The sequence below is a fragment of the Camelina sativa genome, chromosome 18 (genome assembly GCF_030686135.1).
Source record: "Camelina sativa cultivar CO46 ecotype springtype chromosome 18, ASM3068613v1".
Lineage (NCBI taxonomy): Eukaryota > Viridiplantae > Streptophyta > Magnoliopsida > Brassicales > Brassicaceae > Camelina > Camelina sativa.
In genome coordinates this window covers 18584693-18691633 of record NC_141897.1, presented here as the reverse complement: position 1 = coordinate 18691633, position 106941 = coordinate 18584693, and the positions used below count along the sequence as shown (strand labels likewise).

The 106941-nt window shown below is 36.5% G+C and overlaps 22 protein-coding genes and 2 long non-coding RNA genes across 48 annotated transcripts; 13 read left to right on the top strand and 11 right to left on the bottom strand.

Moving 5' to 3' along the window:
- The first annotated feature begins 1906 nt into the window (after positions 1-1906).
- Positions 1907-5069, top strand: LOC104763545 (protein VERNALIZATION INSENSITIVE 3). 2 transcript variants are annotated; one of them, XM_087499448.1, is made up of 5 exons: positions 1907-2026; positions 2570-2636; positions 3039-3594; positions 3679-3983; positions 4061-5069. In XM_087499448.1, exons 1-5 carry the CDS (start codon positions 2012-2014, stop codon positions 4987-4989), a joined length of 1872 nt encoding a protein of 623 aa, XP_087355574.1. In that variant the 5' UTR covers positions 1907-2011; the 3' UTR covers positions 4990-5069. The 2 variants fall into 2 exon arrangements, with proteins under 2 accessions (XP_087355574.1, XP_087355573.1); XM_087499447.1 differs by lacking the exon at positions 1907-2026 and adding an exon at positions 2266-2409.
- A 16-nt stretch (positions 5070-5085) lies between these two features.
- Positions 5086-7000, bottom strand: LOC104761818 (uncharacterized). The gene is made up of 2 exons (XM_010484949.3): positions 6050-7000; positions 5086-5353 (listed from the first exon to the last, which is right to left on the bottom strand). Exon 1 carries the CDS (start codon positions 6722-6724, stop codon positions 6062-6064), a length of 663 nt encoding a protein of 220 aa, XP_010483251.2. The 5' UTR covers positions 6725-7000; the 3' UTR covers positions 5086-5353; positions 6050-6061.
- LOC104761816 (adagio protein 1) lies at positions 6924-10348 on the bottom strand. Its single transcript, XM_010484946.2, has 2 exons — positions 9792-10348; positions 6924-8863 (listed from the first exon to the last, which is right to left on the bottom strand). Exons 1-2 carry the CDS (start codon positions 10037-10039, stop codon positions 7279-7281), a joined length of 1833 nt encoding a protein of 610 aa, XP_010483248.1. The 5' UTR covers positions 10040-10348; the 3' UTR covers positions 6924-7278.
- Positions 10349-14327: 3979 nt separating this feature from the next.
- On the top strand, positions 14328-27257 carry LOC104761813 (ATPase 3, plasma membrane-type). Of its 2 annotated transcripts, XM_087499445.1 has the most exons (18): positions 14328-14433; positions 21618-21701; positions 21854-21917; positions 22828-22947; positions 23044-23280; positions 23377-24138; positions 24228-24350; positions 24434-24538; positions 24617-24761; positions 24844-25008; positions 25098-25336; positions 25435-25467; positions 25551-25632; positions 25716-25876; positions 25965-26138; positions 26235-26417; positions 26529-26710; positions 26806-27257. In XM_087499445.1, the coding sequence occupies exons 3-18, from the start codon at positions 21873-21875 to the stop codon at positions 26897-26899; spliced, it is 2850 nt and encodes a 949-aa protein (XP_087355571.1). In that variant the 5' UTR covers positions 14328-14433; positions 21618-21701; positions 21854-21872; the 3' UTR covers positions 26900-27257. The 2 variants fall into 2 exon arrangements, with proteins under 2 accessions (XP_087355571.1, XP_019095995.2); XM_019240450.2 differs by lacking the exon at positions 14328-14433 and having other exon boundaries at positions 21635-21701; positions 21806-21917.
- Positions 15278-16843, top strand: LOC147923059 (uncharacterized). The gene has a single exon (XM_087497891.1). It carries the CDS (start codon positions 15293-15295, stop codon positions 16841-16843), a length of 1551 nt encoding a protein of 516 aa, XP_087354017.1. The 5' UTR covers positions 15278-15292.
- A 268-nt stretch (positions 27258-27525) lies between the features above and the next one.
- On the top strand, positions 27526-28924 carry LOC104761812 (uncharacterized). The gene is made up of 3 exons (XM_010484944.2): positions 27526-27821; positions 27910-28080; positions 28552-28924. Exons 1-3 carry the CDS (start codon positions 27661-27663, stop codon positions 28790-28792), a joined length of 573 nt encoding a protein of 190 aa, XP_010483246.1. The 5' UTR covers positions 27526-27660; the 3' UTR covers positions 28793-28924.
- Positions 28925-29051: 127 nt separating this feature from the next.
- LOC104761811 (uncharacterized) lies at positions 29052-35400 on the bottom strand. 3 transcript variants are annotated; one of them, XM_010484942.2, is made up of 3 exons: positions 34888-35400; positions 30354-30604; positions 29052-29714 (listed from the first exon to the last, which is right to left on the bottom strand). In XM_010484942.2, the coding sequence occupies exons 2-3, from the start codon at positions 30600-30602 to the stop codon at positions 29238-29240; spliced, it is 726 nt and encodes a 241-aa protein (XP_010483244.2). In that variant the 5' UTR covers positions 30603-30604; positions 34888-35400; the 3' UTR covers positions 29052-29237. The 3 variants fall into 3 exon arrangements, with proteins under 3 accessions (XP_010483244.2, XP_010483245.2, XP_019095377.2); XM_010484943.3 differs by lacking the exon at positions 34888-35400 and adding an exon at positions 30711-30842; XM_019239832.2 differs by lacking the exons at positions 29052-29714; positions 30354-30604 and adding an exon at positions 31664-34169 and having other exon boundaries at positions 34888-35364.
- Positions 35401-40209: 4809 nt separating this feature from the next.
- On the bottom strand, positions 40210-43258 carry LOC104734140 (putative glucose-6-phosphate 1-epimerase). The gene is made up of 9 exons (XM_087499444.1): positions 42723-43258; positions 42304-42378; positions 41776-41832; positions 41542-41702; positions 41316-41456; positions 41109-41211; positions 40906-41005; positions 40561-40817; positions 40210-40403 (listed from the first exon to the last, which is right to left on the bottom strand). Exons 1-8 carry the CDS (start codon positions 42813-42815, stop codon positions 40609-40611), a joined length of 939 nt encoding a protein of 312 aa, XP_087355570.1. The 5' UTR covers positions 42816-43258; the 3' UTR covers positions 40210-40403; positions 40561-40608.
- On the bottom strand, positions 43144-49811 carry LOC104761809 (villin-5). Of its 12 annotated transcripts, none has more exons than XM_010484938.3 (24): positions 49532-49811; positions 48448-48567; positions 48254-48353; positions 48094-48162; positions 47776-48012; positions 47506-47683; positions 47286-47418; positions 47022-47184; positions 46790-46937; positions 46593-46696; positions 46302-46457; positions 46167-46235; positions 46014-46082; positions 45783-45920; positions 45583-45711; positions 45335-45482; positions 45174-45184; positions 44919-45059; positions 44706-44831; positions 44535-44600; positions 44120-44462; positions 43834-44012; positions 43574-43746; positions 43144-43464 (listed from the first exon to the last, which is right to left on the bottom strand). In XM_010484938.3, exons 2-23 carry the CDS (start codon positions 48501-48503, stop codon positions 43633-43635), a joined length of 2877 nt encoding a protein of 958 aa, XP_010483240.1. In that variant the 5' UTR covers positions 48504-48567; positions 49532-49811; the 3' UTR covers positions 43144-43464; positions 43574-43632. The 12 variants fall into 12 exon arrangements, with proteins under 12 accessions (XP_010483240.1, XP_010483241.1, XP_087355562.1 ...); XM_010484939.3 differs by having other exon boundaries at positions 43834-44006; XM_087499436.1 differs by lacking the exon at positions 45174-45184.
- LOC147923058 (uncharacterized) lies at positions 43845-45592 on the top strand. 2 transcript variants are annotated; one of them, XR_015588975.1, is made up of 3 exons: positions 43845-44041; positions 44118-44752; positions 44977-45592. It is a non-coding gene; the product is annotated as an uncharacterized LOC147923058 (long non-coding RNA). The 2 variants fall into 2 exon arrangements; XR_015588974.1 differs by lacking the exon at positions 44977-45592 and having other exon boundaries at positions 43901-44041; positions 44118-44959.
- A 129-nt stretch (positions 49812-49940) lies between the features above and the next one.
- Positions 49941-52501, top strand: LOC104761808 (2-methoxy-6-polyprenyl-1,4-benzoquinol methylase, mitochondrial). Of its 5 annotated transcripts, none has more exons than XM_010484934.3 (9): positions 49941-50095; positions 50341-50480; positions 50614-50740; positions 50827-50888; positions 50987-51142; positions 51258-51402; positions 51498-51569; positions 51651-51759; positions 52232-52501. In XM_010484934.3, exons 2-9 carry the CDS (start codon positions 50387-50389, stop codon positions 52331-52333), a joined length of 867 nt encoding a protein of 288 aa, XP_010483236.1. In that variant the 5' UTR covers positions 49941-50095; positions 50341-50386; the 3' UTR covers positions 52334-52501. The 5 variants fall into 5 exon arrangements, with proteins under 5 accessions (XP_010483236.1, XP_010483235.1, XP_010483237.1 ...); XM_010484933.3 differs by having other exon boundaries at positions 50335-50480; XM_010484935.3 differs by lacking the exon at positions 49941-50095 and adding an exon at positions 50098-50251 and having other exon boundaries at positions 50335-50480.
- A 450-nt stretch (positions 52502-52951) lies between these two features.
- LOC104761806 (large ribosomal subunit protein P3z) lies at positions 52952-53964 on the top strand. The gene is made up of 2 exons (XM_010484932.2): positions 52952-53227; positions 53658-53964. Exons 1-2 carry the CDS (start codon positions 53030-53032, stop codon positions 53817-53819), a joined length of 360 nt encoding a protein of 119 aa, XP_010483234.1. The 5' UTR covers positions 52952-53029; the 3' UTR covers positions 53820-53964.
- Positions 53965-54243: 279 nt separating this feature from the next.
- Positions 54244-56426, bottom strand: LOC104761805 (18S rRNA (guanine-N(7))-methyltransferase RID2). Its single transcript, XM_010484931.3, has 9 exons — positions 56195-56426; positions 56035-56110; positions 55706-55789; positions 55571-55626; positions 55394-55450; positions 55213-55262; positions 54973-55125; positions 54658-54787; positions 54244-54555 (listed from the first exon to the last, which is right to left on the bottom strand). Exons 1-9 carry the CDS (start codon positions 56291-56293, stop codon positions 54391-54393), a joined length of 870 nt encoding a protein of 289 aa, XP_010483233.2. The 5' UTR covers positions 56294-56426; the 3' UTR covers positions 54244-54390.
- Positions 56427-56663: 237 nt separating this feature from the next.
- On the top strand, positions 56664-60070 carry LOC104761804 (glycosyltransferase BC10). Of its 2 annotated transcripts, none has more exons than XM_010484929.3 (11): positions 56664-57177; positions 57311-57386; positions 57601-58027; positions 58124-58323; positions 58411-58482; positions 58581-58671; positions 58781-58861; positions 59036-59098; positions 59182-59304; positions 59475-59513; positions 59601-60070. In XM_010484929.3, exons 3-11 carry the CDS (start codon positions 57662-57664, stop codon positions 59736-59738), a joined length of 1173 nt encoding a protein of 390 aa, XP_010483231.2. In that variant the 5' UTR covers positions 56664-57177; positions 57311-57386; positions 57601-57661; the 3' UTR covers positions 59739-60070. The 2 variants fall into 2 exon arrangements, with proteins under 2 accessions (XP_010483231.2, XP_010483232.2); XM_010484930.3 differs by having other exon boundaries at positions 56792-57177; positions 57311-57416.
- Position 60071: 1 nt separating this feature from the next.
- On the top strand, positions 60072-61963 carry LOC104761803 (cytochrome P450 71B10-like). Its single transcript, XM_010484928.3, has 3 exons — positions 60072-60528; positions 60600-61183; positions 61282-61963. Exons 1-3 carry the CDS (start codon positions 60228-60230, stop codon positions 61918-61920), a joined length of 1524 nt encoding a protein of 507 aa, XP_010483230.2. The 5' UTR covers positions 60072-60227; the 3' UTR covers positions 61921-61963.
- A 94-nt stretch (positions 61964-62057) lies between these two features.
- On the top strand, positions 62058-66296 carry LOC104761802 (pentatricopeptide repeat-containing protein At5g57250, mitochondrial). The gene is made up of 3 exons (XM_010484927.3): positions 62058-65291; positions 65385-65699; positions 65782-66296. The coding sequence occupies exon 1, from the start codon at positions 62186-62188 to the stop codon at positions 65099-65101; it is 2916 nt and encodes a 971-aa protein (XP_010483229.1). The 5' UTR covers positions 62058-62185; the 3' UTR covers positions 65102-65291; positions 65385-65699; positions 65782-66296.
- Positions 66297-70651: 4355 nt separating this feature from the next.
- On the bottom strand, positions 70652-71589 carry LOC147923057 (uncharacterized). Its single transcript, XR_015589441.1, has 2 exons — positions 71510-71589; positions 70652-71388 (listed from the first exon to the last, which is right to left on the bottom strand). It is a non-coding gene; the product is annotated as an uncharacterized LOC147923057 (long non-coding RNA).
- Positions 71590-72429: 840 nt separating this feature from the next.
- Positions 72430-75074, bottom strand: LOC104761800 (oxysterol-binding protein-related protein 4C). Of its 2 annotated transcripts, none has more exons than XR_015588972.1 (7): positions 74738-75073; positions 74496-74644; positions 73673-73921; positions 73444-73540; positions 73072-73369; positions 72878-72993; positions 72430-72791 (listed from the first exon to the last, which is right to left on the bottom strand). XR_015588972.1 is itself a non-coding variant. In XM_010484925.3 (7 exons), the coding sequence occupies exons 2-7, from the start codon at positions 74634-74636 to the stop codon at positions 72540-72542; spliced, it is 1140 nt and encodes a 379-aa protein (XP_010483227.1). In that variant the 5' UTR covers positions 74637-74644; positions 74738-75074; the 3' UTR covers positions 72430-72539. The 2 variants fall into 2 exon arrangements, 1 of the variants encoding a protein (XP_010483227.1); XM_010484925.3 differs by having other exon boundaries at positions 72878-72980; positions 74738-75074.
- A 2589-nt stretch (positions 75075-77663) lies between these two features.
- Positions 77664-79516, bottom strand: LOC104761799 (uncharacterized). The gene is made up of 7 exons (XM_010484924.2): positions 79268-79516; positions 78751-78806; positions 78532-78651; positions 78367-78445; positions 78196-78282; positions 78043-78105; positions 77664-77946 (listed from the first exon to the last, which is right to left on the bottom strand). The coding sequence occupies exons 2-7, from the start codon at positions 78804-78806 to the stop codon at positions 77869-77871; spliced, it is 483 nt and encodes a 160-aa protein (XP_010483226.1). The 5' UTR covers positions 79268-79516; the 3' UTR covers positions 77664-77868.
- A 106-nt stretch (positions 79517-79622) lies between these two features.
- Positions 79623-82764, top strand: LOC104761798 (uncharacterized). Its single transcript, XM_010484923.3, has 5 exons — positions 79623-80138; positions 80313-80416; positions 80527-80703; positions 80783-82404; positions 82498-82764. Exons 1-5 carry the CDS (start codon positions 79942-79944, stop codon positions 82618-82620), a joined length of 2223 nt encoding a protein of 740 aa, XP_010483225.1. The 5' UTR covers positions 79623-79941; the 3' UTR covers positions 82621-82764.
- Positions 82765-82971: 207 nt separating this feature from the next.
- Positions 82972-86351, bottom strand: LOC104761797 (putative clathrin assembly protein At5g57200). Its single transcript, XM_010484922.2, has 14 exons — positions 86037-86351; positions 85847-85916; positions 85636-85733; positions 85402-85540; positions 85188-85315; positions 85004-85093; positions 84802-84918; positions 84640-84705; positions 84461-84541; positions 84306-84383; positions 84001-84195; positions 83847-83922; positions 83634-83767; positions 82972-83564 (listed from the first exon to the last, which is right to left on the bottom strand). Exons 1-14 carry the CDS (start codon positions 86124-86126, stop codon positions 83157-83159), a joined length of 1770 nt encoding a protein of 589 aa, XP_010483224.1. The 5' UTR covers positions 86127-86351; the 3' UTR covers positions 82972-83156.
- Positions 86352-88107: 1756 nt separating this feature from the next.
- Positions 88108-92522, top strand: LOC104761796 (phosphatidylserine decarboxylase proenzyme 2-like). Its single transcript, XM_010484921.3, has 21 exons — positions 88108-88484; positions 88597-88676; positions 88779-88803; positions 88907-88966; positions 89049-89117; positions 89219-89308; positions 89393-89443; positions 89555-89638; positions 89841-89932; positions 90008-90160; positions 90261-90345; positions 90443-90554; positions 90731-90831; positions 90914-90961; positions 91102-91248; positions 91354-91449; positions 91544-91618; positions 91739-91831; positions 91949-92035; positions 92104-92154; positions 92267-92522. Exons 1-21 carry the CDS (start codon positions 88296-88298, stop codon positions 92372-92374), a joined length of 1896 nt encoding a protein of 631 aa, XP_010483223.2. The 5' UTR covers positions 88108-88295; the 3' UTR covers positions 92375-92522.
- A 295-nt stretch (positions 92523-92817) lies between these two features.
- On the bottom strand, positions 92818-96201 carry LOC104761794 (protein CHLOROPLAST IMPORT APPARATUS 2). 2 transcript variants are annotated; one of them, XR_015588971.1, is made up of 3 exons: positions 94474-95759; positions 93584-93731; positions 92818-93133 (listed from the first exon to the last, which is right to left on the bottom strand). XR_015588971.1 is itself a non-coding variant. In XM_010484918.3 (3 exons), the coding sequence occupies exons 1-3, from the start codon at positions 95638-95640 to the stop codon at positions 93083-93085; spliced, it is 1371 nt and encodes a 456-aa protein (XP_010483220.1). In that variant the 5' UTR covers positions 95641-96201; the 3' UTR covers positions 92818-93082. The 2 variants fall into 2 exon arrangements, 1 of the variants encoding a protein (XP_010483220.1); XM_010484918.3 differs by having other exon boundaries at positions 93584-93736; positions 94474-96201.
- A 1442-nt stretch (positions 96202-97643) lies between these two features.
- On the top strand, positions 97644-99452 carry LOC104761795 (glutathione S-transferase T3). Of its 2 annotated transcripts, XM_087499430.1 has the most exons (3): positions 97644-97737; positions 98202-99095; positions 99217-99452. In XM_087499430.1, exons 1-2 carry the CDS (start codon positions 97696-97698, stop codon positions 99093-99095), a joined length of 936 nt encoding a protein of 311 aa, XP_087355556.1. In that variant the 5' UTR covers positions 97644-97695; the 3' UTR covers positions 99217-99452. The 2 variants fall into 2 exon arrangements, with proteins under 2 accessions (XP_087355556.1, XP_010483222.1); XM_010484920.2 differs by lacking the exon at positions 97644-97737 and having other exon boundaries at positions 98085-99095.
- The last annotated feature ends 7489 nt before the right edge of the window (positions 99453-106941 follow it).

Genomic DNA, 106941 nt, shown 5'->3' with positions numbered 1-106941 from the left:
CTTGGTGATTATCTCTCGATATGGATTTTTTTCACAGTCAACCTTAACATCTCACCGATCCTCGGATTTATATCCTCTCTCCAAGTGTTTTACTTGGCTGCAGTTGGACGGGAGCTCTGTGTTGACGCCAGTGTCTTTAAAGATCTTGACGAAGAACACCATAACCCCGACTTGCTCTATCCCAACCTCTTTATCTCTTTGGCCCAGGTTTGCTCCACAATCTTACTTTGGAATCCTGGTAGATAGTCTAGTCTGCTTAGACTATGATTCATCCCTACACTGGAACCTTCCTCGATCCGTCTATAATTGCTTTATATCAAGTTCAAATTGTTTAGTACCGGTGTTATCTGCTTGGTCAAGACGAGGTTCCCTCGATAGATGGATCGATCCTTAAGCCGTCATCATTGTTTGAATGGTATGAGAGTTATTTGAAAACAGTTTTTGTCGGATCTCCCAGGGATGATCTCTTTTAGAGAGACTGCTTGGTAAAGCTTGGCATTACGATCCTACCGTTACAGTGTTGGGTTACCTCGCCTTAACCAGCCTCCTATATCCACCGCACCTGTTCCCTGAACCCAATCAAGAACTATTTTGCATCTCTATGGACGTACCAATTATATCTGCTTGGTCAAGACGAGGTTTTTTCGGTAGCAGAACATCGGTGTCTCCAAAGTTGTTTGATAGATTGTTTTGTCGAGGTCAGTTTTTTAACCCTGTCCGGATGCTTGCTTTGTGTAGCCATAATTATGAATCTGGTCCGACAACTTGCTTGAACCCTATCCTTGAACCCTTTGATCCCCTGTTTCTTCTACCGCCATTAGATCGAAAGCTTGGGTATGTTGACTTTTTCCATGACCAAACTGATTACAAGTTTTGTGTGGAATCCATTTACCTCCATTGTCATGTGAGGGATGACCCACCTGCTTTGTTACGGCTTGTCACCCATCAAATGCGTTTCCCGGTTTCATCTTAGTCAATCGCCATGAGCACTTGGCAACCATCTCACCCTTTAGCCTCCTCCATGGAGCACACTCTTAAAAGCTCCTATGCGTCTATCGTAAAAGTGAAGTATGATCACTTGTTGGTCAGAGATTTTCTGAAGCTTGTCTTCAATCTTGAATCCTACAAGACATCAAAAGATCTTCCATCCTTTGCAAACTCCTTAAGGTTAGTGCATCTTTTTGGAAGACTCATGTAGTCTTTATCTTTACATTTCTTGTAACCCTTTGTTTCTAATTTATAAGAACATATCTTTTTTGAGGTTTTAAGTGTAATGAAAGTTGTTTTGTCAAAAAAAAAAAACTGTAAAACTAATTAAAAGTATTTGTAGAATGAAAAGAACTATACTGAACACATTTGAAAGAGTTTAAACTATATAAGTAGATGACTAACCTTTTTACTGAATTTAATAGAAACTTAAAACTAAACAAAAGAAATTTGTTAAACACTGCAGTAGCGGTTGTTTTATATTAGTCCCAGATATAATTCTATTCTCTCGTCATCAGAATTTGGGAAGCAAGAGAAATAAACAAAAAGTGAAAAATCATTTTCGTAAACAAAAAATTTATATATTTAATATTTCAATAAATATAATATACAGTAACTTGATGAGAACAAATTAAATGGTTACAAATGTAAGATTTTGGAGCATAGAAAAGATTATAGTAGTAAATATAAAAAACAAGTGAAGCATTGGTTACAGGTCAAATCAAAGCATATATATATGTGTGTTGTGTGTACATAATATCTTCGAAAAGCACGTGAAGATATTTACAACTTTTTTTTTATTATTAAAAAATACAAAACCAAAAAAAAATTCTTAAGAACTTACAAAATAAATAAATAAAATAAAAAAGCTTTTTTCAGAGGAGAAGAAGTTTCATCCATCAGAGGGTTTCCTCCTCTCTTAGAAACATCTAGAAAAAATACAAAAGGAGAGAGAAGACGAATCATCGGAGCTTTCTTTACTGAATCCCCAAAAAAAAAAAAAAAACCCAAGAACACCAAAAAAATGCAAGCTGCTTCGGTAAGTATGGTTTTTTTCTTTTTAATAAATATTTTCAATGTTATTATTGCTGCTGCCAGTTTCTCATTCGGTGAACAACGAACCAATCCTCATTTTATTTCAGTTATTTATATATATACATATATTAGTTTATTTTTGTTTTTTTTTTTTTAAATTCAAGAAAATTGTGAATACTTGGTTCTTAAGACCGAGTCCTTCTCGAATCATACATATATACATGTTCTTCTTACACAAAGAGAGAGAGAGAGAGAGAAGTAGTAGTATCTTTATTTCATGGGTAGTTCTTAGGTTGTTTAAAGATTGAAACTTTCAAAATCGAAAAAAAAAACAAATATTGAGTATTTCTTTTTTCTTTTTCTCGATCTTGTTTGTTCTTCATCATCGTAAGTATTATTATTACATCTTTTGGTCCATTTTTTTTTTTTTTTTTTTTTTTTTATCTTTGTAAAATTTTAAGTCGAGATTGTTGTGATGTGTGGTAGCTTTAACTTTTGGAACATAAATATATAATTGGAACTTTTTGGTGTGAAATCGGATCTGCAGCTTTCGAAGATCTGGCGTTTCGACGGTAATGTGAGTCCTGAAAACATTGATTCTTCTTCATATCAAGGTAACAACAACAACACACACGATCGATTTATCATTCTTCTCGACGTGAACTGTTTCTTCTATACATGCGTTTTAGCTAGGTCTTTCTTTACGACGCCGTTTTATACATGTATATGATGAATAAACACGCTTTGGATTCCTCTTCGTCATTTTTGTTTACGGGTTGTTGAGATTTCATTCAAAGTTTCAAACTTTGCAAAAATGTTTCCCCCCCCCCCCCCCCCCCCCCCCCAAAAAAAAAAATTTGGAAACTTTTTGTGATTCGATCTTCTTTTGGTTTTTAGTTTTTAAACCATACGTTTTGGCTTTTTTTTTTTTTTTTTTTTTTTTTTTTTATCTTGAGAGGAGATTTTAGGGTTTAAAGGATTGGTCTTTTTTCTTGTTGTTGTTGTTGTTGGTGCAGATAACGAATGCGTTGAGTCTTCTAAACCAAAAGGTTTGAATGTAAGTGAAAGAAGAGAATTGATCCACGCATTGTCTGACCAGCCGGAAGAAGCTTCGGAGCTTTTGCATTCATGGAGCAGGAATGAGATTATGAAGATCATATGTGCTGAGATGGGGAAAGAGAGGAAGTACACTGGTTTAGCCAAACCTAAACTTATTGAGAATCTACTCAATCTTGTCTCTCGTCCTCTAGGGGAGACTTCTTGTTCTGATCGTAGAAACTCTAGGAAGAAGCAGAAGAAAACCATCGGTTACATCATTTGCTGTGAGAATTTAGCTTGTAGGGCTGCGTTAGGAAGCGATGATACGTTTTGTAGAAGGTGTTCTTGCTGCATTTGTCAAAAGTTTGATGATAATAAGGATCCTAGTCTATGGCTGACTTGTGTTGCTTGTGGACTGTCTTGTCATCTTGAATGTGGTTTGAAGCAAGATAGATATGGGATTGGGATTGGAAGTGATGATCTTGATGGTAGGTTTTATTGCTCATATTGCGGCAAAGATAATGACTTGCTCGGGTATGGTTTTTTCGATATGGATTTTCAATGAGGAGAGATTGTTTAGAGAATGTAATGTAATGTAATGTGTGTGAGTGCTTACAGATGCTGGAGGAAACAAGTGAAGGTGGCCAAAGAGACGCGTCGTGTGGATGTACTTTGTTACCGTCTTTCTCTAGGACAGAAGCTGTTGAGAGGTACAAGGAAGTATCGCAATCTGTTGGAACTCATGGATGAGTCAGTGAAGAAGCTAGAGGGTGACGTGGGTCCGTTGTCGGGTTGGGCAATGAAGATGGCTCGAGGTATCGTCAATAGACTTTCTTCGGGGGCACAAGTTCAGAAACTGTGTTCTTTGGCTATGGAAGCTCTGGACAAAATTGTCTCACCATCAGAATCTATTTCAAGACAAGGTTAGTGTTCTGCTCACACATTACTTTGGTTTTTAAATCCGAAGATATATATATGTGTTCACTTGAGTTCTTGTTAGGTGACAAGATGAGCACGAGAGTAGAAGAGATTCAAGCGAAGTCAGTCACTGTGAGATTAGACTCCGAGGAGCCGTCTTCTTCTTTGCAAAACCGGATAACGGGTTTCAAGATGTTCTGTCGAAAGTCGAAGGACGAAGAGTCCTCCTCATCTCAGGTGAATTCTGTTGTTTATCTACCTGAGACGAGGTCTACCATCCACGGACTTGAACCCGAAACCGAGTTCTGTCTCAGAGTCGTGTCCTTTAACGAGGAAGGTGAGTTAGATGAGTCCGAGCTTCGGTTCTCAACGTTGAAGGATGATGGAAATGAAGCTGGAGCCAGGCAAAGCCCTTTGACAAACTCAAGTAGTGGTCTTTGTAGTAATCCATCTTTGCCCGAAGATGAATCTAATAATGTCTGTAAAAGCTGCAGCAAAGAAAATGGGAACAAGGACAACGTTGAACATTATAGTGTAGGAGAAGTAGAATCTGAGCTTGAAGCGGAGATGCTCGTAAAAAGGAAAGCTAGCAAGATAGATGGAAGAGACTTGCTTATGACCCCCTCCAAGAGAGATGCTTTTAAGGGAAAGCAAGGAGTGAATAAAAGATCCAAGTCAAGAACAGTATCAGTGAACAAGAAACCAGAGTTCCATAATGCCGCAAATGGAGTAAGAGGTAAAGACTTGGGTCATATTGTTAAGACGATTAGATGTTTAGAGGAAGAAGGACATATAGACAAGAGTTTTAGGGAAAGGTTCTTGACATGGTATAGCTTAAGAGCTACTGACCGAGAAGTTAGAGTTGTGAAGATCTTTGTTGAGACCTTTATGGAGGATCTTTCATCTTTGGGACAACAGCTTGTGGATACATTTTCAGAAAGAATACTCAGCAAAAAATCCTCAATGCCTGGACTTGTAACTTCTGGAGTCTGCCTCAAGCTCTGGCATTAAAGCTTTCGATATCGGCCTTTTTATTAATCTGCTTGATATTGTAACCATAACGATATTTTTGGAATGAAGTTACTTAACTATGCAAGCGCCAGTATGTTTTTAGTATCTAGTGAAAAACTCAAACGAATAGCCATGACATCAACTGAATTCTGAATTCTAAATTACACACAATCATTAACAATTCTAAATTCTGCAAATGCGATATAACTCATGAGTTGTTTCTAATTTCAAAAGAGTACATGTTTGTTCTCCACGGACAATAGAACAGTCTGGGGAAGAATTGCTGCTTATACTACCTGGGAAGTGCAGCTCGAACCCTCATTCAATTCTTTCGACTAGTGTTTAAAGACAGTGTGTGAAGGACCTGCAAGATATGTTCAAAGGAGAGGAAGTGAGGAGAAAGTGATCAATGCGAAAACAAAAACAGGATGCAGAGACACGACAGACAAGATTCTAGTTAATAATTATAAAAACTGAAACTGATTAATCTATTCAGAGTAAATGATGCGCCTTTATGTCCCATTCAATGACAAGTAATTTCAAAATTCAGCTGTTCAAGACAAAAATGGTAAACCCAACGCTAAGGTGGGATGATTGTTAGTGACTCACACAACTTAATCTTGTAAGATGTTACCAGAGAGTCATGAAAACAAAGAACTTAGAAAAACGCACGAGTGGTTTCATCATCTCCTATGTATTTGAACTTAACTAGTTACAAAGATGACATCAAAAGAACCAAGTGAACCATCTATATATTAGCTTGTGAGGATCTAGACTAACTAAACAACCATCAGAGAACAAAAATGAGAAGGAACAACCCCATAATGCTGAACCTGATGAGTTCTTAAATTCCATTATCCTAAAAAAAAGATGTTTGATGAGTTCATCAGCTAAAGCAACCAACAAGTCTAAAAGCCAAGTCACTAACTACTTAACCAACCAACCAACACAAGATAGCTAGACCTATCTTCCAATTCGATTGTTACTGAATCACAGAGATTATGATCATCATGACAGAAACAATAAACTTGGGAAAGCTAAGTGAGAAGAAGCCCCTAACCTTGAGAGAAGACTAGCGGTTACGCTCAGCAGGCAAAGGACGATTAAATCCACCGCGACGGTTCATGTACTGTCTTGGCTGACGCTTAGTTACAGCTCTAATCCCACTGACATCAGCACCAGCAACTGGTTTCCCTTTTGTAGAATCGAATCCAGTAGGGATCCCTAACATCTTCATCATCTCAATCTCATTCGCATCCATACCTTCCTCAGCTTCTCCTCCGCCACCGCCATTATCAGCAGCATCTCTTGTTTGTTTATCCTTCTTCTTAGTAGCAGAAGGCTCTTTCGCAATCTCGTCAACGAAATCAGACACAGCTCGTTTGCGGATCCTTTCCTTCTCATCGTCTACTGAACCCTGGCGAGGCCGTTTCCGCGACGGCGCATCTGGGGTGGGAGTCCTGCGCCTGTGGTGTCGCTGTCGGTCACGGTCACGGTCAATCGAGCGGGAACGAGAGCGATACCTCTCCGGAGAACGCACGTGGCGAGGACGTGCGTGGTGGTCTGGAGTACGAGATCGGGACTTCTTGCTCCTTAGCCCTCGGTCACGTTCACGGTCACGGTCACGGTTGTCTCTATCTCTTTCACGGTCACGGCTGTCTCTATCTCGGCGTCTATCACGGTCACGTTCACGGTCCCTGTCCCTCTCTCGTTCGCGGCGGTCGCGCTCTGACATGGATGTGATGCGGCTGAGAACGGTGGCTGTGTTAAGGGTTTTAAAATTTAAAACAATTTCCACCGAGAGACCCCTCTCACTCTCTGATAAGGGATTGCCCCCAATTGTTTTTGTTCTTTCGTAAAATTGGTTTTTTTCATTAATTATTATTAATTTTCTTATATAATAAAATTTGGAAATTGTGTTCCAATAAAACAAATATAAGAAGAGACACAGAGGATCTTCTTATTAATATTTTGGTAAAGTCATAAATAAAAATTTACAGGATATGAACACAAATGCACTCCTCAAAAGCATTCAAACTTCAAAGAGAACAACAGATACAAGCCCTACAGATAGACAAATAAAAGACAGATATGACATTTTCACTATTTATATATTTTAAGCACTACAAGTCCTAATGAGGAGGAAGAAGAAGGACTAAAAAAATATTAGCAGCACCAAAGTCCCACCACTGAGTCACTCTCCCTAAAGCTCCAAGTATCCTAACAGAGAACCCTTTTTTCATCTTCTTCTATGGGCTGCACCCTCTTTCGTTTGTAGGATCTCTTTCGTTACGTGAGATAGCTCGCTAGTGATAACTCGTGTAGCTCACTTAGCATCCACTCTTCTCCCGTCTGACCACCCAGCACTATGGCTCGTGTTCCTCCCACTACACAAGTGCCATGTCCCCAAGCAAACCGGGGCGGTCTCCCTGGAATGTTTAGTATTCTCCAAGTCGGTTTGTCCTCTGTCGGGTCGAGTAGATAAAGCTGCGACGCTGAGTGAAGCCCTGCCACCGAACCGCCAAATATCAAGATTCTTCCTCCGGGGAGGTTAACCGCCACGTGATCCAGCCTCGGTGGTGGTGCCACTCCCCCTGGGTTTCCTGCTCCGGGCATTCCGCTACCGGTCACACATCTCCAACAAGGCTCCTCTTCGCTTAGATCCATTGTGAAGACATCGCTCGAACGGAATCTCAGAGGCCCGCTTTTAGCAAGACCACCGAACATCAAAATCTTTCTTCCTCCATACACCGATAGTGTGTGGCCTAACCGGGAAGGGGGAGTCCAGGCAGCTGGGATCTCTCTCCACACTGGTTTATCTATCGAGAGGTCGAGGAGGAACGTGTCACTGAGAAGAACGCCAGAATCTGCACAACCTCCAGAGACTATCAGTTTGGTTCCGTCAAGGGTGCATGAGCTGTGCCATGATCTTGGTAGAGGAGGAGCCAAACCCGAAATCTCCCTCCAAGTAGGAGGTTTTGCATCGAGATTCAAGACAAACACATCGTTCAGCAAACCTTGCTGTCCACAGCCACCAAATACAACCAGATTGGAGCCGTTTACGCAAGAGAGTGTGTGGCCCCAGCGTCCCGGAGGGGGGGAGCTCACTTTGACATGTTGCCATTCAGGGTAATCCGAATTAAGATCTAAAACGAAGGTGTCATTCATAGGCTGCATATTCACACCTTCTCCTCCAAAGAGAACGACCCTGTTCCCGACTGCGCAAGCACTGAAATTACAGCGAGACGGCTCAACAGCACCTCCAACGGTAAGTTTTCTCCAAGCTGCAGCTTCAAGGGTGGTCAGTTCTCTAGCAAGGCGGCCCCAACCGAGTCTTTTTGCACCAGGAACAGTTTCTAATACGCGTGTTGTCTCGCTTCCCCATGCATTCTGACAAACCCTTCGCCAAAGATCCTCATTCTTTGTCAGCACATACAGCCTGCGACATACAGAACTGACAGACGCAACGTCTCTTGGTGTCAGGCGTGACAATATCTTCATAGACACAACCTCATCATTTAGCTGAAATAACCCACACATCCCTCGGGAAACATTGCGCTCCCCAGCGGCTAAAGCTGAGTATATCCCATTGATTGATTTTTCTTTTGTTGAAGATCCAAGAACGGGTCCAAGGTCAATGTCTGTCTCGATAAAGAACTGGATTCCAATTATATGGGTGATAGTATCATCGTCTCCATAAATAGGAGTCAGCCGCAATCTATTCATCAACGGAGATCCATCTTTCCTAAAGTTCAACAACTCGCCTTGGAATTCTATGCCCTCATCAATACATTTTCTTATCTCGGATACCACCATAGAGTCAACTAACGGATGCCTTCTTTTAGCAAACGGTCCTCTACATTGCAAGAAGCGGCTGCAATATTCAGGGAAATTTTAGAAACAATTTAAGACAAAAAAAAACAAAGTTATCTCCGACTTACTGATGCGAAAAAGCAATAGACAATAAAATTGGCCATGCATATAGAGACTGATAACAAAACCAAAAAAACACCAAACAAGCATAGCTTAAAACATGACCAGAGATTTGATTGTAAAAACAAAAAAAAACAAAAAAAAAAACATGACCAGAGATTCATTCTGTTCAACAGTAACAACTAATCTGAATTGATCAGCTCCTCCCAGACAACTATAAGCTTATCAATATGAAGAAAAGAGGGAATCTACAACCACTTCTCCCATGGCAAACTAACATATAACCAAACGAACTGGGCTTAACCTTTAAAATGAACCTACTAGTCATTGGTTCACTACACGTTAAGTAATCTAAAGATATTCTTGTCTTAGCTATGAGCCTATGACCCCTAATACTACACAGGGATAGCTTGATTTATCACTGCAGACCCATATATATATACACTCCCAGTTTGCTTAACACGCAGAGCAACTAAAACAGCTCGACTAATATCACAATCACAGAGTAACCATCTAAATCGCCTAAGCACATAATATTGAGGCGCACAAACAGATGTGTCCAAGGGTTCTCTACAATTCCGAAAAGTCACCTATGGTTATCTAACAAGACATCTCTTCGTTTTCATTCCACCAAAACCTCCGTACTAAAGCTACGAATTCAAGTGATCATCCCCCAGAAGCAACTTCAGATTATCAATACCTCTAAAAATTCCAACGCAATTCGCTTGGCAATCAACTCTACGTTCCTCACCTATACTCAAAACTACACGCTCCTTCCTTAATCAAAACTCCACCAAGTAACCAAAAAACTCGGCAAAGCAAAAAATTCAGCTAATAAGAAAATCCTCGCATCAATTCCGAGAACTAACCAGTTTCCTCCGAGAACCTCCTCAGCACGATACCCAGTAACCATTTCGAAAACAGTGTTGACATAGATAATAGGGTGGTCAGGCTCAACAGCATCGGTAACAACGAATCCACAAGGCGCTCTATGAAGCAAATTACCAACTGGATACGGAATTGGTCCTCCGCCGGGAAAAAGACCTCCCTCTTCTTCATCATCCGCAGCTGACGAAGCATCATCGGCGCTTAGATCGGAACCACTGTCCCACTCCATGAAATTTTTCAAAGAGTTACTAGACAAAATTCAGGCGCGCCGGAGATTATGAAGACAGGCGATTGAAAACAATCCGGCGTGAGATAATCGGAATTTTTTTTTTTTTTTGGACAAAAAGGGATGAGAGAGAGAGAGAGGGAAGATGGTGGACAAAGAAACGAGTGGTAACCGTCGAGTTTGGTGGAAAAATCTCGGCCGTATGAGAGCTAATTGGGTTTTTAACGGGTCGGGTTATCCGGATCCAAATTTCTCTGTCGGGTCAAGTAGATAAAACGCCCGTTCGTTTTTTAGATGAAGCTTACTTCTCATATTTTGTGGGCTCATGTCTCGTAGCCCATAATATTAATAGTCCAGTAAATTATAAAATGAGAATACATTATGTGATTTAAATTCATAGTAACAATTTTCTAAGAAGTAGATATGGAAAATTTTACAAATATATTTATAAGTTTAAATTGTGCAAATTCAGTAGTGAAAAATACTAAAGTTTCTACTAGTAATTGACCAATTATTTTATTGACTACAAATTTATTGCAATAGTTTTGGTTAACACTTCAAAAATACAAATTAAGAATATAAAAAAAATCGTTTATATGACCAAAAAAAAGGTTTTATTTGATAGAATTAAATATCCACATAAAAAACAGGTTTATATAAAAACATTCTCTCCATTGTATTACTGGCATAAAACGGTCTAAACTCTAACTTGTGTGTTAACATGTTCATCTTGCTCACTATTGAAAAAATCTCATTTATCATTTTCTTAATTTCCTTTTTTTTTCTTTTTTTTTTTTACATTACCAAAAAAAAATTTCCTATTTTTTAGTAATATAATTTTTCAAAAAGAAAATGGATACTTTGATATTATATGATATTGTTGGCCCAACACACAAAAGTGTTGTTTTTATAAACAATTGGACTATCCAAGTTATATCATATCTAAGTTACATATTTTGATCCAAGTTAGCAATAAAATTGGTTCATAATTTGTCTCATTTGATATAAATCACAAAGCCAAATCGACATTTCACCGATCAAATGTGTTCCTTATTGAACTATCCAAACTGAGCTTTCTATTTGTTTTTACACTTTCGGAAACCCTCTAAAATGTCAGTTGTTTATCCTTTAGTTTTCTATGCGATGTTTTTTTATAAATAAATGCTAGACAAAAAAAGTTACATCAATAGATATAGTGGATTTAGTTGAAACTTGAAACAACAACTTTTCATAACTACTGGTTATATCATATCGGTTCGGTATGGTACAAAATCATAGGTGCAAACTGATTTTGAAACCGTAGCAGGTTTACTTTTGACATCAACAATAATAAAGCTTAGTTAAAAAATAATCAAAAAAATAATAATAAAGCTAAGTTAAAAGTTATAGTATAACCTTAACTAATAAGACAAATATCTATTTTTGGGGCTTACTAAAGTACTGTTGGTGTTGGGTAAGCTTGGTAACATTCAATATCCGTTTACGTACGCCATGCCTATATGAAATCTTATACTCTCGTTGAGGCTTGAACTTTTTTATTAAATGGCTATTTTCTTGTATGAAAACGAATTGACATTGGTTATGAGTTATGAATTTCATACAACAAAATCAAGATAAAAATTGATTGTAAATTTATAAATTAAACTTATAACTTCTTCTCTATGATGCTATATGCAAAAATTTTTACTAAACACGTTATTATATTGTCCCTTAGAAAGTGCCCAATATGGCATAATGCTTACCCACCTCCTTCAATATAACGAATACAATGCCATATTTCACAAATAAAAATATTAAAAATAGATCATTTTAATTATTGTTTTCGATTTTTCAAAAAATAGGAAAAGGATTTTCATCTATATTACTGAAATTATATTTAAAAATATATATACATAATTTTGTAGTTTAAAATACAAATTTTTTTGTTTGTTCAAAAAAAAAATACATATTTTTGTGTATTACAATTTGAAATAAAACTTGATTTCTAGAGATATTTCAACTTATATAAAAAAAGGACGTGAGAGAACAAGTGGGTTTGGTCGGTTGTTTCTTTACACTTTTGCAAAATTCTCTATTCATTCATATCTTCGACGAGATGCTAAAATCCCCCACTATAGCATTCCTTTTTTCTTTTTACAAATTGTGAAAGAAATAAAATTCCATAATACCGTGATTGTTTCTAAGATAAATTCATGTATATATAGTAGTTTTCTAATAATTACTATACTACTGAGACAATCAAAAAGAAAGAAGAAGATAAACTATTGAGAATACGAACATGAATATCACAATCAGCGTTGGTCCAACGATCTTCCAACAAGCACCTCTTGTATGATTCGATTTCAACATTTTTATTCATCACACTGCGTTTATTTCTCCATATATTGTTTATTAGATTCTATTATCATGTATTTTGTTTCTCCTTTTTTTAATTTTATTATTATCTTATGGAACCTTGTTCGTTCAAGAAAATCTATTATCAACAAAACTGAATAGATAATATAACAAAAAAATAAAAAAATATGAAAGATGAAACGTAAATTTACTAAAAGGAATTTACCAAAAGAAAAAGTATACTAAAAGCCAAGGAGAGGATTGAGAAGAAAGAAAAAAAGACCTCTTCACTATGTTTGGTTCGAATAAATTCGCTGGTCTTTCTTTCTGGCCACATGGTCTGATAATATAATTATGCTTCATCGATTCTCTCTACTCATGTTACGTTGGCCATTAGAAGACTACAAATTTTTTCAAAGTGTGATTTTTGCACATCAGTTGGTGGCTAGTTACTAGCTAGTTAACCATAAAATGACAGAGGTTGGAATGTTCATACACATATATTGTTGAAAGCTGAAAATTGTTTAATACATCATGCGATTAAAGTAGAAAATTTTAAAAACAGAGAAATTGTGTATGTAGATTAAGAAAAGCCCAAGGAACTTTTTTGAGCGAATTGAAATAATGTAACATTCTAATTTTAAGACTTTTGAGTGTGTTTAGCAAAAAAACTAATAACCTTTACGAAGCAAATTAGGATGAGTCTGTGACTGAGGTAGGTTCGTGGGACCTGGAGAGCATGAGATGCATCAAAGGCAAAGGCCAAAGAAACTACGTCACTTTGAGTGGATTGTGTACGTGAGAGATTGTACGAGCCATCATTTTACGTTACATATGTTGCAACGCTGCGTAATTCGTCCCCACTCCCCACAATCCAACTTATTATGTCTAATTCTTTTTCATATAAGATCATATGTTTTGTATCTAGATTAGTAGAAATGTAGATAACACCTACTGGAAAGAAAGATTGCTAGCTAAGGGATAAACGTTAAAAGACTACTTACCAAACTATACATTATGGTAAAACGTTCCAAAAGATCACTATAATATATGTTTACGCTTTTTTCTCTACACATAGATTTTGTATAAATCGATTGCGAAGAAAAATATGATCTTATTCTTCACACCGTTGACAAAAAAAAGATAAACGTATGTCATTTAAACTAATCTCTCTTTTTTTCGTTCTCTGCTAGTACATGTCAGAAGATTTTTTTTGTCGTCAGAGCAAAGAAATCTTACAGAAAGCTTTAAAAGCAATCTTATTTTCAAGATCAGTCTTCTGTAACAGCCACAGCTGAAGGATAGACAGGTGTCAGGAGATTATTAGACCATCAGCCTTTTTTTTTACCAAAGTTAGTAACAGAACCATCACCGTAAAATATGACTGTCATCTATACCAGAAATTAACGTCGTTGCTTTTTCAAAATAAGGCAGTTTGATTTATTTTTTCTTCCTGTTTTACAGTATTTAGATTTGCGATATATCATGTTATTGGAAGGTAAAAATTGCAAAAATCTAAATATATTTTATTTTTCGAAAGAAATGTCAGTTCAATGTATTTATACTTATTTTCTTTATCTCAAGATAATTAAAACGATTAATGATCGAGGATATTTGTTGATTTATTATGACTATCTTGAAAGAAATTAAATATAGTATTTTTAAAAAAATTATGTAAAAAAAATCAAGATAATATGATTAAAAGATTAATATTATCTTGATTTTTTTTAATCATAGTAATAAGATTTTTTTTAAATATTATTTTGTCAATTTAATACTAAGATTTATTTGACTACATAAAAAAATATTAATATGAACTGTAGGACATGGTTAGACAAAAGTGTCCTCCTCAATGAAATTCAATAACAGAACGAGGACCTGGTCTCTCAGATAGTCATACTTAAAAAATCTGACAGAATTTAATATATTAGTGACATTAAAAATAAAAAAAAAAGTCAAAGTGATAAATATTTAAAATGCCTAAATTATCTCTTTGACAAAGCGATAATAATCTTTAATTAACAAAAAAAAAAAAAAACGATAAATGTCAGAATAAAATGGAGGTGGGGGGAACGGGTTTTTGAAAAACAAAATCCAAAAACTATTATAGAATCCAAAAACTAGCGGAGAATATCTCTTTCTCTCGATGCGTCTTTAGGTTTCCGATTTGGTTTTCGATTGCGGTGAGCTTACGATCTGGCGGATCTCGCCTCGAGATTCTGGGGGTTTTTATTTGGTTTCTCTTATCGGTCTCCTCCTGATTTCGGTATTTTGTTTGCGGATTTGAGGCTTCCTGTGTTGGGAATTTCCGGATCTCCATGGGATTGCCTTGGTGATTTGATGGGAAGACAGGTAGGGGATCGAATCCTCTTTGGCGGATTTCACGGTGGGAATTTTCCCAGGTTTGGGCACATTTTGATCTGCTCTGCTCTGGTTCGATTTCAATGGCGATTTTGGGTTGGGTTTACGGATCCTGGGGCTCAGATGAGGGGATTTGCTTGGACGGATTTTGCTCTGGTTTCCTCTGGTTCGATAATCGTCAATTATTGCCCGGTTTCTGGCCGAATCTTTGGGTCAATTATTGTTGTGATTATCGTCATTATGGTCGATCACGTCGAGGGGGTTGGAATGGGTTATAAAAGGGGCTCTAGAATCGTCTTTGCTTCTCACACTCATCTGTGTTCTTTTGTCTATTCACTTAAACTTTCCTGGTCTGAAACTTGTTGGTTATTGGTTCCTTTATTCTCTGTTTGTCCTTCTTCTCTTCTTCGTACGGATACTATGGCTCAAACCGGGTTATTGGTTTCTCAGAGGTCTTCGGAGAGTTTGTCGGGGTCTACTGGTAAGCTGAAGATTAAGATCCCAAGGTTTGATAACTCGGCACTCATCGAAGGGTATGCAAAGACACTCATTGGTCGATGCATGAACCCTGCGATGCAGGACATGCAGGCTCTTTTGTTTATGCTGCCAAAGATCTGGAAGATTGAAGAGAGGGTTGTGGGTGCGGACCTGGGTATGGGGCGTTTTCAGTTTGATTTTGATCAAGAGGAAGATATTTTGGAGGTTCTGAAGATGGAACCTTACCACTTTGATCATTGGATGCTCTCCCTGGTCAGGTGGGAACCGGTGGTGGACCATAAGTATCCGTACCTCATCAAGTTCTGGGTCCGCATGATGGGAGTCCCCCTTCATTTTTGGGCAGACGAGACCTTCCGCAGCATTGGTTCAGACCTGGGAGAGGTTGTAGAGGTTGACATCGATACTGGTCGGGTTCAAGTCTTGTTCGATGGTTTTAAGCCATTAGTGTTTGAAGCTTCGGTCGAGTTCCATAGTGGTGAAGAAACGGTGGTAACCCTGCGGTACGAGAGGTTATATGGCTATTGTCGCCGGTGTTTCAGCCTGTGCCATGATGTTTCCCGTTGCCCGTTATTTGGTAATACGGGGAAACAACAACAGGCAGGTGGGTCGGATCCTCGTCCTGAGGATAGGTTACAGAGTTACAAGGGAGCAGTTGCGGGCGGTTCTAGTTCTGGTTCTGGCTCAGGTATGCGAGGGGCTCATCCCCAGGGTCCTGCTGTAGGAGGAGAAAGGGGTGCTGGAGGTGGTCAGCGTGACAATCATCGCCACAAACAAGGTTTTGGACACAAGTCAAAACGGGGCCGTAGGGAATTTCAACCAAAGGAGCAAGCTCCACCACATGTCCCGATGACTGATACCATTGCATTGATTGCGGGTGAGGGTGTTGGTCCAACTCAGGGTACGGATGAGGGTGTAGGGATCTCCCTTTCAGCGACAGAGCAAAAGTTGATTGACGCTTTTGTGGTGTCTCCTACGGAGGAGGTTGCTGTTTCTTCTGATCAATCTCTGATTCAGGGGGCTCTTCCGCTGACTGTTGTGGTCCCTTCTGGTGAGAATAATCCGGTGTGCAAGAACCTCTTTCCTGCATCTGACACTCACAATGTTACTACTCGAGATATGGTTCAGGACCAGCAGGAGGATCTCTTTTCTGCTGCTTTGAGTGATTTGCTGGCTCAGGAGTTTCAGCTCCCTGATGCACAAGAGATCGGAGGTCTGGGTCCGATTATGGAGGAACATGGGGTCGCATCTGGGTTAGCCTCTGAGGAGGTTCAACCCATCGTTGATGAGGAGGTGACGTTTGTCACCAAGGACTCTGGTCTAGGGGAGTCCCAGGAGCAGGATCTTCATGACGATGAGGATACCCTCGCTAAGGAGGGTGACCATACGGCTTCGGAGCAGGGAATCAAGGCAAAGAATGGGGTTCTACCACCTCGGTCCAAATCAGTCAAGAACAAAGGGGTCCTTCCTGGTGCAAGCACTAAGAAGCGAAACCTTTATGCATTAGCTTCGCCGCGCAAAAGACTTGGTTCGTCGGTTTCGACGGTGGGAGGAGGAGTGCAAGGGAGTGCAGGTCCTACTCATGGAGGAAAACCTCCAACTAATCCTGGTAATTGATGTTAAGTGTCTGTTTGTGCTGGCAAGGAGAGGTGGGTCTAATTCATCTCATCTGTTATTGGTGTTTCTTCCACAAGAAGACTGTGTTCTGGCGTAGTCGGGTTTTTATCTCTCCTTTTCTTTCTCTTGGTTTCAATAATACTATAATGGGTGCCCCATTGGTTCACTTTTGTTTTTTGCTTCAGTTCCCTTTAAAAAGGGTTTTTTCGCAAATTCAGGCTCTGACCTGTTGTAACCTTTTCATAAGAACAATAATAAAACTATGCTGGTGTCTTTGTTCTTACTATGGGGTATTTTCCTGTTGGTCACAGCGTTTCTCTCAGTTTCGGACCACTGTTTTTGTCTTCGTGTGTTGGATATTTCATTGGGGATTTTTATTATGCCTATGGGATAATTTCAATCTGGACTGGGGTCTAAGGTATTGCATCAATATACCACAGCCTCTTAGTTTTTCTTTGGTTGTTTCTCGTTTTTGGAGTTTCACACTCGGACCAGGCTGGTGTTGTGGGCCTTGGGCCTTAGTGGATATTATTGGTGGTTTTCGGACTAAAGTGGTGTTCTTTACTTTGGTTATTTGTCCGTGGTCTGGACGGGTAGCATTATGTGGTCTTAACCACATTTTTTTGGGGGTTTAATTAATGAATATTATCAGTTGGAATTGTCAAGGCCTAGGTAACAAGGCAACAATCGGCAATCTGCGGGATCTATGGCATAAACATCGCCCGGATTTTTTGTTTTTGATGGAAACAAAACAGCCTCGTGTGGTTCTGGAAAAATATATAGGGCATTTTGGCTACACAGATTTAACCACAGTGGAACCTATTGGTTCAAGTGGGGGCTTGGCACTTTTTTACAGTCAAGCGGATTTTAATGTTACAATTTTATTTGAGTCTAATCGGTTAATCGACATTGAAGCGGTTTATAAAGGACGGGTCATTTATTTAACGTTCGTTTATGGTGATCCAGTCCCGAAGAACCGTGACATGGTGTGGGAGCGGTTATTGCGTATTGGTGTGTCTCGGTCCTCTCCATGGTTTACTGTTGGTGATTTCAATGAATTAACTGGTAATCATGAGAAACGAGGAGGCAAATTACGGCATCCGTCTTCATTTCTTCCTTTCAATGGAATGATCCAAGATTGTGGTTTTCTGGAATTTCCATTCCTAGGAGATTGCTTATCTTGGCGAGGTTGGCGGGATAAAAAGCCAATCCGGTGTCGGTTGGATAGAGCCCTCGGCAATGAAGATTGGCATGATCTATTTCCAGATACGGTACTCGAGTATTTACCTATGATTGCCTCTGATCATAAGCCCGTTGTGGTCAATATAGGGGCAAAAAGGCCACGGGGAAAAAGACGTTTTATGTTTGACCCACGGTGGATTGGGAAGGAAGGGTTGATGGAGGCAATCGAGGCAGGATGGGTTGGGGGGACTCCTCAGAGCTCACCCAATTTTTTAGATAAAATTGTAATTTGTAGACGGGCTATTTCTAGGTGGCGTAAGGACCACGTTCCTTTTGGTAGGGAAACAATTGAGGATCTAAAGTGCCAGTTGTCTGTCGCGCAGGCTGACGATGCAACTCCACTTTCGGTTATCGCTGATTTAAATGCTAGACTGTGGGAAGCCTATAAGGATGAGGAGGTGTATTGGTATTTGAAGAGTCGCAATAAATGGATGCAGATGGGCGACCAAAATTCAAAGTACTTTCACGCTCTGACCAAGCAAAGACGGGCCCGCAATCGGATCATTGGTCTTTATGATAAAAATGAGATTTGGTCTACGGAGGATGAGGACATCTGCAATATTGCAGTATCGTATTTTGCTGATCTGTTTACAACATTACATCCGACAAATTTTGATGAGGTCTTACGTGAGGTACACCCAGTGATTACAGCTGAGGCCAATGCTCAGTTAACAGCCCGGGTCACAGAATCAGAGGTCCGCGCGGCTTTATTTATGATGCATCCGGATAAGGCTCCGGGTCCAGATGGGATGACCGCTTTGTTTTACCAAAAAGCGTGGCAGATTGTTAAAGGAGACCTTGTCTCACTAGTTAATGGTTTTTTCGAGGAGGGGGTTTTTGATAGAGGTTTGAATACTACGCATATCTGTCTCATTCCGAAGGTGGCTAAGCCGACTCGGATGACGGAGCTGCGTCCAATTAGTTTGTGTAACGTGGGATATAAGATTATTTCTAAGATCATGTGTCAACGGCTAAAGAAGCTTTTACCGGACCTTATTTCAGAAACACAATCAGCTTTCGTCCCGGGAAGGCTCATTTCGGATAACATCCTGATTGCTCAGGAGATGTTTCACGGCTTACGGACTAATCCGTCTTGTAAAGGGAAATTTATGGCTATTAAGACAGATATGAGCAAGGCATATGACAGGGTGGAATGGGAGTTTATTGACAAATTACTTCACAAGATGGGGTTTGATGAGAAATGGATTAGATGGATTATGTTTTGTGTTAGTTCGGTGGAGTACAAAGTTCTTCTGAATGGTCAACCGAATGGTCTGATTATTCCGGAAAGGGGATTACGACAAGGAGATCCTTTATCTCCTTATTTATTTATTTTATGCACAGAGGTTTTAATTGCCAACATTCGGAAGGCGGAAGCAGAAAAATTAATTACAGGGATTAAGGTGGCCAACAAATGCCCCCCAATCACCCATCTCTTATTTGCGGATGACAGTCTTTTTTTCTGTAAGGTCGCCAAGGACCAATGTGAGGCCATCTTGAGGATTTTACGGAATTATGAGGCCGCCTCGGGTCAGCAAATTAATTTTGCGAAATCCTCCATCCAGTTTGGTCACACGGTTGCGGAACAGACAAAACTGGAGATTCAAGGGGTTCTAGGGATCACAGCTCAGGGTGGTATGGGATCGTACTTGGGGCTGCCCGAGAGTTTAGGGGGGTCGAAAACAAAAGTGTTTTCGTTTGTCCGGGAACGATTGCAGGGTCGAACGACGGGTTGGTCGGCGAGACTGCTCTCTAAAGGAGGGAAGGAGGTTATGATCAAATCGATTGCTACTGCGGTACCGACGTTTGTGATGTCTTGCTTTCGGCTACCGAAGACGATCACATCCAAATTGTCCAGTGCGGTGGCAAATTTTTGGTGGAGTTCGGATGGAAGGACGGGTGGTATGCACTGGCTTGCCTGGGAGAAGCTTTGTTGTAGTAAGCAACAGGGCGGCTTAGGGTTTCGGAATGTCGATGATTTTAATTCGGCTTTGCTGGCAAAACAATTATGGAGGCTTATTGAATATCCGGATTCTTTGTTTGCCAGGATTCTTAAGGGTCGGTACTATCGGAACTCGGATCCCATGGAACCGATTCGTTCCTACTCTCCTTCCTACGGGTGGAGGAGTATAATTTCAGCTCGCTCTCTGGTACAAAAAGGGCTTATTAAACGTGTTGGTTCGGGCGAGTCCATTTCAATATGGACTGACCCCTGGATACCAGCTCAATCCCCGAGACCAGCTCTTAGTAAGGGCCCTTTTAAGGACCCTTCTCTTAAAATCTCACACTTGATTGATTCTCGGACACGTTCATGGCGGATGGATGTGCTCTCGGACCACTTTGATCCTGGCGATGTTGCATTGATAGGTGCACTGCCCTTAGGAAGCTGCCCCAAGGATGATACTCTTGGTTGGCATTTTACGAAAAATGGGAGGTATACTGTTAAGTCTGGCTATCATGTGGCCCGTTTGACGAAAACAGGGCCTTTTAAGGCGGTTGGGGTCGGACCAGAGATTACTTCTCTTCTGGCTAGTGTTTGGAAGGTGCGTTGCCCACCAAAACTGCACCATTTTATGTGGCAGGTTTTGTCAGGGTGTATCCCGGTTTCACGAAATTTGCGGAAACGTGGCATTTCATGTGATTTGTCCTGCTCACGTTGTGGTGCAGAGGAGGAGACAGTAAATCATGTCTTGTTCCTTTGCCCCCCGGCACGTCAGGTGTGGGCATTATCCCAGGTACCGGTCGGTTCACAGTGTTTTCCGGTGGAGTCAGTTTTTGCAAATATGGATCATTTATTGGACCCCAATAGCCCGGGCTCTCATGTGTCCGCTTTCCCGTGGATTTTGTGGTATTTATGGAAGGCGCGTAATGCAAAGGTTTTCGAAAATATTACAGAACGCCCAGAGGAAACGGTCCGGATAGCTGAAGGTGAGGCTGTATCCTGGCATAAGGCTCAGGAGGGAGGTGAAGATGGGGTTAACTCTGACCAACCTACGGTAGCCGAATCCCGCCCACAGCGGCCCAACGGCTCTCTACCTTTGTTCTTTACAGGTTACCGATGTTTTGTGGATGGTTCTTGGAAATCCAATGATCGGTTCGCAGGAGCAGGGTGGTTCTGTATCCAGCCCCATGACCCAAGGCCAGGAAGGGGTGCTACTAATTTCCGGCAAAGTCTTTCCCCCTTACACGCTGAAGTGGAAGCTTTCATTTGGGCAATGCGCTGCATGATCGGACACGATTACTGTGATGTGGCTTTCTACTCGGACTGCGCTGACTTGGTGAAGATGGTGTCTTCACCGCACGACTGGCCGGCTTTCTCGACTTACCTACATGACATAAGGACGGACAGGGAGGAGTTCTCTTCCTTTTCCTTATCTTATATTTCCAGAGATGCAAATTCAAAAGCGGATCTTCTTGCACGCTATGCGCGCACTTCTCCGCAAAGTGTTCTGTATGTAAACAAGTTCCCTACGCATTGGCTCGTTTGAGCTAATCTATTGTTGTCAAAAAAAAAAAAAAAAAAAAAATGGAGGTGCTATAAACGACGTCGGGTAAGGGAGATATGCATATAAATAGAGAGAGCCTAACGTAGTCCACCTTCACTCCGAAGAATCTGGTTCGTTTCAACTTTGATTTCTCTTTCTCTTTTTTTTTTTTTTTTTTTCAAAGTTTGGAATATAGCTTCGATATCGCTACTTTATTTGCTTGGTTCTTCCGCAGCTTTTGCGAATAGTTTATAACGATTCTTGTATGGTTTGACGAAGCTAGGCGGCAGAAGAGAGGAAAAATGGCGAGTGGGCTCGAGAATATCGTGAACGAGAATATTGATCTGGTATGAACTTCTTCTCTTTACTATATGTGTTTAGTTTCGTTACGTTCGTTTAGATTGTTAACGAGAGAAAAGTTTACTTTGCTTTTTTACTAAACGATTCGTTCGACGTACTTAGGGTTCTACCGTTCTACAAACATAATTCTCTTTACATCGATTAGATCGTTGAACTTTTTGATTTCATGTATAGCTTGAGTGTTTTTTAGCGATGAGAATAGAATCCATGACAAAATAAAAATATTAATATTGATCTCAGATTTTTTTGGGTATACCTTTTTGGCTTTTTCTTTATTAATTTTTTCCTACTAGATTTTGCAATTGCACGATTCTATACGAATCGCAGAATCACCAGTAATTTTAGTTATAATTATGTTATTTACTTACCAAATAAAGCGAAAAGTATTATTTTTTTATAGAAGTACTCTTTTACTTTCACATGATTCTTTCTTAATGAGTTTACCTATTTTTGAGATTTTCTTCGATAAGTTTTTAGTCAAAATTTTGGGTGTTAATTAGTAAGTTTTTTGGAATTTTTCATACTCACAGGAAATCGCATTATCAACCGTTTAATCACTTCCCTAGATAAATACTAAACTAGTAAACTCCAATCTTCACCTGATTTTCAGAACTCAATTTAAGATCCCATCTTATATTGACAGATTTACCCCTATTTTTTATACGTTCCGTTCCATTGGGCCTTTAATTTAATTGGGCCTTTTAGGCTTATTATTATACGCTGATTATTCTTACTTTTCATGTGTGTGGGTAAAAAGGTTATTATTGTTTTGTTTAAAAGATTAAATAACAATTTTTTTTTCTTTTCTTTTTTTTTTGTCGTGATTAAATAATGGGATTTACACCTTATGAATATGAGTTATGAGATCATTGAATCGTTTTTGTGTTTATCTTGCAGGAGAAAATCCCAATTGAAGAAGTGTTCCAGCAGTTGAAATGCTCAAGAGAAGGTTTGTCTGGGGCAGAAGGAGAAAACAGACTCCAGATCTTTGGTCCCAACAAACTCGAGGAGAAGAAGGTAACAAAACATGTTATCTAGTTTGGTTTTGACCCTATTTAAAAAGTCATAAGTAACTAACTGTGTGTTTTGTTGGTGTGTGTTTTCAATTAACAGGAAAGCAAATTACTCAAGTTCTTGGGTTTTATGTGGAACCCTCTCTCTTGGGTCATGGAAGCAGCTGCTATCATGGCTATTGCGTTGGCTAATGGCGGTGGAAAGCCACCGGACTGGCAAGATTTTGTCGGTATTGTTTGTCTTTTGGTTATCAACTCAACTATCAGTTTCATTGAAGAAAACAATGCCGGTAATGCTGCTGCTGCTCTTATGGCTGGTCTTGCTCCCAAAACTAAGGTCTCTCTCTCCTCAAACTCCTATTTGTGTTTTGATACAATTCTTGAAGCTATATAAGAACCTCAAGGTCCAACTATATTTGTTTTTGTTACGCAGGTTCTAAGAGATGGCAAATGGTCAGAGCAAGAAGCTTCAATTCTTGTTCCTGGAGATATCGTGAGCATCAAGCTAGGTGACATCATTCCTGCTGATGCACGTCTTCTTGAAGGCGATGCTTTAAAAGTCGACCAGTCTGCTCTAACCGGAGAGTCCCTTCCCGCAACAAAAGGTCCAGGAGAAGAAGTTTTCTCTGGTTCTACCTGCAAGCAAGGTGAGATTGAAGCGGTTGTGATTGCCACTGGAGTCCATACCTTCTTCGGTAAAGCGGCTCATCTTGTCGACAGCACAAACCAAGTTGGACATTTCCAGAAAGTTCTTACGGCGATTGGAAACTTCTGCATATGTTCCATAGCTGTTGGTATTGTGATTGAACTCATTGTGATGTATCCGATCCAGCGCAGACACTACAGAGACGGAATCGACAATCTTCTTGTTCTTTTGATTGGTGGTATCCCCATTGCTATGCCTACTGTCTTGTCTGTGACAATGGCTATTGGATCTCACAAGTTGTCTCAGCAAGGAGCCATCACGAAACGTATGACCGCTATTGAAGAGATGGCTGGTATGGATGTTCTGTGCAGTGATAAAACCGGGACTTTGACCTTGAACAAGCTTAGTGTTGACAAGAATCTGATTGAGGTTTGTGCTAGAGGCGTTGAGAAAGATGAGGTTTTGCTTTTTGCTGCTAGGGCTTCAAGAGTTGAGAATCAAGATGCTATTGATGCTGCTATGGTTGGAATGCTTGCTGATCCAAAAGAGGTATGTATATATATAAGTTCTGAAAATTCTGTTTTCATTCTTGAAGAACACGGAATGTTCTGTTCTCATTGTTTGTATTTTTCTTTCAGGCAAGAGCTGGAATTAGAGAGATTCACTTCTTTCCATTCAATCCAGTTGATAAGCGAACCGCTTTGACGTATATCGATAGCAATGGAAACTGGCACCGAGTAAGCAAAGGAGCTCCCGAGCAGGTAACTTGAACTGATTTTGTTTTACTTTTAAGTTAACTGTTGTGTCTTTCTTTAATGATTAATCGATTATATGATGATTTCAGATTCTTGATCTCTGCAACGCGAGACCTGATTTGAGGAAGAGAGTCCACTCTGCAATAGATAAGTACGCTGAGCGTGGACTCAGGTCTTTAGCTGTTGCAAGACAGGTGAGAAAATTTGTTTTACATCGTGTAACGAACTATATGAAAAGAGTTAGATGTGAATGTTGTGTTTCTTTATTTCAGACTGTACCTGAGAAAACAAAAGAAAGCTCTGGTAGTCCATGGGAGTTCGTAGGTGTGTTGCCTTTGTTTGATCCTCCAAGACATGATAGTGCAGAAACCATAAGAAGAGCTCTAGAACTCGGTGTCAACGTCAAGATGATTACTGGTTTACATCTAAAACATTACTCTTTGCTTTGTGTGAAAATACTCTTGGATTTCTTACTTATGTTTACGTTGGTTTTAAATAGGTGATCAACTTGCTATTGCGAAAGAGACTGGACGTAGACTTGGAATGGGAACAAACATGTACCCATCCGCTTCTTTACTCGGTAACCACAAAGACGAAGCCATTGCTCACCTTCCTGTTGAGGAGTTGATTGAGAAAGCTGACGGCTTTGCTGGGGTCTTCCCAGGTTGGTTTAAGAGCTTTCTTTCTTTTCATATCTCGTTTCTTAACTCAAATTTTCTCTTCTAACTTTAACATTTGTCTTTTTTTTTTCAGAGCACAAATACGAAATTGTGAAGAAGTTGCAAGAAAAGAAGCATATCTGTGGTATGACAGGAGATGGTGTGAATGACGCTCCCGCTTTGAAGAAAGCTGACATAGGTATCGCTGTCGCTGATGCAACTGACGCTGCTAGAGGTGCTTCTGATATCGTCCTTACGGAGCCAGGTCTCAGTGTGATCATCAGCGCGGTTCTAACGAGTAGAGCCATCTTCCAGAGAATGAAGAACTACACAGTGAGTGTTCTCTCTTAATCTTAAGCTATAGCTTTCTTAGAACCTTTTCACCGATATCACTTGTTCTGATTATGTTTTATGATCTTCTTTTAAAACAGATTTACGCAGTCTCAATTACCATCCGTATTGTGGTAAGTAACCAATCTTGTATGCATTCTTAAATATCATCACATAATCACCTGTTTATAATCTCTTTCTTTGTGCCTTTTTACAGTTTGGTTTCATGCTCATTGCGCTGATATGGAAGTTCGACTTTTCACCATTCATGGTTTTGATCATTGCCATATTAAACGATGGTTAGTTTTCTTCTCTTTACAACAACTATTTATATAGAAGACTAACATAATTAACATCATTCATACTACGTACTACTCAACAGGAACTATTATGACGATCTCAAAGGACAGAGTCAAGCCTTCTCCTACACCAGATAGCTGGAAACTCAAAGAAATCTTCGCAACCGGCGTTGTTCTTGGAGGCTACATGGCTATAGTGACTGTTATTTTCTTCTGGGCTGCATACAAAACCGATTTCTTCCCGGTACATAACATATAATCAAATATCTCTTCACAATTACTTGTCACACAAGCATTAAACTCTGTTTTTTTCTTTTTTTGTGAATTTATAGAGAACGTTCCACGTGAAAGACATAAGAGGCAGCGACCATGAAATGATGTCAGCTTTATACTTGCAAGTCAGTATTGTGAGCCAAGCTCTTATCTTCGTCACTCGATCCAGAGGCTGGTCATTTGCAGAACGTCCTGGATATCTCTTGCTTATTGCTTTCTGGGTAGCACAAGCGGTAAGCATATTAAACATGATACTGTTTCTTCTTCTTCTTCTTCTTCTTCATTTCATTATAAACTCTCTTTAATGATTCATAAACTTGACCTTGTAGATTGCAACATTGATTGCGGTTTACGGGAGTTGGGAATTTGCAAGAATCAAAGGAATAGGATGGGGGTGGGCTGGAGTTATCTGGCTTTTCAGTATTGTTTTTTACTTTCCATTAGACATACTGAAGTTCGCGATCCGTTACATACTAGCTGGAACAGCCTGGAACAATCTCATTGACAACAAGGTACGTTTTGCTTTCTTAATTTACTCTTTTTGTACTCTGGTCCTTTCTTCTTCTAAAATGTGATTTCTAAGATCAAACAAAATCTCTCTGTCAAAAAAAAAAAAAACACAGACTGCGTTTACCACTAAGCAAAACTATGGAATCGAGGAGAGAGAAGCACAATGGGCTCATGCGCAGAGGACTTTACACGGTCTCCAGAACACTGAAACAGCCAATGTTCTCCCAGAGAAAGGTGGTTACAGAGAACTGTCCGAGATTGCAAATCAAGCCAAGAGACGAGCTGAGATCGCAAGGTAATGGATAACTCGTAAAACAAAAGAAAAAAAAAACTTCAATGTTTCTTGTGAGTCAAGCTAACGTTACGGCTTTTTGTGTATTTGCTTTACAGGCTTAGGGAACTCCATACGCTTAAAGGACATGTAGAGTCAGTGGTGAAGCTAAAGGGACTTGACATCGAGACAGCTGGTCACTACACCGTTTAATAAAAGATCCGACTCAGTTTAACAAGAAGATGATCAAGGAAGAAGGAAGAAGATCCTTTTGTTTAACAGATGATAATGATGATGATTTTATAAGAGGAGAGAAATAAGTTTTTTTTTTTTTTTTGTTTAAGTATATGTGTGCTTTTAAGTTCATCTAAACTCCTGGGGTTTTTTTTATCTTCCTTCTTCATGATTTTAGAGTTAATTATAACCATGTGTTTTCGTTTCCCATCTCTTGGAAAAAACAAAAGAGAAAACAAAAGAGAAGATACTATTATTTTAGGTTTTTATACATTTTAAAGTTCAATAGTGATTCAACAGTTGGGTTTGTCAATTTCAATAAAAAATTCTTTTTTCAGATGCGGACTGTGTTTTTGCTTGAAGCAGCGGTTCACAATGTTGCAAACTTGCAATGAAGGTTAATGACCTTATGGCGTGTTTAGTGTTAACAATCGAAGTTGTTGACTCGAGTATTCCAAATTAAACCAAGAGTACCGTATATTGCTTGTTTGGTTAGATGACTAACCGGTTCGGTTATTTCTTTAGACCGATTTGATAACATAAAACCGGATTTTTTAATCCGTGTGGATACATGTGTTCTTTAGTAAGCCACTAGTTGTTACCCACGTGGCAATCGTTTTATCACAAACTATGAGCTACAAAAACAAAAACCAAGAAGACGTGAAGGATCTTTAAAGAACATAGAAGAAGAAGAGCTTTGGAACACAAAATCACAGAGTCCAAAACACAACAACAAAAAAATGTATCTCGCCGCTGTTGCTTCCTCACGACAGAGCTTTTCATCGGATACGTTCGGTTTCCGACACAGTTTCAAACCTAGATCCAATATTAATCTCACTCGTCCCAACTCAATCTGTTGTAAGTCTCCACACCACGACGAAGACGAAACTGGTTCTTCCCGGTAATTTTTTTTGATTAATTTTTAGTGATTTTTTTTTTGTTTTTAAATTCGGGTTTGCTCTTATTAAATTATGTTATTTAATGATTAGGAAAAATGAGAATCAGCTGGCGAAATTGGCAATCGCGACGCTAGCGGTTGGCGTTTTGGCTTTGGGAAACGTAGGGGATGCGTTTGCGGCCAAGAGTGGTGGAAGAGTCGGCGGTCAGGCGTTTCGGTCTTCAGCTCCTCGCCCTCCTCCTAGAATTAACAACCGATCAAGGTAATTTATTTATTTACTTCTTTTTTTTTTAACTGAAGCTCTCTAATCACGATTTTAATTTTTCAAATATATGATTTAAGTAAGAAAGACCTTAAAAATTACCTTACTTACTGAAAACAATATCTTTAAAAATTTGCATGTAGATTCAAGATTTGTATTTGGTTAAAATATTTTGAAGCATACAAAACTTTTTTTTTTTTTTTTTTTTTGGACAACCACATACAAAACTTAAATCGTTTAATTTGTCGTATAAAAAATACTGTATTTGTTTATGTCATCTTTTTATCGATACAAGAGGCTTTATGCATGGGCGTTTTTTAGCAGCCTCATATCCACACTAGCCCATTAGTAGAGAATTATATTTTATACTTTTACATTTCAAATTTTATTAGTCAGTTATAAACGCAAACAAAAAAGATGATATATAAATCAAGACCTTTTTATATATCCCTAACAGTTTCCTTTTCACAGGACAAACATCTACGTGAATCCTCAGGTTGCACCACCTTTGGTCGGTGGCTATGGATATGGTTACGGCGGTTACGGATGGTCACCGTTTTCCTTTTTTGCCCCTGGTCCTGCGGTAGCAGTTGGTGCTGGTGGTGGCGGCTTCGACCTCCTACTTCTCTTCATGTTTTTTGGAGCCGCTTCAGCCGTGGCTAGAAACTTTTTCCGATCAAGAAATGATGAAGATGACGGAGATGACTATTAGGGGAGCGAAAAAACAAATTAAAAGAGAGAGGGTTATGTAATATGCTGAAATAACATAGTGAAATATACGATTTTGTGTATAAAAACTTATGATGGACGAAGACGGTTTATAAAGTTTTAGATTAGTAATTAATTTAGACGACCAATCGTAAAAATCACAAGAGTCAAATTAAAAACACCTCATGGCGCCCATTGAGTTCTTTCCATCCCAATATAATGTATGACCTCATTGAGGTCCAAAAGCAAATGAATATAGATTCTTAAGCAACACATAATTTTATTTTGTCAATGGTTTATCAGTGCTAACGAAGAAAGATAATTAGAGCTAAAAGTGAAAACAGTAAAACTGGTAGTAATAACAATAATAAGAAATCAGATACAAAAAAAAAAATGAGAAGAAGGTGAAGAAGAAGAAAAAAAATAAAAGGTCAGTGAATTAACAAAAATCAAGAAGAGGTTCGGTTAATACTAAGTCCTTGAAAAAGCCAATGAGGTCTCTTCTTCTCTCGATCCAACGACGTCGTACTTGAGCTGCTCATAGGCGTGTTTGGTCCGCTACTTTCTTGGTTATTATTACTGTTATTATTATTCTTATTGCTCTGATTATTACAATTATCCGATGATGATCTCAACGACGTCGTCGACGAGTAGTCCATGTCCTTGTTCGTAGTCGTCGTCATAGTAGTTGATGAAGAAGACAACCCAATGCTCAATGTCAATTCTAGTTCGCTCTCTTCGATATGATCTGTCGTCGTTTGTGTTGCTCTAACCACATTTTCGAGGTCTATGCCTGGACAACTTCCGGTTCTCTCTCTTGAACCGGTTTGGTCTTTGTTGTTGTCAACAGTCCAATATTGGCTTCTATGTTTGAGTTGATTCATCATCATTTTCTGTGTATTATATACTCTATGTAGCTCTCGTACCTGCGCCGATTATATATTACTTTGTTATATGCATAGTTATCATATATCATCAACAAGTTAAAGTTGTTATGTTTGATGTGATAGCCTAAATTGGTCCAAACCAAGCTGAAATTAAGAAAATGAACGAAAATTTTAATTCGATTCTCAATTTTGTTAAAAAAATTTTACGTTTTAATGAAGATATTTATCTTCACTGGACCTAAAGATAAAAGAAACAAAAACTCAAATTATAAATCTAAGTTAAGTGTATATATATTATATCATTGTTAATTATCACTTTATAGGTATATATTATGTATGGATAACTGATCTAAACTAAATAAAAGAAAGAAAAGAAAATAAACATTATTAAGTAGCTAGCTAAATCATGCATATCTTGATTCGTTAAACTGATCATCCTTTAAAAAAACCGAAAAGCTAAAGCTGAATTAATCCAAAAGTGAAAATTAGACTCATCAACGCAAAAGAGAAATTTAAATATTTCATAAATAATTAAAAAAAAGAATTACTCCAAGATGATCCATCACTAGATTTACTTTTTAGTTTGGTTACTTTTATAAAACACCAAAAATAAGAACCAAAACCACCAAATCCATGGAAATGTTGCATATATATATATATATATCAAGTATAACGTACCTGTTGCTTAAAAGTATCTTCTTGAGCTTGCATTGTATGTCTGATCGATTCAGCATTTTGCTTTTCAAGAAACCTATCCATTGACCTAATAATAGAAACACCTCCTTGTTCCTCTTCTTTGTCGTCAGTCAACGTCTCCTTTGACGATTTTCCTCGACCATTAACGCCAAAACTGATGAATCCACTGTGATCAACACTCTTTAAGCCAAGGGGATTCGTCCCAATTCGCTCAACCGTCTTTGTTCCCATGCCTGAAACGTAGAATCACACAACTTCATAACCATTTGATAATTGATAAACACATAAAAAGGAAGCCTAATACATTTAGATTGTATATATGTGATTGTGTGTGTATACATGTGATATGATCCTGATGGAGTAATCGTCAGAAGCCACTAGTTTTTGAAGTGAAGGGTTTGTAGACAAAAGAAGGTTGACTAGTGGGACACACTTTTATATTTTATTAGATTCTCTCTCATGGTGTTTTGTCTCAGAACAAAGTATTAAAAAAAAAAAGAATCAATATGTCTTTCTGATTACCAAACCAATGGATAGAACACGTTATACACCACAAACTATTGGTTTACATTTTTGAAATTTGTTGTTAGTGATCATAGAAGTAGAGGATCTACTCATTTTTGAATTGAAAATGACTAAACAATTTTTTTGTTTATTTATGTCAATTTATTTTTGTTTGCTTGTTACCTTATTTACTCATTCCAAACAAAAATAAATGATATAATTCATACATTATTTCAAATGTAATATTATATATAAACTTTGAAGTTTGAACAAATAATACATTTAAACCGAGCTGAATACTTCACATGTCAGTATCTAAGTAGTGCCATCATGAATAACATTAGACACGGCTTGTCCTACCAATAAGTTAATCGTACAAAACTTGTTTCTTTAATGAAAACTGATTTCCAATTTATTTACTTGCATGACCAATGCAAAAATTTCTAATTATTATTTGTTGTATACTACTCATTATCTATAAAAAATATTTTGTGAAAAATATAATCTTATAGAATAAGTTATTCGTATATAATATTTTATATTATTAAATCGGTATAACAATTGGTGCGATATAGTACAATAATATCATTTTCACTACTAAAGTTTTAAATAGAATGATTCGCGTTGTGAAATTGCAAAAAAAAAATATATATATGTGGTGAAGATTTCAAAGGACGAAGAAAAAAAAAATGCAAGTTGTTGATATTTTTGTTTTCCTTTTCTTTTTTTGGATAAGCATGAGTCTTTAGAATACGAAAAAATGATTAAAAATAAAATAGATAGAGACATGGGGAAAAAAGGGAACAAAAAACACTAGTCGAGCTTTCAATTTAATATCTACAAATAGGAATTTTTATTATGTAGTCTAGATTGTGAAAGTGTGAGAACTTATGATCTGAACAATGAAACTATTGATTTCTTTAAACTCTCTTTTGATTGATAGAAAATCTGTTTACAAGTTTGTTCTAAACAATTTTCTAACTTCTCAAAACTCTCTTAAAGAAACTTCTTGCTCTCTCTAAGTTTTAGTTCTTTTTCTTAAAGAATAAAACTTAATAGCTAGGTTAATTTTCTCTTGTTTGTGCTAAAACTCAACCTTGCTTTAGCATCCCTATTTATAGATCTAGGTATCAGCTATTTAATTAGCAAATTACCTAATCTAATCCAAATAGGAATTGGACAATTTTTTTTTTTTTTTTTATGGTTTAGGAAATTTTTCACTTTCTTTATATTTACATTCCAATTGTAAACATGAAGCTCTTCAATCTTCTAGAAGCTTCTCGTGCCTTCTAAATCTGTATGAGTCTTGATAATAACCGACATAGATCACTCGATACTCTGTTTTCGTATTAACGTCATGTCCTTCTGGAGTAGTTCAAACACTTGTTCAAATGCTGCATCTTCAATCTCCCCCTTTTTAACTTTGTGCTTCTCAAGCATAAGATTTTTTGGCTTAGATATAAAACAAACATCTTTAAACGTTCTGACACTCACGGATGAAATGCTGCATCTCAAAACTCTCTTTAAACAAACATCTCAAAACTGACGTTAATACGAATTTAATCAAATGCTGCATCTCAAAACTCTCTTTAAACAAACATCAATCTCAAATTCTGTAATTCCCACCATCGCTACTAGATTTATGAGTTCTTCTTCACTACTGCTACCATCATCTGAATCATCTTCAATACTTATCATAGACTTCTCTTTCTTGTGTTTAAGGTTACTCACACATCCCTCCTGTGTATGTCTTGTACCTCTGCAAATAGTGCACTTTGCATCTCGAAGCTTAATCGTTGGACACTCACGAATGAAATGTCCAAACCCTTTGCATTCATGACACTGCATATCAGCCTTCTTATCTTCACTGATTTTTTTTGAAAACTCCAGTCTTCTTTTGTGAATTACCTTGTTCTATTCTTCTTAAAGCACGATCAAATCTTCTTACTAATAAACTCACAACATCTTCTTCTCCTTGATCTGATGTGTCTCTACTAACCGTTAAGGCTATACCTTTTGGTTTCTTAATTCCATTAAGCTCCATCTCGTGAGCTTGCAGCATTCCAACCACTTCACCATAACTAAGACTGTCTAGATCATGTGAAACAGTTAGTGCAGTCTTGTATCCCATGAACCTTGAAGGTAGACACCTTAGAAACTTCTTGACCAGCTTTTGATCCTTATAAGTCTTTCCAAGAGTTAATGCTTCCTGAGCTAGCGCACTTAACTTTGAACTAAAGTCTGATATTGATTCGTGTTCTTCCATCCTTAGATTTTCGAATCGTGAAGCCAGCATGTCTTTTCTTGAGCTTTGCACTTTTGTGGTTCCTTCATACTGGATTTGCAGAATATCCCAAGCTTCCTTAGCAATTTCACACCCCTGAATTAGATCGAACTGCTTCATTCCTACACTGCAATGAATAGCACTCAATGCTCTTGAATTGTACTTGGATTTCTTATGTTCTTCATCAGTCCAGTCGGCTTCGGGTTTGGGAATTCGATTGCTTGACTCGTTCTTGATCGTCGGTTCCTCCCACTTTTCCAGAACAGTCTTCCAAGCAAGACGATCAATACCTCCTATGATAGATTTGATTCTTGATTTCCAAAACCCATAGTTTCCATCATCCAAGACAACTTTGTTATTGTTGATCAGATCTCCGTAGCTCTCCATCTTGTCCGCAGAATCTCATATGTAGTAATCCGAAAAAGTGCTGCTCTGATACCAATTGAAAGTGTGAGAACTTATGATCTGAACAATGAAACTATTGATTTCTTTAAACTCTCTTTTGATTGATAGAAAATTGTTTAGAACAAACTGTTTACAAGTTTGTTCTAAACAATTTTCTAACCTCTCAAAACTCTCTTAAAGAAACCTCTTGCTCTCTCTAAGTTTTAGCTCTTTTTCTTAAATAATAAAACTTAATAGCTAGGTTAACTTTCTCTTGTTTGTGCTAAAGCTCAACCTTGCTTTAGCATCTCTATTTATAGATCTAGGTATTAGCTATTTAATTAGCAAACTACCTAATCTAATCCTAATAGGAATTGGACAATTTTTGTTTTCTTTATGGTTTAGGAAATTTCCCACTTTCTTCATGTTTACATTCCAATTGTAAACATGAAGCTTTTCAATCTTCTAGAAGCTTCTCGTGCCTTCTAAATCTGTATGAGTCTTGATAATAGCCGACATAGATCACTTGATACTTTGTTTTCGTATTAACGTCAAGTCCTTCTGGAGTAGTTCAAACACTTGTTCAAATGCTGCATCTTCAGATTGATGATCGTCATACCAGAAGACTGTATCACACAAGTTTTTGTCTATTTAAATCAAATAATAGGAATTTATAGCCATAATGTAATATGGATTGGTCACAACGTTCATTATGATCTTGTATTCATGTGAAGAGGACTGTATCACCTAAAATTTCCACTTAACCTTGTTTGCTGGGATGTTTTAAAAAAAGTTGTCTACACATAAATCATATAAAAAATAATATTTTTATATGACACATGTACTTATAGCTAGTAGCTACTTACATTACATGTATACACACGCTTGCAAGGACATGAAGACATGAGAAGATCATGTCTATGTATCTATATTTGTAGAGAACCAATACAGATACCCAATAGGATAAGACAAGGACAATAATTTGGCTAAAAGATAGCAACGATTCATGTTAAAAAAATAATACTATATATGTATGTGTATACATGCGCACGCAAATATATGTAAACAAAATATCTATTTCGCTATCACAATTTAATTGTTAACTATATTCTTCTTCACGGAGGTATTGAAAAGTTAAACCAACTTGAGAACCCAATGTATGACCTTTTTTTCGAACATAGACATATATACAGAATCTGATTCATTACAGTTGGTATATTGATTCATGGACATACAAAACACACACACATACATATATAGCAACCCTTTCTATATATAGTTCATCACCTTTATCAAGTGAATCAGAAAAAACACCCATAGAAATAAAATTTATATCGAAATTACCTGAAAAGAAGAGTGGCCAAGCTGTGATTCTCTCCAAAGCAGCTCATTGATCACATGTTCTATGCTCATGCCACAAAACTCACATAAGACTCACGCTTACCTTAACTACTATATATGCTTTATCTACCAACTTGCTCCAAAGCATAACACAAAAAAATAATCCAAAAGCTGAGAGATCACTACAGAATTTTTTCAACAATCGGTATTGGAATAAAAGCTCTGTGGAAGAAGAGATAGAGAGAGAGAGAAAGGGGGAGAGAGTGAGAGATGGATAGTGGGAATTCACAGCTAAGGAAATGCTTAAACTAAATAAGGATTAATAAACAAATAATATATAAAGATGGAAGTTAAATAGTTTTAAAAGGCTAAATTTTGACAGGCTGGTGATATTTGTGAAGGAAGGAGGCAAGGAAAAAGCTGAGAGTTTTCATATGCTTAGCTTTTTATGTCCATCTAATTGTTCTCTCTCTAACAGACAGACAAAACAATAACTGCATTTTATATAAATATATTGTGGATTTACTAATAATATGTATTTTTTATAGAAATATTGTGTATTTTATACAAATGCCACTATGTGAAATAAGGGAAATCTTTACCATGTTGTAGATTTAACTCAAAAGATAGATAAGTTATTATGTTAAGAGTGAACATATATATATTAAGTATTATTGATAACATGTTAAATCCTAAGTCTTATGAAAGTAGATTCTGTATATTATGCATATATTATTTTTAATATATGTAAGTGGGAGTGTGAGATAATTGGATGTGTTGATATAATATTAAATTGAGAAGATCAAGAGGATTTGGACAAATGATGAACCAAAAAAAATGTGATTTTTTAGCCAATATATTCCAGACAAGTTCTCACTGGACATGAGCAAGATATGCATGTAACCATATAAAAAAAGTATTATATTAACAACCAATTGAAGACAAAGCTTCTATCATTTATCATGTAACAAAATAATGGCGTTTTGGTTTCTGTATTATTTTTAGAAATTCAAATGATTCCCCCTTTCTACACATAATTCTTTATATCAATTTGTATATTAAAACGTATATATTCTCCATCATCATCATCATCATCATCCGTACTGGGTGTTATCCAACCATACCCAAAAATCCCATGATTATCGATTTTATCTGACACCAAGTTACATGAGTTAGATCCTTTTATAGTACTGTATCACTTGTTATAGCAATTTTATAGACTGATTGACTGAATAACAATTTAATTTAGACTTTGTCGTTTTCAAAACTGAATTGGGTGAAACAACAGCAAATACGTTTAGGTTGGTGATAAATTTTGCCTTCACAAAGATATGGACGTCAAAAAAAAAAAAAAAAAGATATGGACGTCATGTTGCATACAATTTAAGACTGATCGGTAACCGATATGAGTCGATCGTCCTTAGATTACCAAATAGTGATCTAAATTATTAACCGTTAACAACTTAAAGTTGATATATAAAAATGATTCGTTTTTGTTTTAAACGTTATATATGGCCAATGATGAAAGAGGAATATAATTTAAGTTTCTTCATATAATTCCATATTATATAACAACCTTCTTAAAAGAAATTATCAGCACATGATTTAAGTGGCATTTTTAAGTTTTATAATAACTTGAAGAAATATTTATATATGTATGTATTTGTAATGTTGCTTGTCTTCTACTTGTTTCGTTTTCTCCTCTCAAAGAAATCTGGTGCTAACATGGGGCTTCGACTATACGCACCGACGTATCGTAATTATGCTTGAATTAGTATACAATATCACTAATATATGTTTTTGTCTCATGCTCACCAATACATTATAGTATATGGGTAAACAAGTAACGATGCTAATATATGTTTTAAGTGAAACCTAATAATTAATAGCAATCGGATAAGTGTATACTGTATAATAATAATATTTTTATTATAGAGAGTTCATAGATCTAACCAATCTTTGAACTAATTGCCGGTGCATTAAGAAACAAATCTCATCGATCGTGGTTTGCTATTACCGTCCTTAAACCCAGATCCCAAAAAGATTAGTGTATATCAATATTAAACAATTCAAACGATTAAGAAAACTATGCATATTGATCTGCGGACAGTTTCTTTTTTTGTTTATTCCCAAATATATTGTAATAGAAAAATCAAATGATTCCTTCCGCGGATGCATGCGTATGTTATAAAAATGGTAAAAGTAAGAAACTATATAATCTAATTATTGTAGAGAACAAGAAGAGTTGGCTGGATTAGGCGGGGGCCATGTGAGACGAGAAGCAAGGAGGAAAGCTCAAAAAGGTAATTTAGAATAATTAACTCAAAACCAAACATGATATGATCTCAATTACAATACTTAGCATTAATTTACCGACACGATAATTGTTTTCCTTGGCTTAAGTTAATATAAAATCAGATTTTTTTTCGAGTTCCAAAGTTTGAATCTGGAGGTCAACATCTAAATTTCGAATGGTACTACATCACATGAATTATTGTCTGTTGATTTTTTATAGTTTATATATATAGACCGATCAATACTTGCAATGTTTTGTATGTAAATAATTTATATTCGTTGCAGATAAATGTTTTATACTGTACTATATCCATTACTTTTCTTAACCTCCTTTTTAGCTGTTTTGGTTTGTTAAATAACTCATAGTATTAGCTTTACCTAACAATTCTGATTGTATTATACGTGATTTAATGAAAAATAATGGATCAGAGAAAATCATATCATTTTTTGTCCGCCGTATGTTAGACAATATTATAAAAACAAACCAATAACAAAATATATGGGTGCTATATATATATATATATGAATAACAGTTTGTTTGGTCGTACTATGACTTATTGTTGTAATACTTAAAATTAATTATCTATTTTCTTACAAGAAATTCATAGCCATCAACAACCAACAAACTAAAAGAAAGAACGAAATTAAATAACTTCTATCATTCGTTAACCATAAATAAAGTAGCACACGAAAAATGCATTTGGATTGACCGAGACTTATAAACAATTTGCTTTCTAAAATCAAAAGTAGTAGGTAGATTGGCCATATAATGACTTTATGATATATGTATGTCATGAAACTAATCACAAAAGTAAAATCGGTGAAAGTAAACAAATGGTGATTTGGTCATAGTAGTATAGTTACTATAGTATTTACTAGTATGATATTAATATGTGATGTAAAAAGAGAAATACATAATAAGGGAGTTAAAAGTGAAGTGACGGCATGTGGAAGCAAAGACAAAGAGTTATAAAAAACAGATTTGGGATTTTATAAAATTTTAATAATAAAAAGAGTTAGCACGCGTTGTAGCCTTTCTAACGTACCCTATGGGTCCTTTGTTTCTACCCCACTATAGTGACTATACACACACATCCTTATTATTTTTTGTTATGATCAGAATAACTATTATGAGTTATGATCAGAATAATTATTTAAATATATACAGAATAATTATATTTTTATTTGTCATTATTAGCATTGGAGCGATATATCTCTTGTTTGCGATATATCTCTAACAAATGAAAATCCAAAAGCCAACAGTGACTAATCCTAGGAATGGATAGGATCATTGACAATAGTTTTTTTTTTCACAAACTTATCACATGTCAGGACAGAAGTTGAGAATTCAAGTAACGAGTTTTGTTTCCAAATTGAAATCGAACACAGTTCAGTGTTATCACTTACATACCGACATACGTATTAGTAATTAGTTTTAGAGCTTAAGATTAATATTTTATATTATAAGATCCAGCCGAAGATTAGTGTAGATCGGACTAAAAATTGTCATATTCACTGATGAAGTTACAAAAACTAAACATTTTAAGATAAATAATAAATAACAAATTCAGATAATTACGACATCATTAAGGTTTTCTTTCTCAAGCTATTTGTGGGTCTTATTATATAAGCCACGTGTCGGATACCTGAACAGATAAAAATGGGCCTTCGTCATGTCTCATGTGGGTTTTATTTTAATTTTCTTTTTTCAAGTGCAAGTTCGTCCACTTGTCACTCGACTATTAGATTTAGCTTTAGCTTATCTTCACTAGCTACTACTAGATACTTTCTGCTTTTTTTTTGTTTTTTTAATTAGATTATTATTCTGTACTTTACATATTATATATAGTACAGCCGAAAACGAAATTTGAAATTACAATTTGGGAAAAAAAATGATATCCTTAATATGTTGAGATTGATCCTACAATTATCTTTGTTTATTTATATGATTTGTTGATTGTAATCATTATGTTATTTCATAATTTTACTAATCGAAAACCTTAGTTTTCATCCCAATTTGATCTTAGGACAAATTAAGCGTATATTTGGATATTACATTTGCAGAACTAAATGAGTACAATGTTTACTATGGAGAGTATAGTTTAATATTGTTTTTTATATATTTATTTCACTTCAGCTCCCACATACAATGAATCGGATTCAGAATATGATGGCTTTGTAACCAATGAAAAGCATTAACGACAAAAACCCACCATTAGTTAATTATTTTTATATAAAATTAATTTTTAATGTAAAAGTCAGGGAATCTCTTGATGTTCGAGCCAGATGTAATCTTGTGTGGATCCAAAAAAATGCTCATTCTTTTTTTTTTCGTTATGGTTATTACTTATTTTATTTATTGTAATGAATTTTCGTTTTCACATAACAGTATCTTTGTTATAGATGTAATTGTAAAATATCCCACGTTGGTCTACTATCGTCCTTTTGATCTTGTACTTGATCTCTCGAGTTAGTACTAGTTTACTTCTATCAATTATTATGGCACTTCAATTATTGATGTCCATATCAACCCATTAACTTTTGTAACTATAAGTCTATTACAAAACCAGTTAATGTTGAAGTTCATTTGTTGTGATTTAGACGAAGTAGGTGTATCAACTCAGGACAGAGACATCAATTTTCACTTAGATCCTATGTACTCAAGGTTAAAGATCCAAAAAAATCATGGTTTCTTAGATCCTGATCAGATCTTGAGATCTTTAACTTTTAAGGACTTGGGTCAGAATTCACTTCCTTTGTTGATATTATTTATTTTATCATTTTATTTCACTAGTTTTTTACTCTTACACCAACCAAATAAATACGAACAACCTATCCAAAACCTTTTGTAACGACCACACTTTATTAGCGCATTACGTTTAACCCACAAATGTTAGAAGTTGAATAAGACCAGGCCGGGTTTTTTAGTTCGCTTAACATCTAAATTCAAGGCATATCCCAACGTCACAATCCAGCTGATTAGTCAACCTATATTACTAGTATATTAGTAAACGAATTGATCATGACATATAAGTAACCGACATTTTAACTATTGGAAATTTTCCGGTGCAAAGTCTCTTGTCTTGATCCTCAAATCGTTAATGTTTGTGGTTACGAAAGAGAACTAAGAAGCATTAAGCAACAATTTTATTCAATCTCAGTTTCTTTAAATAGTATATTCGATGATCTTCAACTCCTCCTCCCTTCACTTGGTTTTTATAGTACTGTACAAACAAATGTAAACTTTATTAACACTATAAAGTAGTGACAAAATCATAAGAAAAGTTCTACACTATAAAAATGACAGAATATGAAAATCAAAACGAAAGATTTGTATGTGCTCAAGAAGAATCTAAATGGCCAAGAGTAAGCTGAAGTTACCTGCAATTAAAGAGAAGAGAAGTATGATGTTTTTGAAGTTTGAGAGAGTCACTCAAGGACTTTCTTGGGGTCAAGCTGTCCACTGGAGTAACTAGAAGGAACTGCTGAGAGTTCGAGTCTTCCCTTCCATTCTTCACCGGGTTTCAATGTGATCGGTCTCTCGATAGCTGCAGCTTCCACACAAAGAAAATGCTTATAGTCTTCATCTCCCAAGTCAGAGATCGTCTTTGATTTCTTATCCCAAGGATTCCACACCACTGAAAGATGATTATCAAATGATTCAGTCATATTAAAAAAAAGTCAGATTCTGATCTGACTGCAAAAGACAGGGGTTTCGGATCTTACCAGCATCAGCAAGCCCGTCCTTGCGAATAACGAAAGTCCTCTTTTTCTCGTGGTCCAGAATGGCAATCTTTGTAGGCGTGCTTAGATAAATCTTGTCAATCTATTTTTTTCACCAAGCAACAATTGTTTTGTTATGAGTGATGATGATGATACTGGACAAAAGAGGTTTAAAAAAAACGGAGAGATTGGAATTGAAAACTCACTTCAGATTCAAAAGTTATTGCGTCGCCTTGTTCAGTAAATCGTTCTCTGTTCTTTAAGTTGTCAAGATAATCCAACGTTTCCAATCCTTCAACCCGAACTTCACTGAACACAAGAAACCAATGTATATCAACATATTACTAAAATCTTTTTTAGTACTCCAAATCTTCTTGAAACAGAAGTGAATAAATGTATGCAATGAGAATTACCTGATGTCTGAGACAGAGAAATAGGTGTGATAAGCAAATGTGAATGTAAACGGCTTTCCATCAGAGTTTGTGTTTCTGATACGGGATGTCAGAGTTAATTCTCCTTCGGTCCCCAAGGCTACCCTCAGCCTGAACTCAAAACTGAAACAGACACACCAATTATTTTAGTTTAATACAAACAAATTGTTTTGAGAAATATAGAGAATGAGTTTTTGAGGAATCTTACTTGTGAGGCCAGATCTTCAGATCGTCTTCAGTTGGCCTTAGGATCAGGTCAACAAAAGCATTAGAACAAGAATTCGATGGCAAAGGAGGCGGGCTAGCATCAATTTCCCAGATCCTATTTCTAGCAAATCCATGTGATTCAAGTGTACCAAAGTTACTGAACTGCACACACACAAAAATCAGTATTTCATCAGCATAATGAACTCTGAAACGAAACAAACAAATAGGCACTTACTTGAGGAAAGCATAGTGGAATCCCTCCACGAATTGGTTTCGGGGGCTTGAATATGGCCTGCACAATTCATAACACATGGTTTCAGATATCTATTGTTTGTAACTTTGTAGCTTACATACACAGATAACCGGGTAAGAAAGACTATTCTAATATGAGCAAATTACTAGACTTCAAAAGTAAATTGTTGTCTATTCTTTCACTTACATGCTTCTATAAGAATTTAAGCTAAAAACGAAGTTAAGATCTTTTCCATTTACATATCGAACGATGTAAATAACCAAATTTAGACAAAGATTTTCCCTAATCTTACATGAACTTCCTTGAGCCAATCATGCTAGATAAAAAGACAAATCTCGCTTTTGCATTATAGAGACACAATCAAGCAGAGAAAGCACATGAGATACATAAATATTTAGCATCATCAAACTGTACTTCTTAAAGTACCACCATATAATCTCTAACGAAGTTGGAAACATTGCATTTCGTCAACAAGGAATGAAGTGGAAGATTGGCTAAGATCAGGAGTACCTTGCTACTGAGGTGAAGTAACTCCTCTCCGTTCTCATTCTTCCAAGAAGTCACATGACTACCATACAAGTATATCTGCAACCGTTCCAGAAAAAACAAGATGGAGATCAAGCTCACACTCAAAAAAATACAATTCACCTCTGTGAAAACAGCAACAGATTCATAGATTACACTAAACATCTACACATCCTTCAATAAACACGCAGATCCGGTTCATCAGTTCGCATAAACAAATACAGAACTCAATTACACTGCAACTAAATAAACCCAAGGGGGATCTAAGAAAGAGAGATTGACAAATCATAGTTCATACTTACGAAATCGATCTTGATCTAAAATCACAGATCAAAACAATTCTACAGTGAAAAACAAAGAAAGAGCAGCGGCGTTACGAGGGGAGGGAAGGGGGAAATATATACCTCGGCAGAGCGGCCGCGAGACTCGCGGAGGATGATCTTATCAAGGCCATTGACGCCTTTAGCGAGCTCAAAAGGATGACGCTCCGTCGCCATGGAGAGTACTGAAAGTAGAAAAACCAAAAACAGGATCGAGATCCTGAGATTCCCCGTATATATCGTCGTTGCTACTCTTCTTTTCTCTCACTCTCTTTATCTTTTTCTTTTTTTCTCCTTCACTCACTGCTTCTTCACGCAAAAGGGGGCAAAAAGGGAGATTTGCTGCAACCTTTTTTTTTTTTTTTTTTTTTTTTTTTTTTTTTTTGCCGTTTTTGTTAGAACCGTTCTCTCTTTCACGACTGCGTTATGTTTAGTATTCTAATTTTTCTTTTTCATTGTTGACTTTTCATTTTTTATTTTATTTTATATTATGGATTAATGAAGATTACTGACGAATGACGACCATAGAATATATAACATGATTCAAGATAAGATTTAATTTACATGTTATTCAATATTAAGGAACAGAGGAAAAATCAAGGCGAGGGAAAAAAAAAAAAGCATCTCACAGCCAGACATATCTCGGTGAGATCATAGAACAAAACAAATAAAAAATCCCAAGTATCAATGTTAGAAAATTTGAATCCTGTATGTATATATTATAAGTAAATATAGAGAATATACGAATTTTGTATTTGATTATTCGTAAGCAGCTCAAAAAGATTGCAGATAAAATGTATGATTGCCCTCTTTGGTTTTTCTTGAACTGCAAAAAAAAAAAAAAAGAAAATAGGTTTTTGGGGTCTTATCTAAACCGGTCTTATCATCAATAGGTGTAAGATTGCACCAAAATGAGATAAAGGCGAAACACTTACGGGGTTTTTGGGTTATAAGATGAGGGAGAAAAAGACTGAGTTCTTGAAAGAACGAGTGTTCAGAAGAGACTAGCAGACATTTTCAGCTTGTTTTGTTTCCATTTAGGCAGTTTATAAAACTCATTCTTTGTCATGTCAAATTTCTCCTTGAACTCTGATAAAGTCAAGTACGCCTGCAACAAAACCAAACTGACCTCTTTAAATACAAACCCAATAAACGAATTTTATAATATGTGTTCATGTGTTTTGAGGAATCTGACCTCTCTTCTAGTGAGGTCGATATCTGAAACAGGATCCTCTGAGTCGATTTTGAGGCGTTCGTATGGGAAAGTAGGGAGGTTGCTCTCTTCTTCTGCTTCGTCTTCTTTTGAATCTTCATGAATGCTGCTCATTGCTTCTTCCTCGTTCGTCTCTGATGTCGGTTTTGCTTGTTCTGTAGCTTCACACATCAGAAATGATCAAAAAAGGGTAAGCTCAAGATCTCAACTTTATTCACCAAATTGATAGTTTGGGGTTCAAATATGAAGTTTTGTTTCTGTTGCAGACCTTCAGAACTGGGGTTAGTAGGTGCTTCTTGAGAAGGTGGCGGAGATTTTTCGAAAAGCGCTGTACGAGCAGCTATAGCCGCAGATTTAGGAGCCATCTTTGAGAGGTCTGGGGCAAGAGATTTCGGGTAAAGCTTCCGGATCATTGGGCTAACCATAGGTGGTGGAGTTGATTGGTTTCTTATATTTACGCTCTCAAAGTTTGCTGCAAGTGCATTGAAAGCTGGAGACCGTCCCCTCACGCGGGCCCTGTCTGGACTAAAGGTCATACTTCTGGACCGAGGCTGTGATTTGTCTGGAACAGCGGACCTGCTGCTATATACAGGGACTCTCCTTTTAGGTTTCTGAGCAAAGAAAGGACACAAAGATCAAAATAGAATCAAGACTGATCTAAACAAATGAGTTAAAGCTTTTACATCTAGAAGCGGTTTTCCTTTGTTTGTCAGGATCGCAAGCTTTCTCTGGAAAGAGTCTCCATGCATCTGCAAGAAGCAGTTTAAATCACTTAGTACGAGTTAGATTGCAAGGAGCGAATTTGAAGCAAGTATGGAGAGAGAGACAGAGAGACAGAGAGAAGTTTCACTTACTCCGGATTTAGAAGAGTCCCAGGTGAAGAACCGAGTGAAAAATGGAGGTTCGTTTCCTTCCGTTACAATATATATCGGTGTTTCACTTGCTAGATTCTCTACGAGGAAATCATGCTTGATGAATTTCTATTGGGGAAGACAATGAAGCCAAGGATCTATAAGAACTAGTATTCAGTTTTGTACGTTAATCTAGTTGAATGAATCTTTAGGTACCTCTCCAATGGCTAAAACTTGTGTTTTTTTCTTGGGGTCAACCTGTTGTCCCACCCAGGCAAAGATCTCAGTGTGACAATCAAGTATGAAGATATCTTCAGTCATCAAATCATCTTGAGAGAAGTTGAAGATCTCTGTAACCTATACGGGCATAGAAAGAAAGAAAGAAAGAAAGAAAGAAGAACCTCAATTCAGAACCAGAAATGTGAGATCATAACATACACGTGCCTCATAAAAAAGAAAACCATATCCTACCTTCAGATCTTCTGGTAAAGATAGCAACATCCGCAGGGTATCACCGGAAGATCAAACCGGGAAAAACCATCAAATACAAGTTCAGAACAGTTACTTATTGAATTGTTTAAAGTTGAAGTGAAAACCCCGGAACGGGAACAAACGTTGCAAAATGGTTTTACCGTTTGAGAATGTGCAAGAGAAGAGATGAGGATCACTCTCTCCATCCATTTTGATCTTCTGGCTCGGATATTCTGTTTTTCCTCCTAATATTTCCCAAAACTGTTCGGACTCTGAACCTTCTTTATGTGCCTTAGTGGGCTCATTTGGCTGTACAAAACAGAAAAAACTAAGAATCAGAGGTTCCACCATATGTAAGATCTGAGAGGTACGTTCTCAAATGCAGAAAGAAAGCTCATTAACTGATTACCTTAATCAAATCCAACATTCTCTCCATAAGTTCTTGATCATCCGAGGAAGTTAGATTGCCACACCAAGTGAAAACAGTAGAATCGCCATGTAATATATAACAGTGTGAAGAATTTAATCCTGTGGAAACCTGTTGAAACCAGATAATTATTTGAACTACCAATATAAAAGCTGTTTAATTATGGATTATAATACACATACCGCTTCTATCTGTATGGCTTGCATGTTCTCGGGTCCAGAACCTTGAACCCGAAACAGCGCAACACCTTGTGCATCATAAGTAGTATCAGGGATTTCGTTCTCTGCTATGTACTTTTTGAAAGCATCGCTTAGACCACCCTGACACGAAGATAACATTTTTTTAGAGATTGTGATAAATATTACTTAAAACCTACCAAAACAAAACCTGAAGAAAAAACTCAGATATTAGACCTTGAATGTGATGAAGCTTTGCATGATCACAAAAAACTGAATTGGTTCCTTTCCCTCGTAAATACGAGCCTGCACCGAATTAGACTGATAAAGTTGTATCCAAAACGAATATTCACCTTTAAATCTATAACAAGAAAAAACAGGAAGAAGCACCTGAGCCGGCATAAACTTCATGGATTCAACCATCTTGCTTGCCATGGAAATGGCAGATGCTCTGTCGTCCTATATAAATCATCATCAATTAGCACACATAGAGTAAGAAGTTATACAGTATGTAAAGAAGTTTACCTCGATGCTTTGCTTTCCAAACCAAGTACCCACTAGATGTTCCTCTCTGTCTTCTCCGGGATATGAGTACCGGAATATATAACAATCTCCGCTGTAGAACTTTGTCTGCTCCGCTGCTTCGAGAAGGATCTTTTCTTCATGATTGATTCGCCAGACCTGAAAAATTTCATAGTTAGCTATCAAAAGGGATATAGACATGCGATCACCAAACGTGTATCAAAAAGACTATATTGATTATGTTCACTTATTCGAATACATAAATACCGGTATACACTAAGACATATTCACTACCTGGAGATTTCCAGTGCAGTCGATGTATGGCTTTGGTTCATCTTTAGAATTAGAAGAAGTCTTAACCAGGCCTTCAACGTTAACTCCTTGCCGTTGCAAAAGAGCTGGCGAAAAGACAAACACAGTAAGTATCTCATAATTGAAAGTTTAAAACTCTGAGCAATTTGATCGATGTGGATAGTACTAGTATACTAAACCTGCGACTTTGCCCCTGCCTTGCTGGGGCTCAGTCATGGTACTTGAAGCTGGCCATGAATCAAACTTAGATCGGAACATCACTGTTTCATACCCTTCCATCACACTGACCAGGTTTGAATTTGGCCGTTCAGAAGAACGGAAAAACTCCTGACAAAATAAAAAAATGACAATGGAACAGTGAAGAAAACCCATAAACAAAACTACTCTTTTGGTGCATGAGAAGAAATTTACATCTGCAGTTTCACTTGCGTTCTTTCTTTGGTCAATTGAAGTACTTCTTCCCTTCCAAACGAACATTTCACGACCGCAATCGAGAATATAACATCTGTTAGTGTCCAGAAGCTCTTTCTCCAAAGATTCAGCCTCTACGGGTTCTGTCTTTCCCTTTTCAACGCTTGAAAGACCAAAACATGTCTCAAATTAGAAAACATAATTATCTGTTGCAGTAATTGCTCAATTACGAGAAAAATTCTGTTAAGATCAAAGATGTTCCACCTGAAGAGTTTGATCCCATCAGATTCAGCGGTTGCGTCATCATTGACTGCTGCTTTCTTAGGAAGCGGAGCAAACCCACCAAACAGACCCCAAAACTCTCCAGCTTCAGCATCAGCCATCATCCTCCCATCCTCTACAACAAAGGAAAAAACACATTAAACTCAATATAATTGGTAGAAAATCTTAACCTCCATGGTTTTTGACGGTTTAGTTCACTTACCAACAGCTGCGATATCACACTTTCCATCATGGTAAGTGTCTTTAATGTACTGAACAACCTCAAGAGCTTTTGCTCTTTCTTGTATACTCGACTTAGAACCATTGAATTGAAAAATTTTAGACTCTGTATCAAGAATGAAAACGTCTTCGTGGTTGAGAGTCGATCGAACAAACGGAACCTGTGAATGAGAAAAAGAATGCAAACCAAGATGAAAACCATAAAGGACCAGTAGAAGAGAAAAAAACTACAAGACATTATTAATTGACTTGCCTCTTTTACGCGAACGACATGTTTTCCTTTGCAGATGTACAGACGTATCTGATGCTCCTCAGGCTTTACGTGGTTGAACCCGGACGCAACTCCACCTTCTTGAGGTATTATGCAAGGTTTGAAGTAGGAAAGAAACTTCTCGGTTTCGTGACCCTGTACTTCTCGGTACTGAACAGCACGCCCACCTAACGCTGAATCTAATTCGACTGTCATGATGGCGACAGCACCTGCTTCATCCTGATTTCATCAAAACACCACCATGAATCGAATTCATTGAAGAATATGCACAGAGAAACGAGAACATGAAGAGACTGTTACCTGACTGGAATCTTTACCGAGCCAGTAGTGGATATCGTGATGCAAGGAACCGTTTCTTGACGCTGTGGTCTGGTATGAGATAGTTAGATAACAAGGTTTTAGAAACTATTAATAAACTATATAGGATTAAACCAAGGAAGAAACAAGAAAGACTACCAACCTTTAAGACAATATAGGAATCCCCGGTGAAAAATTTACCATGAGACTCATTCGGAACAGTGACAGGTTTGAAGTTCTCGATACGCCATATCTCAATCCCGCTGTAAATACAATTAACAAAAATAAAGAAGAGATGAATCAAAAGCAATGCAGCAAGGACTTAAAAACTGGAAACAAAAAAAGTTAGAAGGTTACGATTTCTGGCCAGCTCCTTGGAGAGCTTGATCCAAATCTCTCATGGAAAACGTCATTCTGGTTTTGTGCAAATCTTAAACTCTCCCCAGCTTCTTAAATGCCCAAAAAAACAAAGCAAACCTGCAAAGATAGTTAATGACTATGAATCAACACTTTTAATTCAAACTCAGAGGAGGTTGACAATGCAGATTTCCAAAAAAAGAGAAACAAAGAGGTTCTTCTCAATATCTAACAAGAAAACAAACGAGATACTCTGATCTACACAATGTACTTGAAAAAGAAAAAGTAGAAACCTCTTGAAATGCATGGTACAAAGTTGTAGGTACTAGAGTCGTTGAAACAACCATTGTAAACAGCAAACATTATCTACCGTCTACTCACTCAACCAAAACATATAAAAAAGATACCCTGATCCTCAAAAAAAAGCTGCGAATGTTCAAACGAAAGCCACAGGAACAGAGGAAATTTGGCAAGCATAATAAACCAATAACAAGAAGAAAAAGTCTGACCACAAACGTGTTCAAATAATTCAATATGATCAAGTAGTAAATTCATACCAGAGATGGAATTCATCAAGATTTGAATCAGAGGCACATAAAAATCACAAAAATGAAAACAACAAAGTCTTATGTGATGAGAGGAAAACGAGCTGGACGATTATAAGAAGTACATAAGAAGAACACATATGCATGAAGCTGATACCTTTTTTAACAGATCAAAGAAGGAAAACGTATAATGCTCCGATCATAGTTTAGTTTGTGAGAAAGAAGAAAAAAAATGGTAAAAAGGAAAATGAAAAATGTGATGATCCGAGAAAAATAAAAAACGAACTTTGTGGTGAAGACTTCTTCCCGCTTTTTCGGGTTTCTCACTTCGAAAAATTCGCAAATTCAGAGAGAGAGATAGATAATTAAATTTTTTAATCCAATATTTATTAATCTCTTAACAAAATAAACATAATTTGTAGATTGAAATGTTTACTTCTCTTTGAATTTTATTTCAAAAAGGATAGTTATTGAAAAAATAAATAATCGTGAGCTCAATTAACAAAATGCACTAACGAGTAACGAGTTCGTCTCCTCACCGAAGTCGAAGTCGCAGTCGCAGGTGAGTTCATTATATCTCTATCTCTTTCTCTCTTTCATCTCTGCTCCTACGACTTCGTCTTCCTCGTTCGCGGATGCAAAACAATTCTCCGTCCATAACCGTCGCTGTGAACGGCGGTTTTCGCACCAGTGGATTCCGAGTCTCACCAGATTCCATTCTAATCTTTCTCACTCGATTGTTCGATTTTTGTTTACTTCTCTTAAAACTTCGAACTAGGGTTCTAAACTTCGAACATGGTTTCTACTTTTCCGATGAGTAAGTTTTAAAACTAGACCAACTCTTTAACTCAATTTATCGGTTTAGAAAACCAACTCGAATTTAATATGAACCGGGATAATAGCATAATGGGCCTATTTATTTTTCATACAAGCCCAATCTGTTCCTCTGTACAGAGGTGGAGAGTCGAGAGCCATAAACAAACAAAACTCACCGTTCCTTTCTTTCTTCCTCCGTCAAAATAAAAACTCTGGTCGGTTCCCGGCACCGACGTGTCCTGCAAGAACAACACGTGTAAATTACACAACGCTCGATCTCGGAGCTTGTGAGTCGACGAATTTTTTGTTTCTTCCTTAAAATTTATTATATACTATTTGCATTGTTAAAAGATCTCCCTTCATTCTGGAGTTTAAGAACGTTCTTGTTCGAGCTTAATTTGAAAGGCTAGATTTTTTTAATTAGGGTTTCGGTTCTCTTTCCGGTGGGTCGGTGCATTTTTAGAGTGAGCTCGACAGCTTCACTGTGCTCATAATCATCTTAAAAATTTGTGGGATTTGGTTGTAGGAACAGAATTTGGAGTAGAAGACTATAATTTCTTATTATATATAAAGGAGCTATGGCACTTCGATCAGTAAGCAGGAGGCTCGGGAGCAGGATTTTGAATCACCGTTCCTTTGTTGCTTCGCTTCATTCTCATGCCACAAGTTTCGGTATCACTACTCTTAAAGTTCTATCCTTTTCTTTTTTTTTGTTCTCTTGATTTGATTCTTTGGTATTCTAGATTATGATCTCTCTTTGAGTTTTACAGTGGGAGTTTAACTTTGACGGTTTTTGATTTTTCAGGGTTTCAAGAAGTAAAGGAAGAAGATAAAAGCAAATTGGTTGGTAACGTTTTCACCAATGTAGCTTCGAGTTATGATATTATGAATGATGTGATGAGTGGTGGCTTGCATAGGCTATGGAAGGAAAGGTTAGACTTTGTTGATACTTTTATCACAGGTGTTATGAATTGCTCTTGTGCAAAAATTAACACATTCTGTGGTCTTGTGATTTCAGACTCGTTGGGAAGCTCAGTCCATTTGCTGGGATGAAGCATCTTGATGTGGCCGGTGGAACTGGTTAGTCATCAATTAAACATATAATTTACTACTTCCTCTGATCACGATGCCATATATCATAGAAACTCTTTGTCATAGATATTGGTTGTAATACGCAGGTGATGTTGCGTTTAGGATCTATGATTCTATTTACAGTGTCAAACGAAGAGCATTACAGAAAGTTGATGAGGCTTCTCTTGAAGAGACTCAGATATACGTATGTGACATTAATCCTAACATGTTAAACGTTGGGAAACAACGAGCTGCTGAGAGGGGTGAGACATCAGAATTCTTTGTGCATCAAATTTTTATCCTCTTTTTTTTTTTTTTGTTCCTTTATAGTTTTTCTATGTATGTGTGAGCTCAGGCTTCCTTTGCTATCTTGAACAGGTCTAAGAGATAACAAGTCGCTCGTATGGGTTGAAGGAAATGCAGAAGCCCTGAGTTTTGATGATAATTCAATGGATGGATACACTATTGCATTTGGAATAAGGAATGTCACACACATTGAAAAGGCTCTAGCTGAGGCTTATAGGTACCTACTACAAATAATTACACCCTCTTCGATTCAGGTGTGTTTTCCTGTTACAGCGTTTGTGTATAATCTTGTAAAAATCTTCACACTGTTAGGGTACTAAAACGGGGTGGAAGATTCTTGTGCCTTGAGCTCAGCCATGTAGACATTCCGATTTTCAAAAATCTGTAAGTTTCGATGTTGTGGAAGTAAGTACCGAAGTTCTTATTTGTTTCTTTGATTATCTCACTTTGTTTCTTGTGTTGCAGATACGATTTGTATTCCTTCCAAGTCATCCCAAACTTAGGGGAACTAATCGCCGGGGACAGGGAATCTTATCAGTACTTGGTTGAGAGCGTTCGTCGGTTTCCCCCTCAGGTTCAAACATTCACCCTTTTGTTACCTTTCTTGAAAATATCGTATAGTTACACACAGTTTTGAGCTTTGTTTTCCTGTGTTTTCGTTATTTTGCTGCACTGCTTGGAAGATTTGTCTAAAATAGTGTAGTCGTCATATGATTGTTTTAACTTTTTGGTTTCTTCAAGAACAATAGTAATAAAATGCCATGCTCAGATCTTTAGTTAAAGGTTGTGTTAGATTCATGCTAGAAGATAACTTTTAAGTTTTAACATGTGGGCTTCTTCAAAACCATTAGTAACAACTTACCATGGTCAATAATATAGATAAAGGTTCTGTTAGATTCCAGTAGTAAGAAGATCAGTCTTAAGTTATGATAGCCATTAGCCATTGATTATTTGAGCATCGTGTGTGATCAGGTATTGTCTGGTCTATAAGACGTTTTTAGTTTTAGGCATGTTTTGTAATCACTAGATGTATGAAATGAGTGCAGGAGAAATTTGCTTCGATGATCGCAGACGCAGGATTTGAGAAGGTGGAGTACGAGAACCTTGTTGGTGGAGTTGTCGCCATTCACTCTGGCATAAAGCTCTGACCTTTTTCTCTTCTCTTTTGTTTCTGCTGTTTCAAAAACCCAAACTGTAATAAGGCTCTGCATAGGAGCGAATTCACCACATAACTGTTTATTCCCCTCTACTTTTTGAGGAAATTTTGTTGATTGATTTTTATCCTATGATTAAATTAATCTACTACTTGATATGTATTTCTAGAAACTTATATACTATACAGTTCCAAGTTCCAACCAATTGTGAAATGGACTCCTTGCCTAGGTAAATTCTAGTGTAAGACAGATACGTCATTAAAAGTTGACTATGAAATCTATGGGATAGAAATCGTTCTAAGAGAAACAAATAGGTAATGTTTATATGATTTGGAGCCAAGGCATATCCTCCTCGACTCCAATCATGGTTTGATGCAGAAGCTACAAACCCTCCCTCTTATAGGCAAATAATCCCCATTGTTTAGACTATATTGACTATTGAGTTATGAATATATACTTTGAGCTTACAGGAATGATTAATGGGCTTTGTACAGGGCCCATTGTCTAAAAAGCCCGGTCTTGATTCTCTAGGGTTCTTAGGTTTTTCCTCTCACTGAGTCGTCGTCGTGAAATAAAACCATATATAAACGTAACTACGCATTTTTTTTTTTTTGGGGGCCGTGAGACTAAAAACCATTTCACAGTTGAGGAATCTCGCCGCCGTTTGAAGAGAGAGAGAGAGAGAGAGAGATGGGAGTTTTCACTTTCGTTTGCAAAAGCAAAGGCGGAGAATGGACCGCGAAGCAACACGAAGGAGAGCTTGAAGGCTCCGCTTCTAGCACTTACGATCTACAGCGCAAGCTTGTTCAGGCTGCTCTCTCCGCCGATTCATCTGGCGGCGTTCAGTCTTCTTTCTCTCTTGTCTCCCCTACCTCCGCCGTCTTTCAGGTTCCACAATCATCTCCTCATCCCCCTCCTATATAAGTTCGATTGCTGGATCGATTGTTAGGTTTTAATCAAAGATATGAATGAGAATGTATGTAGATAGCTAGATGTTTTTTGGTTAAGGTTCTCATTTCGAGATTAAGATCACTAAATCTGATGCAATCGTATTTTGATTCTGACCATTTTGATAGGATTTTGTGATAGAATCTGGATTTTGTTTAAATGTACATTGCTTTATAAGCCTAGTTTGTGTATACTTTTAGATCCATTAGTTTCTGATTTTGGTCTGTTATGATTACTACATTTCCTTATCTCTAATGGTTTAGCTTCTTGATTAGTTGATTTACTCAAATGCTTAGTACAAATTTAGATTCTGAAACACGTATTGGATACTTTTGTCTTGATAAGAACATGTTTTATCTTATCTGAGAAGGTGATCATCGGCGGTGGTGGTGGTGGAGGATTTGCTGCCGGAGGAGGTGCAGCAGCAGGAGGTGGCGGTGGAGGTGAGTCTGCCGCAGCTGCCAAGGAGGAAGAGAAGAAGGAAGAGTCTGAAGAGGAAGAGGGTGACTTTGGATTTGATCTCTTTGGTTAAGAAGAGACAACAACAAAACTCGTTTAGCTTTTGAAGTTCCCTATCTCGATTTTTGTTTTTCTTCTCTGTTTTCGAATCTTAGATTGAACTTCCAGCGCTAAGACTATAATGTAATGTCAGAAATATATGTTTGTTTCTGGTTTCATCTCCTTATGGGTTATGCAAGCATATCAGTTTCATACATATAAATCTCTTTTCATTTTTTGGTTAATCTGATGAATGGCGTTTTAGTATGATCTTATTCACCATATTATTACTGTTTTGGCTTCTGGTCCACTTGTATTGGAAAAAGTCTAATCAGTTTACCCCGTTTGTGAAGACTTAGATTTTGCTGTTACTTTCGAACTTTTTTTTGCCAATACCTAAAATGCGTGGTTGTCATACTTGATACATAAACCAACAACTATTTTAGAAGTCGGGAAAATTTTGATTACAAGCTTCATTCGATCATAGCAACAAAAAAAAAGTTGAGAACACACAATTAAAATTCAAAACAGAGAAGAAGTTCAGTACTTCTTTTAATGACAAAAACTCCTATAGAGCGTTTTTTAAGTATTCTCATAAAACAAAACTAGAAACGCGACTTGCGTTTTCGACCGGTGTACTTGGAGTCAGCAGGAACATCGTTTCCTTTTCTTCTACTTTGCTCTTTCTTCCTTAAAATCCATTCCCTACTTTTCCCTTTCTTGTTTGGCTTCTGCCTTTTCTTTGGCCTATTCCGATCTGACATAGACACCTTTTTCCCAACAAATAAAACAAAACCAGACAATGGTAAATGAGATTTCGATATAGTAGTGGACAGTAATGAGATTCCGAGATAGAGAGCCATAGTTTTTACCATTCCACTCTCTTCGTCTTCGCTACTGTCATCTTCAGAGCAACCCTCATCATGCTCATTTTTACCGGTTTGAATACTTGTCTGAACAGAACCACATGTGAGGACCAAGAACTCTTTTCTTTTCTTAGTACTGCAATAAAAGAAAACATTGCATGTGATTAGTATAATGACAAGTATATCAGAGATTAAATGTGTGAAATCAAACACCAAAAACAGCTTCAACATGAAATGATCGTGGTAACGCATAGTTCTAAGCCAACTTTATTTTCTTGATTGTAAAAGAATGTTATCAATGGGGTTGGCAACAACACATACCTGTGTGGATAGTCAACAACAAGTCCACCTCCAAATCCAGCTTGTAAGGCCTGGCGAAGAATCAATTCACGCTGCTTGATATTCTCAGGGTACACTTGAAAAACGGCTCGTGCTCCTCTTGACAAGCAGCGGTATAGTGACCCAAAGAAAGCCCTTAAAACAAATTTCAGAGGTTAAAAGATCAGTTTTGCCACACACTTTCTTACTCAGTTCAGTAAAATTTATATGATTTACACCTACTTTAGCCTCAAACGAGGTTCATGCGATGACTTATCCGCATTGCATAACCACTGAAATGAAAAAAAGCATATGATAGGATTAAAAAAACAATAACAAACAACTATGGTCAAATGTAGAGTATAATACATAGCATACAACTACTGGAAATAAGTCAATGATTAGGTAATATGAGAAGTGAAACCTGAACAGCAGATATACTGATGGCTCCATCGATAACTCCTGGACGAAGACCTAATCCCTGAGACAGTAGTATGTGGATAAGCAATCACTAATATGTCGACGTACAAAAGAAGAATCAACTCTAGCCACAGAAAAATCTAAGAGAAGATGATAAAACTAAAAGTGAAGCTATGTATACCTGACCCATGTCACCAAGTAAAAGATCACCCTCAACTTCCCTTTCCACAGCGACATCTACATTGTCACCAGAGGGCTTACTTAGATCACAAGAGATGGGGAATGACAAGAAACAGTTTACAAAGAATAAACTTACTAAGCATTGAAGCTGAAATGTCTAAACCAAGCCAATGATGCCCGTTTTCAGAAATTGTTTCCCCACTCAAACCAGATCCACACCCTGAAACCAGAATAAAGATTAGTTCTTCTCTGCTCTTGAGAACAAAGCTAAACAACGAGACACTAACACAATTGATGATCTAAAAAGATGAAATTTTTAGAATTCTGACCACATTTTTTGATTATCCATAAACCAGCAACTCAAATTTTAGTTACAAAATGTCAACTAAACATGTTTAATATGTCCATTGATACACTGAATCTGTATACCAATATAATAGAATCAAAAGGATCCATTTTTGATACCTATGTCGAGTAAGAATCTAGGAACTCCATCTTCGGGCAAAGCAAGAAGCTCCAAAGCTCTCTCTGACAACTTCGCCTATAAAACCATAAAAATGTGTTTTTTTTTATGCACAAGTGCTAAATTTCAGGAGAAACAGAGAGATAAGAGATATTGAAAAACCTGAATATCGACGATACGGGAAGAAGAAGTATACTTCCGAGCTTCGGTTTCATCGTAGAATATCTCCGGTGGAGCTAGCAACTCAGGTCGATTTGCCATTATTAAGCTTTTGCTCTCTCGTTCTGGAGGTGGATGAAAAAAACACAACAAACAAAACGAACGGCGTTGAACCCTCTTTTTAGGGTTTAGAGCCCAAAAAAAAAAAAAAATTGCAAAATCCGCTTGTTGGTTTGTGTTCGGACCGGTTCACGAATTAGATCAGTGATGTTGTTCTTCATAATTTCCGGTTTGGTTAGTTGCTCTAATTTTTCTTACCGGGTTGGGAAGATCCGATTATAAGATACGAGCCTAGGCAAAAAAAACAAGAGTTATTGGGCCTAAACTTTTTGTCGCTCATTCTTTTTTTTAAAAAGGCAACTAAAATCCAAAACCATACAAAAAAAATCTCAAAGTATGTAGAAAATAAGAAAAAGAATAATACGTAATACTTCTAGTGTGTCTTTTTGATTCCACACCATCATTGGAAAAAATCGACTGGTGTGGAGTGGAGGTGTTTGTTTGTTTATATATACCAGAAGAAGATAATTAAACAATTTTAGTTTTTTCCAAATTAACAACAACAAAAAAAAAAAAAACAAAAAAAAAAAGAAAAGTCTAAACACTTGTTGTGTCTGAGTCTGAATCGATTTCTTTATTTCAAAGCGAAGAGAGAGAAAACAAATCGAGGATCTGAAATACTACACTTGTGTATGTTCTTCATTGGAGACAGCTTTATAGTATATATTAGTAACATTTATTACCAAACACAAAATACAAAAACAATCTCGCGTTATCTTTTCTCTTCATCTCTTTGATTCTTCTTGTAATAACCCTAAAGATCTTTTAAGGTAATCATCAAGATCATCATCAAAGCTTACATTTTTAAGATCTGGGCTCACTCAAAGATTCCCCATTTTAATACCAGTCAGCTTGAAAAGTCTCAGGTACTACTGTTGTAATAACTTCTCATTCTCTTCAGTCTTCTTCCTCTTCTTCACTGATTTAAATGCCTTTGGTCCACTCCTCTGTAATTAAAAATCGAATCTGATATATTTAATTCTTAACTTTGTTGTGTAGCTTTTTTGGATTTTCTGAAGTGGAGTAAAACTCACTACACTTTCTTAATTGGCATCGTATCGGTACCTACGTGCGGGTGAGGATCTTTCTCAAACACAATAACAACGTGAATCCTTCTCTCCTTTATATTAGGGTTTCTTTTTTCTCAATTTTCCTATAATTTTTTTTAACCAAACGTGTGGGACTTGGAATTTTAAAAAATCCCATGTTCCTCCTCTAAAGAATGTTGCTTTAAAGATTAGTAAGTGCCAAAAAGATTCAATTTTTTTATTGTTTGGGAAAATTTTCAGGTTCTGTTCAATGTAAAGAAGTTAAAGATTCAAGCTTTTTTTTTTTGGGTTTTGATCTGCAATGGGAGAAACACAGAACCTGCATTTGTCTCCACGACACCGATCTTCTCTAAAGAAGCCATTGTTGATTGTTTTGTTAGTATGCATCGCAAGTGTGGTCTTGGTCATCACTTACATGTATCCACAACAGAACACTAAAAGCTCTGCTGCCTGTGTGGGTTTATCTAGTAGAGGCTGTGAAGCTGCGCTCTCTGGATGGCTTCCTGTTCATGTGAGGAAATTTACTGACGAGGAAGTTGCAGCTCGAGTTGTCATCAAAGACATACTTAGAACACCTCCTGCTCTCACCCCTAAATCGAAGATCGCTTTTATGTTCTTGACTCCTGGTACTTTGCCATTTGAGAAGCTCTGGGATAAGTTTTTCCAGGTTTTAAAGATGATCTGAGACATTCTTGATTTATTTTGATTGCGTGTGTGTGTGTGTGGTATTTGACGGTTTGTTGTTCTGTATATTGTTGTGAAGGGTCAAGAAGGAAGATTCTCTATTTACATTCACCCATCAAGGTTAAGACCAGTTCACATTAGCCGTCGCTTTTCAGACCGTGAAATTCACAGTGATCATGTCACTTGGGGAAGGATATCTATGGTTGATGCTGAGAGACGGCTTCTAGCAAACGCTCTTGAAGATCCTGACAACCAACACTTTGTTCTTCTTTCAGAAAGGTGATTTTCATAAACTTATTGTATTTGCACCAAAATCATAACCTTTTCCAGCTACATTCTCTTTACTTGCTGCATCTCTTATTGCAGTTGTATACCGTTGCATACATTTGACTACACTTATCGGTATTTGATGCACGCTAATGTCAGCTTCATTGATAGGTAAATAAATGACTCGCAGAAACTTTAAAGTATTTTTCTATTGCTACATTTGATTTCTCCACTGAGATTCACCGATGCTTGTTTCTATCTCTCTCAAGTTTTGAGGATCTTGGTCCTCACGGGACTGGCAGACACATGGATCACATGTTACCTGAGATCCCTAGGCAAGATTTCAGAAAGGGTGCACAGGTAAAATACTGTTAAACTTAATCCCTGAGTTATGGATTGTTTTTAAGTTGCTTCTCTAAGTCTGTTTGGTAATGGTAATGTTGATTCCCACTTTTTACTTTTGGTACAGTGGTTCACAATGAAGCGTCAACACGCTGTAATAGTGATGGCTGATGGTCTCTACTACTCAAAATTCCGGGAATATTGCAGAGTAAGTTCGGTATTCCTTTATACCAAAGTTTTCATTTTCATGGATGATTGAGTTCTGTAATAAGAAATTGTTCATAAAGATTCCAAGCTTGGATCATCTCAACCATATCTCTTTTAAACTTGAGAAAAAGTTTTAGTATTGATGCTTACTCTGATTCTGATTTGAAATCCTCAGCCTGGGGTAGAAGCAAACAAGAACTGCATCGCAGATGAACATTACCTGCCAACATTCTTCCACGTGAGGAGATTACAACAACTTTCACTCTTATAAAATATGTCACTGTGATTCTTGTCCCTTAACGAAATCTTTGTTCTTTAAAGATGCTTGATCCTGGTGGGATCTCGAACTGGTCAGTCACATATGTTGATTGGTCTGAGCGTAGATGGCATCCAAAGACATACAGAGCGCGTGATGTCTCACTCAAGCTCTTGAAAAATCTCACGGTAATGTTACAACAATTCCTTTCAACACATCAATCAAACATCACATGATATATTGATATCACAGAGTAGAGATTCCATGAGAAAATTTCCAATTCTCTCTATCTCCTCTTTTTCATGTCTTTGTGTTTTTAAAATTCTGATACATACTTCTCCTCCTCTGTTTCTTGCAGTCCGACGACATGAGTGTACATGTAACAAGCGTTGGCAAGGTAACATTACACGTTTACTTTTGAAAACACTGAAAAATGTGAAAATGCTTTTTCTTGATTTATCTTCTGCGTTTTTTAATTTCTTAGCGCGGAGAAGAGCTGCATTGGCCTTGTACATGGAACGGAATTAGACGTCCATGTTATCTATTCGCAAGGAAGTTTCACTCAGATGCTCTTTACAAACTGGTCAGACTCTTCCCAAACTACACCAGCACAGTTGTCTGAGAGAGATACAACAAATTCTTGAAACCGAACCATACTATTCTTGAAACCGCAACAAAACACTTCCACATATCTCGACATTGGATTGGATTAGATTGGATCAAAGTTTACTGTAAATTCTCTTTAAAATGCTTCCTATTTCTGGGATTTAGTGTCTCGTTGATGAGACATGTTATACTCTGCTTTTATTAAAGGTTTAGTAAAATTAGAAGCAGAGATTTTTGGTTAAGGAGAGATTTCGTTATTGTGATTTAAGCCATTGTTCGGTTAGTGTTAACCGGTATGTGTTGTTGTAAGGTGGAGCTATTAGTAATTTAGCACAAAGAGTTTAGATTTGTTTGCTGCGTTGGGAGTCTTGGGACACATATCAATATATAAACAATAAAGAAATTTCATCTCTTTACTCGCGGTGACACAAATGTCTTGTATATAAAAGAACAAAAGCTTTGCTTTCATCATCATCACTCTCAACCGTGAAACGTGTAAAAATCTATGACTCTGCTTTGGTATCTATCACTTCTCTTCCTCATCTATATCCTTGTTGTTGCCGTCAAACACACTAAGAGGCCAGGGCGGCAACCACCGTGTCCTCCAGGCTTACCGATCATCGGAAACTTGCACCAGCTCGGAGAATTACCACATCAATCTCTATGGACACTCTCAAAGAAGTATGGTCCTGTAATGTTACTGAAACTTGGAAGAGTTTCGACAGTTATAGTTTCTTCCCCTAAAGCAGCTAAACAAGTTCTGAAAGACTATGACCTCCATTGTTGTAGCCGTCCAAGCTTGGAAGGTACAATTTTTTTTTATAATTTTATATAAAATAATTCTTTCTCTGCATGTTAATTAGGCCTTTTTTTTCAGGCACAAGAAAGCTTTCTTACAACTATCTAGACATTGCTTTCTCTAGATTCGATGATTATTGGAAAGAATCAAGAAGGCTTTGTGTTCAAGAACTCTTTAGTTCTAAACGAGTTAGGTTGATTGAACCAATCAAGGAGGAACAGATGAGGAAACTGATTGATTCAATTACTGAATCTGCTTCTCAGAAAACTCTTGTTAACCTGAGCGAGAAGTTTCTTTCTTTAAACGTTAGTGTGGTTTGCAAGGCAGCATTTGGTGTGAATTTCCAAGGAACTGTGCTCAACAATGAAAGGTTCCAAGATTTAGTCCATGAAGCTCTCGAGATCTTGGGGAGCTTCTCTGCTTCAGATTTTTTCCCGTATATTGGTTGGATCTTCGACTGGCACACGGGTTTACACGCACGTAGAGAGAGAAGTGTGCGAGATCTTGATGCTTTCTATGAACAAATGATTAGTTTGCATCTAGAGAAAAACAGAGAAGGAAATGAAGATGATTTTGTGGACTTGCTCTTGAAGTTGGAAAAGGAAGAAGCTGTTCTTGGTTATGGCAAACTCACAAGAAACCATATCAAAGCAATCTTGATGGTAAGTATAGTAAATCATATCTCATTAACACCTTTAAGATTAGTGTCGAAGATTCATGAGACTTTATCTCAAAGCTGTTCTTGATGTTTTGTCAATAGAACATCCTTTTGGGGGGAATCAATACTTCAGCAATAACAATGACATGGGCAATGGCGGAACTCGCAAGAAACCCTCGGGTGATGGAGAAGGCTCAATCTGAAATCAGAAACCACATAGGGGGAAAAAACAAGAAAACAAGAATCATAAATTTAGATGAGACGAATCAACTCAACTACCTAAAAATGGTGATCAAAGAAACATGGAGGTTACATCCAGTAGCACCTCTTCTAGTCCCAAGAGAAGTAACATGTGAATTTCACATCAACGGCTACACGATTCAACCTAACACAAGGCTTCACGTCAACGTATGGGCTATAGGCCGTGATCCGAGGATATGGGAAAATCCAGAAGAGTTTTTCCCAGAGAGGTTTATGGATTGTGACATTGATGTTAAAGGACAAGACTTTGAGCTGTTACCATTTGGTGGTGGTCGGAGAATTTGTCCAGCATTGTACATGGGGATAACAACGGTTGAGTTTGGTCTTGCGAATCTCTTGTACCACTTTGATTGGAAGTTACCAGAAGGTGTGACGGCTAAAGACATTGACATGGATGAAGGTTCTGGACTCACTTCCCATAAGAAACATGATCTTCTACTTGTTCCTGTTAAACTATGTTTATTACGCAAAAAATTGTAACCAAAGTATGTTTGTATGGTTCAATTAAAGTTTTCTTTGGTTCGTTCGGTTTAGATTAGATCGGTTGAATCCAATTAAACAAAAAAATAAACCCGGTTTAATCAGAACAGGACCGGTCCAATGTAAAAGAGACATTCACCTTCAACCTGTATTCGTTTAGTTCCTTCGTTGCTGTGTCGGCCACTTCTGTGATCTTTTCATTGCCATGGCGATCCTAAAATGCAGAACTAGTTAAAGAGAAAGGAGAATACTTTTGCGAATCTCCATGAAGCTTCATCATCGTACTTCTTCAGGACTCTTTTCTCTCCAATCACTTCTCAAAAGCGGCTTCTCTCCAACCTTAAACTCCATCGACAAGTTTCTTCGATATCTCTACCGTCGCCAGAAGTTTAATTGCATCGTTCACTTCTACTCTCAGCTAGATTCGAAGCAAATCGACATCAATCACCGTGTTTACTCAATCGTTTCATGGGCGTTCCTCAATTTGAATCGATACGAAGACGCAGAGAAGTTTATCAACACCCAGATTTCAAAAGCTTCGATTTTTCCCAGGACCCATATGTTGGATTCTCTAATTCATGGGTTCAGCGTCACGCGTGATGATCCTAATAAGGGTCTTTCGATTCTCAGAGATTGTTGGCGGAGTCACGGTGCGTTTCCTTCTTCCTTGACGTTCTGTTCACTGATTCGTCGGTTCGTTTCAAAAGGAGAGATGGATAACGCTTTAGAGGTTGTAGAGATGATGACGAACAAGAAAGTTAACTACCCTTTTGATAATTTCGTTTGTAGTGCTGTGGTTTCTGGGTATGTTAGGATTGGTAAACCGGAACTTGCGTTAGGGTTTTACGAGAGTGTTGTGGGTTCAGGAGTTTTAGTTCCGAATCTTGTAACTTATACTACTATTGTGAGTGCTCTTTGTCAATTGGGTAAGGTTGATGAACTGAGGGGTTTGGTTAGGAGATTGGAAGATGAAGGATTTGAATTTGACTGCGTTTTTTACAGTAACTGGATTCATGGGTGTCTTGAGGGAGGTGCTTTGATGAATGCAATTATGCAGGACAGGGAAATGGTGGAGAAGGGGATAGGTCGAGATGTTGTGAGCTATTCGATACTAATAGATGGGTTATCGAGAGAAGGAAACATCGAGACATCATTGGGGTTACTAGGGAAGATGATTAAGGAAGGAATAGAGCCAAATTTGATCACTTTTACAGCTATTATTAGGGGGCTGTGCAAGAAGGGTAAACTGGAAGAGGCATTTGCATTGTTCAATAGGATTGTAAATATGGGAATTGAAGTGGATGAGTTTGTGTATGTGACTTTGATCGATGGAATTTGTAGGAAAGGAAACTTGAGTCGAGCTTTCTCTATGTTGGGAGATATGGAGCAGAAAGGGATTCAACCAAGCATCCTTACTTATAACACTGTGATTAATGGACTCTGCAGGGCAGGGAGAGTGTCGGAAGCGGATGAGATTTCAAAAGGAGTTGTGGGAGATGTCATTACTTATAGTAATTTGTTAGATAGTTATATAAAGGAAGAGAATATGGATGCTGTATTAGAAATTAGGCGTAGGTTTGAAGAAGCTAAGATCCCTATGGACTTGGTTATGTGCAACATTCTCCTGAGAGCATTTCTATTGGTGGGTGCTTATGGAGAAGCCGATGCAGTTTATAGGGCAATGCCAGACATGGATCTGACTCCAGATACGGTCACATATTCTACGTTGATTGAGGGGTTCTGCAAAACTGGTCAGATCGAAGAGGCACTTGAGATGTTTAATGAGTTGCGGAAAAGCTCGGTTTCCTCAGCTGTATGTTATAATCGGATCATTGATGCACTCTGCAAGAAAGGCATGCTGGAGACAGCCACGGAAGTTCTTATTGAGCTGCGGGAGAAAAGTTTGTATTTGGACATCCGTACATCTCGGAACTTGTTACATTCTATCCATGCTAGTGGAGGTGAAAAAGGAATACTCAATTTGGTTTACAGACTCGACCAGTTGAATTCAGATCTTTTTCTTGGGATGTTCAATGATACTATCTTGCTTTTATGCAAGAGAGGTTATTTCGAGGCTGCAATTGAAGTTTATATGATTATGAAGAGAAAAGGTTTGACTGTTACATTTCCTTCTAGAATTCTTAAAATACTGGTAGACAATCTTAGAGCATTGGATGCTTATTTACTCGTTGTCAATGCTGATGAAAGTACTCTGCCTTCACTTGATGTGGTAGATTACACAATCATTGTTGATGGTCTCTGCAAGGAAGGATTTTTAGTAAAGGCCTTAGATTTGTGCAGTTTTGCCAAAAGCAGGGGCGTCATTCTTAATATCATTACATATAATTCACTCATAAGTAGACTTTGCCAGCAAGGTTGTCTTGTAGAAGCTTTCCGTCTATTTGACTCGCTAGAAAACATTGGTTTAGACCCGTCTGAGGTCACATACGGCATCTTGATTGACAAATTATGCAAAGAAGGATTGTTTCTTGATGCTGAGAAACTATTGGACACTATGGTATCTAAGGGACTTGTACCGAACATTCTCATTTACAATTCGATGATTGACGGTTACTGCAAGCTTGGGCATACAGAGGACGCCATAAGAGTTTTAACTCGGAAAATGATGGGAAGGGTATCACCTGATGCATTCACGGTCAGTTCTATCATCAAAGGTTACTGTAAAAAAGGTGAAATGGAAGAAGCTCTCAGAGTGTTTGCTGAGTTCAAAGATGAAAATATCTCAACCGATTTGTTGGGTTTCCTGTTTCTGATCAAAGGTTTCTGCACAAAAGGGCGAATGGAAGAAGCTAGGGGGCTCTTGAGAGAAATGCTTGTTTCAGAATCTGTTGTTAAGCTGATTAACAGAGTTGATGCAGAATTAGTTGAATCTGAATCGATCAGAGGCTTCCTGATTGAGCTGTGCGAGCAAGGAAGGGTACCTCAGGCTATCAAAATCCTAGAAGAGATAAGTTCAAATATCTATCTGTCTGGTAAAAACATGGATTTTTTTCAAAGGCCACAGTTCTTAAAAGGTGTGAATGAAAAAGAGGTAAAGAAGGAAGACTATGCTCATGATTTTCATAGCCTTCACTCAACCATTAGTTCTCTCTGCTCCAATGGGAAGCTGAAGCAAGCTAATGAGTTCGTTATGTCTGTGCTCTCTTGTATGCCTAAATAAGTCAGTATGTTTACTTGACTGCTCAAGCCACGAAAAGCCAACCCAACTTACTCTGAGTGATTCTAACCGACTAGCTGCAATTGAATATGCAATTATGTTGAATTACCGATCTGGTTAGACATTTAACTGGTTTATTCATCAAAATGGAACAACTGGTGGTTAATTAACAGCTTCTCTGTAGGATACACTGGTAAGTTAGAATTCTCATTGCTTATGTTTTTGCAGTTTGCGATATTCTGACAACTCTGTGATTTACACTTCTATGACCTCTTACATTTTGTAGGAACCTCTACAGAGAATCAGCTGAATCAGAGAGGAACAGCGGTAGGGGAACACAGTTCCAGCCCTTACCAGCTCGAGCAACAGAGAAATTTTTGGGAATCCATGATTATCCAGTCCTTTACCAGCTGAGTCAGATTCACCTTCTTCTCACTAGAGCTGGAACTTAAAGATGTGGCACCATGGAGAGTATGGGGAAAGCCATTGTAAAGAATGATGCTATCTAATATGCGAAGAGGCATAATGTTCCTGTTCCCGTGACAAAGAAATCTATTTTATAGCCAAGACAGGAACCTGTGACACCTCCCTCAGTCATGAGGTAACAACAGTAATCAGGTTTTACATTTTTAATTCTTAACAAATTCCTGCTTTCTGAAATTGGATATCTTCTTGATTGAAAGGGAAATATATTGGAAAGATCCTTTGAGTGAGCCAAAGAAAGATATGCACTTGATGAGTGTAGACTCTGAAGATGCCCTGATGAGCCTGTATACATTGAGGGAATCAGTGGACGTTTTCATGGAGAAGATAACGGAGAAGACAACTGGGTCGGGTAGATTAAAGCTGTACAAAAGGAGTGTGACGGTGACGGCGCGGCGGCAGAGTCCGTTTAGTATGTATAGACAGGACATATCATCGTTTGAAGGGAGTGAGATTTACAACCAAAGTGGATGCAGTTGGATTCGTTCGGTTATATGGTACCCTTGATCTTCCTATGAGCTTTAGAGCCATGCTTGTCAAAGGGAATCTAAATGTGTTCCATATTCATGTCTTGTTGATGACTTTTGTTTTGCATTTTTCAAATACATATCTACCCTTTTTATTTAAGGGTTTTGAATTTAGACTAGGGGATCTTGACAATACATATTTTGTTCTGAAACAGTCTTTATACAATAATCCATCTTATTTTTGTTTTCTTGTTATTGGTAAAATGGAAACTCCAATGAGATATTTAGATTCCTCATGGAAAATTCAGTTTAGAAAGAAATCTAATAAAAAACGAAATCAGCAATAAAATCCGAACTATTCAGTTTGAATTATGTGATCATGTAACATGTGATTCTGTGCTCTGCTAACTCACATAAAATATAAACGGTTAAACTCTAGTAAAAATTGAAGCTACAGCGTTTTCGTGCAAAAAAAAAAGAATACTGTATAAAAAAGACGAGACTGTTACTTTTTTGGTTCATTACCAAACTCCACATGATAGCGCTATCACAAGAAACTATATTCTCCCAGCAATCTTCTCTCTCAAACCTTCGTTCATCACTGTCGATACTTCCAATGTCCACAAAGTAGTTTTCAAGCAGTTCCTTCAAGTCATGGTACTCTTCAATGAGTGTCCAATGATGGACAAATAACATGCAAAGATCCATGCTTGTTATATGGTCCCCGTGATCTTCCTATGAGCTTAATTAAGAGCCATGCTTGTCAAATGGAATCTAAATGTGTTCCATATTCTAGTCTTGTTAATTTTTGTTTTGCATTTTTGCAGTTATATATCCATATAGGGTTTTAAAAACTCTTAAATAATGGACATAGAGTATTAGAGTATTAGAAATCTTTCTAATACTCTATGTCCATTATATAAGAGTTTTTAAGTTTTTTTTTGTTATTTCATTTTTTTCATTTTATAAGATTTTCTCAAATTTATATGCACAATTTTAATTAATTTAACAATTTATAACTATTTGAATTTTGTAGTATATTTTTATATTAATTGTATTTTTATAAATGATAAAATATTTCTTATTTTTTAATCTTTGTGTTTTTAGCCAAAAACTCTTATAAAAGAGGACAAAGAGAATAGTGACAAAGATCTAGCATCGATAGTTCGCCCTAGGAAGGTCTCTCCCAGACACAAACATCAAGGCGCCGCTAATATCAAATCTTTCTGACGCCAGGTGGGGCTCCGGCTCGCCGGCGTCGGGAAACCTCGTCCTCTGCTCCCATCTGTAGCTTTCTTAATCTTCTTAGATCGACTTCTCTTTCTTTTTTCCCCTCTTTTTTCTCCCTTTTGCATCTTTCCCATACCTTCTCGAAAGGAGGTGGAGTGCGGCGTGCTCCCATCTCTGGTACCTTGATTTAGCCTCTATGTTGGCGGTTCAAAAGTCCCTCTGTGTATCTTCTTCTCGATCCGGAATGTATGTCGACTCTGTAGAGCCCCCTCCTTCATCGTCACTTGAGCTCTGCGAGGCAGAGACGGCGGCGATGGCTAGCGACAGCTTCTACAGAAATATGATTGTTCTCCTATGTTGGACTCCCGCCTCAAACCTTTGCCACCCTCTGAGCTTGGCAGAACCAGTTATGCTTCCACCGGAGACACGATACTTCTCGTCACTCTCTCCGTTAAAGCCGTCGTACGAATCAACCTCCCGGGCCATCTACAAAAACCCTTGGTTCGTTGTGGATGAGCTCTAATTCGGTTCTCGGCTTGCCAGCATCTCAATGTTTCCTGCCCAAACTGCAAAGACCCAGCTCTTTTCTATCTTTACATATGTTCTCCTATAGACATTGCCTAGTTCCATTGGTTGAACTCGTTTTCCGAAGACTGCAACTGAGAGTCCAATTGGTTAGCTTGTCTTGGATATACTTTGTCTATGATAGAAACCTGGAATCTTCTCACCTTGTGCCAATGCTTGTTGGGTCTAAGTACTAGACTTACCAAGGCTTTTTCAACCCTATCTCATCTAGCATTTCCAGCTCTCAGTCAATACCCTCAATCCGCACCATGTTTGTGCTACCCTCAACCCAAAAAACCATGCTTGCTCTGCTTTTATCACTGATAAACCGGTTACATGCTTTGTGTGGATTTCTTAATCTCTTTGGCAAATGGCGCCTTATGAGAGAGAACTCACCTGTAATGTTACGGTTTGTCATACATATTTGGTTCTCTCTAGTTTTTACTACCCTTGAATGGTCTGAATGTGACGATGTGCAGCTCTTTGGTCTATTGCCCTGGAATCTACTGTACTCATCCGACGAAGCGACACAACCATCTTTCAGCATCATCTCTACCAACCGAAACCTACTTGGGTTACCAATAGCCCATCAGACAAATCCTGCTCAACATCTCTCTCCAGCAAACCGGCTACATGGACTTCTTAATCTCTTTGGCAAGAACCATATGAGAGAATCCTCCTGCTATAGTCCATCGAATATATGCCAATGCATTGCTAATGCTAATGCTTCTCGCTCCGGCGAGACTCTTGGTTATAATTCTCCTCTTAACGTCAAAGTGTCTTATGACCATGACTAACCTTTCTTCCCACGAGTCCCTTGTGGAAGTTCTATCAAGCAAATGCGCGTGACCTCACATGTTCCAAGCGGCTTCCAAGCACTTGTATCACAGCTCTCATGGACCATTGTATGATGTTTTATTACTCTCTGTTTTTGGCTTTGGGGAAAGTCTCTCTTTGTAATCTCTTTGTAACCCTTTTAAACCTTGAGGCTTTGACCTCTTTTCTTTGTATTGTTGGTTTTTGAAGTGAATGAATCCATCTGTTTGACAAAAAAAAAAAAAAAGAATAGTAACAAAGAAAATCAGCAATAAAATAAAGCTACTATATTTTTGGACAAAAACAAAACAAAAAAAATGACGTTACTTTCTTGTTCAATACTATACTCCACATAATCTGTCTCTACCAGCAATTATATCGGCCTTCCGTTACTAGCAGCAATCATATCATCCATATCATCTTCCCTCTCAAATCTTCGTTGATAATTGTGGATAGTTTCAGTATCTACCAAGTCTATCGAAATTAGTTCCCTCAATTTATGGACAAAGAAGATGCAAATTTGTTTCATATCTCTTGATTTTATTTAGCATCTCTTTAACTATTCGATTCGCTGGTTAAAGAATTAAAGCAGAGTATATAATATGCCCACTAGTGTATGCAGCTAGACACCTATTAATTCTGACCGATAAAGTCAGGGAACCGCTGGACCAACCAAGAACTGCATCGTCAACTGCCTCAATAACACATACCAGAGGCTATACACCAGAGTTCCTAGCAAATATCTGATCCTCGCTGAAAACAACATAAGACAATTGCAAAAATATGTAAAAAAAAACTAATCACAAATATAGTCAATGGCAAAAACATACGAGTACTTACATATTCAAAAACATATGCAAACTATGGTAAGTGCTCTAAATATTACATAACTCTGTCTCTTGGGCAATCGATGTTGTTTCCATATTCCATTATCAAATGCTAAGCGAAAGAATGAACAACACAAAAGAAAAGAATGTCCGCTATGGTTTTTTTTTTTTTTTTTTTTTGGTAATATAAATAACAGTTATCAAAAAAAAAAAAAAAAAAAAATGAACAACACCATCAATCCTCATCTAGTTTTTTTTTAAGAGTCATAGAGCACCAAGTCTCCAAAAGAAAAGTACAATTAGTTAGTAGTGAATGAATGCCAATAGTTATATATGTTTTTACTCGGCTAAATCCTTAAAGAAAAAAGAAAAGTAAAAAGAAATCAGGCCTACAAAAAAATCATGAATCAATTTAGGAGAAAGGTACTCTTTTTTATGGATTAATGTGATGACTGATGAGTAACTGTAATTTACATAAACCCAAAATTAATAAAATTAAGGGACTCAACGGTTAGTCAAGAGTCTCTGTTTCTCATGGTCCCTCCTTAATTTAATTCATTTTTGGGGGGTCGATTATTCAAATGTTTCTTTGTTATTGAATCATCAACTAACAAAATAAGGTTCCAATTGATAATTATTTTTGTTTAAATTATACTACTAGTTATGTGAATATCACACGTCTAAAGTTCTAACCAATAACGATAGATGGCCACAAAAAGAAAGATTTTTTTTTTTAATGATATACAATATTAATTTGTTTTGTGCATGCTTCACACTTCTCATGAGCTCTTTACATGATTACATCTTGTAGGAACGTGTAAAGAGAATCAGCTGAATCAGAGAGGAACAACGATAGGAGAAGATATAGACGTACCGAAACTTTCTTCTGAAAACATAGAACAAGAAATGACAAAACAAGGAAGCATCAGATACATGTATGAGCGTCGACACTGGGCCAATAAAAAGATGGATAAACACAAGAAGAAGCAACAAAAGCTATCTATCTTAACGAAGAAGAGTCTAGGGCAACGCTTATTGACGATGATGTTTCGGTTTCATGATATCCTAACAGTGAAGCTTATTATTATTGGGTCGTGATGTATGTTGTTCCTTAATTTGTCTCTAGACAGTAGACAATGAGAATCTCTCGTTTTGGGGCACAATCATGGCTTGGAAAACAAACAATCCATAATAATTAAACATGCATGGATCATCATCATCTTATAGATGGATGAAAGATTAAAAGCTACAATAGTAGATAGAGCTAGATGTTACATTACATAGGAGGATGTCGTAGTAATCCTAAAAATTCCCAAAAGAAAAGAAGGCTGAGAAGAGCATGCAACACTAACTAGTGAAACTGAATAATGATAAAGAAGAGATGATCAATTGTAAGAATATAGTACTAGCTTAGACGTGCGCAACGACGACGGATTGGTGAAGGCGGCGTTGTTCCTGGATCCTCTTAATCGATAAGATCCTCTGCTTCCGCAACTCCATCATTCTCAGAAGTTCAGGGGATTGAGTAACCACAAAAGAGTTTGCTGCGGTAAGCTCAGGTTTACCTCTGAGAAAATAAGGGTGTGCGTATTCCCACCGCTCAGAAGAAGAAGAAGAAGAAGAAGAAGAAGAAGAAGAGGATTCTTCAACAACAACTTTGGTAAAGCCATAGGTAAGAAGGCGGACGATGAATGCTGCCAAGTCCGGGCGTTGAAAGTATCTGGGAAGAAAATCTCTGATAAACTCAGATTCATTCCAAACTACGAAACTCTTCCCGCTTTCGCTCCACGATATTGTTGAATCCGTCGAAACATCATTCACCACCTCATATAGAGTTTGTACGAAGCCTCTTCTGCTTCCACGACTTCGTTTTTTCCCACGATCCATCCCCCCCCCCCCAAAACTTTTTTTTAGAAATCACAAACAACACACACGAGAGAACAAATCAATCAACAAAATTGACAGACACAATAGCATAACCAAGAAAAATAAAAACAAAGTAAGAGAAAAATCGAGATCCGAACCTCTCGTCTAGTGAATACACGCGGTGTTCGTTCGAGAGCCTCTGGAAATCAAAACCCTAAAATCGATCTATTCATTTAGTGAATGGCGATGCGCCCATAGTTATTATATATGCTTTTTCTTTTTTTTTTACAAAAAGTAAATCCTAAAAGAAAGGAAATTATTAGGCCTACAAAAAAAGTAAATTGCATCGATTACAAGAAGAAAGGCCCTCTTCTCTTTTACTCAGCCCAATGCGTTTTTTTATTTTTATTTTTATCCATACAAAATTTATTTAACTTGTTCATGTAGATGGAATAAAAATTGTCCACATACAGTACTAGAGATATCTACTGTATATATAGTGTGTATATAAATATTCAAACAATCATATTATTCTTGTATAATGGTCGATTAAATTTCAGGTCAATGTTCCCTTCATTTTTTCCTTAGATTATTTCTAGACAAAAATTAACAATATTAGTTTAATATAATGTATATTATTTTATATTAAACAAAATAATAATAAAATTGACCCCTATAACAACAATTTCTATATATATCCCCACTGATCCATCCTTGTATTTTCTTTTTTCTGAAAGAGAAAAGCCCCAATCTACAAAATTATACTACAAAAGAAAGTGGTAATAAATGTCTCTTTATTCATGTAAGTAACTGTAAAATTTACATAAACACAAAAATTTGATGAGTAACTGTAAAATTTTATGGTTACTAACCGTTCAGTACATACCGTTCCTAATTTTTATTCAATTTTTGTGTTTATGTAAATATTACAGTTACTGTGGGTACAAGAATCACGGATTAATCATTAATGTGATGAGTAACTGTAAAATTTACATAAACACAAAAATTGAATAATAGTTATGTGAATATCAGACGTCTAAAGTTCTAACCAATAACGATAGATAACCACAAAAGAAAATAAAATAAAAACAAAATTAATGATATACCATATTAATTTGTTTTCTCTGTGCTTCACACATCTCATAAGCACTTACATCTTGTAGGAACCTTTACAGAGAATCAGCTGAATCAGAGAGGAACAATGATAGGAGCTCGAGGAACTGTAGGCTGTAGAGGAACACAGTCCCAGTCCTTACCAGTTCGAGCAACTGAGAAATGTTTGGGAATCCATGATTGTCCAAGAGCCTCTCTTTTCCTCAAAGACTCCCTCTGCTTCTCCTCCACATCTCTCTTAGCTTCTCTTGCTTTCTCCCAATCTTTCGTCATGATTCCTTCACTAACCTCACCCCACACCACCCCCGACTCACTCTCACTCACCTCCTACAAACCATAATTAATAACCGAATTACGAAAAATCAAGCAAACATTAATTATGATCTCCCGGGAAAGTTTCTAAAAAAAGTAACCTGCATGTTCTTGACAATGGGAGTTTTGAGCTTTGCAATGTTTTCACTCGCTTTGTATATAACTTCAAGCTCTCCGGTCTTGGTGTTTTTCGCGGTAACAGTTCTGAAAACATTACCTTAGTCTTGTGAATCGATCTTATGTTCAAATGCAATAAACTTTTGAAAGATGGATTCTTCTTTCTTGTTTTTGTTACCTGTCCCAATGTCCAAATATTTCATAGAGTTGTTTCCTAGAGGAAGATTCAAAGATCTTGCCTTTAATGGCTCTTTTGTTGTTTCCTGTGAATCTACTGACAAAGGAATCGGAGACTAATTGCAATTCGGCTTCGAGTCTCGTCTCCGGACACTTTATTAAGATTTTTCCAGCCCAATGAGCTCCCATCGCCGGTAGAAATGTCATCAGTAGTTTTGGTTGGTTCATTACGTAAGTCTCTTTGTGATTGACAAGTTTCACAACTCTTTTACCCTTCACCTCAACCTCCACGTAAGCTCCTTTAGTTAATGTAATTAAAATGGTCAATTATATTTTTTTTAATTGAGATTTCTCATTTGATTATTATACGTACCACGAAATTTAGGTGTGAAGTATTGACATAACATTACGTCTATGTTTTCTTTCTCGTGAGTTGCATGAAGAGCTGACACTGGTGGATGATGCGATATCTGAAAATATCAAAAGATTAATATATAATAAGTTCATCGATCACTAATAAATTTAGTATAGTATACAACAATGAAATAATTATTACGAAAAAACTAATATAGTATTCTTATAAGAAAAAAAAAAACACATGCCTGCTCTACGAGAACATTGATGTGAGCATTGGACACGTGATGAGTTTCGCCGATGACAGGATTGTAGGGAGCCATGCCAAATATCAATGGCCGGAGAGTTGAGATGTACCACGTCACGACTGATTTGAGCCGTTCGATTGGTTGATCACGACGACCACATTCTCCGAGTAGATCGTGACCATCTAAACTGTACACTATCTCGCCATAGCATTGCAGCTGCGATCTCGGTAGGTTCATTTGAGGTGGAAGCTTTTCACAGTAAATGAAACTTAGTTCATGTTTAGAAATCAAATAAATAAAAACTTATGAATAGAGACCAATGTGTTTTATACAGAGAAGCAGATGATGAAATATTTAGTTCTAAGTGGTAACCAAAGTAAAATTACATCGTGATTTTTTTTTTTTTTTGGTTAACTTCGAAATATGCTAAATTTATTTTCTTATGTTTTTTTTAATTGTTAATTTTATTTTCTTCGGTTTACATATGTTTTTAGTAAGTCCGAACATACAAAAAAAAAGGGAAAGAAAATTTGGAATTCTAATTATTCTGTGAATATGAAGGAAGATCCTAGTAGTCCACATATACGAAACTTTTTTTTTTCTTTGGACAAAAACATATGAGAGCAAATTTCGAATATACAGTATGTGGAAACAGATAAAAAAATAGAATTCTTTTTTTGGGTGATAAAACTTTGTGGTATAAATTTAGACTCCAAGAAAGTATATACTAAACATAGTACATCTTAAAAATATTCTTGAATATACATACTTTACTTTTTATCACCAGCTTGAAATGACAAACACACAAACAAGCGTTACATACCTGAAAATTAGAGAGATCGGATCCTGGCCGTACGTTTTTGAAGAGGCTTAGGATCCGTTGGATGAGATTGGGAGGTGTGTTTTCAGAGTCTTTCTCATCTTCCAACGAGAAAGGCTTGGCCAAAACAACCTGCTTTCTCATCTCTCCCTCTGCATGTGCACACAAAACAAGTTAAAGCAACCCAAGAAAACGAACTCTATATATAAAGAATCAATGTGAAGAGAAAACACACACATACGTACCCTAGAAGAGTGACGATAACCGCGATAGTTAAGGCTTTTCTAATGACGTTGTTTACAAAAGATATGTAAGAATGAAGCAAAATAAGTATAGATCAGAATCGAACCCTAATAATGATGAAGAAAAAGAAACTAAAATGGTACTATTAAAAATTAGCCAGTGGATGATGATGCTATTAATAGAACAACATATCAAAAGAGATTCACCAAACAAGCCAAAATCTTTAATAAGGAAGGGGTTACAAGGAAATGAGAAAACGTATGGAGTTTTGCTCAAAGTGTGTGTATATATATATAATACTACTAAACAACTTTAAGTTTTATCACAATTTTCTTTTCTGTGAAACGTTTCTTTTCATCTCATTTTTATTGTAAGATGTAGCATCATTTACTAATTGACAACTCAAAATTCAGGTTTGAGATTTGAATACAGATTTTACAATGTTTTATACAGATTTTGTTTCCTTATTTTATAAAAATGGGAACAAAGAGGTTCACCCCAAACTTAAGTGGAGGTGATTGATTTGAGATTTGAATAGAATTTTAAAGACTTTAAGGGGGGATGTGTATTCAAATTGACATTTTAATAAGTGATTTGTGTAACAGTTACAAATCATATGTTATTTAATCATAGATTTGAAAAAGTCCATTAAAATCCACTGTTATTGAATTGATGATTTAAAAATATATTTTAAAATCCATTGTTATTCAAAACAATTTGTGGATTTAGATTTTAATAAGTTTTAGGGATTCTGGAGGATTTGAAAGGATTTGTTTAGTTAAAAATAAACAGATTTTTAGAGGAGTTAAAATCCAAATCTCATGGTTTTAGGTGGGATTTGAAATTTTTTTACCATAGATCATATCAACTTCCCTAAAATCTATCAAAATTCCAAATTTCTTTAATCCCATAAAATCTTCTAAAATTATGGTTTCAATACACCCCTTAAATGTTATATAGAATTTGTTGTTATTACATCAAAATTTTATTAAACTATGCTAAAATTTCATGTTATTAGTTTGTGATTTGTAAGCATTCATTTAAAATCTTAACAAAATTAGGTTCTTGGATTCAGATTTTTATAAAGTCATTCAAAGTTTTGTGTTATTCAATAAAAACAAAAAAGTCTAGGATTTTTAATGAATTCAATTATTATATTATTGGTTCATAATTTTTTATATTTTCTTTGCAAAATAAAGTCATGGAAAGTATTACAAAATATAGAAATTGGTTGAAGCATTTTACAAAGTTTTAGAAAACTAATCAACAAAACTATAGATTAATATTGTCTAGAAATCCCTAAAAATCTTTTACTTATTCACTTTTGATGATTTTGTTGAAGTTTACAAAATTCTTTATAAATTAGAATCTAATAGCACAATATTATTCCTCAAAATTCAAGTAGAAGTCTTTTACGCTAATACTGTATCCAAACAAATTACGACGGATTTGTAGATAAATCAAATTTTATTGTTATATATGTTATATCGTAATAGGATAATATCATAAGTTCATAACTCCGGATCTGATTGATAGTCTGCAGCACTCAGCAAAATGACATACACACATTGTGGTTCCGAAGTTTTAAGCCAAATATACATGTGTAACAAATTATTAAAATAAAATGAATGTTTACAAATCAGAAACTAATAACATGGAACTAATAACAGTGATTAGGGATATTCATATACAAAAAAAATATCCCTGGTTTGATATTATTTCGTCTTATATATATCCACTCTTTTTTTTATTCTCAAATTTTATTGTCCACTAAATCCTAAGCACTGAAAGCTATATTCTACAGTACGTACAGAACATTTAGGTGAGGGAACAAAACATTCAATTATCCGAGAAGTCAATAGTGGTATGGGAAAAAAGCAGGGGTACGTGGTGAGATCAAAGTATTCATAAACAGATACAACATCGGCATTTTCTATGTATCATTAATGTGATCAGTCGACCAGTCGCCAGATCATCGCTGAATTAATTTAGACTGTGCAGGGAAACTGCCTGCATAGGTATTCATATAACTTTTTTTTTTTTTTTTTTTTTGAAAATGGCATGCAAAGGTTCATGCATTTGTCTTTAATATTTTTTTTAATATTATGTAAAATTAAATTTTTTAATTTATTGACATTTTATATTTTAATATTTGAACATCTATGAAAAAGAGTGACGAATTATGGGGGTTTATTATTTTTTAACAGTAAGAAGAAAATAATCGACACTACATGAGGAATATGTTTCTCCTACGTATGTCATTTATGGCATCTAAAGAGAAAGAGATAAAATTTGAACAAATACTTTAAAGATAGAGACGATGACTCAACGAATTATATCACTGACTTACTGCTAACATCACATATTCCCAACTAAATTCATTAACTACATATAATCACTGATCGTAATAAGTAAAAAAAGCTAACATGGCCCGTTTCCAACTAAAATCATTAACTATATATAACCGTTGGTTGTACTAAATTTTAATGGTGTCAAACTATGATGTTTAATCCGTAGATCAAAAATGAACCGACAGGTTATAATGTGGGATGCAAAAATAAATGAATGAGTTCAGTGAGCTAGCCGAACCACTGCATGACTGCAAACAACAGTTTCACGCGGGTCAAATATTCATGGGCAACCAATGACTTGCAAACATGCTATCATGTTCCTTTTAATATTTTGTTCAAAACTTTTAAACAGCTCTAACATTGCCCCATCATAAGTGAGAGGTAATTGTGTAATACTATAAATTTTCTCAAGTCGTCCATATTCAATACAAAAAGAAAAATAGATTGGCCGAGGACTATATTATCTAAACATTCAATTGTTAACATGTAGATGAATCATGCATAGGTCAAGGATAGGAACTTGACTGGTCATATCAAATGCCCTTTTCTCTTTAACATTAATGTTACACAGCTCTGATTAGTGATTAACTGATTATTGATTCATGCAAATTGAAGAACTTGGAACATTCTCCGACATCATAGGAGTTTATTTTATTTCGTTCTTTCTAAGGCAAAAGGGAAATATAGTAATACACTAGTTCTAGAAACAGTCATTGGTAGCTCATAAAAGCCACTGATACACTCAAAAATTCCTTTCGAATCATACCGGCCTTTGATTTGCTTCATTTGGGATCCGAAGTACGAACTCCCTGGCGCTTGAAAAATTCTCTGAATCCATAAGGACTCATATCATAATTGTACTGCCAAACGAAACAAACAAGAAAAGTTATACCACTCTTTAGACTCTGCAATAGATGAATATGTGTAAAAAGACAATTTGTGATGCTTCAACTTACAGGTACAACTTTCACTGAATACCGAGTGATATTTGGATCCTGTACCTTTCCTTCATTACCCGCCTGCATCAGAAAGATATATCATTCTACGAGATACACGAAAGGTGGATTAAAAAGGTTAGATACAAGGAATACAAGAACTTAGAACTATACTTGTTGTGGGCTATGGAATATTTCAAGGAAAGGATATTCGCTTTTCTGACGAGTTATACAGAATCCAGGATACTTGGGGCACTCAACCTGAAACAATTACAAACACAACAGTCACTATAATGATTTAGAAAGTTTCCATTTTGTATTCTTTTATATTATTTAGGAACTCACCCGCATAAATTTTATGTTGGGATAGAACTCAGCAGCAGCTTCCTCAAGCATCCGGTCAAGATGTTGTGTGTAGTTACTTCTGTTTACAGAAGAAGACGCACATAAATTGAAAACATAGCCAAGAAGGAGGGTAATTTGAAGGGTTTTAGAGAAGGTTAAATTTACCTAATGGTGAATGCGACAACCACGGGATAGCCTTGGTGAAGGAGTTGGACAAACTCTCTTTCTGATGTAAAATGGAGAACTCGAGATGGCCCGAGATCCTTAGGGTAACCGCTGTAATACCTTCAATTCAACAGAAAGATCAACCCTTTTTAATGATGATTGGTCTCTACGATGCCGCAGTTATAGAGTTTAACAAAACAAACTCAAAAAACTCATTACTTGCAAGTGGAGCGAAGCTGGAGAAGCATTCTATCAAGAAACGTTGAATCTCCCATCTGAGGAAACCAAATATAAATCAGAGTCAAGAAAAGATCATGATAGCTGATATTTTCTTAATTCCTAATAAGAGAATTTTGAATTTTGAGCAGAGTTCCTCCGGTTACGAAAGCCAATGCAAAGATCAATTTTCATCAATATAAGTAAGTGAACCCATCAATCCCTTCATTAAAGAAAGGTATATGTATTTCTCTCAGGCATTTCATCGAACAACATGGGCGCACTAAAAAAAAAAACACCACTGATCTAGTCACCACCCCAATGCAAAAACACTCATGTGGGTTTCCAAAAACGTATTCAAACTTGGGAATTAAACGCATAAAGAATCTAAATTTCGCCAATCAAACAAAAACCCAGATAAGGGGGATGGATGAAATTGCAATTCGCTTAGTTCTATATTTTATAGTGAAACGAATTGGAATACACATATATACATAAAGCTGTCTGAGGAGATATTAACCTGAAGGCCTTGTTCGCTGCTTCTTCCGAATTTGCTCCCACTGCCTCAAAAGCCTCCAACCAGAATCGTCGGGTATAAATCCAAATTGAAGAGGAAGGCAATGCAAGTATTGATTTGTTTTTGGGTTCGTCTTAGCTTTTGAGTTATGTTAAGGGTTTTAAAAAAAAAAAAAATCTCAGCTTCTTTCGCTAACTCTAGTTGCTTCAGATGCTCTCTCTCACGTTGTGTTTTCCTCGTATTGTTTGTTTTGGGTTCAGTATAATTTAACAGCAGTTATTATGTCTCTTTTTACTTTTTACTGTTGTTCTATCCTCTTTGTCGTTTTACTAATTCTAAAATCAATATTTTTTAACAGTTTTACTTATTCAGGTAAAAACGAACCTCGACTATGAAACCACGTCGTTTTCAAAAGAACCTAAACCATTCTCAGCTCCAAAAGTCTCAAACCAATCCCAGATTCTCAGCCTCATGAAATTAAAAAAAAAAAAAAAACAGAACAAAAAGAATACAAAATTTGATTCCAGTTTTGTCCAAAGCATAAAACTTTTGATTCCTCTTAAAAGAAAAATAAAACAATGTTTTTTTGTTAATTTTTCGTCGACACAAGAATGAATCTATTTGGCACGAAATCGAAGAAGATTGGATGAAAGCAAATAGCATTGTGTAAAAAACAAATGGCGATTCATGAAGAAATCGAGATATTAAGAACACAAGACCGTCCTTGCACTTCTAACGCATCTCCGCCGTCTCAAGATCATCGTTTCGAGAAGCTTCGCGGCGTCCGATGGCGAATCAACCTCGGAATTCTCCCGTCTTCTCCTTCCTCCACCATTGACGAGCTTCGTAGAGTAACCGCTGATTCCAGAAGAAGGTTTTTTTTACTTTCCCCTTCATTTTTTTCACCAATTCTTAGTTACACCAATTCAGGACTCTGTTTCCAGATTCAGACTCAGATCAATTCATGGAAACATAAGTTTTGTAAAAGTTTTGATTTTTATTTGTAAAGTTTTGATTTTTAGGATTTATGTGTTTGTTTGTTTCTTAGATATGCTGCTTTGAGAAGACGACTTTTAATTGATCCACATTTGCCCAAGAAAGGAACCAATTCTTCAGATCTAACTATTGATAATCCTTTATCACAAAATCCTGGTAAAAACATACAAAACAATACTAATCTCAGTTCTCTCAGATACATTAAGTTGCATTTTCTCTCCAATGTTAGTAGTGATGATGTGTAAGCCTTCTGGATTGTTGTGTAGATAGTACTTGGGGAAGGTTCTTTCGTAACGCAGAGCTCGAGAAAACGCTAGATCAAGATCTTTCTCGGTTGTATCCAGAGCATGGAAGTTACTTTCAGTCCTCTGGTTGTCAAGGGATGCTTAGAAGGATACTTCTCTTGTGGTGTTTGAAGCATCCTGAGATTGGTTATAGACAAGGTTTGAGATACTTGTTTTTTTTTTTTTAGGGTGAATTGAGAAAGATGTTTTGTGTTTTTAACTGATTTTTTGGTTTTAGGGATGCATGAACTATTGGCTCCTTTGCTTTATGTTCTTCAAGTGGATGTACAGTATCTTACGGATGTGAGATCAAACTATGAAGATCAGTTCATTGATTTGTTTGACGAGTTGGCGTTTCAAGAACGCGATTCTGGAACATATGATTTCGATATAAAAAAGGTTTTGGATGATTCCATGGAAGAAGAAGAAGATGGTGCATCATCTGGAGGCATCAATAAGAAGAAAAAACCGAAGAGTTTTGATGAGCTTGACAATGAGACGCAAACTGCAGTGTTGCTAAGTGATGCATATGGAGCGGAAGGCGAATTAGGTATCGTTCTCTCTGAGAAGTTCATGGAACACGACGCTTACACAATGTTTGACGCTCTTATGTACGGTGGATCATCCCTCGGTTCAGTTTCTGTAGCAAATTTCTTCGTGTATTCTGCTCCAAATGACTCTGTCACAGGACTGCCTCCTGTGATTGAAGCTTCTGGGGCGTTGTATCATTTACTGTCCCTAGTTGATGCTTCTCTTCACAGCCATCTCGTTGAGCTTGGCGTTGAACCGCAGTACTTTGCTCTCCGTTGGCTACGGGTGTTGTTTGGGAGAGAGTTCCCACTGTATAATTTATTGATTGTGTGGGATGAGATATTCTCTGCTGACAACTCTGAGGTAGAGAGAGGCGTTGTTGAGGCTGGTTTAGGGTTTGAATTCAGGATCCTTAGCTCTCCCCGAGGAGCTCTAGTTGCAGGAATGGCGGTTTCGATGATACTTTATCTGAGATCATCGCTGCTGGCAACGGAAAACGCAACTTCTTCTCTCAAGAGGTTACTGAACTTTCCAGAGGACATTGATCTGAGTAAAGTGATCGAAAAGGCTAAGACTTTGCAGAGTCTTGCTTTGGAAATCAATGCTCGTCGTGATTTAATTCCGAAAGGGTCGAGAAAACAGATGAGAGGTCACAGCTTATCTGTTGATTCGATCTCACTTGGTTCTTCTTCTCCTGTGGGAATAGTACCTGAGAGCTACTGGGAAGAGAAGTGGAGAGTTTTGAACAGCGCAGAAGAAGAAGAAAGGAAGCAAAAAGCGTTGTTGCAGAGACCAAAAGCTGGGAAGAAGAGTTGGTCGGAAAGAGTAAAGCAAAGGCTTTCAAGAACGGAGTCTGATCCTTCACCTGCTGAAGCTAACAAGAGCGGTAACAAGCCGCCTATTAGACGAAGTTTGCTCGATGATTTATCTCGACAACTCGGTGAAAAAGAGATTGACACTCCCGAGTTACCAAACCTGGATACTGATATCGAACGCTCGTCTACAGTATCTGATTCACTCAGCTTGGACTATGAGGAGAACAATTCTGATATAGGCAAAAGCGAGAACCACACGGAGTTGCCTCTTTCGGTTCCTGAGAACGAGCCAGAGACTACATCAGGGATGAGTATCATAAGAGAGAGAAATATTTTTTCAGGTAAATTTCAGATGCTATGGAGATTAGGTAGAAACTTGTCCAGTGAGGAGACCTCTGAGACGAGAGAAGCTAAACAGATAGATTCTGAAGATGGAAAGACAGATTCAGATTCAACTGCAGGTAATGGAGATGCGTTAAAGAATACAGGACGGTCCATGCTTGAACATATTAAGGTAAAAAATTTGCGAGTCCAATGATGGATTTGATTATTATGAACCAATATTAAACATGACTTGACTCAAATTTGTGAATGTTTTGGTAATCAGGTAATAGAGTCAGTGTTGGAGCTAAGTTCACCGGAGAATATGACTGATAACGTAAGACTAACAGTTGAAGAAGCTCTTAAAGAACTTCGAAGACTTGGAAATATGTTGTTGTCGGAAATGTAAAGTTTGTTTTCAGAATCGGCTTATATTATTGTAAAAATTCATTGTCTCTACGTGTGTATGTGTGTGTGTGAGAGAGAGTGTGTGTAATTGTAATTGTAATTGTAATGTATATATCAGAAATTTTGATGAGGGTTTTGTTTTACTTTTAGTAGTTGCATCACAATTAAGAAATCTAGGTTTCTTCTACAACAAGGAACCTGAGTTTCTTTGAACTTTGTTCACCGTAACGGGTTTTTAACGGTTCCTTGCGACAAGGTAAGTGAAGAGTGCATTAAATTATATAACTTTTCCTCCTTTTTTTGCGCCTTACTCCAATTTATTGTGGACAAAACATGAATATAGGGAGAAATACAAATGAATTAAGGTATATTAAGCTGAAATAAGTATTCAAAATAACGGAAAGAAGAAAAATCCTGAAAATGTTGAAGAGTTTAAATTCTAGAAAAGAATGAAAGAATAATAAATAATAACCTGAATCAAATCGAAATCAAGAAGAAGATAAAAGAAGTGACGAGTCACACTGAGATGACCTTTCTCTAAAGCAGCATATGATGCTGATTGTGTTGTTGTTGAGTACCAGATGAAGGAGGAGCTGGGAGAGCGAGGAAGTCACCAAATGGGTTAGGCAATGAAGAAGAAGAAGGATTTGGTGAGAACTGATGATGGTGGTACGGTGAGTAGTTGTTGTTATATGGACTTTGATTATTCATCATCATCATTTGCTGTTGTTGCATTGCCATTTGAACGTTGGTTGGTGGAGCCATGTTATTAGACATTGCAAAAGGATCTTGTTGCATCCCAAAAGGGTTAGGAGTCGATAAGGCTGGTTCTATGGCTGTAGCTGTGGCTCCAAATCCGTAACCTGCGTTGGTTAGTTGGATCTGTCTTCTTGCTGTATCGTCTTCGTAGAGACTGTCTAGTAGAAGATTGTCAAATCCTCCACCCTGTGAACAGATATACCACATGAGTATTAATAGAAAATTAATGAGTTCAAATTAGAATGTGAGACTTACGAGTTTTGTAGCTATTGTAGGACGAGGGTTGTTGTTATTATTATTGTTCTGTGGTGTGACTAGTGCAAGTTCCCAACCACTTCCTCCTGCTTCTATTAAGCTTAGACTATTTGATGGACCTGAAGTTTCATGTCCTGTAGAGAAAAATTATCATCAATTGTGTTAATGTTTGACAAAGGGCCTAGATGTTACTAAAATGGTTATTTTTTCTACCTGGTGGATATATTGCGAGAGCGAATGCATTGTTTTGCTCTATCTCTGCAGCTTTTGGATTTATTTCATGCAGACCCTGCACCAATCCAAGGAAAAGTGTCAATGAGTATATGTTTGGTATTAACTACAATGTATAGGGATGATGAAGACTCACTAGTAAGTCATCAGTGTCTATCAATGGTGAAGGTTTAGCTTCTTCCTCTTCTTTCTCTTCTTTAGGCTCTGCTTCCTCTTCTTCGATAAGCGGCTGATCATTTTCGGTGTTTTCGTTTTGGTTTTCTTCTTCTGCAGGTTCTTCAGGCTGTTCTTCTTCTTGTTCTTGTTCTTCTTCCTCTTTTTCTTGATACTCCTGTTATTAAAACAGAACAAAATGTCAAAATCCTAAGAAGACCACCATGATCATCAGCATTAAATTCAACCAAGAATTGAAAATATGATGAGAGATGAAGTTTCCTTTACCAGTTTTTTCTGTACAGAACCACTCTGAGGTGCTTCTTTAATGTACTCTTCCATTGTTGCGAGAAACGAAGGAGGAGGCTGAAACAGGTTTTTAGATAAGTGAGAAGTGAACAGTTTCACAGATATAAAACTGATCCAAAAGAATGAGAACCAACTTGTCTTAAGGTTGGGAACTGAAAGTTCCTTGCAAGCTCTAGCCCTTTGCAGTAATCATAAAACTCAGCCAAATTTTCAGCCTATGCATAGAAAAAAATCAATAAGCAAAGCTTAACATCTATGAAAGTAAGCTTAATATATATTTAAGAATTAGAAGAAAGATTTGAAGTTGCTTCACCTGTTGACCAGCCCGTTTATATATATTCAGAGCTTTAACTGCATCATGTCTTGACATCTCAAAGAACTACAATGACATAGAGAAAAACTACAATCTATGAATAGAAAGCGCAGAGCTAGTGAAATCAAGTAACGAAACTGATTTTTTTGGAACAGAACAGACCATGTCAACAAGATTAATGATTCCATCATTGATAGCACAATAGATTTTGAAGCTTTCTTTAAGTACCAATGCAAGAGCATATTGGATTAGATAGTTGCTATAAGCTGCTCCTTCAGGCTGCAAAGCTGAAAACAAATAAGAAAGAAATCTTCTCCATAGTAAAACAAAAAAAACAAAACTGAATCTGCATATATGACTTTACTTGACATCCAATAAGCCGGTAAAGAAGCTGTTGCAACGCAGGCAACTGTTCTAACAGATCTTCACCAGACAACATCCTTGTTCTATGCGTCTACATGACCATTTGAACAAATGTTTCTATTAAAACATTTCTAATAAATATTTTTTCATGATGAGTAGTAGTTAGCTAGGAAGAGGCAACAAACCTTGGAAGCTGCACCTGAAGCTTTAGGCAAACGCTCTGCCTCGATGTCATACTTTAAAACTCGATAACACTCAAGCCGCTCTTCTAGAAAGAGCGCGTATGTTCTAACCCAAGCAGAACAGTCCCAGGCTGCAAGCATCAAAAACATTCAAGCTTCTGAGAATATATGTATCAACAAGAACTATACAAATGCAGAGAGAGTTAGTTATATTCACCAAGAGGACTTGTGTCGTCTTTGAAGTTAGAAATTCTGAGGATATGTCTTCTGTGTGAGTAATTAAGAAGCTCTTCTCTAAATGTTGGATCACCTTCTCTTAATGTTCTGTGAATTACTATTAACACCTTCATTGCAACCTGTGTGATTTGTCAAATTAATTCAAAAAAACTTTACAAATAAAAATGCGTTTTTAATTAAAATTCAGAATCATGTTTATAAGAAGAGAACTTACAACCCAATTGCGAGTTTTGGATAATCTTTTTGATAATGCATGAATGCAATAAGCTACATCTGCTCGTGGTTGTATCACAGATGTCGCAGAGAATATTTCTATAGAAATTAAAGCAAAAAAAAAAAAAATCGTCGTTACATTTTACACATCATATCATTTATAGTAATGTTAAATTTGTGAGATTTAGACAAGAACAGAGGAATTAACTTACTACGAACATGACGTTCTTTTGGTGGAGATTCAACATGATTCGTTGCCTTGACGATCGCAATATCTAAATCCTATACATTAACGATCAAAAACATGCATCAATGATCATTTTTTATATAGAATCTGAATCTTTTTTCATATTTTAAATTTTCAAGATTTACAAAAATGGTGAAATCAAGAAAATTAGTGACCTTGAATTCGCTGTTGACCTTAGCGAGACCAACCGTGGTGGTATCCTTAAGCGCTCCATAGGCTTTTCGTAAGCTCGTGAACGTTCCCATTCGATCGATCGGACACCTTTCTGATAAATAATATACGTATCGTACGTGATCTGGGTGGGAAAATGCTGATTTGTGGATGTGGGTAATGATGTGATCTGAGAGCAAAGACAATAAACGGAAACACAACGATAACAAGAATTGTTTTTTTTTTCTTTTTCTTTTTTACAATAAGCTTCTTCGTCACCCTCAAAACGTGCGTAACAGAATATTAATGATCTGGATCATTTCCTTTTTTCCTTTTTTTTTTCTTTATAATAGCAAGTTAATAACAGATTCTTTGGTATATTTGCAAAAAAAAATGTAAAAATACATTGTACATTATTTTTTACGAGAATATATACCACCGCCTATTTACTTTTCTTACTACTTTTCTCAATCGAAATCTGAAGTAGGGTTTAGGTTTTGCCTTCTTACGTTTGATCTTACCTTAAATTCTTGTAACTTTCGGATGCGGTAGAGAAAACCATGGATCAAAAGAAGAAGTGTATTACAGGATTATGGGAACTAAATATTCCATCAAATCTCTTGCAAGCGATATTGTCCCGCCTCGGATTAAAAGCTAACATACAAGCCTCGGTTGTCTGCAAGACATGGTGTGAAGCAGCTGTTTCTGTCAGGAAGAGGAAGTTACAGCCCCCTCTTCCTTGGATTTTTTATCTAAAAAGAGGAAAGTACATTCTTTTCGACCCATCACGGTCTCAAACATACTACCAAACTTCTCCGGAGTTTCGACCCATCACGGTCTCAAACATACTACCAAACTTCTCCGGAGTTTAAGGGGTTAAAGGGCAGTGAAATATCTTGTTCTAAGGATAAGGATGGTTGGTTGCTTGTGTCTTCTTCAGCTAATTACTCGAACCCGGTTTTTTCTTTAACCCGTTTACCCGGGAGCGTATCAACTTACCCAAAAGGTCTGGCAGTTTCTCAGTTAATCAGTTATCTTCTTCAGCCGCTCCTACATCAAGTAGTTGTTTGGTGATCTCGTTAACCAGCTATAGTCACGAAAATTCTGTGATTACTTCTTGGCGGCCTGGTGAAACCGTATGGAAAGTCCATCGATTTAGAACCCAGCCACCCAGAGGCATGTGGACCAAATGTGTCTTCTCGAATGGTGTGCTCTATTGTCTCAGTACCTCCGGCTACCTCAGCGTTTTCGACCCCTCTAGAGAAACTTGGAATATTCGTCCAGTGAGACCCTGGTCATGTCCCACCGTTGGTCCTAAAGTATTATAGCTTGAAAGGAGCTTAAGCATAGAAATAGCTAGCTAGTAAAGTAAGTAAGCTACTCGTTTCTTGAATTGAGTATTTATGTATTCAATGATTTTAAAACGTTTCTCTCTATCTCTTTTAAAAATATTGTTTGATAAGAGAATCAATCACTCAACAATGGACAGCCTTGACCACGAATAGAATCAGATTCAAGAGTCTTACCTAATCACACGCTTTACAACAAAGGAAAGCACCAAGACTGACTATTTTAGAAGAGGTCAATCAGTATAAACATTTTCAAAACTCTTCTTCAAATGTGAGCTTTTATATCAACAACTCAACAAGTATATTTATAAATATTGCCTGTGTTGACTAATTGAAATAGCCACTCGAGTTATTTGAAATACGGTCGCAGAGTTCATTGTGTTGAATGCTAAGTTAACACTACGTAGACCTTCGTAATGTATTTTTTTATTATTATTTTTTCCTAAAAAAAAAGAACAGTCACATTTTGATCCTTCAAATTTTAGGATGAACCTTTGGATCACTACGCACCACTTGAAAACTCTTTATATGCTTATAAGTTATAATAACTTTACATAGAAAACAAAATCATCAAAGATTTTTGTTTATATGCTCATTTAGTATAGAAAATTGCAAAAACGTTCTGTAGCGTAGAAGGTGGAAGATATGACCACTGAAAAACATTCCGATTTGTATTCCTATCTTTATAATTTTTATTTTTATATAACCACAGCCGAATCTTTGAACCAACCCAAAAAAAAAACAGAGCCGAATAATAATAAAAACAGAGTATGGCATATAAATAAATATAAGAGACGGTCACATTTTGTAACATTTTGTAACATATCTCTCTCTCTCTCTCTCTCTCTCTCTCTCTCTTCGATCCGTTAATCAATCTTCCCAGGTGCGTTAGGAAAGAAAAAACAGAGAGGTATTATGGGAAACGGAAACTCAAGGGAGGCTAAAGGATCGCGAAGGTCAAGGCTAATACAGAAGCTTCAAAAGTTTCGCACTCACCGTCGTCATCTACGTAGTCGTTGTTCTCGAAACTCTGCCGGAGTGGTTAATCAAAAAGCTGTATCCGCCGAGGATTTCTCCGGCATTGCCCTTCTCACTCTCATTGGCGTATGAAATACGATTTCGTTCGTTCGTTCATCTTAGGGTTTTTTTTTTTAATTTTATTTTTACGTTTTACGTTTTTAGTGATGTGAAAAGTGTAGTTTTTGTTTCTCTCCAGGCGGATATGAAGTTTAAGGACAAGTGGCTCGCTTGTGTTTCGTTTGGTGAACAGACTTTTAGAACTGAGATCTCAGATACGTAAGTCTCTGCTTAGCTTTCATTTTTTTTATTGTAAATCTTCCTCGTAAAAGTTCCAAGGAGTACTGATAAATAATGTTCTGTCTTTTGTTTAATTTGCAGTACAGAGAAGCCAATTTGGAACTCTGTAAGTCGTTCTGAACCATGTCTTTTATATTACTTTTGGTTCTGTTTCTACACTTCTGTCGTCTAATCTAAAATACGGTTTGTTGTTTTCTCTCTGTATATAGGAAAAGAAGCTTCTCTTGGAGAAAAATGGACCAAGTCTCGTTAGGATTTCAGTATTTGAGGTTTCTCTATTATCCAGATTTTTTGAGTTTACTCATGATATTTGCCTCTTTGATATTAAAGGATCATCCTTTCTTGGTGCAGACCAATAAGCTCTCGAGGAACAAAATCGTCGGTTATTGTGAGCTTGATATATTCGATTTTGTAGTTCAGGTCAGCTATTAAATTTGTAGCTTGATATTGTAGTAAAATGTTACAAGGCCATGAATGATATAGCATAGATGAGAAATTTCGCATTCTTTGGCATGATACAGGAACCTGAGTCGGCTTCTAAGTCATTTGACTTGTTAGATCCAACATCATCCAAAGTTGTTGGCACCATTTCCCTTTCTTGCGCTATTGAGGTATATACTACTAGTGAAAAAAAAAACTTTGAGAAAATGAAAGAGCAATGGTGTCTGATGTTTTGGTTGCTTAAATCTTTGCAGGATCCTGTTGAAACCGAGAAGCGGTTTGCAAAACGTATCTTGTCCATAGTGGTATGTTCTTTCTATGGCACACTTCAATGTTTCTTGCTTCTCTTAAACAACATTTTTTAGAGTATCAGAAATAAACAGTTTTAATAGTTGGAGTTGTTTGAAAATGTGCAGGACTACAATGAAGATGGACAACTCTCGTTTTCAGAGTTCTCTGATTTAATAAAGGCTTTTGGAAATTTAGTAGCTGCTAAAAAGGTTAGACTTTAAAGCATCTTTGTCACACCTATGCCATTAGTAGGTGCATGAAAGTATTTTTTTTTTTTGTCTCTTTTAGCACAATTTAGTGTGTTTGAAAGTTTCAAGTGTAATAAAACTATGCCGCTCAGCAGATCGAGATGCTAGATTGCTGCATTTCTGCTGAAGGTGGACTTGATGTTTTCACTGACTTATTTACCAGAAAGAGGACTTGTTCAGAGCTGCTGATCTGAATGGTGACGGTGTTGTGACCATTGACGAGTTGGCTGCGCTTCTTGCTCTTCAACAAGAAAAGTAATTAATTATTTTCACAACAAATCAATGTATACACCTCCTGGAGTACTATTAAAATTGAATTCTCTAATGCAGGGAGCCAATTATAAATAACTGCCCCGTGTGTGGTGAGGCTCAACTCTCTGACAAGCTCAACGCGATGATTCATATGACTCTTTGTTTTGATGAAGGAACGGGTAATCAAGTGATGACCGGAGGGTTCTTGACTGATAGACAAGCTTCATATGGGTGAGAAGTCTCTTTCTTTAAACCTCATTAACCAGACATCTTTAAAAACAATTTATAGTCTTCCCTTATTGACACATCATGTTTTCAACGTTTTGTTCAGATGGATGTTCAAACTAAGTGAATGGACACACTTATCAACTTATGACGTTGGTTTGAATACTGGTTCAAGTGCTTCACATATTGTGGTATCCTTCTTTTGTTACTCATGAATTTTTGTTTTTCTTATCTCTGACGAAGAACAAATGTTTTCACTTTACTAACGTGTTTTGCTTCTTGCTTTAGGTGATTGACAGGAAGAGTAAGAGACTTGTGGAAGAGTTGATTGACTCAAAGATTGTTCTGTCCATGAGAGCTATATACCAGTCTAAAATTGGACTTCGACTTATGGATCAAGGTAAACTATTTTGCACTCTTACCTCTTAAATGCACATGACCATTCTGACCTATATGATTAGCTATTGTCTTGTCAGTACACAGTTTTGTTGTGCCTAAAAGCTCCACGTTCTCGCCATGATGCAGTATAACAAAATAATACAATTATTGAATGCTTGATTGATCTTCTTGACCCAGGGGCAAAGGAGATTCTGCAGAGACTTTCTGAGAAGCAGGGGAAGAAAATGAACTCAGCTGAATCTGCCCAAAAAATACGAAGCTTTCTCGAGTTCTTTAAGGCATGAAAAGTTACTATTTACTAAGCTATAATGTGTTGCTTTGTTGATGAACTTGGAATTAAGTTTTTTTTGTCTGTTGCAGGATCAAATAAACATGGCTGAAGTAAAGTATCCTCTGCAGCACTTTAAGGTATGTAAGAAAATCTGATTTATAGCTATAACACTAAATCCAAATGTGTCTAGTTCTTAGACTCACAGTATGAGTTTCCCAAGAAAGCCATAATAGCAAATGACTAAGTATAAAAAGAATGATGAGTTTTGTACTTGCAGACGTTCAATGAATTCTTCATCCGGGAACTGAAACCTGGTGCAAGACCAATTGCTTGCTTGAACCGCAATGATGTTGCTGTATGTGCTGCTGATTGTCGATTAATGGCATTTCAGTCGGTCGAAGATAGCACCCGATTCTGGATCAAGGTATAATTATTATGCAGGATTAGAGACTCTCTAAACAAATGAATTAGCTGATATAAGTTGCAACACATTCTAATATTTCTGTATGTATTGATTCTGCATTGATAGGGCCGGAAGTTTTCAATTAGAGGCCTCCTTGGGAAGAGTGTGCATCCAAATGCCTTTCTTGATGGATCTTTGGTGATATTCCGACTAGCACCACAGGTGCGGCGAGACTGGATATTTTCCAACTGAAACACAGACTCATAGGCTAAAAACATTACAGAGTTGACTGAAGCATTTCTTGACAATGTTACAGGATTATCATAGGTTTCATGTCCCTGTCTCAGGAATCATTGAAAAGTTTGTGGATCTTTCTGGAAGCTTATATACGGTATGTGGTTATGCATCTGTCTCTGCCTTTACTTAGTCCAAGTTATTTCTTCTCATCTCCATCATGCTTTCTTATGATCTTATGACTCTCACTTTTGATTTTTTTTATACCGCCTTGTAGGTTAATCCGATTGCAGTCAATAGCAAATACTGTAATGTTTTCACTGAAAATAAACGGACTGTTGCCATTATATCAACAGCGGAGTTTGGAAAGGTTCGTAACCAGTATAATACTCACAATCTTGCTTTCTTGATATGTGGCTTAGATTCCAGAAAGGAGAAACCAGAATAATAATATATATGACAACATCACATCAATATAATGTAACAGGTAGCTTTTGTAGCAATCGGTGCAACAATGGTTGGTAGCATCAATTTTGTTAGAAAGGAAGGAGAGCGTGTGAAGAAAGGGGACGAAGTAAGCAAGTTTCACTTTTCTCAAGAAACACTTCAATAAAAAATTTCTAACCTCATCTTAACTTGCAGCTTGGTTATTTCTCTTTTGGTGGAAGCACTGTTATATGCGTCTTCGAAAAGGTTAGTGTTTAAGTGCTTAAAAACAATTTTATGCTTTTATTGCATTCACTGGATTTTTCTTTTTCAATCTGCATCAACCTTATTTTTTTCACTTAATTAACACATTTTGCAGGACTCGATCCGGATCGATGAGGATCTCTTGGTTAACAGTGGTCGGTCCTTAGAGACACTAGTTCGTGTTGGAATGCAACTAGGTGTCTCAACAAGGACATTGGGCTGAAAATATTTACCCTTGAATTGATTGGATCATTTGGTTTGATTTTATGTCTTCTCTTGTTTCATGCATATATATATAACAAACGATATCTTCTTAGTATTATGTATACGATCAATGAGCTTTACACATTCCTTGTGATGAGCGTTCTAAATTTGCAACTCTCTGCAATCTCCTGCTTTTCTCTTTGAAAAGGGGAAGTATGTGTTTTTCTCATTATAATGTTTTCATTGTTAAAGAAGAGAAACGACAGATCTTTGGGACGTATGAATGATTTGTCACCGGTTTTGATGACTCAAACAAGCAATGGGCAGTGAAACAAGCAGGTGGACAAGGCCCTGCTTGCATAGTTTGAGCCATTGGGATTGGTGAAAAAGTCCATGTCTTGTCTCTGAAACTTTTTTTTGTTGTTGAGCCTCTCCCACATTCATTGCTTCATGAGTCAGTCATTAAAACCTTGATATTTATGTTTTTATTAATATCAAAAAGCTTTTTTATTTGTTTTGATCCCCCACTCTCTACAGCAAACTTCCCTCATATACATCCTTATTTAAGTACTAAAAACCTAAATTATAAACCAAAGGGACCATAAAATTAAGACCAAAAAAAGGAGGGTGCAAAATTTTTTAATACAAAAACTAAAAAGGAATAAACATTGGAAAAAGAGAAAAGATAGATAAAAGGACTCTGAATCTTTAGGCTCATTTATCCTTGTTATCTTTGTCCACTTGGAGTGCTCTCATTGGGCCTTCTCACAAATCGTCCCTGTTCCCATCCCATCACCAACCACAAAAAGAAGTGAAACATTAATATTATTAGGTTCTTGTCTTAATCAAAATCCAATGTGTATATGATATATCCCTTGACCCCAATGTAACGTTATTACTTGGTTTGTTGTCATTAGAAGTGTACACAATTAACCTTTTCTTCCCTTTAGATGACAGTTTTCATATTAAACAGTTTTAATCAAATTAGTAGTTTCCCAGGGAAACACTTTCCCTTTACTTGTTCGATTTGGTTCATGAAAGATACCCAATAGAAAACTTTATTTTATCTTTATTCAAAAAGAAAAAAAAATCATAACTCCATCTACACTAGAACTTTAAAGTAATCTTCAAAAACCAGTTTAGGAACAATTAAAACAAAAATACGAATGGATGGTAAAAAAAAAAACCTACATGTTTTTTTAACCACGAATTAAGATGGTTGAGATACCTTCATTCGAGGACGTTGATCAGCATTGAGTTTGCGAACTTGGTATCGGATCTTCTTCGAAAACAGACGAGTTCGACGCTTCTCTTTGTACCTCAAAACACTTGCTTCTCGCATCCCACTATCTCCGAACAGATCAATTTGAGCTAATCTAGCCTGCCCCAAAAGACACCACATCAGTTCACTTCCAACATCAACAGTAACAAAAAAAAAATCCCAATCAATGTCATCATCATCAATCATATAGTCTGATTAACCTTGTAAATTAACCTGTGTAGGCACTGTTCTATTAAAATAGATACGGCTAAAGTGGGAATGAATCCCATGTTAGCATTGTTGTTTACTTTTATGCTAAAAAGAGTAAAATTCTACGAAGTGGATATATAGAAAATAAAATTTTCGAACCTCTTTAATTTATCCTATACGTGAAAATTCACGTGCACAGGTCTATAAAGTTCTCCTTGGACAAATAAAAAGCAGCTTTTTAAAATTTAGTTAATTGATTGAAATCAGAAAAAAAATAAAAGTTAGGAAAAATAAAAAAAAGAGTAAAAGACCATGTACCAAAGTCAAAGGGTTTATAAAAAAAAACGTTACAAGAAAAAAGTTTAAGAACTTTCCACAAAAAAAATTAATAAATTCTTGTCAGATACTACTACTACTACTTCAAAAACTACTGATATAGCTTAATTGCACAGAACACACGACTATAGAGCCACGTGGCAGAATATAACTAGTCCAAAACAGAATCTCAAAAATATAAGTTACGTAATAATTTAAATTAATAGTATCAGACAAAACTAATTATTAAAAAATAAAAATAAAACATAGAAATATCGAAATTTAACGGCGTGATTAAACTAAAGAAGAGTTATAGAACAGAGTGTACATACATTGACGTCGATACCAGTAGCAGCTTCCGTTCCAAGGATGTCATCAGGAAACGGCGACGTTTTATCAGACCAAGCTTCCAAAACGCCGTCGTAATCAAGCTTCAACAACGGACCTGTCGTTGTTCTCTTCTCACAACTCCTCGTCGTCTCCTCCGCAGTACTAGTAATAGTCTCCTCCGCCGACGAGCTCTTCGACTCCGTTACCAACGCCGTCATCTTCTTCTTCTTCTTCGTCGTCGTCTTCTTGCTCTTCTCTCCTCCTCCTCCCATCGGCTTTTTCTCATCGTCAGCGACGGCGGTTGCGACTGCGATCGCGGTTTCAGTTTGAATCCGCGGCGAGATCTGTTCGAAATCGACGGTGTGAAATTTATACAAGTTTGGGTCATTGTTCTCTCTGAGAGCTCCTTTTAAGCCAAGACCTAATGGTAGTTTGAATCCGTTGTTAGATGAGCTTCGGTTCCATGAATTGATTATCATCAGCTGTTGTTCTAATTTGCCGATTCGATTAGAGCTTCTTCCACCACGGTTGATCGCCGGGACCGTAGATTCGTAAATCCCCAAATTAGAATTCGATTCCACCACAGTCCCCATTATACTATCGATCCCTTCCTCGACTTCTTCGTCGAGGATCGATTCAGCATCGAACTCGTCGGAAAAATCGAGCTTTTCGATCTGATTAACGTAACTCCCACCGCCGGAGTTGACTTCTTTGAGCTCGGAGGAGAAAAACTCCGACTTGGATTGAATCGTCGGGTGGTGATGGAACAGGAAATCAGGTTCTTCGATTGATTCGTAAGGGAGAAGCAAATCAGAGGAGTCGTCGGTGTCACTGAGGAGTGGTGATTTGACATTTGTCCCGTAGAAGTGATGAGAGTTTGAGGAAGTCTTTTGCTTAGAAGTCGACAAGTTTGAGGAGAAGATGTTTGGGTAAGCAGAGGAGAGAAGAGCAGCTGCTTCGTTGTATGTCTGGTTTGGTCTTTTCCTCTGTGTTCTTGGCTTCCTAGTTGAGATTGCGAGTGGTGAGTTTGATGATTCCGAGATTGTTGATGATGGTGAAGTAGCTCTCGTTGTTGTTGTTGTTGAGCTTGATGGTGGTGACTTCACTTTTTCTAACTCGAAACTGTATGCTGCTGCTCCTCCTCCGCCACTGCTTATACAAGCCGTCATTTTTTTTTTCTTTTTCCCGGCGAAAAACAGAAAACAAATCACGAAATTGTCGGAGTTTATGAGTTTTAAGAAAAAAAAAGACACAAAACTTTAGGGGATTGTAAGAACTTTTACTGTTTGTGAGTGAGGGAGAGAGAGTGATGAGATTAAGCTTTTGGTTAGGAAAATTGTGTTTAGTTTTAAGATTATACTAATAAACCCTTAGAGCATGATTAGTGGGGAGTACTCACAAAGTTACTCCACTATTTGGGCCCCAAAATAATATTAAACAACCCAAAAATGGGTCCATTATCGAAGAATCGATACCCTGGGAAGGAGTTTGAGCAACACTTGAAGAACGCTACGTGGCGACTTGTGAATGGGTGTTTGTTAAATATAAAAGCGTTTTTTTTTTATTTTTTACTCATTTTCTTTTCTTTTCTTCCCCAAAGTCTCTCTCTCTTCTCTCTCGAGAACTCCGGCGAAAGAAATGGCGATTCATATGTAATCGGGAAAAGAAGAAAGAGAGAAGAATCGAGTTATCAATTGGATTAAGCAGTCTGCCCAAGTGATCTTCTTCATTCTTAAGGGTTTCGTTCCTATCCTTCTAGGGTTTGTTCTCTCTCTCTCTCAATCCAATTGCATCGCTCTGTTATTCTTTTTCTTAACGCGTCGCGTCTCTGATTTTTTTGTTTTGTTTCTTCGTCGTCTCTTGTTGCAGGTTTTTTAAAGCAAGTTTAATCTGATTGTCGCTCACACGGCCTCTAGGTGAGTTCCTCTTCTAGGATTTGGCTTTGATCTTTCGGTGATTGATTTATCGTGTTGCTTCCTCTGTTTTTTTTTTTACTAACTTGTTTCTTCTTCTTCTTCTTCTCCTTCTGTCTCTCGCAGGTGCTTTTTGGAAGCATGGCTTTCGTCTCTGAAATCTCAACTTCTTCTAGGGTTTGATCTCTAAATTGATTTCTATTACATAGGGTTTTTTTTTCATTCACTCGAATTCCTTATATTTACTCATATTTCTATTATTATATTTTTTTGTAAATCCAGATTGATTGATTGCGGAGGATAACTGTAGTATTGATCGATCGGCGATTGAGGAGGATACTAAGATCTCTCCCTGATGGTTTGATTGAGGAGGAGGGCACTAAGATCTTCTTGGGTTTTTATTCATTCTTGTCACTCTCTGTTTGATTTTAACGACTTCTTTTCTTTTTTGGGGGGGTCTCACTCTCTCTCTCTTTGTTGCAGGTCTTCTTTTGGAATTACTCCCGAACAGCAAGTTTTGTCAAAGGATGGATCACAACTAGCAGCAATATGAAGGGACAAGTAAGTTTGCAGCCATGAGCTTAGACTTGCTTATTATATATATGTCTTGTTATTTTGTTTCTTATCTCTTGTCTCTAGCTAACTTTTGGTATGCATGTTTTCTTTTCTTTTTTGTTGCATCAGCCTCAAGGATTTGTCTCTTGACTAGCAGATAAAGGCATCAATGGAGATGATGACTTGCCAAAGCGCAAGACCTTTTGTGGTTTCTGGGACTAAGATCTCTCGGTGATGGTTGAGAAAGAGTGGAGTCTTCTCTTTGTTTGTTTTCCTAATCTCTCCCATATTTACTCTCTTTTTTGATATAGTGAAATAACTGTTGATATGGCTTTTTTATTTTCCTCTTAGGAGTTGAAAAACCGACGACCATCATTGTGGCTTATGTAAGTTAACTGATTAACTATGTTCATCTCTCTTTCTTCTTTTACATGAATTTTGAGATTTACCAAGTTATACTACTAACCCTGCTTCTGATGATGTTTTCTCTTTCTAGTTTCAGCTGATTTGTGCACAGGCTCTTGGATTGCCATTAGAGCAGCCAAAGAGTGTAAACATGGAGAGGTTGCAAAAGGTGAAACTTCGTGGGGCTCTTTAAGCTCCTCTCGAAACCACCAGAGGTTTGCTTTTTATTATGAGATTATTCTGTTGTTCTTGTTAAGAGTACAATGTTTTTGTTTATGTTTATGTGATTTATATTGACTATTTTTACATGTTTGTGCGAGGTCAAATGGAGATCATTTGGAATGATTATTCATGAAGCGGACTGCAGCGTTTTGGATTCTCTTATTTGAAAAGGTATGGTACGACAGCTTTCATATGTTGTTGATAGTTATTGTTTGCGATTGTGTGTTGGGATGAATTAGTGTTAGATTAGGTAATAGTCAAGTCAGGACATTGATGATTGCTTTTTTGTTTGTTGGAGTTCTTAAATACGAATAGTACTTGATTAGAGAGATACTTGTCGAGTAGGTTGTTTTAATGTAATAAATTTGTGGTTGTTGTAGTTAATTTACAACCATAAATTTGAAAACCCAAAACCACTTGAGCTCAATATAAACCCTCCATGTTAGCACTAACATAAACCATTAACTTTTTCTATACAAACCCTTTTCTTTTAACATCAGCTTTCACTAAAACAACCAATGGATCCTAGAAGCCTTATTCGTAATCCACATACATATTTTGTTGATCTTATGAATTCTCAAAAAGACTCTAACTCCCAAGATAATCCAATTCTTCCAAATACATTCTCTTCTCAGCCTGTCCACTTTACCCAAACCCTCTCTTCTCAGCCTGTCAACTTTACCCAAACCCTCTCTTCTCAGCCTGTCAACTGTGGGCCTAGATTCTCTTCTCAGCCGTTTCAGTTTAGGCCGGCATCTGAAGATGATGATTGTATCGAGGTTGAGGTTGATGAGGATGAAGAAGACGAAGGAAGGGGAATAAGAAAGCGGTGGACTGCAGAGGAGGATGTTAACCTCATAAGCGCTTGGTTAAACACAAGCAAGGATCCAGTTGTAAGTAATGAGCAGCGGCTACAAAGTTTCTGGAAGAGGGTTGCTGCCTACTACAAAGCTAACTATGGGTCATCTGTTTCAAATGCAAGAGGGCCTACACAATGTAAGGCTAGGTGGAGCAAGATAAACCATGGAGTCAATAAGTTTGTGGGCTGTTACGCACAAGCGAGTTCAAGAAGAAAGAGTGGAGAATCAGAAGATGATGTATTGAGCATGGCGTATGAGCTTTACAAGAACGACAAGGGCAAGCCATTTCTGCTAGGACATTGCTGGAGGGAACTGAAGCATGATCAGAAATGGATCACGGAGGAGTGTAGCCATAAGCGTACTAAACTCGCTTCAGATGGAGCAGGAGCATCCTCACCCGGAGAGTGCAATGATGGAGCTGAGATGAGGCCTCCGGGGGTTAAAGCTTCTAAGAAAAAAGGGAAGAAACCGGCTGTGACTATTGATGTAGAGGATGGTTCTGTTGGTAAGCTAGACAAGATCATTGCAATGAAAGAACAAGAACAAGCGGCTAAAGAGAGACACGGCAAAATGAGACTGCTAGACAGCCTCCTTAACAAGACTGAACTAACAAGTGCCGAACAACTTCTTAGGGACAAACTCGTTGACCAAATGTTGACAAACACTTAGGTTTGGGTTTAACTCTTTTGTGTGTAACTATCCTCTTTTGTGTTTAACTCTTGTTTTCATTAAACTTATGCTATATGTTGTTTGTTTAACACTTGTTTTGTTTTTTGTTCTTTTGTTTCAGGTTTTGCGACAACAAATTAAGGTGATACGAGAAGGGAAACATGTGTTGTCAAAGACATAGATGTGTTGTGTTTACACCCGTGGAGGGGTGTTGTTTTTAGTTGTTGTCTTGTTGTCTTGTTGTCACGGGTCTGTGAGTTGTTGTCTTGTTGTCTTGTTGTCACGGGTCTGTGAGTTGTTAACTCTTTTGTAACCCGTGGAGGGGTGTTTTGTAACACGGGTTGTGAGTTGTTGTCTTCTGTTTTGTTTTGGTTGTCTTGTGTCTTGCAAGGACAGTCACAGATTTGTTTGTGTTGTTTTGTCTTTTGTAAGGGTTGTATTGCCCACTTGGTACTTTGTGTTTGCTGTTAAGACTATATATTCACTTCTCCTACTCTTTCATCGTTTTACATCAATGCTTTCTGATTATTCTCTTCCGATTATTCTCTTCTCTTTCATCCTATCTTCACTTCTACTACTCAACCAAATAAAATTTCCTTTGCTCAACCTTTTCACTTCTACTACTCAACCAAATATACCTTGTAACCTAAACCCTTTTCCTATACAAAATAAATCACACTTCCCATAAGCCTTCTACTATATCCAAATTGCAAAAAAATGTCTAATTGGAGTTCCGATCAAGAAGTTGATGATATTGTAGAAGAGGAAGTTGATAGTATAGTGGAGATGATCCAATACAACTACACTCACCCATATGTACCACCAGCTCCAATAATCCGAAGAGTGCACATTGAGAGAGACCGTGAAGAAGGCCACACTCGGTTGTGGAATGATTATTTTAGTGATAATCCAACTTACACTAACGCTATGTTCCGTCGTCGCTTTAGAATGAACAAACCATTGTTCCTTCGTATTGTTACCGCTATTGAGAATGGAGTCCCATACTTCAGACAAAGGCGAGATGCTACTGGAAGGCTTGGTCTTTCTGCACTTCAGAAATGTACGGCAGCTATTCGTTTGATGGCTTACGGATATACGGCAGATGCGGTGGATGAATATTTACGACTCGCTGAAACAACCTCCCACAAATGCCTTCTACATTTTGTTGAGGGAGTTATAAATTTGTTTGGCGACGAGTATCTGAGAAGACCTACACCGGAAGACCTCCAACGATTACTGAATATTGGAGAACATCGCGGTTTCCCCGGAATGATAGGGAGCATAGATTGTATGCATTGGGAGTGGAAGAATTGTCCCACTGCATGGAAAGGACAATATACACGTGGATCTGGTAAACCGTCAATCGTACTAGAAGCTGTGGCATCACAAGATTTATGGATTTGGCACGCATTTTTTGGACCACCTGGTTCGTTAAATGATATCAACGTCTTGGACCGCTCCCCTGTGTTTGATGATATCCTAGAGGGCCGAGCTCCGAGAGTTAGATACGTTGTCAATGGACGGCAATACAAAATGGCGTACTACCTAACGGATGGTATCTATCCCAAATGGGCAACTTTCATCCAATCCATTACACTTCCACGTGGTCGAAAAGCAAAACTCTTTGATCAATGGCAAGAAGGATGTCGTAAAGATGTAGAGCGTGCATTTGGAGTCTTGCAAGCTCGATTTGCAATCGTGAAGAATCCCGCACTTTTTTGGGATAAAGGGAAAATAGGGAAAATAATGAGAGCATCTATCATCCTGCATAACATGATAGTGGAAGACGAACGACATGACTACAATTTCTACGATCCAGCGGAATTCCATCACGGAGAAGGAAGCGGAAGTTCTCATGTCGATTTATCATATTCTACAGATATCCCAACAAATCTACATAATATGATGGGCATTCGAAATGATGTTCATGATACACAAATGCATGATCTTTTGCAAAAAGACTTGATTGAGCATATCTGGCAAAAATTTGGTGCAACCGCACAATAAATCTTACTCCAAACTATGTTTAATATGTATAATATTTTGAATTTTATAAAATATGTTTACTATTCCGTATTTTGTAAAATATGTTTAAGTTTGTAAAATATTGTTTTCTATTTTATGTAATATAAAAAATTTAAATAATTGTTTTATCATTTTAGATAATTAAAGTTTGATAATTAACAAATCAAAATTAAAAAATTATTATTTAAATGTTTGAGTAACCTCTTTGTAGTTCTCTAGTAATAGGATAATTTTACTTAGATTCTCTTAGAGTTACTTAACTTAATTTATGATTATTTATATAATTAATTAATGTAAGAGTAACCATGGTGGGTTACTCCACTAATGATGGTCTTAAAACCCTCTGAGAAGATACAAAACTGAAGGAAAAAAAAAGGTTTAATCTTTAGAGAAAGAGGAAGATTCTTTCTTACAAATAATGTTCATCATCATCGCTACGAAAGAAAAAAATACTAGAAAAAATCAAAACCCATTTGGCATCTGAGATTTTTTTTGTTTTGAATGAAAACCAAAAGGAGAATTGGCCAACGGGTGAAGTTTTACAGAGAGAAGCTAATTGGTTTATGGAATAGGGAGAGAGAGAGAGATTGGAGGAGAAAGAAAGAGTCACGAGATATATAAGAGAGGGAGGAGAAGGAGTAGGGTTTTAAGTGAAAGGTTAACTTTTTTTGGAGAAAACAAAGAAGAGGAGGAGCGTTTGTGGTTTGGGTTCCGGTTCAACCGAGAAGGTTTGGAGAAACAGAGAGAGAGAGAGAGTGTGGTGGGAAGAAGAAGACGAATGAGTGAAGGGAGCGAGCGGACAAGAAGATAGCTCGTAATCTCGCCAGTTCTGGAAAGTGTGGGTCCACTTGTGGATTTTTTTCACTTTTGACTTAATTATAAAAATTACTTTGTGAAAACACTGAAACGATATTTTCTTAATTCTTATGGATATGGTCACTCCCACGAATTAAGATTTTTTTTTTTTTGTGTGTGGATTTTTTCCCTTTATAGGTTCAAAGGTTTATATGGAAAATTAGTGTTGGAAACGCTTGGATAAGCTGTATATTATCTTAAATGACTGGTGTTTAAATCAAAGTAAAACGGTAAAAACATTATCTCACTCTCTTTTTTTATTTTTGTTATACTGTTGAACTTATTTAACCACAAGAAAAAACAAACACTTAATAAATAATGTTTTAAGAGCTACTTCCAAATAATTAGAAATTTTGAAGGCAAATTATCACTTGACAAATAATGTTTGAGGGCTATTAAAAAATAATTTGAAAAATAAAAAGGCAATATATATATATATATAAGTATTAGAATCGATTGTTGAACCAAAAATTAAAGACAAGATCGTGGCAGCGATCGATCATAATTTGAATGAAAGATAATTTGTCATGTATTGATTAGTTAATGTTTTGTCGTATTAAATAGTAACCAACCAAAATCAACAAATATTAATCAGCTCATCGATCTAAATATAAACAAAGATAATATGGCCTCTATCAATTATAACTTGGATAAAGATAATTTGTCGTTTCTTAATTTATTAATATTTTTGTCGTATTAAATAATATTTATTCAAAATCAACAAATATTAATCAGCTCATCGATCTAAATATAAACATAGGTAATATGGCGGCGATCAGTCATAATTTGAATAAAGATAATTTGTCGTGTATGGATTTATTAATGTTTTGTCATCTTAAATAATATTTATTCAAAATTAACAACACATGAATCAGCTCATCGATCTAAATATACACATAGGTAATATGGCGGCGATCAATCATAGTTTGTATGAAGGTAATTTGTCGTGTATTGATTTAATAATATTTTTGTCGTATTAAATAGTATAAATTTAAAATAAATAAACATTAGTAAGCTCACCAATTTAAATGTAAATGTAGATAATATGGCGGCGATCAGTCATAATTCAATTTCAAGTGAAGACAATATATTTCAGAATAAAATTAACAAAATTAAACTTTCTTATCATATTAAATAGCATTTACTCAAAATTTATATCTATTAATCGGATCATAATCTAATGGTAAGTAATATGGCGGCGATCACTCATAATTCGAATTGAGACAAACATTTTTTTTTGGTGAAACCACATGGCTCAATCAAATTCGAATGGAGAGAAACATTGTGCGAATTAACTCATCAAATTATCCTTTTTATCATAATAAATAACATTTACCCCCAAAAAATTAAAATTAATTGGTTTATCAATCTAGTGATTGATATGTGACGACGATCGAACATTAATAGAAGTCATTATTTTATAGTTTAATTGATCAAATTATCATTTTCGTTACATTACATAAAAAGTTTCTGAAATATCAGATCATTAACATAGTGATAAATAACATGTTTGTGATCAATCATAATCTAAATAGAGATAAATCTTTTGTTTGTTAATTCATAAAAAATTATTTCTTGCCACATTAAAAAACAGTTAGTCATTTACTCAAAATTTAAATACATTAAGTGGCTTAACAATCATGTGGTAGTGTTATGTAGGTTGAAGTTCAGGATTTATCTTCTTACTTGATAGTTGATACCAATAGCTGAGTTTCACCATTTGCAAATATTTATTTTGAGCTCTTTTAACTTATGTACAAGTAAAGTTAAATGATTGACAAGAAAAAAAAAAAAGACAATTAAAGCTAAATAGGATATATATCAAATTACATATGGTTTGACATTATGTTTGATTGGAATTTTAGACAGAAAAATTCATTGATATTTATAATAACATCTCTATATTTTTTTAATGAAATTTTGAAGTTTTTATTATTACTGGTTTGTTATGATGGTAAATTTTTATTAACCAAGTAAAGCCGTCAAGTGTTTAGTACAGGCTGTTTAGGGACTAATAAGTTAACAATGGCAGAGAGATATGATTCTGCTTTTGGATTATTATTTCCTAAAGAAAATGTAAAAACCACATCATCATCATTATCAATTCAAACCTGGCAAAATCTTTTGGGGATCTTAAAGAGAAAACGAGGAAATGTCACCTTATCCGTCGACGTGGCATTTAATCATTGGCTCTACTAGATTTCATAGATGACGTGGCTGTTTCTCTGTTAACTGATTGTGGTCTTCTGGTCGGAGAGACGTTTTCACGTGTTCTTCCAAAACCGACTTTAGTAATTTGCCTTTTTACTAATTAAGGCTTTTGTTTTCTAATTTACTAATTAAGCATATTTGGGGAAAAGTATTAGCATAAATCTATAATTTGTGCCAGAAATTTTTTTTGGATATACCTACATATACAGACATGACATTTTTTTTTTTTTTTTGTTCTGGTTGACTACTTTTTTTTATACGTTTTCTGCAAAACAAACAATAGCAAAGTAACGGCCGTAATATAATACAAATGTTATTTAAATAGATATTGCTAATTGGCTTTATTATTATTACTAGGAGCATGGCTTACAATATTGTCGTACTTACAATATACTACCAGTATTTAAATAATAATTTTGTAATTATTTAATTTAAAACAAAAGTGTAGTGAGAGAAAATGGTGGGCTAGTCTAGTGGATTGTGTATGTGCGAGAGAAAAAATGATTGGAACCTTTTTGGTATCATTTGAAGTAATTTGTGGCTAAAGCTAAACCTACGTTTACCTCATTACGTTCAATGACTCCTGGTTAGATATTACTAGTTTTTATTTCTATTTAGCTACATATAATTTTTTTTTTTTTTTTTTTGAGAAATGGTCTTTTAATTGCATCAAGAAACCTCATAGAAAAGTAAGTCTAAGAATATAGCAATTGGAGCTTGAGCAATTCAAACATTGTGAGTTTGTGACTACATGTATTTGACAAAACAAATCCAATATAGAAAAGTAACTTTCATATCTACTACTTATAAACAAAACATTAGAAGTTGCTACTTTTTAATCCATTGACAAGTTTTTGTTCGAGTTTATTTAATACTACTTCATATAAATCTGATGTCACTGTTTTACTTATACAGTTTGTCCTTAAAGAATTCGTCTATTGGCAGTGAGTCTTGAAACAAAGGTAAAATGACAAAAAAAAGTTACAAATTTCATTATTATATAATTGGTATTCTCATACTTGCTTGGTTTCCTCCTTACTTCTTGTAGTAGTGGGGCTATAAATATCCAGATGAAAAAAAAAATTGACATATTGACTAAGATTAAATATATATGCCATGAAAATATCTACTGCCAAAACATGAAAAAAAATAATACAAAATACATTAACTCAATTTTTTCATTCATTAGCTTATAATTTACTATAAATTTAAACCAAATAACAATATCATTATACTAATTTATTTAATAAGGCATATTTATTTTTTGATTTTATTAGACCTTTTATCTACAAATTACTGTACTAATTTCTATAATTAAATAATATCCACTATCTTTTGAACAAAAATAAAATAAATAATATCCACTATCTTTTTTTCTCTTTAACTGAAAATATTCATTATTTATCTATACATATATATATATATGCTTAACATTTATCATACACTGATCCATTATATATTTTCAATTGATAATGCTAGTAGACAACGAAAACCAATTTTTGAATTCTACTAACCAGAGACGTAATTTGCAATTGGAATCATTTCAGTTCAATATGGTTCATATGCATACTTATTAGTAGAAAGAAAATTGAATCTATATATAATTTGATTTTTTTTAATGAATGTAAAATTTATTCATTAAAAAAAACTTTTGTTACATCAAGTGCATCATTATCAGATGGGAGAACTTGATTAAGAAAAAAGAACTTAAAATCCAAGTTATTTTTTCATAAGAAAAGTCGGTTGACAAAAAAAAATCTTTATAGAAAACTGAAGTGTAGAGAATTTTTCTTATCTAAAGAAAGGTGTGCTGGAGAGAATTTGAACCTCAAGAAAAAAAAAACAGGAAAAATCTTGTTATGGCACTGCTTCAAAGCAAGTTTTGTTCTTATGTTATTCTTGTGACAACATGTGACCTCTCTTCCATTTCCTTACTAATCCTTACCCTTTTTCCCATAAAAGTTTGGTGGATAAAAGTACATTAATAATTTCGATCGTTGCAGCATATGTCTGATTGAAGTACTTTATACCCGGATACTAACTCCAAGGACACTAGGTAGAGAGTAGAGACTGTTCAATCTATCTTGCTTTGGTAATTTTTTAAAAAAGTTTTAAATCTTTTGATTGATTAACTAAAAAGAAATATATGTGACTCCCGAGTTGTGAGACGTACGTATTTGAGTTTGTGTTTTATGTGGATTTTAAAAGATTAGAAATGTAAAGAAGTGACATTTTATTAAGAAATTGTTGAAATAAAAGAGAAATTGATTTTAAAGTATATCTTTGACTGTCGTTTTCAATGCTTATTATAATTCACAGTTTAATGATTTTTACACGTAATTAGAAAGGATGCGGCTATCCTAAAACCCTCGAATGTCATATTTCTGATTGTCCTTTAAATTTCAAAGCTATTTCATATGGACATTGTGGACAACTTGTTTACAATTATCTTACCATCTAGTTATTCGGCCACATCTAGTGGGTCTTATAATATTTTGTTCTTACACTATAAGTTAACATTAACCACACGAGATATCATAGAAGATACACGAAAATTAAATTGATCTTGTAGACAAAAAAAACAAAACCGACTCTGTTGAAGGGGAGAGAAAACATATACGATCATCTTATGAAACCCATATTTAACCACTCATTCAGTCATTTGGATATCATGATATCTGATGGACATAGACACATAGTACTAGATATCGTTATAATCTTTAAGCGTATATTCATTATTCTCATAATTACTGTT

Bases quoted from the DNA above. Each gene is read 5' to 3' on its own strand.
- LOC104763545 (XM_087499448.1), top strand. The intron at 2,637-3,038 runs GTAACAACAACA...TTGTTGGTGCAG, and splicing joins TGATTCTTCTTCATATCAAG to ATAACGAATGCGTTGAGTCT. The intron at 3,984-4,060 runs GTTAGTGTTCTG...AGTTCTTGTTAG, and splicing joins AGAATCTATTTCAAGACAAG to GTGACAAGATGAGCACGAGA.
- LOC104761818 (XM_010484949.3), bottom strand. From the start codon at position 6,724: ATGTCAGAGCGCGACCGCCGCGAACGAGAGAGGGACAGGGACCGTGAA.
- LOC104761816 (XM_010484946.2), bottom strand. From the start codon at position 10,039: ATGGAGTGGGACAGTGGTTCCGATCTAAGCGCCGATGATGCTTCGTCA. The intron at 8,864-9,791 runs GTTAGTTCTCGG...TGAATATTGCAG, and splicing joins GAGGTTCTCGGAGGAAACTG to CCGCTTCTTGCAATGTAGAG.
- LOC147923059 (XM_087497891.1), top strand. From the start codon at position 15,293: ATGAACCCTGCGATGCAGGACATGCAGGCTCTTTTGTTTATGCTGCCA.
- LOC104761813 (XM_087499445.1), top strand. From the start codon at position 21,873: ATGGCGAGTGGGCTCGAGAATATCGTGAACGAGAATATTGATCTG. The intron at 24,762-24,843 runs GTTTACATCTAA...GGTTTTAAATAG, and splicing joins CAACGTCAAGATGATTACTG to GTGATCAACTTGCTATTGCG. The intron at 25,633-25,715 runs GTTAGTTTTCTT...ACTACTCAACAG, and splicing joins CATTGCCATATTAAACGATG to GAACTATTATGACGATCTCA.
- LOC104761812 (XM_010484944.2), top strand. From the start codon at position 27,661: ATGTATCTCGCCGCTGTTGCTTCCTCACGACAGAGCTTTTCATCGGAT. The intron at 27,822-27,909 runs GTAATTTTTTTT...TTTAATGATTAG, and splicing joins GACGAAACTGGTTCTTCCCG to GAAAAATGAGAATCAGCTGG. The intron at 28,081-28,551 runs GTAATTTATTTA...TCCTTTTCACAG, and splicing joins AGAATTAACAACCGATCAAG to GACAAACATCTACGTGAATC.
- LOC104761811 (XM_019239832.2), bottom strand. From the start codon at position 33,546: ATGGAGAGCTACGGAGATCTGATCAACAATAACAAAGTTGTCTTGGAT.
- LOC104734140 (XM_087499444.1), bottom strand. From the start codon at position 42,815: ATGGCGACGGAGCGTCATCCTTTTGAGCTCGCTAAAGGCGTCAATGGC. The intron at 41,212-41,315 runs GTAATTCTCATT...TCTTGTGTTCAG, and splicing joins TTCTCTGTCTCAGACATCAG to TGAAGTTCGGGTTGAAGGAT. The intron at 41,006-41,108 runs GTGAGTTTTCAA...TGAAAAAAATAG, and splicing joins CAATAACTTTTGAATCTGAA to ATTGACAAGATTTATCTAAG.
- LOC104761809 (XM_087499432.1), bottom strand. From the start codon at position 48,503: ATGACGTTTTCCATGAGAGATTTGGATCAAGCTCTCCAAGGAGCTGGC. The intron at 45,483-45,582 runs GTAATCAGTTAA...TGTTTTGTACAG, and splicing joins GAATGTTGGATTTGATTAAG to CCAAATGAGCCCACTAAGGC. The intron at 44,463-44,534 runs GTAAAAGCTTTA...TTCTTTGCTCAG, and splicing joins AAGGAAAACCGCTTCTAGAT to AAACCTAAAAGGAGAGTCCC.
- LOC104761808 (XM_010484934.3), top strand. From the start codon at position 50,387: ATGGCACTTCGATCAGTAAGCAGGAGGCTCGGGAGCAGGATTTTGAAT. The intron at 50,741-50,826 runs GTTAGACTTTGT...TTGTGATTTCAG, and splicing joins CATAGGCTATGGAAGGAAAG to ACTCGTTGGGAAGCTCAGTC. The intron at 51,760-52,231 runs GTTCAAACATTC...AAATGAGTGCAG, and splicing joins TTCGTCGGTTTCCCCCTCAG to GAGAAATTTGCTTCGATGAT.
- LOC104761806 (XM_010484932.2), top strand. From the start codon at position 53,030: ATGGGAGTTTTCACTTTCGTTTGCAAAAGCAAAGGCGGAGAATGGACC. The intron at 53,228-53,657 runs GTTCCACAATCA...TTATCTGAGAAG, and splicing joins CTACCTCCGCCGTCTTTCAG to GTGATCATCGGCGGTGGTGG.
- LOC104761805 (XM_010484931.3), bottom strand. From the start codon at position 56,293: ATGGCAAATCGACCTGAGTTGCTAGCTCCACCGGAGATATTCTACGAT. The intron at 55,126-55,212 runs GTAGGTGTAAAT...ATTTGTTTTAAG, and splicing joins GAACCTCGTTTGAGGCTAAA to GGCTTTCTTTGGGTCACTAT. The intron at 54,556-54,657 runs GTAAAAACTATG...GTTGGGAAAAAG, and splicing joins AAGACGAAGAGAGTGGAATG to GTGTCTATGTCAGATCGGAA.
- LOC104761804 (XM_010484929.3), top strand. From the start codon at position 57,662: ATGGGAGAAACACAGAACCTGCATTTGTCTCCACGACACCGATCTTCT. The intron at 58,028-58,123 runs GTTTTAAAGATG...ATTGTTGTGAAG, and splicing joins TCTGGGATAAGTTTTTCCAG to GGTCAAGAAGGAAGATTCTC. The intron at 58,862-59,035 runs GTAAGTTCGGTA...TGAAATCCTCAG, and splicing joins AATTCCGGGAATATTGCAGA to CCTGGGGTAGAAGCAAACAA.
- LOC104761803 (XM_010484928.3), top strand. From the start codon at position 60,228: ATGACTCTGCTTTGGTATCTATCACTTCTCTTCCTCATCTATATCCTT. The intron at 60,529-60,599 runs GTACAATTTTTT...CTTTTTTTTCAG, and splicing joins TAGCCGTCCAAGCTTGGAAG to GCACAAGAAAGCTTTCTTAC. The intron at 61,184-61,281 runs GTAAGTATAGTA...TTTTGTCAATAG, and splicing joins ATATCAAAGCAATCTTGATG to AACATCCTTTTGGGGGGAAT.
- LOC104761802 (XM_010484927.3), top strand. From the start codon at position 62,186: ATGAAGCTTCATCATCGTACTTCTTCAGGACTCTTTTCTCTCCAATCA.
- LOC104761800 (XM_010484925.3), bottom strand. From the start codon at position 74,636: ATGAGAAAGCAGGTTGTTTTGGCCAAGCCTTTCTCGTTGGAAGATGAG. The intron at 73,370-73,443 runs GTACGTATAATA...CATTAACTAAAG, and splicing joins CTTCACACCTAAATTTCGTG to GAGCTTACGTGGAGGTTGAG. The intron at 72,792-72,877 runs GTTACTTTTTTT...TATGGTTTGTAG, and splicing joins CCATTGTCAAGAACATGCAG to GAGGTGAGTGAGAGTGAGTC.
- LOC104761799 (XM_010484924.2), bottom strand. From the start codon at position 78,806: ATGGGAGATTCAACGTTTCTTGATAGAATGCTTCTCCAGCTTCGCTCC. The intron at 78,446-78,531 runs GTAAATTTAACC...TTCTGTAAACAG, and splicing joins GTTGTCGCATTCACCATTAG to AAGTAACTACACACAACATC. The intron at 77,947-78,042 runs GTAAGTTGAAGC...TTCGTTTGGCAG, and splicing joins ATTCAGTGAAAGTTGTACCT to TACAATTATGATATGAGTCC.
- LOC104761798 (XM_010484923.3), top strand. From the start codon at position 79,942: ATGGCGATTCATGAAGAAATCGAGATATTAAGAACACAAGACCGTCCT. The intron at 80,417-80,526 runs GTAAAAACATAC...ATTGTTGTGTAG, and splicing joins TCCTTTATCACAAAATCCTG to ATAGTACTTGGGGAAGGTTC. The intron at 80,704-80,782 runs GTTTGAGATACT...TTTTGGTTTTAG, and splicing joins TGAGATTGGTTATAGACAAG to GGATGCATGAACTATTGGCT.
- LOC104761797 (XM_010484922.2), bottom strand. From the start codon at position 86,126: ATGGGAACGTTCACGAGCTTACGAAAAGCCTATGGAGCGCTTAAGGAT. The intron at 84,706-84,801 runs GTCTGTTCTGTT...ATGTCATTGTAG, and splicing joins TCATTAATCTTGTTGACATG to TTCTTTGAGATGTCAAGACA. The intron at 83,565-83,633 runs GTAAGTCTCACA...ATCTGTTCACAG, and splicing joins CTACAATAGCTACAAAACTC to GGTGGAGGATTTGACAATCT.
- LOC104761796 (XM_010484921.3), top strand. From the start codon at position 88,296: ATGGGAAACGGAAACTCAAGGGAGGCTAAAGGATCGCGAAGGTCAAGG. The intron at 89,309-89,392 runs GTATATACTACT...AAATCTTTGCAG, and splicing joins CCCTTTCTTGCGCTATTGAG to GATCCTGTTGAAACCGAGAA. The intron at 92,155-92,266 runs GTTAGTGTTTAA...CACATTTTGCAG, and splicing joins TTATATGCGTCTTCGAAAAG to GACTCGATCCGGATCGATGA.
- LOC104761794 (XM_010484918.3), bottom strand. From the start codon at position 95,640: ATGACGGCTTGTATAAGCAGTGGCGGAGGAGGAGCAGCAGCATACAGT. The intron at 93,737-94,473 runs GTATGTACACTC...CTTTTGGGGCAG, and splicing joins CTACTGGTATCGACGTCAAT to GCTAGATTAGCTCAAATTGA. The intron at 93,134-93,583 runs GTATCTCAACCA...GGATGGGAACAG, and splicing joins ATCAACGTCCTCGAATGAAG to GGACGATTTGTGAGAAGGCC.
- LOC104761795 (XM_010484920.2), top strand. From the start codon at position 98,085: ATGGATCCTAGAAGCCTTATTCGTAATCCACATACATATTTTGTTGAT.